Below are 144179 nucleotides of genomic sequence, written 5' to 3'. Positions count from 1 at the left end.
CGAATCGCATCTCTGCATGTCTGTCAGACATATCAGTGTGGATGACAGATCACCAGCTCAAGCTAAACCTCGGCAAGACGAAGCTGCTCTTCCTCCCGGGGAAGGACTGCCCGTTCCATGATCTCGCCATCACGGTTGACAACTCCCTTGTGTCCTCCTCCCAGAGTGCTAAGAACCTTGGCGTGATCCTGGACAACACCCTGTCATTCTCCACTAACATCAAGGCGGTGACCCGATCCTGTAGGTTCATGCTCTACAACATTCGCAGAGTACGACCCTGCCTCACACAGGAAGCGGCGCAGGTCCTAATCCAGGCACTTGTCATCTCCCGTCTGGATTACTGCAACTCGCTGTTGGCTGGGCTCCCTGCCTGTGCCATTAAACCCCTACAACTCATCCAGAACGCCGCAGCCTGTCTGGTGTTCAACCTTCCCAAGTTCTCTCACGTCACCCCGCTCCTCCGCTTTCTCCACTGGCTTCCAGTTGAAGCTCGCATCCGCTACAAGACCATGGTGATTGCCTACGGAGCTGTGAAGGGAACGGCACCTCCATACCTTCAGGCTCTGATCAGGCCCTACACCTAAACAAGGGCACTGCGTTCATCCACCTCTGGCCTGCTGGCCCCCCTACCTCTGAGGAAGCACAGTTCCCGCTCAGCCCAGTCAAAACTGTTCGCTGCTCTGGCACCCCAATGGTGGAACAAGCTCCCTCACGACGCCAGGACAGCGGAGTCAGTCACCACCTTCCGGAGACACCTGAAACCCCACCTCTTTAAGGAATACCTAGGATAGGATAAAGTAATCCTTCTAACCCCCCCCCCCCCCTTAAAAGATTTAGATGCACTATTGTAAAGTGGTTGTTCCACTGGATATCATAAGGTGAATGCACCAATTTGTAAGTCGCTCTGGATAAGAGCGTCTGCTAAATGACTTAAATGTAATGTAATGTAAATGTATCTATAATTCTTAAAATAATTGTTATGTTTTTTGTGAACGTTTATCGTGAGTAATTTAGTAAATTCACCGGAAGTTTGCTAGTATGCTAGTATGCTAGTTCTGAACGTCACATGCTAATGTAAAAAGCTGGTTTTTGATATAAATATGAACTTGATTGAACAAAACATGCATGTATTGTATAACATAATGTCCTAGGTGTGTCATCTGATGAAGATCATCAAAGGTTAGTGCTGCATTTAGCTGTGGTTTTGTTTTTTGTGACATTATATGCTAGGACAGTGTGGTTAGATTAACGAGAGTCTTGTCTTTAAAATGCTGTAAAATAGTCATATGTTTGAAAAATGTAAGTTTTTGTATTTTTGAGGAATTTGTAATTCGCGCCACGCCTATCATTGGATATTGGAGCAGGTGTTCCGCTAGCGGAACGTCTAGATGTAAGAGGTTTTAACCTGTTAGGGCTAGGGGGCAGTATTGACACGGCTGGATAAAAAACGTACCAGATTTTATCTGGTTACTACTCCTGCCCAGTAACTAGAATATGCATATAATTATTGGCTTTGGATAGAAAACACCCTAAAGTTTCTAAAATTGTTTGAATGGTGTCTGTGAGTATAACAGAACTCATATGGCAGTCAAAACCCTGAGACAAATCCTGACAGGAAACTGAAATCTGATGTGTGGATATCACTTCAAACATTCGCCGTTGAAACACACAGGGGCTTGCGATTCATGTAGCACTTCCTAAAGCTTCCACTAGATGTCCCCGGTCTTTACAAAGTGTTTTGAGCTCCCTACCATCAAAATTGACTCAAAGAGAGGATGTTTACCTTGGTCACAGGAAATGGGCCATTACCATTGTGACGTCGGCGCCCATGGGTACTCTCCCTTTTCGAAACGTTTTGAAAGACAATGCAACCGTCCCAATGGAATATTATTGAAGACCTGGTTGAAAAGCCCCTAAAGATTTATGTTATACAACGTTTGACATGTTTGAACGAACTTAAATATATATTTTTTTGCTCATTCCTGACGACAAGTCAGACGCACACAGTACATTTTCACTAGCCTTCGGAGCGCGCTAACGCTATTGGGACATAAATTATTAACTTTTTTGAACAAAACTACATTTGTTATGGACCTGGGATTCCTAGAAGTGCCTTCTGATAAAGATAATCAAAGGTAAGTGATTATTTACAATAGTATTTTTGATGGTTGATCGTTCCAAGATGGCTCAAAACATGTATAGCCTAGACTATTTTTCTGGGCATACCACGTCGTTTATTGCAAAGTGTGATTTCCCAGTAAAGTTATTTTTAAATCTGGCAAAGAGATGGCATTCAAGACATGTTAATCTATAAGTCTTTCAATGACAATATTACATTTTAACAATGTTTTCGAATAGTAATTTTGTAAATTGTAGTGCTAATAAACCGGAAGCATTTGAGGCAAAAGATTTTCTGAACGTCATGCGCCGATGTAAAATGCTGTTTTTATATATAAATATGAACTTTATCGAACAAAAAATGCATGTGTTGTGTAACATGATGTTCTAGGAGTGTCATCTGATGAAGGTTGTCAAAGGTTAGTGCTGCATTTAGCTGTGTTTTGGGTATTTGTGATGCATGCTAGTTGCTTTGAAAATGGCTGTGTGATTATTTCTGGCTGGGTACTCTGCTGACATAATCTAATGTTTTACTTTTGCTGTAAAGCCTTTTTGAAATTGGACAACGTGGTTCGATTTAGGAGAGGTGTATCTATAAAACGGTGTAAAATAGTTATATGTTTGAGAAATTGAAGTTATAGCATTTATGAGGTTTTGCATTTAGCATGACGCGATTCCACTGGCTGTTGATTAGGGTGCAAGCGTCCCACTGGCCCAGAGAGGTTAACAAGCACATTCGCGAAAAAAAGCACTGTCGTTGCACCAATGTGTACCTAACCATAAACAATGCCTTTCTTAAAATCAATACACATGTATATACTTTTAAACCTGCATATTTAGTTAATATTGCCTGCTAACATGAATTTCTTTTAACTCGGGAAATTGTGTAATTTCTCTTGCGTTCTGTGCAAGCAGAGTCAGGGTATATGCAGCAGTTTGGGCTGCCTGGCTCGTAGCGAACTGTGTGAAGACCAGTTCTTCCTAACAAAGACCGTCATTAATTTTCCGGAATTGTACATAATTATGACATAACGTTGAAGGTTGTGCAATGTAACAGCAATATTTAGACTTAGGGATGCCACCCGTTAGATAAAATACAGAACGGTTCCGTATTTCACTGAAAGAATAAAAATAAAAATAAAAATCTTCAAAATGATAGTTTCCGGATTTGACCATATTAATGACCTAAGGCTCATATTTCTGTGTGTTATATTATAATTAAGTCTATGATTTGATATTTGATAGAGCAGTCTGACTGAGCGGTTGTAGACAGCAGCAGGCTCATAAGCATTCATTTAAACAGCACTTTACTACATTTGCCAGCAGCTCTTCGCTGTGCTTCAAGCATTGTGCTGTTTATGACTTCAAGCCTATCAACTACCGAGATTAGGCTGGCAATACTATAGTGCCCATAAGAACATCCAATAGTCAAAAGTATATGAAATACAAATGGTAGAGAAAGTCCTATAATAACTACAACATATAACTTCTTACCTGGGAATATTGAAGACTCATGTTAAAAGGAAGCACCAGCTTTCACATGTTCTCATGTTCTGAGTAAGGAACTTAAACGTTAGCTTTTTTTTACATGGCAAATATTGCACTTTTACTTTCTTCTCCAACACTTTGTTTTTGCATTATTTAAACCAAATTGAATATATTTCATTATTTGAGACTAAATAGATTTTATTGATGTATTAAGTTAAAATAAAAAAAGTGTTAATTCAGTATTGTTGCAATTGTCATTATTACAAATATATATAAAAAATTAAATAAAAAATATATATAAAAAATAAAAATCAGCATCGTTTTTTTGGGGTCCTCCAATAAATCGCTATCGGCGTTGAAAAATCATAAATCGGTCGACCTCATATATATCATCCATCATTCCCCTGAATGTCCCAAAAGTGTGTGGACTTCTGCTCCACACAAGTATAGTTAAACACACACACACACACACACACACACACACACACACACACACACACACACACACACACACACACACACACACACACACACACACACACACACACACACACACACACACACACACACACACACACACCCCAGTAGTTTCACACCCTTCTGTGCATTAACAGTTGCTTCTGTGGAGTTTAACAACGTTGGAGGATTTGGGTCAGTTGGATTCAGATGTGTTGCATCTAACCTAGTTTCAGCAGTACTGACGGTATTGAAAAACCATCCCGTGGCCATTTCCAAATACCCTGGTATAAGGCCTAGTATTTTTTCAAAGAGCTCATGTAGTAAACGTAAGCTTTCATGACGTGACGATACGCTGTTGTGCAGTGCAAGAGGTGATCAACTTAGACTTGAAATTCACTACTGTTTGCCAGCTAAATATCTTATAAGTAAAAAAATGTAAGATGTGCCAAATAAATTCTTCCCATCACATGGCTCCAGCTAAACATTTGGTCCCTGTTATCTAAAATTTGATTTGTGCATGCAGCAAACATTGAGTTGTACAACTTTGAGCTGGGCTGCCTGTGCTTGCAATTAGTTTGTTCGCTTGTGCTTCTTAGCATTCAGCTAGCATCCACTAAGGCAATTCCCAAGCACTTTGTTAGCATTTGTTAGCCTTTTGTTTTTTTACATTTGGAAAGAAAGTGGCCCCGTGTGCAATGCCAGTAATACCGTATACCCCAGTATGGTACAGGAACGGGAGTGCCTCAGCCTTTGTGGTCAAAGCTTGTTGAGGACCCCGGGAGGCTCAAAGAAGCGAACAGCTGGTGAGCCTAGAAGGGCCGGAGAGGCAGAGGGAGGTTCCATTCAAAGGATCAATGGCAGATAGGAGGTGCCGCCCACATCCCTGCCAAACAATAGCTCCCCCGTGGGCCCCAGGCGGCACTCCACATAATGGGCTTTTGTCCAACATGAACAGAACCTATAGAGGAACCAGAGAAGCTCCAAAGTGGCTGGAGGTCTCTCTCACTTTCTCTCCATCTCTCTCTCTCTCTCTCCCACCTCTCCCTCTGATGAGATAATGGAAACATTACATGTTTGCAACATCGGGCATTAAAGTGTAAGTGTGTTTAAACACCTGGTAACGTGTCTGTACATGATCAAAACATAAAATAACACCACTTTTCTAGATGAGATCATAAAAACAAAACCACACTTGATACCATCTGGTGGCCCATCTTTGTAATTACCACACCGGAAATCGTCTGTAAGTGGCACGCCTCCGCAGCTTGTCAACACAGCAGTTCTGCTCTTCCGAAACGGTCTCGTATGATTTCAAAAAGGTGCATTTCCGAAATTCAATGGATGCAAAATTCTCAGATGTCCAGAGAAGCCGCAGTATAGAAAAATCGTTATTTTTATACCATTTTTCTTTGCCACTTGAAAAAAAATCACGTTGAATATACAGTATTTAACATTGGGTGTTAAGTGATGCAAACCACATATTTTATGTTGCTTTATATACAATGACATTGTTTCTTTTTCACGTCAAATAAAACTTATATTCAGAGTCTGGATCTCTATTAAACATATATTTGAATGTTAACTGCCTATGGGCCCCAATTTGCATGTGCAAAAAAAGTTAGCAAACTTCCCATCTTACTGTAATATATCTAATATACACCAATGAGAGTCTGGTGTTTTGAATATTGCAACTTGCGTTTGAATGATATGCAATGCATTTTCAGACTGAATGACCATTTTCTCAAAAGTATTGTTTGTGTGTTAATATTTTCATGGAGTGAGCACTGTGTGAAACCTCTGGCGGGCTGTATTTCATACATGGAACACATGTAATTTTTGAAAATCAGAAATAAAATGACACATTGAAGATAACTTTTGCAATATATACAGTGCCTTCGGAAAGTATTCAGGCCCCTTTACCTTTTCAACATAGTTACGTTACAGCCTTAGTCTAAAATTGATTAAATATTTTTTTCCAATATAAATCTAAAGCGAAAACAGGTTTAGACATTTTAGCAAAAAAATAAAAAATAAAAAATAAAAACATATTTACATAAGTATTCAGACCCCTTGCTATGAGACTAGAAATTGAGCTCAGGTGGATCCTGTTTCCATTGATCATCCATGAGATGTTCCTAGAACTCATTGGAGTCCAACTGTGGTAAATTCAAATTGATTGGACATGATTTGGAAAGGCACACTATCTATGTAAGGTCCCACAGTTAGCCTGTCAGAGCAAAAACCAAGCAATGAGGTCGAAGGAATTGTCCATAGAGCTCAAAGACAGGATTGTGTCGATGTAAAGATCTGGGGAAAGGTACCAAAAAACTTTGCAGCATTGTAGGTCCCCAAGAACACAGTGGCCTCCATCATTCTTAAATGGAAGAAGTTTGGAACCACCAAGACTCTTCCTATAGCTGGCCGCCCAGCCAAACTGAGCAATCGGGGGAGAAGGGCCTTGGTCAAGGAGGTAACCAAGAACCCAATGGTCACTGACAGAGCTCTAGAAATTCTCTGTGGAGATGGGAGAACCTTCCAGAAGTACAACCATCTCTGCAGCACCACCAATCAGGCCTTTATGGTAGAATGGCCGGACAGAAGCCATTCCTGAGTAAAAAGGCACAACAGCCCGTTTGGAGTTTGCCAAAAGACACCTACAGGACTCTCAGACCATGAGAAACAAGATTCTCTGGTCTGATGAAACCAAGATTGAACTCTTTGGCCTGAATGTCAACTGTCACATTTGGAAGAAACTGGGAGATTAGTCAGGATCAAGGGAAAGATGAATGGAGCAAAGTACAGAGATCATTGATGAAGTCCTGAGTGCTCTGGAGCAGGTTCTCAGACTGGGGTGGAAGTTCACCTTCCAACAAGACAATGGCCCTAAGCACACAGCCAAGACAATGAATGAGTGGTTTTGGGACAAGTCTCTGAATGTCCTTGAGTGGCCCTGCCAGAGCCCGGACTTGAACCCGATCGAGCATCTCTGGAGAGACCTGACAATAGCTGTCCAGCGACGCTCCCTATCCAACCTGACAGAGCTTGAGAGAATCTGCAGAGAAGAACTCTCCAAATACAAGTGCCAAACTTGTAACGTTATACCTAAGAAGACCTGAGGATGTAATCGCACCAAAGGTAAAAGGTCTGAATACTTATGTAAATGTGATATTTGCATTTTATTTTTTTTACAAATATCCTACCAAAATGTCCCAAATTATAAGCAGAAACATATCTAAATCAGGCAAAGAAAATCCTGCATCCCCTGTCCAAAAAAAATCTTCCGCCATATCTGGCTGTAGCCTACAGCACATGGTCTCTATTAGCGGGTTAGGGTCGGGTGCGGGCCTCAGATTTTCACAGCGTTTGCAGATGGGTCATTAGCAATTGCGGGTGGGTGCGCCCTCAGTTTTAAGTCCAGTCACATGGAAAGAACCATAACCGAATAAAGGCCTAAAATGTATTTGAATAACAAAGCAAGCTAAACAGTCAAATGAGCACCAAGCTTCAGTCTGTAACGAGAGAACAAGTCTGGTGACAAAGAAGTATAAACACACTCAGAAATTCATATAGCACAGTAGTAAACGCAGACAAACAGGACTACACAAAGACCTGAATATCAAAGGCGATACCTGTCCCACATGCTAAGACCTTACAGGCGATAGTCGCCTATCCCCCTCCCCTCTGCTACAAGATGAAATGTCCAGGCTGCTTGTGCAGGAACAGATGTCACACTGAAATCTGAACGCTTGTCACTTCAATCTCAGTACAGTAGGCCCAGGCTAACAAAACCACAACGTTTCTGTCCAACTAGCCCCTCTGACATAATTAAACAACTGTTTTTCGTGAACGGTTATTTTGACTTCACGTGAATGTACGTCAACTTCTTCATGACTACCAAATTAACATGATTCATTGGTTTGTATAAGTGTGCAGGCTAACCAACGTGTGTGTGTGTGTGTGTGTGTGTGTGTGTGTGTGTGTGTATATATATATATATATATATATATATATAGCATATAATATATATTTTGCATATAATTTTGCATATAATATATAATTTGCATATAATTAGTAGATTTGGATAGAAAACACCCTAAAGTTTTTAAAACTGTTTGAATGGTGTCTGTGAGTATAACAGAACTCATATGGCAGGCCAAAACCTGAGAAGATTCTATACAGGAAGTGCCCTGTCTGACCACTTCTTGGCCTTCTGTAGCCTCTTTATCGAAAATACAGGATCTCTGCTGTAACGTGACATTTTCTAAGGCTTTCATTGGCTCTCAGAAGGCGCCAGAACGTGGAATGATAACTCTGCAGTCCCTGGGCGAAAAACAGTAGGGGTTTTGGAGAGTGGTCCTTCTGAAAACAATGACACTGGCGCACGCGTGCATGTGACGACTCCATTTTTCTTCTTTCAGTGTCTGAACGGATACAACGTCTCCCGGTTGGAATATTATCGCTATTTTACGAGAAAAATCGCATAAAAATTGATTTTAAACAGCGTTTGACATGATTCGAAGTACGGTAATGGAATATTTGAAAAAAAATTGTCACGAAACGCACCGGTGCGTCACCCTTCGGATAGTGATTTGAACGCACGAACAAAACTGAGCTATTTGGATATAACTATGGATTATTTGGAACCAAAACAACATTGGGTGTTGAAGTAGAAGTCCTGGGAGTGCATTCTGACGAAGAACAGCAAAGGTAATCACATTTTTCTTACAGTAAATCTGAGTTTGGCGAGTGCCAAACTTGGTGGGTGTCAAAATAGCTAGCCGTGATGGCAAGCTATCTACTCAGAATATTGCAAAATGTGCTTTCACCGAAAAGCTATTTTAAAATCTGACACCGCGATTGCATAAAGGAGTTCTGTATCTATAATTCTTAAAATAATTATGTTTTTTGTGAACGTTTATCGTGAGTAATTTAGTAAATTTAGTAGCTGTGGTTTTGGTTTTTGTGACATTATATGCTAGCTTGAAAAATGGGTGTGTGATTATTTCTGGCTGGGAACTCTCCTGACACATCTAATGTTTTGCTTTCGTTGTAAAGCCTTTTTGAAATCGGACAATGTGGTTAGATAAAGGAGAGTCTTGTCTTTAAAATGGTGTAAAATAGTCATATTATTTAAAAATGGGAGTTTTTGCATTTGAGGTATTTGTAATTCGCGCCACCCTATACCATTGGATATTGGTGAGGCGTTCAGGGTTTAAATGTATTTGGCTAAGGTGTATGTAAACTTCCGACTTCAACTGTATGTATGCATGCATATAATTTATAGGCGTGTATATATACACACATACTCACCATTCAAAAGTTTGGGGTCACTTAGAAATGACCTTTTTGAAAGAAAATCACTTTTTTTTGTCTATTACAATAATGTCAAATTGATCAGAAATACATTATAAATGTTGTAAATGACTATTGTAGCTGAAAACAGCTGATTTTTTAATGGAATACCTATATAGGTGTACAGAGGCCCATTATAAGAAACCATCACCCCTGTGTTCCAATGGCACGTTGTTAGCTGATTCAAGTTGATATTTTAAAAGGATAATTGATCATTAGAAAACCCTTTTGCAATTATGTTAGCACAGCTGAAAACTGTTGTTCTGATTAAAGAAGCAATAACACTGGCCTTCTTTAGACTAGTTGAGTATCTGGAGCATCAGCATTAGTGGGTTTGATTGCAGGCTCAAAAGGGCCAGAAGCAAAGAACTTTCTTCTGAAACTCATCAGTCTATTCTTGTTCTGAGAAATAAAGAATTTTCCATGTGAGAAATTGCCAAGAAACTGAAGATCTCGCCTCATAAGTCCTCGCCTCACAAGTCCTCAACTGGCAGCTTCACTGAATAGTAGCTGCAAAACACCAGTCTCAACGTCAACAGTGAAGAGGTGACCTCGGTATGCTGGACTAGGCAGAGTTGCAAAGAAAAAGCCATATCTCAGACTGGCCAATAAAAAGATTAAGATGGGCAAAAGAACACAGACACTGGACAGAGGAATCCTGCCTAGAACGCCAGCATTCCAGAGTCGCCTCTTCACTGTTGACGTTGAGACTGGTGTTTTGCGGGTACACTTTAATGAAACTGCCACTTGAGGACTTGTGAGGCATCTGTTTCTCAAACTTGACACTAATGTACTTGTCCTCTTGCTCAGTTGTGCACCGGGGCCTCTCACTCGTTCTATTCTGGTTAGAGCCAGTTTGCGCTGTTCTGTGAAGGGAGTAGTACACAGCCTTGTACGAGGTCTTCAGTTTCTCGCATGGAATAGCCTTCATTTCTCATAACAAGAATAGACTGATGAGTTTCAGAGGAAAGTTATTTTGTTTCTGGCCATTTGAGCCTGTAATCTAACCCACAAATGCTGAGGCTCCAGATACTCAACTAGTCTGGAGGCGGCCAGTTTTATTGCTTCTTTAAATCAGAACAACAGTTTTCAGCTGTGCTAACAATTTCAAAAGGGTTTTCTAATGATCAATTAGCCTTTTAAAATTATCAACTTGGATTAGCTAACACAACGTGCCATTGGAACACAGGAGTGATCGTCGCTGATAATGGGCCTCAACGCCTATGTAGATATAACATTAAAAAAAATCTAACGTTTCCAGCTACAATAGTCATTTACAACTAGAGGGCGATTAATCAGCATGGCCGATTTTTAATTAGGGCCGATTTCAAGTTTTCATAACAATCGGTATTTTTGGACGCCAATTATGGCCAATTACATTGCACTCCACGAGGAGACTGCGTCGCAGGCTGACCACCTGTTACACGAGTGCAGCAAGGAGCCAAGGTAAGTTGCTAGCTAGCATTAAACTTACCTTATAAAAAAAACAATCAATCTTAACATAACCACCAGTTAACTACAAATGGTTGATGATATTACTAGTTTAACTAGCTTGTCCTGCGTTGCAAATAATCAATGTGGTGCCTGTTAATTTCTCATCGAATCACAGCCTACTTCGCCACGGGTGATGATTTAACAAGCGCAGTCGCAAAAAAAAAATACTGTCGTTGCACCAATGTACCTAACCATAATCAATGCCTTTAAAAGTACAAGTATATATTTTTAAACCTGCATATTTAGTTAAAATAAATTCATGTTAGCAGGCAATATTAACTAGGGAAATTGTGTCACTTCTCTTGCGTTCTGTGCAAGCAGAGTCAGGGTATATGCTGCTGTTTGGGCTGCCTGGCTCGTAGCGAACTGTGTGAAAGTCTTTGTTAGGAAGAAATGGTTAAGTAATTTGCCAGAATTTTACATAATTATGACATAACATTGAAGGTTGTGCAATGTAACAGCAATATTTCTTAGGGATGCCACCCGTTAGATAAAATACAGAACGGTTCCATATTTCACTGAAAGAATATACTTTTTTTCGAAATGATAGTTTCCGTATTTGACCATATTAATGACCTAAGGTTCGTATTTCTGTGTTTATTATATAATTAAGTCTATGATTTGATACAGCAGTCTGACTGCGTGGTGGAAGGCTCGTAAGCATTCATTCAAACAGCACTTTACTGCATTTAGCCAGTAGCTCTTAGCAATGCTTGAAGCACAGTGCTGTTTATGACTTCAAGCCTATCAACTCCCGAGATTAGCCTGGCAATACTAAAGTGCCTATAAGAACATCCAATAGTCAAAGGTATATGAAATACAAATGATATAGAAAGAAATAGTCGACGCGTCATGATTCCAATAATAACTACAACCTAAAACTTCTTAACTGGGAATATTGAAGAACTGGGAATATTGAACCACCAGCTCTCATATGTTCTGAGCAAGAAACTTAAATGTTAGCTTTTTTTTACATGGCACATATTGCACTTTTACTTTCTTCGCCAACACTATTTTTGCATTACTTAAACCAAATTGAACATGTTTAATGATTTATTTGAGACTAAATACATTTTATGTATAATAAGTTAATTCAGTATTGTATAATTATTACACACACACAAATGTAAAGAAATATATAAAATTGGCCGATTAATCAGTATCGGCTTTTTTTTGGTCCTCCAATAATCGGTATTGGTCGACCTCTAGTGTGGACACCCCTTCAAATTACTGGATTGGCTATTTCAGCCACACCAGTTGCTGACAGGTGTATAAAAATCGAGCACACAGACATGCAATCGACCATAGACAAACATTGGCAGTAGAATGGCCTTACTGAAGAGCTCAGTGACTTTCAACGTGGCACCATCATAGGATGGCACCCTTCCAACAAGTCAGTTCAAATTTCTGCCCTGCTAGAGCTGCCCGGGTCAAGTGCTGTTATTGTAAAGTGGAAATGTCTAGGAGCAACAAAGGCTCAGCCGCGAAGTGGTAGGCCACACGAGCTCACAGATTGGGACTGGAGATTCATGAAATGGGTTTCCATGGCCGAGCAGCCACACATATGCGCAATGCCAAGCGTCAGCTGGAGTGATGTAAAGCTAGTCGCTAGTGGACTCTGGAGCAGTGGTGAATCATGTTTCACCATCTGGAAGTCTGACGGAAAAATCTGGGTTTGGCGGATGCCAGGAGAAAACTACCTGCCCAGATGCATAGTGCCAACTGTAAAGCTTGGTAGAGGAGAAATAATGGTCTGGGGCTGTTTTTCATGGTTCAGGCTAGGCCCCTTAGTTCCAGTGAAGGGAAATCTTAACGGTACAGCATACAATGACATTCCAGATGATGCTGTGATTCCAAGTTTGTGGCTACAGTTTGGGGAAGGCCCTTTCACTTTTAAGCATGACAATGCCCCCATGCACAAAGTGAGATCCATACAGATATGGTTTGTCGAGATCAATGTGGAAGAACTTGACTGGCCTGCACAGAGCCCTGACCTCAACCCCATCGAACACCTTTGGGATGAATTGGAATGCCTAATCGCCTGACCTCACTAATGCTCGTGGCTGAATGGAAGCAGGTCCCTGTAGCAATGTTCCAACATCTAGTGAAAAGCCTTCCCAAAAGAGTGGAGGCTATTATCAAAATCAAATAAAATGATATTTGTCACTTGCACCGAATACAACAGGTCTAGACCTTACAGTGAAATGCTTACTCACAAGCCCTTAACCAACAATGCAGTTAAGAAAAATGTGTTAAATAAAAAAAAGTTAAGAAATAAAAGTAACAATTAAAGAGCAGCAGTAAATTAACAATAGCGGGGTTATCGGTATAGCAGCAAAGGGTGGACCAATTCCATATTAATGCACATGATTTTGGAATTTGATGTTCGACGAGCAGGTGTCCACATAACGTTACACCACATGACCAAAAGTATCATTTATATACAAAATAGTAGATTGAGTTCATGCTAAACATTTGTTTGCCTCGAAGGCAATGTCTAATTTCGTTATTCGCAACGCAAATTGTACATGGCTATTGAGCTAAGATATTACGTAGTGTTGTAGATTCATACATTTATCATAAATTACAGTATAATTATCGTAAACACTGGCTAAAGAAAACAAGTGTTAGCTAGAAAGTAACGTTAGGCTAATTGCTAGGCTACCTAACGTTAGCTTACTAGCTAGTTGCTGACTGGCTACCATTACATTAGCTAGCTAACTAAATAGAAAGTACACGATGTCTTATCTATAGTAGCTCATTTCGTTAGGCAAATGTGTAAAACAAAATATGTATTTACCTTTTACATGTACTTCCGGAGAACAAAAAGTTTAAAAAAGATAACCAGGGCCAGGCGAAAATCGCTCTACTTTCTGTCAATGGAAGCGACAGAACTAGTCGGACCCCTTTTCGCAGTACACAAGCTTGGCGGCGGCTGCCAGCTATCGTCTCTGATTGGTTACACCCGCTTGTGATGCGAGACACCAGATGGAAACAGATTGGATGCCCCCCGACCGATGTAAACAGCAAACACAAGCCACTAAAAAAAACTAGTCTACAATGAAAACTGTATTTGGGAGGAATCATATATTTTCTTATTATGCGCTACTTAAAGTCTAGCACAGCCCATTGAATTCATTAGCCAGTAACCATGCACACTCCAGCAATGATGTACAGTGCACTGCCCTCAAAGTATTCATACCCTTTGACTTTTTACACATTTTGTTGTGTTACAGCCTGAATTCAAAATGGATTCGATTTTTTTTTCTTACCCATCTACACACAATACCCCATGACTGGTGCACATTTATTGAAAATGAAATACAGAAATATCTCATTTACATAAGTATTCACACCCCTGAGTCAATAGTTTTCAATAAAACGTCACAATAAGGTGTAGAGCGTTCGATTTTCCTGCTGGGGAGCAAGGAGACCCACAGCTCCACTAAAACCATTGACAACTGGGTGCCATCTGTGATTGTTGAATTTTTTGTACCCCTTTTTCTCCCCAGTTTCGTGGTATCCAATTGGTAGTTACAGTCTTGTCTCATCGCTGCAACTCTCGTACAGACTTGGGAGAGGCGAAGGTTGAAAGCCGTGCGTCCTCTGAAACACAACCCAACCAAGCCGGACTGCTTCTTGACACAATGCCCACTTAACCAGGAAGCCAGCTGCACCAATGTGTCGGAGGAAACACCACACCTGGCGACGATGTCAGCGTGCACTGCGCCCGACCTGCCACAGGAGTCACTAGTGCACGATGGGAGAAGGACATCCCTGCCAACGAAACCCTCCCCTAACCCGGACGAAGCTGGGCCAATTGTGCACCGCCCCATGGGTCTCACGGTCGCAAATCCTTTTTAATCCTTGTCATATGTAGAGAAATAATGAAGAGAAATTATAGACAAAACATATCGGTGCTCATCGACCATTGGACATAAACATTACACAACAAGTTGAAATCACAAATTCAACAATGAGTGGTTTGGAAGGAATCAGTGACAGTTGCTAACTGCAAGCATTGCAAAGCAATCACTGGCCTGCTATTCAGTGGAGTGGCTGTGTGGTCGCAAATCTGGGATTAAGTGTCTCTTTTCCCAGTTTAAAATGATAAACATTCAACATTGGCCATGCTGTCAATGAAGCATGATTTGTGCTGCACTCAAAACAACTGTTAACTCTGAACTGTGAAAACTTGACTTCAGTGAGTTCACGACAACTGGGAATTCCGGAAAAACGAGCTCTGATTGGGAAATACGTTTTGACCGGTCATCAAACTCAGGAACTCGGGCCTCTTTCTAGAGCTACGACCTGAAGATCAATGACGTCATCTTGACTTGAACTTGTTTTTTTCAGAGTTCCCAGTTGTCTTGAAAGCACCATAAATCCAGAGAATGCTACTTTGATGGCAAAATTTGCCCATGAAAGACCGCCGTGCCACCTTCCTGTTCAAGTGAGCACAACACAACAAGATGAGTCCAAACATTTCTTGTATGCTGCTGCATAAAAAAAATGTACAATGCCAGGTAGATATGTATACTGTAGCTAAGAAATGTATACTAAGTGTATGTTGTCTAGAAAGCTGTTAGTAGCCCATGTGCCTCACACTAATAATTTGGTCTATTTTCCCTTCTTAATTTCGCCCAATGTTCTGACTTGGTGGTGCACATGTAGTTTATAACCTGTTTTAGAGAAATGTAATCATCCAATTTTGTAAGAGCTTTCATTGTCTGCTTATTTGCCCCCATTATTTATCCTACGGTTCTGACTTGGTGTACAGGGAGAACACTATAAGAATGGCCCATGTTATGAATTCTGTCTCTGTACATTTCAAAAGTGCTAAACAAATAGTTATATTGACTACGTCCATCCTAGCTTGCCCATTAACCTGTTGGGGCTAGGGGGCAGTATTTGCACTGCCAGATAAAAAACGTACCCGATTTATACTGGTTACTACTCTTGCCCAGAAATGAGAATATGCATATAAGTAGTAGATTTGGATATAAAACACTCTAAAGTTTCTAAAACTGTTTGAATGGTGTCTGTGAGTATAACAGAACTCATATGGCAGGCCAAAACCTGAGAAGATTCCATACAGGAAGTGCCCTGTCTGAACATTTGTTCTCCTTCTGTGGCATCTCTATCAAAAATACAGCATCTCTGCTGTAACGTGACATTTTCTAAGGCTTCCATTGGCTCTCAGAAGGCGCCAGAAAGTGGAATGACGTCTCTGCCGTCTCTGGGCGAAAAACAGCAGGAGTTTTTGTGAGTGGTCAGGCAGGGAAGAGAGGACTCCATATTTTTCTTTCAATCTTTGAACGAATACAACGTCGCCCAGTTGGAATATTATCACTATTTTACGAGAAAAATCGCATAAAAATTGATTTTAAACAGCGTTTGACATGCTTCGAAGTACAGTAATGGAATATTTTGATTTTTTTTGTTAGGAAATGTGCTCGCGCGTCACCCTTCGGATAGTTATCTGAACGCACGAACAAAACGGAGGTATTTGGATATAACTATGGATTATTTGGAACCAAAACAACATTTGTTGTTGAAGGAGAAGTCCTGGGAGTACATTCTGACGAAGAACAGCAAAGGTAATAACATTTTTCTTATAGTAAATCTGAGTTTGGTGAGGGACAAACTTGGTGGGTGTCAAATTAGCTAGCCGTGATATCTACTCAGAATATTGCAAAATGTGCTTTTGCCGAAAAGCTATTTTAAAATCTGACACCGCGATTGCATAAAGGAGTTCTATCTATAATTCTTAAAATAATTGTTATGTATTTTGTGAACGTTAATCGTGAGTAATTAAGTAAATTCACCAGAAGTTTGTGGTGGGTATGCTAGTTCTGAACATCACATGCTAATGTAAAAAGCTGTTTTTTGATATAAATATGAACTTGATTGAACAAAACATGCATGTATTGTATAACATAATGTCCTAGGAGAGTCATCTGATGAAGATCAAAGGTTAGTGCTGCATTTAGCTGTGGTTTTGTTTTTTGTGACATTATATGCATGCTTTGAAAATGGCTGTGTGATTATTTTTGGCAGGGTACTCTCCTGACATAATCTAATGTTTTGCTTTCGCTGTAAAGCCTTTTTGAAATCGGACAGTGTGGTTAGATTAACGAGAGTCTTGTCTTTAAAATGGTGTAAAATAGTCATATGTTTGAGCGTCCCACCTTGCCCAGGGAGGTTAAAGTCTTAATAGAAATTACGGATTGCCTCTCATCTGCTTGTCGTCCCCTTGTTCCATAGTTTGTACATCTCCATTATCATTAGAAACCACATTTGTTTAAGCATGTCAGCCATATCAGCTATGTTTTTTTAAAAGGCAGTAAATTAGGCTGAATGAACTTTTGATGCCAGACAAGGCTCCACTGATTGCCAAATCAAATCAAGTAACCAGAGGTGGGGCAAAGGTACAGGTCGGCAGGCAGGCTCAGGGTCAGGCAGAGTGGTCATGCAGGTGGGCTCAGAGTCAGGACAGGCAAGGGTCAAAACCAGGAGGCGAGAAAAAGGGAGCCTGGGAAAAGCAGGATGTCACGAATGTCGTAAGGAGTGGACCAAAACGCAGTGGGAAAATGTATACTCATCTTTTTATTATTTGAAGAAGGAAAAATTAAAATAGACACGTATACAAAACAAACGACTCCAAACAGTCCCGTCAGGTGCAACAAACACTAAACCAGGAAATATCTATCCACAACCCCCCATAGAACAAACACCCCTATAAATAGGACCTTCAATCAGAGGTAACGAGAAGCAGCTGCCTGCAATTGAAGGTCAACCCAATAAACACCACATAGAAATAGACCAACTAGAAATAACATAGAAATACACTAACATAGAACATAACCCAAACAACCCCAAAACACCCTAAACAAACACCCCCTGCCACGCCCTGACCAAACTACAATAACAAACAGCCCCTTTACTGGTCAGGACGTGACACAGGAGCTGATAACAAAAACGCTGGTTGACTTGAAAAACAAGACGAACTGGTAATGGACAAACATAACACAGGTATAAATGCACAGAGGATAATGGGGAAGATGGGCGACACCTGATGATGATGCCAGGGTCCGATGGTGATTCACATGTCGTCGATCCCTGGAGGGGTTCTTGAGGAAGGCCGACCGGGCTCTCCTCCAGGTACGATGACAGCAACGGACAAACATCTGGGATATCATAACTCAAGGCGAGACCCAGATGCAGACACAGGAGGCAGATGGTTGGAGTCTTAGATGTTTAATAATCCAAAAAGGAGTAGGCAAGAGAATGGTCATGGACAGGCAAAAGGTCAAAACCAGATCAGAGTCCAGGAGGTACAGAGTGGCAGGCAGGCTCGATGTCAAGGCAGGCAGAATGGTCAGGCAGGCGCGTACAGAGTCCAGAAACAGGCAAGGGTCAAATCTGGGAGGACTAGAAAAAGGAAAAATAGCAAAAGCAGGAGAACGGGAAAAACGGCTGGTTGACTTGGACATACAAAAGGAACTGACACAGAGACAGGAAACACAGGGATAAATACACTGGGGAAAACAAGTGACACCTGGATGGGGTGGAGACAATAACAAGGACAGGTGAAACAGATCAGGGTGTGACATGGGAAGAAGGTACGCCGACCTCTTCCTCCTGCTCAGGGAAGTGCGGGGGTTGATACCCCAGGGAACACTCAGACAGAGAATGGCCCGTGGCAGAGCAGGGAAGGATGTTGCGGGCGTACTCGACCCACACCAGCTGCTGGCTCCAGGAGGTGGGGTTGGCGGAGACCAGGCTGCGCAGAGTAGTCTCAAGATCCTGGTTCGCTCGCTCCAACTGGCCATTGGACTGGGGGTGGAACCCAGAGGACAGGCTGGCCGACGAACCAATGAGGGCGCAGAACGCCTTCCAGAACTGGGACGAGAACTGAGCCCCCCGGTCGGAGACCATGTCCACGGGCAGTCCATGGATCCAGGAGATGTGCAACACCATGAGCTGGGCCATCTCCTTGGCTGAGGGTAGTTTAGGGAGAGGAATGAAGTGAGTGGCCTTGGAAAATCGGTTGACCACAGTCAGGATGGCAGCGTTGCCCTCAGATGAGGGAAAGACCCATGACGGAATCCAGAGATATGTGGGACCAGGAACGGTGAGGGACAGGCAGTGGATGCAGAAGACCGGCTGGAGCTTGCCGAGGAGTCTTACTCTGAGCACAGACCATGCAGGCGGAGACAAACACAGCGACATCCGGAACCATCGTAGGCCACCAAAAGCGTTGTCGCATGAAGGCCAGGGTATGACGGGAGCCCGGGTGGCACGAAAGCCTGGAGGAATGGACCCACTCCAGGACCGCAGAGTGGACAGTGTCAGGCACAAGCATCCGATTATCATTCCCCCCCCACAGGTTTGGCTGGGACCTCTGCACCACCCGGACCTGTTTCCCTATACCCCAGTAGAGTGCTGTCACCAGTGTCACAGGCCGGCTCATAGCCTGTGGCAAAAATGACGGGACATCAACAACAGGTATAGGCCAATTCAAAAAGTTCTTTATTATAAAACAAAACTATTAATTCTACACAAAGAAAAAGGAATGAGGTGTGGAAATGTCATAATGTAAGGTGCATGGAATGCGTGAATGTGTGTGTGAACATGACTGAGTGGAAACTAAATAAACCAACAAAGGAACAAACAAAACAGGATCATACCTGGAGGAGCAGGGAGAGAGAGAGCAAGCGAAGTGAGGAGACAAAAAAGAGGTTAGTGGAGCAGTTTGTTAAATACCCTGAGCCCAGGTGGCTCCAATCAACACCAGCTCCAATCACTAACGACCCTCCTCTGCCTGCAGGAGGAACCGCCCCTGCACTGCAGAGGAGGAGCCGTGACACCCCCCTCCTTAAAATCAGGGTCCCACCCTCAATTCAAATTACGACCCAACATTTTTTAACATAATCCAAATTCCCCCCTCCAAAAAACAAAACAAAACAGATACCAGTCCCAGCTCCTAGTGGTAGCCCCGTGTCCCCTAGCTGACTGTCTGTCCTCAAGCTCAGCAGCCCTGGTACCTGGGGAGCAAATTAAGAGGAAAGAGGCGCAGACAGCCTGCAGGGTTCAGCAGAGAGAAAATACAAACTAGGTTAAAGGAGCACGAGACAGAGCATCAGCAATTACATTATCCTTACCCCTAATGTGTCTAATATCCAGGTTGAACTGTTGCAAGAACAAAGCCCAACGCATCAGGCATTGGTTGGGATTTTGCAAGGACTTCAGAAAAGTAAGTGGGTTGTGGTCCGTGAGCACAGTTAAACAGGTTAAACAAGAACCAACATAGACCTCGAAGTGCTGTAAAGCCCAAATGAGACCTAAAGCCTCCTTTTCAATTACAGAATAGTTTTTCTGATACTTCTTAAATTTCCGGGAAAAGAAACTGACTGGACACTCAATATTTTCATCATTTCCTGGAGAAGCACAGCCCCAGCACCGATTTGACTGGCGTCTACCTGCAATTTGAAAGGTTTCCCAAAATTTGGTGCTACCAACATGGGTGCCAAACACAAAAGAGCCTTAACTGCATCAAATGCCTCTTGACACTGGGTGGACCAGATAAACTCAGCCTTGGCCTTCAACAGATTGGTCAGGGGGGACACTGCTACCGAAAAGTTTACAAAAAGCACGGTAGTACCCCGCCATTCCCAGGAAGCGCATCAGTTATTTCTTTGTGGAGGGCTGTGGGAACTGCTTCACAGCCTGAACCTTGACTTCCACGGGACAGACAACACCCTGACCAACAACCTTGCCTAGGTATGTGACTGTAGCTTTGGCAAACTCACACTTGGCCAAATTGATAGTCAACCTTGCTCACACCAGTCTTTCGAACAGGGCTTGCACTCTACAGACATGCTCCTCTCAAGAGTCTGAGTAGACCACCACGTCGTCCAAGTACACGGCACACCCTTCCAGACCTGAGACCACCCGATTCAACAGCCTCTGGAAAGTGTCTTGTAACATTGTTAACTTTTCTATAATCAGTGCAAGGTCTGAATGTGGAATCAGACTTTTTGACCAGAAGACAGGGTGAAGCCCAATTTGAATAACATGGCTCCGCAATACCATTGTCCAACATATACTGCACCTCTGTTTCCAATTGCACCCTCTTCTCCTGAGATACACGATAAAATCTCTGTTTGATAGGCTTAGCATCTCCGATGTCTATGTCATGCTCAATTAAATGGGTTTTCGATAGAGTGTCAGAAAACAAAACAGGGTAGCTTCTAATAAGAGCTACCAATTCATCACGTTTCTCAGAGTCTAAATGATCTACCAAAACCCCAAGGTTTTGCAAAGTCTGGGAGTTTTTCAACCGACCTTGTAAGACCTCATCCGAAACCCTAACTACCTCCTCTTCTCCCCCCTCCACAAAGTTAAAGCCACAAGATGCAGTGACTGGAGCAGCAGTCAACACACTGACCTCACCGCTGGCGTGCCTTCCACTTTGCTTAGATCACGGGAGTGATAACATTTTAACAGGTTCACATGGCATAATTTAGAGGACTTCCTATGACCAGGGGTTTCAATAAGATAGTTCAAATCTGACACTTTGCGCAACAGGGAAGGGACCACAGTATTTTGCCTGAAAAGGTGAACTTACAAGAGGCAAAAGAGCAAGTACACGATCACCGGGACTAAACTCACGCAGCTCAGCCTGTCCGTCATATTTCAGTTTCATTTTCTTTTGCTCAGCTATCAATGAATCTCTAGAACTAGTCAACTGTTCTGTCTGGAGTTTGACTGGCAGCTCAAGACTTTCTGGCTTACCCTCAACCTTATTACGAGAGGCAGCACGGGTAACAGCACAAACTGGAATATCTCAGGAGATACACAGTTGCGATCTGGAGATACCCTTGCTGGGGACACTGAAGGTTGCTTTGTAAAGATGTTTACTTTTCCATCTGCCCACACCTTACTACCTGCCAAATTATTCCCCAAAATCATGTGGACTCCCTCTACTGGCAACTGGGGTCTAACCCCAACATCTACATCACCCTCTACCAGACCACATTTTAAGGTAACTTCATGTAAAGGAGAAGAGAATGGAACTAAACCCATACCACGTACCATTACACATCTGCCAGTATCAGACTCCTTAGAGAATGGCAAAACAGATTCCAGAATAAAATAATCTAAAGCTCCAGTGTCTCTTAAGATCTTGATTGAAACATTTTGGTTGCCATCTTTCAGGGACACTACACCATCTGAAATAAAGGCTGAAAAATCACAGTGGGAAGACTGAGAATCAAACTCAACTAGTGGCTGAAAAAACTCACCCTGGTGGTCAGAGGCTGAAACAGGAGCTGTCATCACAGCAGGTTTAACTTGACCTGACTTTTTTGATTTAAGTAGAGGACAATCTTTCTTCCAATGTCCTTCAACTAAACAGTAGCGACAGGTATTAGCATTCACCGGTGCTTTAAGTCCTCCAGAACCAAATTTCTGTTCAGGCCTTTGGAAAGAAGCTCCAAAAATATTTGACCTACTATTCCTGGAAGTAAAGTTATTTTTATGGTACATGTCACTGTTTGACTCAAAATGGTTTTTATGTGTTAGCCTGTACTCATCTGCAAGGACTGCTGCATCACTTGGAGACTTAACTTTACGTTCATTCATGTATGTAGCAACCTGGTCAGACACAGAATTTTTGAACTGTTCTAACACAATCAAATTAGACAGATCCTCAAAAGTACTAACTTCTGAAGCTGTACACCAACGATTAAATGCAGAAGTCAAATCACGAACAAACTCAGAATAGGTTTGTGAATCTAGCTTTTTCCTGTAACGAAAACGTTGATGATATGCCTCCGGCACAAGTTTGTAAACCTTCAGAACTTCTGATTTAACTTTAGCATATACTTTACTGTCAGCTACACTCAGTGCTGCAAAAGCCTCACGTGCTTTACCTGTAAGTACACATTGCAACAACAGTCAAATCCAAATCTGACCAAGCTCTAGCTTCCACAATACACTCAAATAAAACAAAGTATGTGTCTGGATCTGACTCATCAAATTAGACAACAAACGAAGATTCTGTGAAACAAACTGTGGTAGTCCTTCTGGTCTATTAGCATTTCTCAATCGCTCTATCTCCAACTGCATTTGCAACAGCTCCCGCTGCTGCTTAAAAGTTAATGAAGGACTAGACTGAAAACTTGAGCCCTCACTACTAGCAGACTGACCCCAAAAAACACCTATTTCCCTCAGACCCTGCTTTAATATAGTTTTAACAGTCTTTCATTTTTTTATCAACAATCTCAATCTGATAATGTTCAGCAATTTCAATTAACTGCTCCTTAGTACACAACTCTAAGGCTACCTCTGAAGGAGCTTGAACAAAACTACTCAGAATGGAAGACATTTTCCTCAACCAATACAACTATTACCAATGCTAAAAAAAAATACACAACTCACCTGCTGTTAGTCTTGGTTCAAGGACAGGAGCCACACCCCACTATCCTCCAAAAACAACTACCTAACTGGCCCTGGTCTTCGTGCAGTCACATGTGGTGGGGTTTTATGCACACAAAACCAGTGGAGTGGAAAAGACAACCAGAAACTGGCGGCCCCCCCATAACCACGGAGGTGCTCCCGAGCCGATGTAGGGGAAAAGGTAAAGGGAAGCTCTACCCACGTTCACTGCCACCTAAAACAAAAACACCACGAGCCTCCTATTGACACTCGCTGATAAGCCTGAACAGGAGAGGACTCCCACTTGAACAAAAACCCAGAGAAACCCAACGTGAATTGCTAACCAAATTTAGCTACCAAGCTAACTGAACCAAAAGAACACATGGCTCTCAATGCTCTCTCCAACAATATTGGCCAAACCAAAACATCCCCTCAAACAAAAACATTTGGCAATCTGAACTAAACTAACCTAAGTTAACTTTAAAACAATAGTCAAATAAGCCAAATGACAAATAAACAAACGTATCAATAAAGCAAAGACAATCTAGACAAAACCTTAACCAACTATGACTATCTATAACTACAATTAACTTTAGCTTATGGATGAGCCCCCACTTGTCACAGGCCGGCTCATAGCCTGTGGCAAAAATGAGGGGACATCAACAACAGGTATAGGCCAATTCAAAAAGTTCTTTATTATAAAACAAAACTATTAATTCTACACAAAGAAAAAGGATTGAGGTGTGGAAATGTCATAATGTAAGGTGAATGTAAGGTGCATGGATGCGTGAATGTGTGTGTGAACACGACTGAGTGGAAACTAAATAAACCAACATAGGAACAAACAAAATAGTTATGTTTGAGACCCCGGTAGTCGATGCACGGGCATCTCGCCATTCTTCTCCACAAAGAAGAACCCTGGGAGAAGAAGGACGACTGAATCCTGCAGCAAGGGAGTCCAAAATGTAGGTCTCCATCGCCTTGGTCTCTGGTCCCTACAGAGAGTCGTCCTCGGGGCGGAATCGTGCTAGGGAGAAGGTCAATCCCGCAGTCATAAGGTAGGTGCGGCAGGAGCAAAGTGGCCCAGGCCTTGCTGAACACCTCCCTAGTACTCCGTGGGAATGGCGAAGAGGTCTGGGGTACCTTCCGAGCCCCCAGGAAGACGTCCCGGGGCAGGTTGTGCTGACTTCTGGCAATGGGTGTGGCAGAACGGGCTCCAGCCCATGATGGCACCAGTAGGCCAGTTAATGAGGGGATTGTGTCACTGGAGTCCTTGGTTCTCTCCAGACCTGACTGCCCTTGACCAGCACAAAAACATCCTGTGGTGTTCTGCATTAGCATCGAATAGCCCCCGTGATATGCAAATCTTCAGGGAAGTTAGGAACAAATATACACAGACAGTTAGGAAAGCTAAGGCCAGCTTTTTCAAGCAGAAATTTGCATCCTGTAGCACAAACTCAAAAATGTTCTGGGACACTGTAAAGTCCATGGAGAATAAGAGCACCTCCTCCCAGCTGCCCACTGCACTGAGGATAGGAAACACTGTCACCACCAATAAATCCACTATAATTGAGAATTTCAATAAGCATTTTTCTACGGCTGGCCTGGCTTTCCATCTGGCTACCTCTACCCCGATCAACAGCCCTCCACCCCCCACAGCAACTCGCCCAAGCCTGCCCTATTTCTCCTTCACCCAAATCCAGATAGCTGATGTTCTGAAAGAGCTGCAAAATCTGGATCCCTCCAAATCAGCAGGGCTAGACAATCTGGACCCTCTCTTTCTAAAATTATCAGCAGAAATTCTTGCAACCCCTATTACTAGCCTGTTCAACCTCTCTTTTGTATCGTCTGAGATTCCCATAGATTGGAAAGCTGCCGCGATCATCCACCACTCCCCTGGCCGGTCCTGGCAATAAGACCTCAGAAACCTACCTACATCCTGGTTTACTCTCTCCACCTGCCCGTTACTCTTGGGGTGAAAACCCGAGGTAAGGCTTATTGAGGCCCCCAGACATTCCATGAACGCCCTCCAGACCCTCGACGTGAGGACCCCGATCAGACACTGGGGACCCCGATCAGACACTATGTCCTCAGGCACCCCGTAGTACCGGAAGACGTGCGTAAACAAGGCCTCCACAGTCTGTAGGGCCGTAGGGAGACCAGGCAGAGGGAGGAGACGGAAGGACTTAGCTAAACTGTCCACAACGACCAGGGTGTTACCCTGTGAGGGAGGAAAATCCGCAAGGAAATCCACCGACATGTGCGACCAAAGCCGTTGTGGAAAGGGTAAGGGGTTTAACTTACCTCTGGGCAGGTGCCTAGGAGCCTTACACTGGGCTCACACCGAGCAGGAGGAAACATAAACCCTAACATCCTTAGCCAAAGTGGGCCACCAGTACTTCCCACTCAGACAGCGCACCGTCCGACCGATGCCTGGATGACCAGAGGAGGGTGACGTGTGGGCCCAATAGATCAGCCGGTCACGGACAGCAAACGGAACGTACAGATGCCCAGCGGGACACTGGAAGGGGTGGGCTCTGCACGTAGCGCCTGCTCAATGTCCACGTCCAGCTCCCACACTACCGGCACCACCAGGCAGGAGGCCGGGAGTATGGGGGTGGGATCCATAGGCCGCTCCTCTGTGTCATACAGTGCGTCTGCCTTCACGTTCTGGGAACTTGGTCTGTAAGAAAGGGTGAAAAAAAAACGGGTGAAAAACATGGCCCACCTTGCCTGGCGAGGGTTCAGTCTCCTCGTCGCCCGGATGTACTCCAGATTGCGGTGGTCAGTCCAGAGAAAAGGGTGTTTAGCCCCCACAAGCCAATGCCTCCACGCCTTCAAGGCCCTGACAACAGCCAACAGCTCCCGGTCCCCCACGTCATAGTTTCGCTCCGCCGGGCTAAGCTTCCTCAAGAAGAAGGCACAGGGGCGGAGCTTCGGTGGTGTACCCGAGCGCTGAGAGAGCACGGCTCCTATCCCAGCCTCGGACGCGTCCACCTCCACTATGAATGCCAAAGAGGGATCCGGATGGGCCAGCACGGGAGCTGAGGTAAACAGAGCCCTCAGATGACCAAAAGCCCTGTCCGCCTCAGCCGACCACTGCAACCGTACTAGTCCCCCCTTCAGCAGTGAGGTAATGGGAGCTGCTACCTGACCAAAACCCCGGATAAACTTCCGGTAGTAATTGGCAAACCCTAGAAACTTCTGCACCTCCTTTACCGTGGTGGGAGTCGGCCAATTACGCACGGCTGAAATGCGGTCACTCTCCATCTCCACCCCTGAGGTGGAAATGCGGTACCCTAGGAAGGAGATGGACTGCTGGAAGAACAGGCATTTCTCAGCCTTGACGTACAGGTCAGGCTCCAACAGTCGACCAAGCATCCTGCGTACCAGGGACACATGCTCGGCGCTGTGTAGCGGAGTATCTCAGAATGTCATCAATATACACCACTACACCCTGCCCGTGCAGGTACCTGAAAATCTTGTCTACAAAGGCTTGGAAGACTGATGGAGCATTCATCAACCCGTACGGCATGACGAGGTACTAATAATGCCCTGAGGTCGTACTGAACGCCGTCTTCCACTCGTCCCCCTCCCGGATACGCACCAGGTTGTAAGCGCTCCTGAAATCTAGTTTAGTGAAGAAGCGTGCCCCATGCATTGGCTCAATCGCAATGTCGAAAAGAGGTAGCGAGTAACTACCTCACAGTGATCTGATTTAGGCCTCGATAGTCAATACACGGGCGCAGACCTCCCTCCTTCACAAAAAATAAACTTGAGTAGGCGGGTGAAGTGGAGGACCGAATGTACCCCTGACGCAGGGATTCAGAGACATATGTTTCCATAGCCACCGTCTCTGCCTGTGACAGGGGATAGACGTGACTCCTGGGAAGTGCGGCGTCTACCAGGAGATTTATTGCACAATCCCCCCGTCAATGGGGTGGTAATTGAGTTGCCTTCTTTTTGGAGAAGGTCAAGAGCCAAATCGGCATATTCGGGGGGAATGCGGACGGTGGAGACCTGGTCTGGACTTTCCACCATAGTAGCACCAACGGAAACCCCTAAACACCTCTCCAAGCACTCTCGCGACCACCCCGTGAGAGCCCTCCGTTGCCATGAAGCAGTGGGGTCATGACAAGCTAACCAGGATAGGCCTAGCACCACGGGAAATGCAGGAGAGTCAATGAGGAAGAGACTAATTCTCTCCGTGTGACCCCCCCTGCGTCACATTTACATTTACATTTAAGTCATTTAGCAGACGCTCTTATCCAGAGCGACTTACAAATTGGTGCATTCACCTTATGATATCCAGTGGAACAACCACATGCCCACATGCCCAGAGGAGCGGAGACCTCCTTAATCAACCCCGACCCTAATGGTCAACTGTCTAAGCCGTGAACTGGGAAGGGCATAGCCACTGGAACAATGGGGATCCCTAAACTATGGGCAAATGATCTGTCTATAACATTCCCAGCTGCGCCTGAATCGACGAGCGCCTTATGCTGGGAATGCGAGGAAAACTCAGGAAAAGTAACAAACAAAAACATGTGTGCAACAGAGGGCTCTGGGTGAGAATGGTGCCTTCTCACCTGGGGTGACGCCAGTGCCCTGCCTGCTGCCTCGACCCCTAGAGGAACCAACCCGACACCAACCGGCAGTGTGACCTCTGCGGCCACAGATGGTGCACGAGACGGTACCTCCTCCGGTCTGCCTGAGCGCAGTTACAGCTGGACCTTTACCTGGCAACCGTCCACCCATGCACCTCCCAGCTGCATGGGCATCGGAGCAGTGGTGCTGGGGGATGGAACCGACAGACCCCTGTCTGGACGTCCACGGGTGGCCAGCAGGTTATCTAGCCCATAATGGACAGGTCCACCAGCTGGTCGAAGGTGAGGGTGGTGTCCCTGCAGGCCAACTCACGACGGACATCCTCGCGCAAACTGCAGCGATAGTGGTCTATCATGGCCCTGTCGTTCCATCCCGCGCCGGCGGCCAGGGTCCGAAATTCCAAAATGTCCTTGAAGGATTAATACTACCAAGGACACCATCCAACCTGGAACTGAGACAGACCAGACAGACCAGATACAACATCAATTAGCACTGACTTGTGAAGTGAGAGGTGTCGAAGCCTTTGAGCTCAACAAATGGCAGGCTACCTCACCCAAATCCAGAGGCCTTGAAGCCCCCTTCTGCTGTTCAGAGACATTCTACTCTACAAGAAATCTGCCTCCAGAAAAAAGCTTCTCCCAAGTGAGTGTGACACCTACTCCTGTTGCCTGCTGCACTGCTGCTTGGATTCCACCTGGCGATCAGTTCACCATCTTTATTTAATTTAATTTAATTTCACCTTTATTTAACCAGGTAGGCCAGTTGAGAACAAGTTCTCTTTTACAACTGCGACCTGGCCAAGATAAAGCAAAGCAGTGTGATAAAACCAACAACACAGAGTTACACATATACAAACGCTCTGTACAGTCAATAACACAGAATAAAATAAAAATAGAAAAATCTATGTACAGTGTGTGCAAGTGTAGAATAGTAAGGAGGTAGGCAATAAATAGGCCATAGAGGCGAAATAATTACAATTTAGCATTAATACTGGAGTGATAGATGTGCAGATGATGATGTGCAAGTAGAGATACTGGGGTACAAAAGAGCAAGAGGGTAAGTAATAATATGAGGATGAGCTATTTACAGATTGGCTGTGTACAGGTACAGTGATCGGTAAGCTGCTCTGACAGCTGATGCTTAAAATCAGAGAGGTGAGAAATAAGACTCCAGCTTCAGAGATTTTTGGAATTCGTTCCAGTCATTGGCAGCAAAAAACTGGAAGGAAAGGTGGCCAAAGCAAGTGTTAGTTTTGGGGATGACCAGTACTATATACCTGCTGGAGAACGTGCTACAGGTGGGTGTTGCTATGGTACTCAGTGAGCTGAGATAAGGCTGGGCTTTACCTAGCAAAGACTTATAGATGACCTGGAGCCAGTGGGTTTCGCGACGGATATGTAGTGAGGGCCATCCAACGATAGCATACAGGTCGCAGTGGTGGGTAGTATATGGGGCTTTGGTGACAAAACGGATGGCACTGTGATAGACTACACCCAGTTTGCTGAGTAGAGTGTTGGGGGGCTATTTTGTAAATGACATCGCCGAAGTGAAGGATCGGTAGGATACTCAATTTTACGAGCGTATGTTTGGCAGCATGAGTGAAGGAGGCTTTGTTGCGAAATAGGAAGCCAATTCTAGATTTAATTTTGGATTGGAGATGCTTAATGTGAGTTTGGAAGGAGAGTTTACAGTCTAACCAGACACCTAGGTATTTGTAGTTGTCCACATATTCTAGGTCGGAACCGTCCAGAGTAGTGATGCTAGAGAGTGCGGGCAGCCATTGGTTGAAGAGCATGCATTTAGTTTTACTAGCATTTAAAAGCAGTTAGAGGCCACGGAAGGAGTGTTGTATGGCGTTGAAGCTCGTTTGGAGGTTTGTTAGCACAGTGTCCAAAGAAGGGCCAGATGTACAGTGAGGGAAAAAAGTATTTGATCCCCTGCTGATTTTGTACGTTTGCCCACTGACAAAGAAATTATCAGTCTATAATTTTAATGGTAGGTTTATTTGAACAGTGAGAGACAAAATAACCACCAAAAAATCCTGAAAAGCGCATGTCAAAAATGTTATAAATTGATTTGCATTTAAATGAGGGAAATAAGTATTTGACCCCTCTGCAAAACATGACTTTGTGATTGCCAACAAGGGTTTTGCCACCAAGTACTGAGGTCAGACGTTTCTTGTAGTTAGCCACCAGGTTTGCCCACATCTCAGGAGGGATTTTGTCCCACTCCTCTTTGCAGATCTTCTCCAAGTCATTAACCTCTCTAGGGTAGGGGGCAGTATTTGCACGGCCGGATAAAAAATGTACCCGATTTAATCTGGTTATTACTACTGCCCAGAAACTAGAATATGCATATAATTGTTTGATTTGGATAGAAATCACCCTAAATTTTCTAAAACTGTTTGAATATTGTCAGTGTGTATAATAGAACTCTTATTGCAGGCTAAAACCTGAGAAGATTCCTTACAGGAAGTGCCTTCTCTGAGCATTTCTTGGCCTTCTACACTCTCTTTATTGAAAACTGAGGATCTCTGCTGTAACGTGACACTTCCTACGGCTCCCATAGGCTCTCAGAAGGCGGCAAAACATTGAATGATGACTTTGGAGCCCCTGGCTGAAAAACAGTAGCGCATTTGGATAGTGGTCGATCAGAGAACAATGAGACTGGGGGCGCGTGCACGAGCCGACACCATGTTTTTATTTTTTCGTCTTTGAACGAAAACAGGGTTTCCCGGTCGGAATATTATCGCTTATTTTACGAGAAAAATCGCATAAAAGTTGATTTTAAACAGAGGTTGACATGCTTCGAAGTACGGTAATGGAATATTTTGAAAATTTTGTCACGAAACGCGTCGTGCGCGTCACCCTTTGTCACCCTTTGGATAGTGTCTTGAACGCACGAACAAATCAGAGGATAATTGAACATAACAATGGATTATTTTGAACCAAACCAACATTTGTTATTGAAGTAGAAGTCCTGGGAGTGCATTCTGACGAAGAACAGCAAAGGTAATCCAATTTTTCTTATAGTAAATCTGAGTTTGGTGAGTACCACACTTGGTGGGTGTCAAAATAGCTAACCCGTGATGGCGAGCTATCTACTCAGAATTTTTCAAAATGTGCTTTTGCCGAAAAGCTATTTTAAAATCGGACATAGCGATTGCATAAAGGAGTTCTGTATCTATAATTCTTAAAATAATTGTTATGTTTTTTGTGAACGTTTATCGTGAGTAAATTTCGGTGAAAGCACATTTTGCAATATTCTCAGTAGATAGCCCAGCCATCACGGCTAGCCATTTAAACACCGACCAAGTTTAGCCCTGACCAAACTCCGATTTACTATTACAAAAGTTTGATTACCTTTGTTGTCTTCGTCAGAATGCACTCCCAGGACTGCTACTTCAATAACAAATGTTGGTTTGGTCCAAAATAATCCATCGTTATATCCAAATAGCGGCGTTTTGTTCGTGCGTTCTAGACACTATCCGAAGTGTAAATAAGGGTTACGAGCATGGCGCAATTCGTGACAAAAGATTTCTAAATATTCCATTACCGTACTTCGAAGCATGTCAACCGCTGTTTAAAATCAATTTTTATGCCATTTTTCTCGTAAAAAAGCGATAATATTCCGACCGGGAATCTGCGTTTAGGTAAACCTCTCTAGGGTCGGCGGGACGATTTCGTCCCGCCGACCCTAGAGAGGTTAAATACTTTTTTCTTTACATAGTTGAATGTGCTGACAACAAAATCACACAAAAATAATCAATGGAAATCCAATTTATCAACCCATGGAGGTCTGGATTTGGAGTCACACTCAAAATTAAAGTGGAAAATCACACTACAGGCTGATCCAAGTCTGATGTAATGTCCTTAAAACAAGTCAAAATGAGGCTCAGTAGTGTGTGTGGCCTCCACGTGCCTGTATGACCTCCCTACAATGCCTGGGCATGCTCCTGATGAGGTGGCGGATGGCCTCCTGAGGGATCTCCTCCCAGACCTGGACTAAAGCATCCGCCAACTCCTGGACAGTCTGTGGTGCAACGTGGCGTTGGTGGATGGAGCGAGACATGATGTCCCAGATGTGCTCAATTGGATTCAGGTCTGGGGAACAGGCGGGTCAGTCCATAGCATCAATGCCTTCCTCTTGCTGGAACTGCTGACTCACTCCAGCCACATGAGGTCTAGCATTGTCTTGCATTAGGAGGAACCCAGGGCCAACCGCACCAGCATATGGTCTCACAAGGGGTCTGAGGATCTCATCTCGGTACCTAATGGCAGTCAGGCTACCTCTGGCGAGCACATGGAGGGCTGTGTGGCCCCCCAAAGAAATGCCACCCCACACCATGACTGACCCACCGCCAAACCGGTCATGCTGGAGGATGTTGCAGGCAGCAGAACGTTCTCCACGGCGTCTCCAGACTCTGTCACATCTGTCACGTGCTCAGTGTGAACCTGCTTTCATCTGTGAAGAGCACAGGGCGCCAGTGGCGAATTTGCCAATCTTGGTGTTCTCTGGCAAATGCCAAACGTCCTGCACGGTGTTGGGCTGTAAGCACAACCCCCACCTGTGGACGTCAGGCCCTCATACCACCCTCATGGAGTCTGTTTCTGACCGTTTGAGCAGACACATGCACATTTGTGGCCTGCTGGAGGTCATTTTGCAGGGCTCTGGCAGTGCTCCTCCTGCTCCTCCTTGCACAAAGGCGGAGGTAGCGGCCCTGCTGCTGGGTTGTTGCCCTCCTACGGCCTCCTCCACGTCTCCTGATGTACTGGCCTGTCTCCTGGTAGCGCCTCCATGCTCTGGACACTACGCTGACAGACAGAGCAAACCTTCTTGCCACAGCTCGCATTGATGTGCCATCCTGGATGAGCTGCACTTCCTGAGCAACTTGTGTGGGTTTTAGACTCATTCTCATGCTACCACTAGAGTGAAAGCACCGCCAGCATTCAAAAGTGACCAAAACATCAGCCAGGAAGCATAGGAACTGAGAAGTGGTCTGTGGTCCCCACCTGCAGAACCACTCCTTTATTGGGGGTGTCTTGCTAATTGCCTATAATTTCCACCTGTTGTCTATTCCATTTGCACAACAGCATGTGAAATTTATTGTCAATCAGTGTTGCTTCCTAAGTGGACAGTTTGATTTCACAGAAGTGTGATTGACTTGGAGTTACATTATGTTGTTTAAGTGTTCCCTTTATTTTTTTGAGCAGTATATATGGGATTGATTTTAAGAAATGTAGCTTAATTAATTTGATTAATATTGTGGTGTTTCTATTACAAGAAAAACAAAAAATGAAACCCTCAGGGTTTCCGTTAGGAAAATATGATGCTGTACAACGTGACCGGTCGCGAGTAGACTACAGTACTAAGAGCAAAATAATCCCAACATTTACACACCCTAATTGTAGTTTAACCAATACCCAAACGGAGATTTTGTGAAAATAAAATCTCATTGATTTATCAAGACCAGTCCTGTACTACGCGGCCGGTCACGTTGTACAGCATCATATTTTCCTAACGGAAACCCTGAGGGTTTCGTTTTTCATTTGTCTCAGAGCAGTGCGAAATGGTGCTCAAATAGTTGACCACACACGGGTAGGCTATTGCTTCAAACCTTATTATAACAATTGTATGACTTTGGGAGTTTTAGTAAGCAACAGTTAGTTGCCTTCATTAGCCTAGTTTATTCCAATATTTAGGACATGGTAACCATTCAGATCACATTAAGCATCCCGTTGTTACACACATAGAGAGAACAATAGAGAGGCTGATGTCATAGAGCCCCTATTCATCATAATGGCAGAATTCGTCAGCCATAAAATAAATGAGTAAAAGAAAAAGAAGGAAAAATAAAGCTTGCAACATGCATCTTATTATTCAATATGAACTACAACCATTTTCTACGGTTGTATGTGTTCCCATTCTTGTAGTGTATCTTATCTTAAAAAAAATGTTACCTCCTCAGAAAATCTGTCAAGTTTTTAGGCCATATCGTCCCGGCAGAGGGCATTGCAACCGACCCAGGAAAAGTGTCTGCAATCAACGACATCACAGCAGCTGACCTGATGGAAAATGATGGGAAAACACCTTCACCCACCAAGGTCAGATCATTTCTTGGTATGGCAAACTATTATTCCCACTTTATTGCGAGTTTCTCAGGTTTAGCCAAACCACTGTTTCGTCTGACTGCAGGACAGAAAAGTAAGCGGAAAGGAGAAAAAGGAAAACCTCATGGCATGGCCTATAAACGTCTGAAACCTGAAGACTGGACTTCTGAATGTGGGGAGGCGCTGGAAAAGCTAAAAGCTGCTGTCTCCCAAACAGCCGTGCTGGCTCACCCAGACTTTAACAGACCATTTCTCCTATCAACAGATGCATCAATGGATGGCTTAGGTGCAGTGCTTAGCCAGACATTTGAGGGTGAGAGTAGGCCCAGACCAATAGCTTTTGCAAGCAAGACTCTGTCGAGGTCCCAGTCCCGTTACCCAGCACACAGATTAGAGTTCTTCGCTCTTAAGTGGGCTGTGTGTGATAAGTTCACCCATTGGCTGAAGGGGAATAGATTCACAGTCCTAACAGATAACAACCCCCTGACATTTATAATGACGAAACCAAAGCTAGATGCCTGTGAGCAGCGGTGGGTCTCTAAACTGGCCCCCTTCGACTTTGACTTGAAGTACATCCCCGGGCCCCAGAATGTCCCAGCAGACCTGCTTAGTCGACAGCCGTTCGTTGGAGCTAGGAAGGCAAGTGAGTTCCCAGAGTATGTGACTTCAGAGTCCATCCAGGACGCATTCAAACTGTCAGTCAATATCCAAGGTGGTGAGATCCTGGCTCAAGTCTCTTCTGAAGGAGTGAAAGCAGTTTTGGAATTCTGTCTGGAGTGGGATGCGAGTGTGCCAGTGCGCAAATTCCAATTAGCCCAGTATTCTGCCAGCATCCTTCAGCATGAAGGGGGAGTGGCTACTCTTCCAGTCCTTTCTCCTGATGTGATACGGAGAAAACAGAAGGCGGATCAGGTGCTGGCCCGAGTGGCGTACTTTGTTGAGAGGAGGAGGAGACCTTCGCGGAGAGAGAGGGCTCATGAGACTGCCCAAGTGTTGAGAATACTGAAGTATTGGGAAAAACTCAAAATCAAGGATGAGATCCTCTACCGAAGATCTAAGGACAGAGTTGTCAAGAAGAGGTACCAGCTGGTGGTGCCAGACTCCCTTAAAGCCATCGTTCTGAGGGGAACCCATGATGAAGCCGGCCACCAAGGCCAGACTAGAACACTCCATTTGGTACGTCAAAGGTTCTTCTGGAATGGAATGGAAGGGGAAGTGAAGAAGTATGTCTCCTACTGTAAGCGCTGTGTGGTTGGCAAGACAATGGAGCCAGAGGCTAGGGCACCGTTGGAATCTATTCAGACCAGCACAGCGTTGGAACTGGTGTGCATAGACTTCTGGTCAGCAGAAGGAAGGGATGGAGAGAGCGTTGATGTACTCGTCATCACCGATCATTTTACGAAGCTGGCACATGCGTTTCCTTGCTCGAACCAGACAGCAAAGGTGGTTGCCCAGAAGTTATGGAACCAGTTCTTCTGTGTCTATGGGTTTCCCCAGCGGATACACTCTGACAAAGGAGCAAACTTTGAGAGTCACTTAAAAAAGCGATAATATTTCGACAGGGAATCTCCTTTTCGGCAAACAGAGGAAAAAATCCCAAAGGCGGGGGCGGTCGGGGTCACGCGCATAAGCCAGTGTCTCTTGATCGGCCACTTGAGAAAGGCGATAATGTGTTTCAGCCTGGGGCTGGAATGACGACATTCTGTTTTTTCCCGGGCTCTGAGCGCCTATGGACGACGTGGGAAGTGTCACGTTAGAGCAGAGATCCTTAGTAAATGATAGAGATGGAAAAGAAGTTCAACAAATGGTCAGACAGGCCACTTCCTGTAAAGGAATCTCTCAGGTTTTGACCTGCCATTTGAGTTCTGTTATACTCACAGACACCATTCAAACAGTTTTAGAAAATTTAGGGTGTTTTCTATCCATATGTAATAAGTATATGCATATTCTAGTTACTGGGTAGGAGTGGTAACCAGATTAAATCGGGTATGTTTTTTATCCAGCCGTGTCAATGCTGCCCCCTAGCCCTAACAGGTTAATCGCAGAATTGCTACAAGTCTCAGGAGTCAAAAAGTCCCATACCACTCCATATCATCCTATGGGCAACGGTCAGACGGAAAGATTCAACCGCACGCTCGGAAACATGGTCCGATCGTTGCCAGCGAGAGCAAAAGAAAGATGGCCCCAGATGATACAGACGGTCAACCTTCTCGTACAACTGTACCACACACGAAACGACAGGATTCGCACCATTCTTCCTGATGTTCGGCCGAATTCCACGGCTGCCAGTGGACATCATGTTTGGAAGTACCTTGAAAAACGAAGACATGTTGACTCATGACGAGTATGTTGACTCGTTCCAAAAGGTCCTGCGAGAGGCTGTCAGGATCGCTCAGGCCAACACCACTGAAGCTCAGAAAAAGCAAGCAAGGCAGTATAACAAGAGAGTGAAGGGTACTGCCCTGGAGATTGGGGACCAAGTTCTCTTGGCAAACCGAAAGGAAAGAGGAAAAGGTAACTTGCCGACTTGTGGGATTCAACGGTCTATGTGATCACATGGAAAGACCCGTCTGTGCACATCTACAGAGTTGAAGATCCTACTACCAAGAAGAGTAAAGTAGTTCATCGAAACTTCATACTGCCAGTGAACTTCCTGCCGGTGGGACAGACAGACGAGATGTCCACAGTAGCCTCTACTGCTTCAGAGGAGGACATAAACGCAGACAGCGGTGACGAAAGACCGGTATTCGATGTGGATGAGGATTCAGAGGATCGAAGGACTGCTGTCTGGATTCTCGAGGGCCAGAACCCTGAGGGGCCCACGGAAGCTGAAGGTCAAAAATCTTCGGGACCGGAAGATGGCGTGAACATGAGAGAAGCTGCTCCTCAAAGCCCAGCGAAGGACATGATCTCAGGACAAGCAGCTAAATCAAGCACATCAAGCTCTTCAATGATGCCTGGTGATGATTCAAGTGATCCTTCTGAAGATGACACAAGTAGAAAAGCAACGTCAGTGAGCAGTCTAGATGGCATCCGCAGTAGAAGTTCATCAGTCAGCGGCTCTGTATGCATAAGACCTACTAAGAAGAGAATGAGTAACCAGAGAGAGGTAGAGCGCAGAAACAGCCAGACGTCTGAGCTCACTGATACAGTCCTGAGACCAAGTAAAGGCACTTTGAGAACTCGAACTGGAAGAGTTGTGAAGTCTGTCAGAAGACTTTTATAGTCAATGAGTCAAGTGATTGCTGAGCCGGACAAAAGAGAGCATCTAGCCGCCCTGATTCAAGCCTTATCAACTTTTGTTGAAGTGACAGTACCCCAGTAACACAGAAGCCAGAGGATAGATTAAGGAAATGAGAAATACTTTATTAGGGGGTCATAGGTTGTAGTATATGGGCATATTTCTACCTGGCAAAGTCTCTTTGCTGTCCTTCTGGACGACTCTTGGTCAAGGTTACACCTGTGGAGGAAGAACTCTTACCTTATGTCTTAAAGTTTGCTAAAATCAAGAAGGGGTGAGTGTAGTAGAGTTAACTTCTCTAGGGCCAGTGGGACGATTTCGTCCCACCTACGTAACAGCCAGTGGAATCCCGTGGCGCATTATTCAAATACCTTAGAAATGCTATTACTTCAATTTCTCAAACATATGACTATTTTACACCATTTTAAAGACAAGACTCTCGTTAACCTCTATGGGCTAGGCGGGACGTAATCGTCCCACCTACGTAACAGCCAGTGTAATCCAGTGGCGTGATTTTCAAATACCTTAAAAATCCTATTACTTCAATTTCTCAAACATATGACTATTTTACAGCTATTTAAAGACAAGACTCTCGTTAATCTAACCACACTGTCCGATTTCAAAAAGGCTTTACAACGAAAGCAAAACATTAGATTATGTCAGCAGAGTACCCAGCCAGAAATAATCAGACACCCATTTTTCAAGCTAGCATATAATGTCACAAAAACCCAGAAGACAGCTAAATGCATCACTAAAATTTGATGATCTTCATCAGATGACAACCCTAGGACATTATGTTATACAATACATGCATGTTTTGTTCAATCAAGTTCATATTTATATCAAAAACCAGCTTTTTACATTAGCATGTGACGTTCAGAACTAGCATACCCCCCGCAAACTTCCGGTGAATTTACTAACAATTTACTAAATTACTCACGATAAACGTTCACAAAAAGCATAACAATTATTTTAAGAAATATAGACACAGACCTCCTCTATGCACTCGATATGTCCGATTTTAAAATAGCTTTTTGGTGAAAGCACATTTTGCAATATTCTAAGTACATAGCCCAGCCATCACGGGCTAGCTATTTAGACACCCGGCAAGTTTAGCCTTCACCAAAATCAGATTTACTATAACAAAAATGTTATTACCTTTGTTGTCTTCGTCAGAATGCACTCCCAGGACTTCTACTTCAATAACAAATGTTGGTTTGGTCCCAAATAATCCATTGTTATATCCGAATAGCGGCGTTTTGTTCGTGCGTTCCAGAAACTATCCGAAATGGTAAATCAGGGTCGCGCGCATGGCGCAATTCGTGACAAAAAAATTCTAAATATTCCATTACCGTACTTCGAATGCATGTCAACCGCTGTTTAAAATCAATTTTTATGCAATTTATCTCGTAAAAAAGCGATAACATTCCGACCGGGAATCTCCTTTTCGGTAAACAGAGGAAAAATCACAAAGACGGGGGCGGCCAGTGCACGCGCCTAAGCCCACAGTCCCTTGATCGGCCACTTGAGAAAGGCGATAATGTGTTTCAGCCTGGGGCTGGAATGACGACATTCAGGTTTTTCCCGGGCTCTGAGAGCCTATTGGAGCCGTGGGAAGTGTCACGTTACCGCAGAGATCCTTTGTAATGGAATGAGATGTCAAAGAAAGACAATAAATGGTCAGACAGGCCACTTCCTGTAAAGGAATCTCTCAGGTTTTGACCTGCCATTTGAGTTCTGTTATACTCACAGACACCATTCAAACAGTTTTAGAAACTTTGGAGTGTTTTCTATCCAAAGCCAATAATTATATGCATATTCTAGTTACTGGGCAGGAGTAGTAACCAGATTAAATCGGGTACGTTTTTTATCCAGCCGTGTCAATACTGCCCCCTAGCCCTAACAGGTTAATCTAACCACACTGTCCGATTTCAAAAAGGCTTTACAACGAAAGCAAAACATTAGATTACGTCAGCAGAGTACCCAGCCAGAAATAATCAGACACCCATTTTTCAAGCTAGCATATAATGTCACATAAACCCAAACCACAGCTAAATGCAGCACTAACCTTTGATGATCTTCATCAGATGACAATCTTAGGACATTATGTTATACAATGCATGCATGTTTTGTTCAATCAAGTTCATATTTATATCAAAAACCAGCTTTTTACATTAGCATGTGATGTTCAGAACTAGCATACCCCCCGCAAACTTCCGGTGAATTTACTAAATTACTCACGGTGAAAGCACATTTTGCAATATTCTAAGTAGATAGCCCGTCATCACAGGGCTAGCTATTTAAACACCCACCAAGTTTAGCCCTAACCAAAGTCAGATTTACTATAAGAAAAATGTTATTACCTTTGCTGTTCTTCGTCAGAATGCACTCCCAGGACTTCTACTTCAATAACAAATGTTGGTTTGGTTCAAAATAATCCATAGTTATATCCAAATAGCGGCGTTTTGTTCATGCGTTCAAGACACTATCCGAAAGGGTAAAGAAGGGTGACGCGCCCGACGCGTTTCGTGACAAAAAAATTCTAAATATTCCATTACCGTACTTCGAAGCATGTCAACCGCTGTTTAAAATCAATTTTTTTTGCCATTTTTCTCGTAAAAAAGCGATAATATTCCGACCGGGAATCTGTGTTTTAGTACAAAGAGAGAGAAAATAAAAACATGGGGTCTCCTCGTGCACGCACCTCAGTCGCATTGTCCTCTGATAGACCACTTACCAAAGGCGCTAATGTTTTTCAGCCAGGGGCTGGAATTACATCATTCAGCTTTTTCCTGGGTTCTGAGAGCCTATGGGAGCCGTAGGAAGTGTCACGTTACAGCAAAGATCCTCAGTTTTCAATAAAGAGAATCAAGAAGAACAAGAACTTGTCAGACAGGCCACTTCTTGTAAGGAATCTTCTCAGGTTTTTGCCTGCCATATGAGTTCTGTTACACTCACAGACACCATTCAAACAGTTTTAGAAACTTTAGGGTGTTTTCTATCGAAAGCCAATAATTATATGCATATTCTAGTTTCTGGGCAGTAGTAATAACCAGATTAAATCGGGTACGTTTTTTATCCGGCCGTGTAAATACTGCCCCCTCGCCCTAACAGGTTAAAATGGTTATTCCAGCAAACTTCAAATTATTAGAATAGTACACAACGCAGAACAGAACAATCAGGTTGAGGGTCAGTGGCCAAAGCCCGCGAACAGGAATATTCCAAGTTCAGACAGAAGGGGGGAGTCAGATCGCTATGATCGCCAGGAACTTTACTTTTGGTTTCTAATTTTAATTGTTGCGCTACTGGTGATGCCTGTTGATGTTAGGTAGGCAGCTACAGTAGCTGAATGATGTTAACATCTTCGGGTTTTGTTTCATTAAATGCATATTATTTTATCTGGGTGCTTACGTCACCTACTAACACCCTGGTACTACCCATAGCTCCCGCTCTCCTCAGTCTGAGAAAACACTGAGAGAGAAAGGTATGGGTTGCAGATTACTCCTTTGTAGAAGTCCGTAACGTGAAATAAATAAAACGTCCCAAGGTTAATGCTGTAGATATTGTTATAAGGGGGTGTGAGACTATCGAAACACGTAACTTTCAGAGTTTTATTGTTGTTATTAATATAGTTACAGAGTGCTAAAAGTGTTGCTAGCTAGCATGCCTTTCTTTCTGTGATGCAGACGGCTAGCTGAGCTGCCAACTAGTGGTGGTGTTGCATTATGGGGGATGTAGTTTTTGCCCTCTAGGGCGATTTTACGTTGTAACTTGTTTGTGTTGCAGTGGTTTTGTACATGAGTTGTTGTATTTTGCTACTATCAACACTGAAAGCACCTAGCAATGTATTGGGGATGTGAGACAGGATATGTGTTTTACCTTTCTTCATGCTCCTGTGTAGAACAACTTGTCAGGTGGTGCATTGGAGACTGATGTGTTCCAGTCCTGTCTTTTCACAATACTATTGCAGGTATGGTTCTATTGTCTAAGAATTAAGATTATACATTCTTTGTATTAAGGACTGGTTATTATTTTATACTATACATTATGGCTTTATGTATGAGTGTGATTGTGAGAGTCTGAGAAAACACTGAGAGAGAAAGAACAACTTGTCAGGTGGTGCATTGGAGACTGATGTGTTCCTGTCCTGTCTTTTCACAATACTATTGCAGCAGATCAACATAAAAGCCTTACAGACAGCCGTGGTGTCGCTCTTCATTTCTTGGTTCTCCTGTGGTGCATAAGATACCAGCTACACACACACACACCTCTGATATATTGTAGCCTACACTAATTGGAGATGTGCAAGTAGGCCGACTTGAGCCCCACTAACTTTTTCTACAGGATGTGTAATCAGGTGCATTTCTGTAAGTATTTAAAATATTAGGGTGAAGTCAGTATTTCTTATCTTGGCACACAGCTGTTGCCCTTCCCCGTGTAGCTTATCTCACCACAGTTCTCTTTCCTAGAATTACCCCTCAGCACCCCAACCCGATGCCTAGCCTACAATAAATGTTTTTGTCTTGGCAACGGAAGGCATGTGTGTGTGAGAGAGAGCGATTTATTGTTTATTTCACTTTTGTTTATTATCTATTTCACTTGCTTTGGCAATGTAAACATATGTTTCCCATGCCAGTAAAGCTCTTCAATTGAAATTTAATTGAGAGAGCGCAAGAGAGAGGAAGGGGTAGAGGGAGGGCGGGGTGTAGTCTGCAGCGTGATTGCGATCTTCCTTCTCGTTCATCCCTGGGTTAGCCGACTGCACGCGTGAAAGGGCTTTTTCTCCCGACGATGGAACATTTTGCTGTAGGCCTATTCTGCTTGCTTTCGAGAGGCACTAGGTAATGTTATGCTCTGGCGGGCACAGTCCATTGCGGTCCTAGAGCAACACGGATAGATATGTGTGAGAAAGGTTTAGTATATGTCCTTTTGTTGTTCCGCAGGATTTGAGAGAGCGGGGGAGAGATGGCTTCGCGATCCAGCCACTGGAATCGTCTACAGCAGTGGTAGAGAGTCTGTCGCGCTCGCCCCGCCGTCGATGTTGCTGTCTGTTGCACGATGAGCGTAGCTCTGCAAGATTTGCGGAACAACGTAAGTCTGGTAATGATCATATTTGATCATCTTCTGAAACATTATGTTACTCTTCTCATAATTTATTAGGAGAGAGAGCCGCGAACTCGCGTACTGTATGTGATCGAAACCCATTGCAATCAATCACCATATTTATTTTATCGGGTTTCTTACAGCTAAAACAATTTAGCAGTCATGATTCGAATATGCCTTGTTTATATTCTGCACATGTTGTAGGCTATGCGGACAATAATGCTCGAGCAGATTCCCAGGTAGGCTTTGGTCCTCATCATATCCATCATAAAATACGGTGTTCGGTGCTCACAGCACATGATGGAATTAGTGCGCTTGCTCTTTCCATACAAACGTCGGTATTTTTTCATAACTTATCAAAATGATTTCATAAGAGAAGGTGCAGCCTCAGACACTCATGCTTTTTTCCAGCATAGGACTGCATGTTATTACATTTAATAATTTGATTGTATTTATTTGAAGTTGTTAGAGAGACATTGCATAGTCCATGGCCCATGGGCTGACACTACCAGTAAATAGTCATAGAACGGTTGAGGTTTTATTCAGTGTCATCTTGGTGTGGGGCCCTAGGCTTGATCAAACATTGATGGTGTTGGCTACCTCTGGCTACTTTATTTAGCCTAGATGAATTGTATTGTGGGCTATTGTAACAGAGGTGTTTCAGAACCACACTTGCATGGGCTTTAGTTCTGCAGGCTCACACAGTTGTGGAGCTTAGGAGACCCTCGGTCGGTTGCACTAGCTTATAACTAACCTAGGCCTGACTTGTTTATTTTGAACTTCTCCATTTTGCTTTTTCATTTGTGCTTGGTTTTGAATATAATGTATAGCCTTTTTGTCTCGCTACTGGGTCTTCCTTCAGGGCTTGTATTTTGTTGACTGGGTGTGCCTTGCCCAGACACTGTTGCCTATGTAGGCGTAAGGACATGATATGGAACTAGAGTAAAGCCATGTAGGCCGTCATTGTAAATAAGAATTTGTTCTTAACTGACTTGCCTAGTTAAATAAATAATATGTATTCTACCATGATAACCAACACACAGCTGTTGACCGGTAACACAGGATAGGGTATGTAGAGATTCCAGTCTGACAGGCTGTACCTGTTGTTGGTGATGTTGCATTGTGTCGTCACCTAAATATTATCGATGTAAAAATGCAAAAAATGAGCATCTGTTCAGTATTGAAACAGTATTATGATAACAAAGTGAACCGTGAAATGTGTGTTGTGATCCAACAGATAAGGCTATCTACAGTGAGGGGAAAAAAGTATTTGATCCCCTGCTGATTTTGTACATTTGCCCACTGAAAAAGAAATGATCAGTCTATAATTTTAATGGTAGGTTTATTTGAACAGTGAGAGACAGAATAACCACAAAAAAAATCCTGAAAACGCATGTCAAAGATGTTATAAATTGATTTGCATTTTAATGAGGGAAATAAGTATATTACCCCCTCTCAATCAGAAAGATTTCTGGCTCCCAGGTGTCTTTTATACAGGTAATGAGCTGAGATTAGGAGCACACTCTTAAAGAGAGTGCTCCTAACCGCAGCTTGTTACCTGTAAAAAAGACACCTGTCCATAGAAGCAATCAATCAATCAGATTCCAAACTCTCCACCAAGACCAAAGAGCTCTCCAAGGATGTCAGGGACAAGATTGTAGACCTACACAAGGCTGGAATGGGCTACAAGACCATCGCCAAGTAGCTTGACAACAGTTGGTGCGATTATTCGCAAATGGAAGAAACACAAAAGAACTGTCAATCTCCCTCGGCCTGTGGCTCCATGCAAGATCTCACCTCGTGGAGTTGCAATGATCATGAGAACGGTGAGGAATCAGCCCAGAACTACACGGGAGGATCTTGTCAATGATCTCAAGGCAGCTGGGACCATAGTCACCAAGAAAACAATTGGTAACACACTACGCCGTGAAGGACTGAAATCCTGCAGCGCCCGCAAGGTCCCCCTGCTCAAGAAAGCACATATCCATGCCCGTCTGAAGTTTGCCAATGAACATCTGAATGATTCAGAGGACAACTGGGTGAAAGTGTTGTGGCCAGATGAGACCAAAATGGAGCTCTTTGGCATCAACTCAACTCGCCGTGTTTGGAGGAGGAGTAATGCTGCCTATGACCCCAAGAACACCATCCCCACCGTCAAACATGGAGGTGGAAACATTATGCTTTGGGGGTGTTTTTCTGCTAAGGGGACAGGACAACTTCACCGCATCAAAGGGACGATGGACGGGTCCATGTACCGTCAAATCTTGGGTGAGAACCTCCTTCCCTCAGCCAGGGCATTGAAAATGGGTAGTGGATGGGTATTCCAGCATGACAATGACCCAAAACACACGGCCAAGGCAACAAAGGAGTGGCTCAAGAAGAAGCACATTAAGGTCCTGGAGTGGCCTAGCCAGTCTCCAGACCTTAATCCCATAGAAAATCTGTGGAGGGAGCTGAAGGTTTGAGTTGCCAAACGTCTGCCTCAACCTTAACGACTTGGAGAAGATCTGCAAAGAGGAGTGTGACAAAATCCGTCCTGAGATGTGTGCAAACCTGGTGGCCTACTACAAGAAACGTCTGACCTCTGTGATTGCCAACAACGGTTTTGCCACCAAGTACTAAGTCATGTTTTGCAGAGGGGTCAAATACTTATTTCCCTCATTAAAATGCAAATCAATTTATAAAATTCTTGACATGCGTTTTTCTGGATTTTTTTCTTATTCTGTCTCTCACTGTTCAAATACACCTACCGTTAAAATTATAGAGTGATAATTTCTTTGTAAGTGGGCAAACGTTCAAAATCAGCAGGGGATCAAATAGTTTTTTCCCTCACTGTAGGTAAAATATGGGCTGGATAGGGCATGTGTGTGTGTGTTTGTTTGTTTGTTTGTCTGTCTGTCTGTTTACCATCAAACTGAGAACAGGTAAAGTAGGCCTACTCTATGGGCTCGGTATGGAGGCATATGGCTCTTTATAGGCCTGTCTGTAATGTAGGCCTAAGGAGCTGGAAGAGCGGTCCACGACCACTGTCCAATATGCTGTGAATCAATTAGTGCCCTGTAGTCCCCGGGGGCATTTCTGAATATCTTCATTATCTCTCTAATGAACATCATTAATAACACAATCTGTGCACTGGGTCACAGTCGAGCAGGCTGTCACTCGCTAGACACAGCGTGCACTAACTCAAAATTAGCTGAAAACTGTTACGAGGACTCTACTGTTCCCAGTACCTGTGTTAAGAAGACCAATGGTATTTACACTGCCTCAAAGGGCTGATCTTATCACACTTTAGAATGTAGGACATCAAAGCACCTCAGGTCTGTCCCGCATAGTAACATGCAGAGACATGCACACGTGTGTGTATGTCATGATATGCTTACTCGCACAGGAGTGAGTAACATACGTTAACATACACTGAACAAAAATATAAACACAACATATAAAGTATTTCATGAGCTGAAATAAAAGATCCCAGAAGTTTTCCATAAACACATAAAGCTTATTTCTCTAAAACAATGTGCACAAATTTGTTTACATCCTTGTTAGTGAGCATTTCCCCTTTGCCAAGATAATGCATCCACCTGACAGGTGTGGCATATCAATAAGCTGATTAAACATGATCATTACACAGGTGCATCTTGTGCTGTGGACAATAAAAGGCCGCCCATAATGTGCAGTTTTGTCAGACAACGCAATACCACAGATGTCTCAAGTTTTGAGGGAGTGTGCAATTGGCATTCTGACTGCAGGAATGTACTCCAGAGCTGTTGCTAGAGAATTTAATGTTAATTTCTCTACCGTAAATTGGCTACAACGTTGTTTTAGAAAATTTGGCAGTACGTCCAACAGGCCTCACAACCACAGAACACGTATAACCACCTCCACATCCGGCTTCTTCACCTGCGGGATTGTCTGAGACCAGCCACCCAGACAGCTGATGAGACTGTCTCAGGGAAGCTCATCTGCGTCCTCACAAGGGTCTTGACCTGATTGCAGTTCGGCGTCATAACCGACTTCAGTGGGCAAATGCTCACCTTCGATGGCCACTGGCAGGCTGGAGAAGTGTGCTCTTTGCGGATGAATAACGGTTTTAGCTGTACTGGGCAGATTGCTGATATCAATGTTGTGAACAGAGTGCCCCATGGTGGGGTTATGGTATGGGCAGGCATAAGCTACGGACAATGACTACAATTGCATTTTATTGATGGCAATTTGAATGCACAGAGATACTGTGACAAGATCCTGAAACCCATTGTAGTGACATTCATCTGCCGCCATCACCTTATGTTTCAGCATGATAATGCACAGCCCCATGTTGTAAGGATCTGTACCCAATTCCTGGAAGCTGAAATTGTCCCAATTCTTCCATGACCTGCATTCTCACCAGACATTGAGCATGTTTGGAATGCTCTGAATTGACGTGTACAATAGTGTTCCAGTTCCCGCCAATGTCCAGCAGTTTCGCACAGCCGTTGAAGAGGAGAGGACAACATTCCACAGCCCACAATCAACAGCCTTATCAACTCTATGTCAAGGAGATGTGTCGCGCTGCATGAGGCAAATGGTGATCACACCAGATACTGACTGATTTTGTAATCCACACCCCTACCTTTTTTGTTAACGTATTTGTGACCAACAGATGCATATCTGTATTTCCAGTCGTGTGAAATCCCTAGATTAGGTCCTAATTTATTTATTTAAATTGACTGATTTCTTTATGAACTGTAACTCAGTAAATTCTTTGAAATTGTTGCATTTATATAACTTATTATAAGGCTTATGATAATATCTCTGTCTAGCAAATTTTCAACTGATTTAATTTAGGATCATTATGATGATGATGATGCTATACTATACATGCTTACAATGTGGAAGAAATGCACCCCAAAAGCATTAAAGGGGACAATCCAAGATTCGAAAAGCAACAAAGCCGGCACCCAAACACTTGTTTTCTTAAACAGCTGAGGGGGCTGGAGAAATGTTAGCACTCTGAAATTCATAGACAGAGGTATAGATGCAAGGACTGACCATCCCTGTCATGAGATCGAGATCAAAATTATAGTTTTTTTTTAACCATGTTTTTGAAGCAAAACGCGTATACATTGTCATACGTTTCTGTGTGGCCTCAGCCTCAAGTAAAGTGTGAGCATTTGCTTTGCTGTGGCCAGTTGAGGGCGTGATGGGGAAAGGCCAAGACTGAGTGATGGCTGGAGAAGGAGGCCCTTGAGTGACCTGAACCCGGGGTTTATCAGGGCTGGGTATCCTGTGTGTGCGTGTGTGTCCTGCCTTAGGGCGGTGGGGTGAGCTCCTTCCTGTCTGAAGCGAGACTCCATCTGTCCTGGCTCCATCGGTAGGGCTGGGGAGGTCAATTCCCTTGTCCTAAATAGCACCCTATTTCCTACAAAGGGCTGGCCAAACGTAGTGCACGATCTAGAGAAAAGGGTGCCATAATTTGAGATTTTACAAAATAATGTAATAACCCTATGCAAGCTCATCATCAAGACTTGCAAAACACTCCCCATTTGTCGCTGACTGTCATCCACTTTAGCATGTATCCTAAAGTGGGTTGGGGTCTGTTTTCTTTTCCTCTGTTTACTGCTTTTTATGTACTCTGACATATTTTAAGGCCTCTTCCTTCTACTTCCCTCTCTTCCTCCATAACATCTCTCCTGGCAAATCTTACTCCTTCCTTGTCATCTGACAACATTTCTCTCTCTCTCTCTCTCTGTCTCTCTGTGTTTTCCTGATCTGGTTGTTTAACATTCTGCCAACTCTGCACTGTAGCACCTGAGATGGACAAGAGAGGAGGGGTGAATAGGCATGAGGGGGTAGTTGTAGGTATGAGCAGGGCCCAAAGTTTTTTTTTTATTGACCACATGACCTGACCAGAAACAACTCTGGGCCTCAGTTATACACTATAACCTTAGGCCCCTGTAAGGTCACATGCTCAGGGAAAACTCAGGGCCCCATAGAAATGAGGTTAAGAAGTACATTTTTTGTGGCCTGCGGTTTGTCTAGGCTAGTGGATAACACCATCGCCTTTTAGCACTTATCTGCTGGTCTACATGGGATGGAATCCTCATCCCACCACAACTTTGTCTCACAAATGTCTCCTCACTTCTTTGTCTATCTACACTATCCTGCCTGTGCAATATAATACCTAAAACATACCTAGGGGGAACACCACTTTTCGCCTATGTGTGTTGTCGTCCAATTTGTATTGTACATGCTACTAAGTATTTCATGTAAGTATATGTTCATACACTACCGTTCAAAAGTTTGGGGTCACCTAGAAATGTCCTTGTTTTTAAAAGAAAATCACTTTTTTTTGTCCATTAAAATGACATCAAATTGATCAGAAATACATTGTAGACATTGTTAATCTTGAAAATGACTATTATAGCTGGAAACGATGATTTTTAATGGAATATCTACATAGGCGTACAGAGGCCCATTATCAGCAACCATCACTCCTGTGTTCCAATGGCACGTTGTGTTAGTTAATCCAAGTTTATAATTTTAAAAGGCTAATTGAGCATTAGAAAATCCTTTTGCAATTATGTTAGCACAGCTGAAAACTGTTGTTTTGATTAAAGAAGCAATAAAACTGGCCTTTAGACAAGTTGAGTATCTGGAGCTTCAGCATTGCTGGCCTTCTAGGCAGAGTTGCAAAGAAAAAGCCATACCTCAGACTGGCCAATAAAAGATTATAAGATGGGCAAAAGAACACAGATAATGGACAGAGGAACTCTGCCAAGAAGGCCAGCATCCCGGAGTCGCCTCTTCACTGTTGACGTTGAGACTGGTGTTTTGCAGGTACTATTTAATGAAGCTGCCAGTTGAGGACTTGTAAGACATCTGTTTCTCAAACTTGACCTCTAATGTACTTGTCCTCTTGCTCAGTTGTGCACCGGGGCCTCCCACTCCTCTTTCTATTCTGGTTAGAGCCAGTTTGCGCTGTATTTCTGATCAATTTGATGTTATTTTAATGGACAACAAAATGTGCTTTTCAAAAACAAGGACATTTCTAAGTGACCCCAAACTTTGAACGGTGGTGTATATACAAAAGTATACCCCTTCAAATTAGTGGATTCCGCTATTTCAGCTATACCAGTTGCTGACAGGTGTATAACATCAAGCACACAGCCATGCAATCGCCATAGACAAACATTGGCAGGAGAATGGCCTTACTGAAGAGCTCAGAAGAGCTCAGCACCATCATATGATGCCACCTTTCCAACTAGTCAGTTAATCAAATTTCTGCCCTGCTAGAGCTGTCCCGGTCAACTGTAAGTGCTGTTATTGTGAAGTGGAAATGTTTAGGCGCAACAATGGCTCAGCCGCAAAGTGATAGGCCACACAAGCTCACAGAATGGGACCGCCGAGTGCTGAAGCGCAAAAAAATTGTCTGTCCTCAATTGCAACACTCACTACTGAGTTCCAAACTGTCTCTGGAATCAACGTCAGCATAATAACTGTTCGTCGGGAGCTTCATGAAATGGGTTTCCATGGATGAGCAGCCGCACACAAGCCTAAGATCACCATGCGCAATGTCAAGCGTTGGCTGGAGTGGTGTAAAGTTTGCCGCCATTCGACTCTGGAGCAGTGGAAACACTTTCTCTGGAGTGATGAATCATGCTTCACCATCTGGCAGTCCGACGGCCGAATCTGGGTTTGGCGGATGCCAAGAGAACCCTACCTGCCCAATGCATAATACCAACTGTAAAGTTTGGTGGAATGGAATAATGATCTGGGGCTGTTTTTCATGGTTCAAGCTAGGCCCCTTAGTTCCAGTGAAGGGAAATCTTAATGCTACAACATGCAATGATGTTCTAGATTATTCTGTGCTTCCAATTTTGTGGCAACAGTTTGGGGAAGGCCCTTTCCTGTTGACAAAGCATGACAATGCCCCCGTGCACAAAGCGAGGTCCATACAGAAATGGTTTGTCTATCGGTGTGGAAGAACTTGACTGGCCTGCACAGAGCCCTGACCTCAACCCCATCAAACACCTTTTGGATGAATTGGAATGCCGACTGAAAGCCAGGCCTAATCGCCCATTATCAGTGCCCGACCTCACTGATGCTCTTGTGGCTGAATGGAAGCACGTCCTCGCAGCAATGTTCCAACATCTAGTGGAAAACCTTCCCAGAAGAGTGGAAGCTGTTATTGCAGCAAAGGGCAGAACAATTCCATATTGATGCCCATGATTTTGTAATGAGATGTTCAACGAGCAGGTGTCCACATACTTTTTGTCATGTAGTGTATCTGCGTAGTTCCCATGAAATCTTGTAGACTTGCGGACTGTGTACAGTGTGTTTGTACAAGACACTTGGAGAATTGAACACGGTCATTGCACTCACACAGTGGTGGAAAAAGTATTCAATTGTCATATTGAGTAAAAGTAAAGATACCTTAACAGAAAATGACTCACGTAAAATACTATTTGAGTAAAAACCTTAAAAGTATCTGGTTTTAAATGTACTTAAATGCAGTGGTGGAAAAAGTACTCAATTGTCATACTTGAGTAAAAGTAAATGCTATACATCAAATTCCTTATATTAAGGAAACCAGACAGCACCATTTTTTTTTATTTCATATGTTTTACGGACAGACGGGCACCCTCCAACACTCAGACATAATTTGCGAACACAGTACCCCCCCCCCCCCCCCCCCACCCCCCCCCCCCCACCAAAACTACTTAAGTAGTATTTTTATGAAGTACTTTACACCACTGTAAAGGGGCACGAGGGCCACATGTCCTATTAAAGGAGCCAAACAACGGGGGAAATCCTTGACATTTTCTTTTTCTTATCCGGAATATTCTTCTGATGTCCTCCACTTTCTGTCTTTCTTTCGCTCTTTCCTCCAGCCTTCTCTCCTTCCTCCCTGTCATCTTCCCTCCTTCCTCTCTGTAGAGGATAGAGAGGCAAGAGAAAGAGGAGTAACCTTGATGCCTAGATCAGTGACGTCATCCTCTCTCCATTCGGAGGACTCTACTGTCTCCCTCCCTCTCCCCGTCTGCCCCTCCCTCTCTTAAACTCTCTCACTCTGCTGTTCTCTTTAATTGATGACGCACTGAAGGGGACACGTAGGGGTCAGGGGAGGAGAGAAACAGGAGAGAGAGATTAACAGAGAGAGCGTGTATTTTTTCAGTGTACACACTAACAAACAGAGGAATGACATCTGTAATGTGTGTTTGTTGGACTGAGACGGAAAGAGGGAAATGTGTACGTTTGTTTGAGCTTGTGTCTCTGTGTGTGCATGCGTGCATCCATGTGTGCATACGCACAAAATTCGTCAGCCTTTTACAGATGCACATCAATTAAAGCATGATAAGCTTAGTGTTTCAACAATACTGGAGTAGTGTTGCTTATTTAAGATTTACATAAGAGTTATGGCAGCCTCCCTGGTTTTGTTTGTTGTGCTTGTTCATTTACAGCGCTCGTAGTGTGCTCAAGTGGCTAGCTTAATTAGGGCAGCATTTTGTTCTCAGCAGAGAAGAGAATATCCTTTCTGTGCGCGAACAACAACAGTCATGCAGGCTCTGGCTAAAAGTAGTGCATTATATATGGAATAGCGTTCCATTTGGAATGCAACCTCTCTGTGGTGGCTGACTGTAACCAGCGAGGGGAGGGGGCGGAGGACGCCCTCTATTGGTAGAGGTATGGAAATGCAAGATGACTGGCCACTGAATAGATGAATGACTTGGTACACTCTTAGAAAAAAGGGTTCCTAAAGGGTTCTTCGGCTGTTCACATAGGAAAACCCTTTTTGGTTCCAGGCAGAACCCTTATGGGTTCCATGTAGAACCAAAGAAATGGGATCTACATGGAACCAAAAATAGTTTTTCTATGTGGATAGTCGAAGAACCGTTTTAGGTTCTAAATAGCACTGTTTTTTTCTAAGAGTGTTGTGCTCCATGAATGAATGGGCGTGTTATTATTGTCAGTACAGATACCAAATCTAGGTTTAATATACTCCACAATTTGTAAAATGATTGCAAGAACAGGAAAACTCTGACGAAAAGATGAAATAGCCTTTCTCTTGCCAGGCTTGTATGTATGTGTCTGTGTTTTGCTCTCTCTACCTGTCTCTCTCTCACTCTTGGAACTTTCTGTTATTTTTTTGTATAATAATGCACACAGAAGCAAGCTTTCCAAAGAAAATGGACCCCCTCCCTTTCCCCTCTATGGGCTAAAATGACCCATCCAGCTTTCTCTACTTCACTTCTCTATCTCATCGTCAATGCTTGTTATGTGTAATTCCCCTTTTCTTACACTTTTTCCTCTCCTTTTCTAAGAAGTATATCAATCCAGTTATATTCATCTCACACTGTCAATCCCTATCCCTTCTTTCTTTCTTTGTTTGTCCTCCCCACCCCCATCTCCTTAGCAGAATCCCACCTCTCCTCCTTCATTTTCTCCCTCTCTGTTTTTAATTCGCTCTGTCTCGCTCTTGCGGTCTGTCTGCTTTCTCTTACGCTGTAACTCGCCCTCTTTCACTCCCACTATCTTCCTCCTACCCTCCCTCACTCTTCAATTGCTTTGTGCTCAGTGTTTATAGTCATTCACTAACTCTGCATAGAGAGTGAGAGAGAAAGAGAGGGGGAGAGAGAGAACAAGTGTAAGGACTAACTCTTGAATACTTTATTAAAGGTAAGTAAAGCGGAAATGTTCTCATTTATCCCTCCATCTCTTTCTTTTTCTCTCTCCTTCTATCTCCCTACTTCTTTCGTATGATTGTTCTAACCTGAGAGAATAAGCTTATTGCCCTTAAACCAGCTGTTGACAGCTGTGCTGCGCCATGCCGGGGTGTGTGTTAGGCTGTTGCTAGGGGCAATAAAAAGTGTGTGTTTGTGTGGGAGGGAGTTGTTGTGACTCTTTGGCTTGGACTCATTTTCAGAGAGAAGAGAGAAAGGTCACGAATTGAAGAAAAGAGGAAAGGGAGATTGCTGAACCCTGACTTCCGTTTCTGTGTCGCTAGTGAGCAGCATTCGGTGTGTGTGTGTGTGTGTGAGCAGCGCTCTGCCCTCCAGTCCAGGACGCAGTGGGCTGATAGATAAAGGGGTTTGAAAAGGTACAGGACATAGATCCTCACACACGCACGCACACACATGCACGTGCACACACACATGCATATATGCACATCTACACAGAAAAACACACTACCATTTGAGGGTCCAGTGTGAGTGTCTGTGAAGGTCAAAGACTGAAGTGGTGAGAGAGGGACAGGGAGTGTGTTAGCTCTGAGATGTAAGCAAAGAGAGGGACATTATTTACTTAGTGCTTCTAAGGACAAAATCGGCCCACATCTGGCTGCACTCATTAGTGTGTGTATATATATATATATTTATGCTGGTGATGCAAGGGACAGATGTGTTATAGGTGAAATTGTTTCGTGCTTATGTTTGTTGCAATATAACTGTTTACACTAAAATATTGACATAACCATCAACTTGAAGTTGGGGCAAGAAATAATCGATCCTAAAGTTTAAGACAGATCCTAAAGCATTGGTGTTTATTTATGTTAGAGAGTTCCTCTTTTGTGCGGCTTTGTTTCTGACTGATGTCTTTGCCGTTCTCACTATTGACTTTAAACGTCATTTTTAGATAAGCTGAAAGAGACATTTTTGGCATTTTGTCATTGTTACAGATCCTATATCAGAGGTAAAAGGTCAGTTTCCTGACAGTGTTTCTAATTCAATGACCCTGCCTGTTTCCCCTAGGTAAAGATCAGCAACCGTTCAGATGTTCCCAGGGTGCAGTGTGTGTTTGGTTTGTTATCTCACTGTAGCAGAGGCTAGTGTGTGTGTTTACCTATACTTGTGGAGACCAGAAGTCCCCACAAGAATAGTGACAAAAATACTAATTGGACCAGCTGTGGACATTTTGTTAGTCACCACAAGGTCAAATGCTATTTATTAGGGTTAAGTTTAGAATTACAGTACCAGTCAAACGTTTGGACACACCTACACGTTGGGCTCCTGAGTGGCGCAGCGGTCTAAGGCACTATATTTATAGTGCTTGAGACGTCACTACAGAAACCCTGGTTTGATTCTAGGCTGTATCACAACTGGCCGTGATTAGAAGTCCCATATGGCGGCACACGATTGGCCCAGCGTCATCTGGGTTTGGATGGTGTAGGCTGTCATTGTAAATAAGAATTTGTTCTTAACTGACTTGCCTAGTTAAATAAAGGTTACAATTTAAAAATAAATAAATAGTGAAGACATCAAAACTATGAAATAACACATATGGAATAATGTAGTAACAAAAATGTGTTAAACATAAAAATCTATTTTATATTTGAGATTCTTCGAAGTAGCCAACCTTTGCCTTGATGACAGCTTTGCACACTCTTATTCGACATAGTAGAAAAACCCTTGAATTAGTAGGTGTGTCCAAACTTTTGACTGGTACTGTAGGGTTAGGAGCTAGGGTTAATTTTAGGGTTAGGTTTAGGATTAGGATTAAGGTTAGGTTTTCAGGTTAACGTTAAGGTTAGGACAAGGGTACGGGTTAGGGTTATGGAAAAATAGGTTTTTGAATAGGGCTGAATTGTGTGTCCCCACAAGGTTAGTTGGTCAAGACTTTGTGTGTGTGTGCATGCGCTGTGACCCCAGAGACCTAGGGTTGCATCCTAAATTACTCCCTAGTAGTGTGCGTCAAAAGTAGTGTACTATATAGGGAATAGGGTGCCATTTGGGACGCATTCCCGGTCTCTGGTGATTAAGGAAGATCACCTGACCTCTGATCTCAGCTTTCAAGACGCCTCGAGGGACAGTGAAGAATTCCTGTCACCAGGGTGTGTATCTGTGGACTTCTTTAACTATTCCTGTGGGGACCAGAAGTAAACAAACAAAAATTTGACCAGCTCAAGGTCAAATTCTATTTCTAGAGGGTTTAGGGTTCAAGTTAGAATTAGTGTTAGAACTACATTAAGGTTTAGGAGCTAGGTTAGTGTTAAGGTTAGGTTTTTGGGTTAAGGCTAGGGTTAGGGGTTAGGAAAAATAGGATTTTGAATGGGATTGAATTGTGTGTCCCCCACAAGGTTAGCTGTACAAGACCTGTGTGTGTGGGCGCTGAGTAATCCCCAGATGCAGCACTGACCCTCTCCATTCACAGCTGACAGGGATGAGCATCTGGAAAATGTCACTCACAACTTCCTTTTATGAGCAAACTGTGTCAATGTGGATCTGTATGCATTCACTACTGTAAGTCGCTCTGGATAAGAGCGTCTGCTAAATGACTAAAATGTAAATGTAAATGTAAATCTGTGTGTGACTATTTTATCATTGTGTGCATGTGTGTGGGACTATATATCCTCTTAGATTTAAAGTCCCCTGTTTTGCAGACCATCAAGGTTCTGGTACCGGTTCAGACTTACATTTTCGCTTATAAACTGGTATTTGGATACCATAGATCGAAATGGCTTGCATTGAGCGATAGCCCTGATTTCTCACGGACACAGGAGTATGTATATTCTGCCTGTGTGAAGCAGGATGTGAAATCTGACACCATTTTAAGCTGGGATGTCCCTCCTAGCATTTCATTCGCTATTCTGACTGTCCATCAACTCCTGTCTGATCCATACATCACACCAACTAACAACGCATATGCCTGGAATCCTTACATCGTAACGCAGCAGGATAGAGTAGTTTCGACACTGTAGCACATTCAGAGATCGATTTGTAGCCAGTAATCAAAAATAATTAATAGATTTTTAACAAATAGAAAGTGCTATGTTTCATAGATGGACAATATTAATATGAGATGAAAGGTGAGTTCCTAACGAGTTCAGGGATCCAAGCTACAGCTCTGTGACATTCACAGCAATGGGGACAGATGTTTTGATCAAGAGGGACCTTTAGAAAATATGCCCGTTTTCTCTAATGCAAAATATATAAATATGTATTTTACAGTTATAAGGCAGGTGAAATCTTATAGTTAGTCATTTAGAAAACAATATAAGTAATTTCAACCCGTATTCAAGCCGTATTTCATATTTGTACTGTGTTCTTGAGCTTGTGTCAAAAGTGACTATACAACAGCAGTTTAATGATTTTTACCAGAAAAGTTAGATTTTCACCTTAGAGTATGCAACATTACTAGTTGTTGTTTATGGCCCTCTCATGATAAATCATTACTTTTGGGGAATACATAGATTACATTTAGTTAAATTTAAGACTTTTGTGACTTCTATTTGTTCCATTTCCCCAGGCAACTTGGCAAGTCACAGTGAAACACAGCTTTAGTATTTGTTTGTGTGTGCGTGTGTGTCTTTACTGTGTGTGTGCTTGAGAGTGATGCTGGTGATTATTTGTGTTTAGTGAGTTGGACCTCGCCCATGTCTCATGGCGTCTGTGTGTCTGAGCACCTACACTCAGGGGAGATCAGGGTCCTGGAGTAAACTGCCCCCTCCCTCCCCTTCTCCCTTTCTTTCTCTCTGTCCCTCTCTATTTCCCCCCTTTCTGTCTGTCTGTCTCTCTCCCTTTTCTCTTTCTTTACTTCTCCCTCTCTCTCTCTTTCTGTCTGTCCCTCTCTCTTTCTATACTTCTCTCTTTGTGTCACCCTCTCTCCTCTCTCCCATAGTCCTCCTTATCGCTCTCTCACGCAGTCCCGCAGTCATTTTCTCTTGCTTAGTATTCTAGTCAGCGAGTCCTCATCTCACCCAATCAAAGAAGGTTTTGTTTCTGTGAGAGTATGTGTATAACATGATAACTGTATATGTGTTTATACAACAGAATGTGTATTATCTCTATGCGTGTGTATGTGCCTGCGTGCATGTATGCGTGCCTGCATATGTGTGTGGGGGACTGTGGTGACCTCTGTGGCGATACAGTGGTGAAGTGAGATGGGGGGGGGGGGGGTGTGACTGTATTTCCAGCTCTTGGGGGCAGAAGGCTGAGCTGTGCCAGGGTGAACTCCACCAATGTCGCTTTCCTTCAAAAACACTCCTCAGGAAACCACTTCAAACAATCACATTCCGCACAGTGAAAGTCCCGCACCACTCCTGCAGCTCGGGAAAACCTCTCCCTTCCCTTCACCTCCCTCAGCATGGGTACTCCCTCTCTCTCTCTCTCTCTCTCTCTTCTTCTCCCTCTCTCTGTCGCTCACACACACACACACACACACACACACATAAGCAGGCAAGCACGCATGCAGATTCACTCTTACCCATTTATGTACATAGACACACACACACACACACGTGCAGATATACACACAAATACGGAAACCTATACTCTCTGGATCCCGTTTAGGTGGAAGAACACCCCGTGGATTTAGCCCCAAGGAGTAGGTGTGTGTGTGTGTGTGTGTGTGTGTGTGTGTGTACACAGTACACGTTTGGACACACCTACTCATTGCAGGGTTTTTATTTACATTGTAGAATAATAGTGAAGACATCATAACTATGAAATAACACATGGAATCATGTAGTAACCAAAAAAGTGTTAAACAAATCAAAATATTTTTAGATTCTTCAAAGTAGCCACCCTTTGCCTTGATGACAGCTTTGCACACTCTTGACCTTCTCTCTTAACAGCTTCATGAGGTAGTCACCTGGAATGCATTTCAATTAACAGGTGTGCCTTGTTAAAAGTTAATTTGTGGAATTTCACATCAAATCACATTTTATTTGTCACATGCGCCGAATACAACAGTGAAGTGCTTACTTACAAGCCCTTAACCAACAATGCAGTTTTAAGAAAAACACAAAAAAGTAAAAGTAACAAATAATTAAAGAGCAGCAGTAAAATAATAATAGCGAGGCTATATACAGGGGGTACAGGTACAGAGTCAATGTGCGGGGGCAGCGGTTAGTCGAGGTAATTGAGGTAATATGTACATGTAGGTAGAGTTATTAAAGTGACTATGCATAGATACTAACAGAGAGTAGCAGCGGCGTAAGGGGGGGGGGGGGGGGGCTATGCAAATAGTCTGGGTAGCCATTTGATTAGATGTTCAGGACCTAGACTTGGAACTCCGGTAATGCTTGCTGTGCGGTAGCAGAGAGAACAGTCTATGACTAGGGTGGCTGGAGTCTTTGACAATTTTTAGGGCCTTCCTCTGACACCGCCTGATATAGAGGTCCTGGATGGCAGCAAGCTTGGCCCCAGTGATGTACTGGGCCGTTCACCCTACCTTGCCGTTGGAGGCTGAGCAATTGCCATACCAGGCAGTGATGCAACCCGTCAGGATGCTCTCGTTGGTGCAGCTGTAGAACCTTTTGAGGATCTGAGGACCCATGCCAAATCTTTTGAGTCTACTGAGGGGGAATAGGTTTTGTCGTGCCCTCTTCACGACTGTCTTGGTGTGCTTGGACCATTTTAGTTTGTTGGTGATGTGGACGCCAAAAGACTTGAAGCTCTCAACCTGTGCCACTACAGCCCCGTCGATGAGAATGAGGTCGTGCTCAGACCTCCTTTTCCTGTAGTCCACAATCATCTCCTTTGTCAGTGATCACGTTGAGGGATAGGTTGTTGTCCTTGCACCACACGGTCAGGTCTCTGACTTCCTCCCTATAGGCTGTCTCGTTGTTGTCAATGATCAGGTTCTACCACTGTTGTCATCGGGAAACTTAATGATGGTGTTGGAGTCGTGCCTGTCCGTGCAGTCATGAGTGAGTAGGGAGTACAGGAGGGGACTGAGCACGCACCCATGAGGGGTTTTCTTTCCTTCTTAATGTGTTGGAGACAATCTGTTGTGTTGTGACAAGGTAGGGGTGGTATACAGACGATTGCCCTATTTGGTAAAAGACCAAAGAGAAACGACAGTCCATTACTTTAAGACATGAAGTTTAGTCAATCCTGAACATTTCGAGAACTTTGAAAGTTTCTTCAAGTGCAGTCGCAAAAACCATCAAATGCTGTGATGAAACTGGCTCTCATGATGACCGCCACAGGAAAGGAAGACCCAGAGTTACCTCTGCTTCAGAGGATAAGTTCATTGGAGTTACCAGCCTCAGAAATTGCAGCCCAAATAAATGCTTTACAGAGTTCAAGTAACAGGCAAATCTCAACATCAACTGTTAAGAGGAGACTGCGTGAATCAGGCCTTCATGGTCGAATTGCTGCAAAGAAACCACTACTAAAGAACACCAATAATAAGAAGAGACTTGCTTGGGTGAAGAGACACGAGCAATGGACATTAGACCAGTGGAAATCTGTCCTTTTGGTCTGATGAGTCCCAATTTGAGATTTTTGGTTCCAACGCATTATCTCTGCATGTGTGGTTCCCACCGTGAAGCATGGAGGAGGAGGTGTGGGGGTGCTTTGCTGGTGACACTGTCAATGATTTATTTAGAATTCAAAGTTCACTTAAACAGCAAGGCTACCACAGCATTCTGTAGCGATATGCCATCCCATCTGGTTTGCGCTTAGTGGGATTATCAATTGTTTTTCAACAAGACAATGACCCAAAACATACATCCAGGCTGTGTAAGAGCTATTTGACCAATAAGGAGAGTGATGGAGTGCTGCATCAGATGACCTGGCCTCCACAATCAACCGACCTCAACCCAATTGAGATGGTTTGGTTTGAGTTGGACCACAGAGTGAAGGAAAAGTAGTGCTCAGCATATGTGGGAACTATTTCAAGACTGGTGGAAAAGCATTCCAGGTGTAGTTGTTTCAGAGAATGCCAAGAGTGTGCAAAGCTGTCATCAAGGCAAAGGGTGGCTACATTGAAGAATCTAAAATATATTTTGATTTGTTTAACACTTTTTTTTGGTTACTACATGATTCCCTATGTGTTATTTCATAGTTTTGATGTCTTCACTACTATTCTACAATGTAGAAAATAATAAAAATTAAGCTAAACCCTTGAATGAGTAGGTGTCCATTTTTGACTGGTACTGAATGTATGTGTGTGAACATTGCAACTCCTAAACGTAACTCTAACCTTTTACCATAGTAATTTGTTGCACATACTCTAACCAATGGAGGCTGCTGATGGGAGGATGGACATTCACTCCATTCCAGCCATTATTATGATCAGTTCTCCCCTCAGCAACTTCCACTGACTCCAATTGTTACCCAGCCCTGCAGTGCAGGCCTCTCTGTGTTGTTCAGCCTAACTTCACTTCACTGAGTTTCGGTTCTGTGTACTGGTTACTCCTCATACACTAGATTAGAATGTTAGTAAGTAAGCCTTGTCCGAGCCAGAATTGCCGTAGGGCATTATATACAACATTCATCTCAGGGAAATTGTCATCAACATTTTACTGCAATAACAAAATATAATAACAATAATTGGCTTTTACAACTTACATTTCTTCTGTATATACTGTACATTCGACTAGTAAGGATCCTGCCTGGCTATCTCCTGTTTCTGCAGCGTGAGGTAGCTTGATATACAAGTATCCCCCACCCCGGACAGGATGCTGGTCTATTACGTAGTTCGGGAAATGTTTAGAAACTGTTTACTTCTCATACAGAGTTCTGGGGATTGTTTCTCAGGTGCTGTCCTACTGGCATCGTTGCGTTCTAATTTCCAGTAAAGCAGCCCCACATGTTCAGCGTCATCCCCGTTCCTCTGACCCCACCTGAACCCTCCAGCTGTTCCCGCAACAGCCTATGCGATTGGCCGCTCCACATTCATGATTCCTATTATAGCCTTGGTGAAAAGACTGCTTGTCTTCCCCGGCCATGGACCCATCCAGAAATAAATGATAATGGTGGTAATAATAATCACAAAACAGGATCACTCTTCACTACAAATGGCTGTGGGGATTTACTGCATTTCTTTGTTTGTGTTACTTCCAAAATGCTACCCGACTGTATATCCTACATAGTGTTTTGACCAGACTAGAGGTCGACCGATTAATCAGCATGGCCGATTTTTAATTAGGGCCGATTTCAAGTTTTCATAACAATCGGTAATCGGCATTTTTGGACGCCGATTATGGCCGATTACATTGCACTCCACGAGGAGACTGTGTGGCAGGCTGACCACCTGTTATGTGAGTGCAGCAAGGGGCCAAGGTAAGTTGCTAGCTAGCATTAAACTTATCTTATAAAAAACAATCTTAACATAATCACTAGTTAACTACACATGGTTGATGATATTACTAGTTTAACTAGCTTGTCCTGCGTTGCAAATAATCAATGCGGTGCCTGTTAATTTATCATCGAATCACAGCCTACTTCGCCAAACGGGTGATGATTTAACAAGCGCATTCGCAAAAAAAACACTGTCGTTGCACCGATGTGTACCTAACCATAAACATCAATGCCTTAATTAAAATCAATACACAAGTATATTTTTTTAAACCTGCATATTTAGATAAAATAAATTCATGTTAGCAGGCAATATTAACTAGGGAAATTGTGTCACTTCTCTTGCGTTCTGTGCAAGCAGAGTCAGGGTATATGCAGCAGTTTGGGCTGCCTGGCTCGTTACGAACTGTGTGAAGACCATTTCTTCCTAACAAAGACTGTAATTAATTTTACATAATGATGACATAACATTGAAGGTTGTGCAATGTAACAGCAATATTTAGACTTATGGATGCCACCTGTTCGATAAAATACGGAACGGTTCCGTATTTCACTGAAAGAATAAACATTTTGTTTTCGAAATGATAGTTTCCGGATTTGACCATATTAATGACCTAATGCTCGTTTTTCTGTGTGTTTATTATATTATAATTACGTCTATGATTTGATATTTGATAGAGCAGTCTGACTGCGCAAAGGTAGGCATTCAAACCACACTTTCCTGCGTTTGCCAGCAGCTCTTCGCAATGCTTGAAGCACAGCGCTTTGCACTTTTACTTTATCGCCAACACTGTGTTTTTCCATTATTTAAACCAAATTGAACATGTTTCATTATTTATTTGAGACTAAATAGATTTTATTTATGTATTATATTAAGTTAAATAAAAGTGTTCATTCAGTATTGTTGTAATTGTCATTATTACAAATATAGAAATAAAAATCGTCCGATTAATCGGTATCGGCTTTTTTGGCCCTCCAATAATCGGTATCGATATTGGTGTTGAAAAATCATAATCGGTCGATCTCTATCTATTTAGTGCACTACTTTGACCAGACCCCTATGGGCTCTGGTCAAAGTAGTGCACTAAATAGATAATAGGGTGTAATTTGGTACATAGCCTGGGTCTTATACCAAGTCACAGTTTAAGATGTGATAACAATACACCCACTAGCTAGGGACATGAAGTGTGCTCAGTATCTATAGTATGGGGTTTTGTTTATGGACTCATAGATGAAGTGGCTGTTGGAAGAGACTAAGGTTTACCAGGCATACATCCTTTTCCTAGCTGGGTCGTGATCAGGAGAACGCAGCGTACTGAATATTGTAGATAGAAATTCCATGAGTAGAGCTCACATGATTCCTAGAAAGATAGTCTATTTTGTGGTGATGGCTTTGGATTGGATAGGAGGAAATTAGTGGTGAGGGGGCGTAAAGGAGAGCGGAACATGGTCAATGGGTGTGATGTGGGCAGATGAAAGGAAGATTTTGAGAGTAGCCTATTAGAAAGGTCATACAGTGAGTACTTTGCGTGTGTGTGTGTGTGTGTCTGTTAGTGTGCGTGCGTGTGTCTCAGGGGATTTTCATAAAAGTAATCTACAAGGAACCATTTCTTGATTCAGTTGTACTCTTTTGAGGATGCGAGTGTTGTCAGAGAGAAAGAGGGAGCCAGAGTAAATATCAGTCACCTACTGTGTGAGTGTGTGTGTGTGTGTGTGTGTGAGAGCCATTCACTGTAGAAAAGGGATGTTAGTCTCTCTGTCAGTGATTATTTTTTTAATTATTATTTTTTTTTACAGATGTCTATCCACAAAGCTAACATCAGTGCCACACTATTACATTTACATCAGGTCAATCAATAGTCGATAGCAGTTGGCTTTAATGGGCTGTCATTGTTGTCTCCTCTGTATTGTAGCCATTGCCTTGGTGCGCATACACACACATACCGTTATCAATAGGCCATCATCGTCACTTTGGAAACCATTGGTTTCCTTAGTAGCCTGAGCCGTTATCAGTTATCAGTTTCCAACAAGAATACTAACCCAGTCTTATCTACAACTCAGTCTCTGTGTCTTATCTACAGCATACACACACCCTCTCGGTGTCTCACACACATGCACATACTCAAATGCAGACATGCACGCATGCACAGAGAGACACATTGTTAGACTTCAGTGCGGCCTTATCAATCATAGTCTGCTGCTGGTAAAACCTATGTGTTATGGCTTTACACCCCCTGCTATATTGTGGATAAAGAGTTACCTGTCTAACAGAACACAGAGGGTGTTCTTTAATGGAAGCCTCTCCAACATAATCCAGGTAGAATCAGGAATTCCCCAAGGCAGCTGTCTAGGCCCTTTGAAAAAAGTAATCTTAACTAATGAATTGTCACTGGCTTTGAGGAAAGCCAGAGTGTGAATGTATGCGGATGACTCAACGCTATGCATGTCAGCTGTATATAGATTTTTCTATTGTGTTATTGACTGTGCTTTTGTTTATCCCATGTAACTCTTTGTTGTTTTTGTGGAACTGCTTTGCTTTTTCTTGGTCAGGTCGCAGTTGTAAATGAGAACTTATTCTCAACTGGCCTACCTGGTTAAATAAATGTGAAAAAATATAAATAATAATAAATAAAAAAAATACCCCACAAGACATGCCACACGAGGTCTCTTCACAGTCCCCAAGTCCAGAACAGACCATGGAAGGCGCACAGTACTAAATAGAGCCATGACTACATGGAACTCTATTCCACATCAAGTAACTCATGCAAGCAGTAAAATTAGATTTAAAAAAAAAAAAAGGATGAAAAAAACCTTATGGAACAGTGGGGACTGTGAAGCAACACAAACATAGGCACAGACACATGCATACACACAGGCACAGACACATGCATACACACAGGCACAGACACATGCATACACACAGGCACAGACACACGCGCACACACACACAATAGCATACGCAGTATACACACACATTAATTTTGTACTGTATATATGTGGTAGTGCTGGAGTATTGGCCGGAGGGCACACGGTCTGTGAATGTATTGTAATGTTTTTTTACATTTAATAAACTGCCTTAATTTTGCTGGACCCCAGGAAGAGTAGCTGGGGGATCCATAATAGACAGACAGACAGACAGACAGACGCACCACTAGTACACTCTGTATTGCGGTTCCCCCTATGTTAGTCATGTATTGGTTCCCTTCAGCCACCCACCACACCAGCATCATACAATTAATTCCTCCCTCCCTGACAGCCTTCTGCTTTATGATTCGAACTTATCTTCCTGTCGCATTCCTTGTTAAACTGGTGAGAAGGGTCTGCTGGGAGGCAGACTGTGGGAAGGGGAGCAAGGGAGGAACATCATCAGGTGGGGACCATTGTGAGAATATCTACAGACAGTGTGTGTGTGTGTGTGTGTGTGTGTGTGTGGGGGGGGGACTGGTTCTGGTGAGGAACTATTGTTGTTTTATGTCTCTTTAAGCTAGTGTGCTCCCCTTAGTTTGTTTTGTCTTGTTATACACGGGTTTGGGATTTGTTGTTTTTGTTTACGTGTTGTTTTTAGAGGAGATTATTTAGAGGTGATGGGGTTCACTAGCTGGGGACATCCAGAACAATGTTAGGCAGAGGAAGATGTTCTGTGTGTGTGTGTGTGTGTGTGTGTGTGTGTGAGAGAGAGAGAGGGGGGGAGCATGTCTAAGGAAAAACTTACTAAGCAGAAGGTTCTCGTGTTGATTCATCGTCATGTGACAGTACAGTATGATTACGGTGTGAAACTAACAGACATAGATGATCAGATGCCTAGGAATAGCTCTTCTCGGAAAAGTAGAAATGTCCCCTAGAAAAACCGACACAGGTGAGAGGGAGAGAAAGAAAAAAGAGGATATGGGGCGTAACATGTCTGGTGAATCAGTGTAATATCCCAGGGGGCAAAACCAGTTGCAGTGACATTTTTTATGACGTCATCTGTTGGATTGGATACTAGTTGTATAAGAACATTTTGTTAACATCTTTTTCTGGTTTTATGACCTGATAGCAACCATAATGTCTTTCCCATCCCATGTTGTTTATACGGTTTCTTTTCAACCAGAAAATGTTGTCATAAAGACGTCGCGTTCCAAATTCTGCCAGCTGGACTGGTTCTTACAGGGAAGTGTTTTCAAACTGCCTTCTGAAGGGACACGTTGTGCTTATGTCAGTGTGCTCTTTCTGAGCCTTGTCGATGAGTAATGTTCTCATGGAGACATTGGCCCATTACGACCCTCCCCACTGTAGGATCTAAAAGGGTTGGAAGTTGGAACAGGTCACAGATGGAACCTAACATTTACCTTTAGAGAGATAGATGAGTCGGGAAGTTCATTGTTTGGAATGTCATCCCCGAGCTCGTCTTCCATACAAGCCAGTGTAGCATGAGGGCATTCTTAGACTTGGTTTCATACAGAGACTGTTATGGAGTTATCTGTGTGATGAGGAGAGTGCTTTTAACTGGCTGAGGTATGTGGTATGTTAAGGACTTTGGTGTGGAGCGCGCTGGTGTTTCTATGCAACTATGTTTCTATTCACAGAAGACAGTTAATGTATTTGAGGGAAGGTAGAAGCACTGATTCTAATGAAGGTTAACGCAACATAATAATTCCATGCTGAGCATTCGAAAATAAACACATTCATTAGACCAGCGCATTAGACCATTCTACACATTTAAATAAATAGAATGGCAGTAAAACAGTTATGCTATGTGTTTGCTGAGTAGTTAGCTGAAATACACTACGATTATGTTTTATTTTCTACTTTGATGGCGAACTTTCTGTATGGCTACCATTCACTCCGTCATTTTCGCTCTGGCGCTGGTCCAATGAATTTGTTTCATTTTGAACACTTCTGCTTTGAATTATTACGTTGTCTTAACTTTTGTTGTTTTTAACCTAACCATGCATTTTTTAATTTTAATTAAGCAGGTAGGCTAGTTGAGAACAAGTTCTCATTTGCAACTGCGACCTGCCCAAGATAAAGCATAGCAATTCGACACATACAACAACACAGAGTTACACATGGAATTAACAAAACATAGTCAATAATACAGTAGAAAAAAGAAAACAAAAAAAGTCTATATACAGTGAGTGCAAATGAGGTAAGATAAGGGAGTTAAGGCAATAAATAGGCCATGGTGGCAAGTAATAACAATATAGCAATTAAACACTGGAATGGTAGATGTGCAGAAGATGAATGTGCAAGTAGAGATACTGGGGTGCAAAGGAGCAAAATAAATAAATAAATAAATAAATAAATACAGTATGGGGATGAGGTAGATAGATGGGCTGTTTACAGATGTGCTATGAACAGGTGCAGTGACCTGTGAGCTGCTCTGACAGCTGGTGCTTAAAGCTAGTGAGGGAGATATGAGTCTCCAGTGATTTTTGCAGTTCGTTCCAGTCATTGACAGCAGAGAACTGAAAGGAAAGGCGACCAAAGGAGGAATTGGCTTTGGGGGTGACCAATGAGATATACCTGCTGGAGCGCGTGCTACGAGTGGGTGCTGCTATGGTGACCAGTGAGCTGAGATAAGGCGGGGCTTTACCTAGCAGAGACTTGTAGATAACCTGTAGCCAGTGGGTTTGGCGACGAGTATGAAGCGAAAGCCAACCAACGAGAGTGTACAGGTCGCAGTGGTGGGTAATATATGGGGCTTTGGTGTTGGAGGCTATTTTATAGATGACATTGCCGAAGTCGAGGATCGGTAGGATGGTCAGTTTGACGAGGGTATGTTTGGCAGCATGAGTGAAGGATGCTTTGTTGCGATATAGGAAGCCGATTCTAGATTTCATTTTGGATTGGAGATACTTAATGTGAGTCTGGAAGGAGAGTTTACAGTCTAACCATACACCCAGGTATTTGTAGTTGTCCACATATTCTAAGTCAGAGCCGTCCAGAGTAGTGATGCTGGACGGGCGGGTAGGTGCGGGCAGTGATCGGTTTGTTAGCATGCATTTAGTTTTACTTGCTTTTAAGAGCAGTTGGAGGCCACGGAAGGAGAGTTGTATGGCATTGAAGCTCGTCTGGAGGTTAATTAGGACATTGTCCAAAGAGGGGCCAGAAGTATACAGAATGGTGTCGTCTGTGTAAAGGTGGATCAGAGAATCACCAGCAGAAAGAGCGACATCATTGATGTTTACAGAGAAGAGAGTCGGCCTGAGATATGAACCCTGTGGTACCCCCATAGACACTGGCAGAGGTCCGGACAACAGGCCCTCCAATTTGACACACGGAACTCTATCAGAGAAGTAGTTGGTAAACCAGGCGAGGCAATCATTTGAGAAACCAAGGCTGTCGAGGACGTTATTTAGATTTGCCTATGTAAATCAAACATTACTGTAGTTATCCATTGTTAAATGAACACTGTGTGTGTGTCAGTGCTTGTGCGTGTGGTATGTTATAACCTGAGAAGGCACAAGGATTGGGATCCATCCCCTGACGCTCCTGTATTTAGTCTGCTGCTCTGTTCTGAGTGGGGGGTGTCTGGCTCAGCTTAGGGGCCACTCATAAGAGGGCCATGTTACAAAGAACCGGGAAGTCACTAGATGACCATGCTACAGAGGATGTAGTAGTCACATGATGATCATTTTCCAAAGACAGAAATGGCTATCATCAGAAAGTTTCACCAAACACATCAAGATCAGGACATACAAACACATACTCTTGTGTTCTGTTTTCCATCACTAAACACACACACACACACACACACCTTAGTGTGCGAAGAGGGGGTAATGCAGTGTGACGGAATGGCAGGGATGAGAAACCGCAGGGGGATCTCTCTCCTTTTTCCATTCTTCTCCCTCTCTCTCATGGGTGGCCTGGTTGTTTTCACTAATACATTCCTTCATTCCAAGTTGGTACTGATATGAAGTCCTGTCACTTCACTGCTTCACTGCACTGCTTTCTCTCTGCACTGCTTACTCTCTTTCTCTTGTTTTTTTTATTTCTCTCCTATTATTTCTGATGCTAACTCTCTTTTCTTCTTTTCTTCCCCATGCAGATGTCCAGCTACAAGCGCGCAACGTTTGAGGAGGAGGAGGTGGCAGACAACCCAGCCGATGGGGGCATGTCTCCGGACAGTGTGGAGGTCAGTCTGAGCTCATTGGTTGATGTGTGGGGGTCAGAGGTGATGAAATGAAAATGGAGAAGCCACACAATGTCAGTGTGTTATTATAGGACTAGGGTGAATTTGACTTGTACGCCGATCATGGGTCAGTTTTTCATTTTCCCCACTAATGGTTAAGGTACCTAGGGGAAACTTCACCCGGAGCATTATTACACAGAATCTGGGCTTAAACTCCTGTTAGATTAGCCCAACAATGAGAAACAGAAAATACTTAATGAAAGTATGATGTTATGTGGGAAACCATAAAAAAGGAAGACTAGAAAAGGGAAAATAGTTGGAAAATATCGTTTTTTTGTGTGGACAATGGATTTGTCATGTCCGTCTCTTGCTTTCTCTTGAATGTGGTCCTTGAAATGTCATTGTAAACAGTCAGAACTAAGTGTCATCATATATACACCCAGTGACACATAGATGTACAGTACTGATTTTAAAGAGGACATTATTGTCTGAGGAAAAGTGTGTAGAAGGTTCAGTTGATTATCACTGCAGATAAACAGTAGTAGCACCTTTAGACATGTAATGTGTGCAGAGCCTGTGGTCCAGCGGTAACGCTCCTGGCTAGTAACAGAGATTGACATTAAGGGTTGCCTTATTGCCTGTAGCAATTGAACTGAGCAAGTTGAGCCTGCTCTGTGGTTGCCCCATTGGGCAGGTAATAAAACAAGTTAAAACCAAACGGCAAAGAATTCCAATAGCCTAAAACTGACATTTCTGGTTCCTCCTCATTGTTTAATTGAAACAATTTATAGCATCTATGGAAGTTGGGAAAGTTGAGTCTGCTCTGAGAATTGTTTTACTGATAACAACCAAAATACAAATAATTCCAAAACATTAAGAACACCTGCTCTTTCCATGACATAGACTGACCAGGTGAATCAAGGTGAAAGCTATGATCCCTTATTTATGTCGCTTGTTAAATCCTCTTCAATCCGTGTAGATAAAGGGGAGGAGACAGGTTAAAGAAGGATTTTTAAGCCTTCAGACAATTGAGACATGGATTGTGTAACCCAATATTAGGAATGCGGTGTTAATGTTTGGTATATTCAGTGTATATGTCACTCCTGGGCGTAAATAGCTCATTTACATTTTCAGGCAAGTGATCATAATGTTCGTGCAACCAAAAAATACTCCTGGCTTATCCGATTAGGAAGTGTCTTTCAGACTTTAATGTCAGTCTCTGAGTCACATACTGTATACTACTCCCATTTTAAATTGACATTTTAGTAATTTAGTAGACGCTCTTATCCAGAGCAGCTTACAGTTAGTGCATTCATCTTAAGACGGCTAGGTTATCAGAACTCGGGATAAGACCCAGATGCAGACAGCTAGAATCACAGATGGTTATTGACCCAAACAGGGGCAGGCAAAAGACAGGTCAAGGGCAGGCAGAGGTCCGTAATCCAGGGCAGAGTCAGTAAGGTACAGAACGGCAGGCAGGCTTGGGGTCAGGGCAGGCAGAATAGTCAGAACCGGGGAAACTAGTAAACAGAAATTTGAGAAAACAGGAAAATGGGAAACACGCTGGTAAGACCTGACAAGACAAGACGAACTAGCAACAGACAAACCGAGAACACAGATATAAATGCAAAGGATATAATGGGGAAGATGGGGAAACACCTGGGGGGGTGGAGATGAGAACAAAGACAGGTGAAACCGATCAGGGTGTGACATAGGTGGGACAACTACATATCTCAGTTATAGGAAGTTAATTGTTCCTCAATAAAGTAGCTATCAGCAAAGTTAGTGCTAGTAATTTCGTATTTATTTTTAATCCCCACCCGAGACCGGGGTTCAACCCCCACATCCACCCTTACTAAGTGCAAAGCAATGTCATTGTTTACATTTTTTTAAACTACACTAAATTGATACTTCATAGTAGTGCTTCGTGACAGAGTGAATGCCAAATCGAGAGCTGGCCAGTGATCATGCGAAATTGGGTTCTCGGTTCCGAGATTAACTTCATAGTGGTATTTCATTCATTAGAAAGTCACTCGGAAATAGGAATGGAGGCTTAAAATGTATATATATTTTTTTTATATATTCAGGCAGGTGGGAAAAAACTGTAGGAAGGGTGGACACAGGAATCAAACCCCGGTCTCCAATGGGGAGATTTGTATATGTGACATGTGCAGGGAGTGTTAGAACTCCACCACAGCTCTGCATGAATGGAGGCCCTCTTGACTATGTCTGTGGTTCTTGTGATGTCATCCCATCCCATCCTCTCTCCTGTCTCTGACTCATGTATTTCCACAGGTTGGCTTCCGGAAGGGCGGCATCCAGCTCCTCAGTCCCCTGGGCAGGAGGACGCAGATGGAGGTGGTGCTGGCTGGCGTGCTGCTCGCCTCTCTCCTCGCCCTGTTCGGATGTGCCGTCACACTGGGCATACGCTACAACAAAGGTGAGAGGCTTTTGGTTACACGCACTCACGCACACATGCAAATACACACTCACACATAAGCACACACACACAGGGGTTACGTCTTTATAATATGTTATGGTCTCTCTGTGTATCAACATTTCAACTGGCTGGTGTTTAGCAGTATCGTTATGAATGATTATTAAGACATGGTGTCATACATGCTTGTGACAAAAGTCTTGTGACAATGCATTATAATAACATCATGAAGCATTATACCAGCAGGCTTTATAAAGCATTACAGAAATCTGTTTTTCTACCTTGACACCAGACCCAGCGCGGAGCCTGTGTCTGACCGAGGCCTGTATTACGGTGGCCAGTAAGATCGTAGAGGCCCTGGACCGCAGCGCCGACCCCTGCCAAGACTTCTACCAGTATGCCTGCGGGGGCTGGGTCCGCAAGAACCCCCTCCCTGATGGACGCTCTCGCTGGAGCACCTTTAACAGCATCTGGGACCAGAACCAGGCTGTCCTTAAACACCTGCTGGGTGAGTTGGAACCAAACACATGTACACAATACACACATGCACAGACATACTGTATTACCATATCAAAATATGGAAGTCATCTGCTGATTAGGGATACAATTTGGTGACAGTTGAGTGTCTAAATGTGTCTGAACAGCATTGTTGTCTGAAAAGCATCGAAACAATGTTTTGTACTGATGGGAAATGAAGGTGTTGTAATGTAAAAGATAAATGCGAACTTCATCATCTAAACATCTCACAGAAAACATCCACAGCCAAACTCATTTCATAAACCAGTCAAAATAGCAGGTTGTGGACAAAAACCAAAACGTAAGTTAGCGACCTAACAGCTAGACTTGTTTATAATGTACCACATCTCTGGTGAGCACAAGGAAATGTAATATTGTTTCGAAAAGAGGTAAGCTAACAGCAGATATGTTCTTTATGATGGCAACCATGTTTGTTTATGTTTGACAAGCGAAAACTCCCTAATCCCAGAATGCCATTCACTATAAGATGCAAATAAACAAAGTCGAAGTTGAAGAAGGCAGCGCCCATTGCCCGAAAAATATGAACTTAGTTTGGCTACTTTTCAGCACATTACAAATCTTAGATTTACTTGTTACATTGTAGACAAGAACTGGAGCACATGACTTGACAAGTCATTTACAGTTTTTGACAAATCACAAAGCAAATAAAACGTTATTACCTCAAAGATCATCACCCCACATACAAGCCTACTGCATAGCCTAACCATAGCGCGAAAGCTAAACAGGGTTGCCAGATTTGGTGACACTATTTTAGGGGAGTTTGTGGGGGATTTCAAGTCCATGGGGGGAGGTATCGTGGGGGGATATAATGCAGAAAATATTACTATATGTCACGTCCTGACCAGTAAAAGGGGTTATTTGTTATTGTAGTTTGGTCATGGGGTGTTTTTCTGTGTGTTTTGGGGCATTCTATGTCCTTTTTTCTATGTTTTTGTATTTCTTTGTTTTCGCCTGGTATGGCTCTAAATCAGGGACAGCTGTACATCGTTGTCGCTGATTGGGAGTCATACTTAGGTAGCCTGTTTTCCTTTGGGTTTTGTGGGTGGTTAATTTCTGTTTAGTGTGTTAGGATACCTGACAGGACTGTTTGGCTGTCGTTTGTGTTTTCTTTGTGAAGTGCCTTTTTTCATCCAAAATAAAAGATGAACAAATTCCACGCTGCACCTTGGTCCTCTTCTTCCAAAGACAGCCGCTACACTATAATAGAGGATTTATCAATAAATGGGGGGCAAACACAGGAAAAGTTTATAAGCTAAATAAAAATAAAACCCCTGGAAAGGGGGACTGAGCTGTCAACCCTGAGTAACGATAGTTAGAATTTAAGTCAGTTGAGTGAACCATCCCTTCACCTCGTTTTGTTAAAACATATTTGGTCTAATAAATGTTTACATGACAACCAGAATGCATTGTATGACGTCAACAAACATAGCTGGAATTTAGCTTAGCGAACCATCAAACAGGCAAAGTGTCAACACAGGACTAAGATCCGGCTCCGCCGCTCATCGGATGTGGCAGGGCTTGCAAACCATTAGACTACCAAGGGAAGCACAGCCGAGAGCAGCCCAGTGACACGAACCTACCAGACGAGCTAAACCACTTCTATGCTCGCTTCGAGGCAAATAACACTGAGACATGCATGAGAGCTGTTTCGGACGACTGTGTGATCACACTCTCTGCAACCGATGTGAGTAAGACCTTTATACAGGTCAACATTTTACAAGGCCGCAGGGCCAGACGGTTTACCAGGACGTGTACTGCGAGCATGCGCTGACCAACTGGCAAGTGTCTTCACTGACATTTTCAACCTCTCCCTGTCCGAGTCTGTAATACCAACATGTTTTAAGCAGACCACCATAGTCCCTGTGCCCAAGAACACTAAGGTAACCTGTCGCAATAACTACCGACCCATAGCACTTACGTCTGTAGCCATGAAGTGCTTTGAAAAGCTAGTCATGGCACACATCAACACCATTATCCCAGAAACAGATCCACAGATGATGCAATCTCTATTGCACTCCACACTGCCCTTTCCCACCTGGACAAAAGGAACACCTATGTGAGAATGCTATTCATTGACTACAGCTCAGCGTTCAACACCATAGTGCCCTCAAACTCATCAATAAGCTAAGGACCGTGGGACCAAACACCTCCCTCTGCAACTGGATCCTGGACTTCCTGACAGGCTGCCCCCAGGTGGTAAGGGTAAGTAACAACACATCCGCCATGCTGATCCTCAACACAGGGGCCCCTCAGCATTACATGCTCAGTTCTTTCCTGTACTCCCACGACTCCAATACCATCATTAAGTTTGCCGATGACACAACAGTGGTAGGCCTGATCACTGACAATGACAAGACCGCCTGTAGGGAGGAGGTTAGAGACCTGTCCGTGTGGTGCCAGGACAACAACCTCTCCCACAACGTCATCAAGAAAAAGGAGATGATTGTGGACTACAGGAAAATGAGGACCGAGCACGCCCCCATTCTCATCGACGGGGCTGTATTAGAGCAGGTTAAGAGCTTCAAGTTCCTTGGTGTCCACATCACCAACAAACTAACATGGTCCAAGCACACCAAGACAGTTGTGAAGAGGGCACGACCAAACCTATTCCCCCTCAGGAAACTGAAAAGATTTGGCATGGGTCCTTAGATCCTCAAAAGGTTCTACAGCTGCACTGTCGAGAGCATTCTGACTGGTTGCATCAGTGCCTGGTATGGCAACTGCTCGGCCTCCGACCGCAAGGCACTACAGAGGGTAGTGTGTACGGCCGAAGCTTCCTGCCATCCAGGACCTCTATACAAGGCCGTGTCAGAGGAAGGCCCTAAAAAGTGTCAAAGAATCCAGCAACCCAAGTCATAGACTGTTCTCTCTGCTACCACACGGCAAGCGGTACCAGAGCTTGGTACCGTAAGTCTAGGTTCAAGAGGCTTCTAAACAGCTTCTACCCCCAAGCCATAAGACTCCTGAACATCTAATCAAATTGCTACCCAGACTATTTGTATTGCCCCCCCCCCCTCCCCCCTCCCCTTTACGCTTCTGCTACTCTCTGTTATTATCTATACATAGTCACTTTAATAACTCTACATTCATGTACATATTACCTCAATTCATTTGTCAGTATCAGCAGATTAGACCTACCCTGTAATTTTTGTAGTATGCCTATTATTAAGAATTCTGATGATGATTCCATACACGTAATACGTCATAGAATTGCATGAAATGTGATTATAAAAGGCATATTTTTTTCCAGGATCCTCTTAAAGCTGCTACCCCAAACATGGAACTCACGGAACGCCTCTGTTGTGTAGCCTATTTCATTATGTTTTTTTAGTGTTTGTCTCGGACAGTAAAGTTTCAAGTTTTAATGTCACATGCGCAAGTACAGTGAAATGCCTTTCTTTCAAACTCAGAAGGCAACAATGCAATAATCAATAACAATATATTACTTGAAAAAAACACATGAGAAATAAGAAATATGAAATGCACAATAAAGTAAGTAAGCATACCATATACAGGAAATAGTCCTTTCCAATACCATATTTACATGTACAGGGATACTGGAGTGATGGAGGTAGGGGTAAGGGGGACTAGGCAACAGGATATAAGATAAACATAGTAGCAAGAGCTTGCATGTGAGTGGGTGTGCAGGTGTGTAGAGTCAGTATAACTGTATGTGCATATTATGTGTGAGTGAGAAATTTATGGAGTGTGTATGTTGGAGTGACAGTGTATGTGAGTGTGTAGGGCCATGTGAGAGTGCATAGCGAGAGTGCAAATTTAGAAATTAAAGGTCAATAAAGATACAAGGTAATCTCGGTCAGTGTAGCTATTTTGTTAGCTATTTATCAGTCGTATTGCTTGGGGATAGAAGCTGTTCAAGAGCCTGTTGGTGTCAGACTTGATGCACCGGTACCGGTGGTGATTTTAGCATGTAAATGTTGGTGAGACAAACTCCCCCAATTTTTGAGGGGATTAATGCCAGCAAAGTCACTAAACAACACAACACTAAACAATACATTCATTCCACTATAACGGTGACAAACGGTGCCCACAAACTGTTTGGGCCTACATAAAGCTGTCCCAACAGCAGAGCTTTCTATTCAGCACCATGGAGTGAATCCTACACCTCAGCGGAGCCTTGTCTTGCAGTGAAACAGTTCATTCAGCCTCATGTACTGCCTTAAAAAAATATATAGCTGATATGGTTGACTTGCTTAAACAAATGTGGTTTCGACTGACAATTGAGAAGTACAAATTATGGCATAAGGGAACGGCGAGCGGATAAGAGGCACTCCTTAACCTCTATGGGCGTCCCACCTAATCAACAGCCAGTGTAATCCCGTGGCGCGTTATTCAAATACCTCAAAAATGCAAAAAACTTCCATTTTTCAAACATATGACTATTTTACACCATTTTAAAGACAAGACTCTCGTTAATCTAACCACACTGTCCGATTTCAAAAAGGCTTTACAACGAAAGCAAAACATTAGATTATGTCAGCAGAGTACCCAGCCAGAAATAATCAGACACCCATTTTTCAAGCTAGCATATAGTGTCACATAAACCCAAACCACAGCTAAATGTAGCACTAACCTTTGATGATCTTCATCAGATGACAACCCTAGGACATTATGTTATACAATACATGCATGTTTTGTTCAATCAAGTTCATATTTATATCAAAAAACAGCTTTTTACATTAGCATGTGACTAGCATGTGACTAGCATTCCCACCGAACACTGCCGGTGAATTTACTAAATTACTCACGATAAACGTTCACAAAAAGCATAACAATTATTTTAAGAATTATAGATACAGAACTCCTCTATGCACTCGATATGTCCGATTTTTAAAATAGCTTTTCGGTGAAAGCACATTTTGCAATATTCTCAGTAGATAGCCCGGCATCACAGGGCTAGCTATTTAGACACCCAGCAAGTTTAGCACTCACCAAAGTCAGATTTACTATAAGAAAAATGTTATTACCTTTGCTGTCTTCATCAGAATGCACTCCCAGGACTTCTACTTCAATAACAAATGTTGGTTTGGTCCCAAATAATCCATTGTTATATCCAAATAGCGGCGTTTTGTTTGTGCGTTCAAGACACTATCCGAAAGGGTAAATAAGGGTGACGAGCATGGCGCAATTCGTGACAAAAAATTCGAAGCATGTCAACCGCTGTTTAAAATCAATTTTTATGCCATTTTTCTCATAAAAAAGCGATAATATTTCGACCGGGAATCTGCGTTTAGGTAAACAGACGAAAGAAAATAAAGCATGGGGTCGACTCGGGCACGCGCCTAAGCCCATAGTACTCTGATCGGCCACTTGCCAAAAGCGATAATGTGTTTCAGCCAGAGGCTGCCTCGATATCGTTCAGCTTTTTCCCGGGCTCTGAGAGCCTATGGGAGCCGTAGGAAGTGTCACGTTATAGGAAAGATCCTCAGTGGAATCGCGTGACGCGAAATACAAATACCTCAAAAATGCTATAACTTAAATTTCCCAAACATATGACTATTTTACACCATTTGAAAGATAAGACTCTCGTTAATCCAACCACGTTGTCCGATATCAAAAAGGCTTTACAGCGAAAGCAAAACATTAGATTATGTCAGGAGAGTACCCTGCCAAAAATAATCACACGCCATTTTCAAAAGAAAGCATATAATCACAAAAACCAAAACCACAGCTAAATGCAGCACTAACCTTTGATGATCTTCATCAGATGACACTCCTAGGACATTATGTTAGGACATTATACATGCATGTTTTGTTCAATCAAGTTCATATTTATATCAAAAAACAGCTTTTTACGTTAGCATGTGATGTTCAGAACAAGCATACCCACCGCAAACTTCCGGTGAATTTACTAAATTACTCATGATAAACGTTGACAAAATACATAATTATTTAAAGAATTATAGATACAGAACTCCTTTACGCAATCGCGGTGTCAGATTTTAAAATAGCTTTTCAGCGAAAGCACATTTTGCAATATTCTGAGTACATAGCTCGGCCATCACGGCTAGCTATTTTGACACCCACCAAGTTTGGGGCTCACCAAACTCAGAATTACTATTAGAAAAATTGGATTACCTTTTCTGTTCTTTGTCAGAATGCACTCCCAGGACTTCTACTTCAACAACAAATGTTGTTTTGGTTCCAAATAATCCATAGTTATATTCAAATAGCTCCGTTTTGTTTGTGCGTTCAGGTCACTATCCGAAGGGTGACGTGCATTTCGTGACCAAAAATGTAAAAATATTCCATTACCGTACTTCGAAGCATGTCAAACGCTGTTTAAAATAAATTTTTATGCTATTTTTCTCATAAAATAGAGATAATATTCCAACCAGGCGACGTTGTATTCATTCAAAGGCTGAAAGAAAAAAATTGAGAATTCTCGTGAACGCGCCTCTCAGTCTCACAGTCCCCAGGCTGACCACTCACAAATTCTCCTGCTGTTCTTCGCCCAGAGACTGCAGACACCCCATTCCACTTTCTGGCGCCTTCTGAGAGCCAATGGAAGCCTTAGAAAATGTCACGTTACAGCAGAGATGCTGTATTTTCGATAGAGATGCAACAGAAGGACAACAAATTGTCAGACAGGGCACTTCCTGTATGGAATCTTCTCAGGTTTTGGCCTGCCATATGAGTTCTGTTATACTCACAGACACCATTCAAACTGTTTTGGACACTATATAGTGTTTTCTATCCAAATCTACTAATTATATGCATATTCTCGTTTCTGGGCAAGAGTAGTAACCAGTTTAAATCGGGTACGTTTTTTATCCGGCCGTGCAAACACTGTCCCCTAGCCCCAACAGGTTAATGTTTATGATTTCCAGCCACTCAAAGCACTTCAGATTACAGGAGTGCTACAGGGCGGTAATCATTGTGGCATGAAGCCTTAGAGTTCTTAGGAACAGGGATGATTGTGGTCATTTTAAAACATGTGGCGATTACAGACTGGGACAAGGAGAGGTTGAAAACCATGAATATGCCTGCCAGCTGATCTGCTCATGCTCTGAGAGTGCACCCTGGACTACCGTCGGGGCCCGTGGCCTTGCGGGTGTTGACCTGATTTTAAAGACCCTTCTCACATCGGCCTCGGAGAGCGAGATCACCCAGTCCTCTGGGTCGGTAACGGCCCTCACACCCGGCTGTTGTCAAAGCGTGCATGGAGGTTGTCTGGTAGAGAGACATTGTTGGGCAGATCACGGTTGTGTCACAACGTCCACAGAAGGTGGCGTCTCTCCCCGTTCGGGAGAGGAGACATTTTTGTTCATTAAAATAACATCAAATTGATCAGAAATACAGTGTAGACATCGTTAACCTCTATGGGCTAGGTGGGACGTCCCACCTACGTAACAGCCACTGCCAGCCTGTGGCGCGATTTTCAAAACCTTAAAAATCCTATTACTTCAATTTCTCAAACATATGACTATTTTACAGCCATTTAAAGACAAGACTCTCGTTAATCTAACCACACTGTCCGATTTCAAAAAGGCTTTACAACGAAAGCAAAACATTACATTATGTCAGCAGAGTACCAAGCCAGAAATAATCAGACACCCATTTTTCAAGCCAGCATATAATGTCACCAAAACCCAGAAGACAGCTAAATGCAGCACTCACCTTTGATGATCTTCATCAGATGACAACCCTAGGACATTATGTTATACAATACATGCATGTTTTGTTCAATCAAGTTCATATTTATATCAAAAACCAGCTTTTTACATTAGCATGTGACGTTCAGAACTAGCATACCCCCCCGCAAACTTCCGGGGAATTCGCTAACATTTTACTAAATTACTCACGATAAACGTTCACAAAAAGCATAACAATTATTTTAAGAATTATAGATACAGACCTCCTCTATGCACTCGATATGTCCGATTTTAAAATAGCTTTTTGGTGAAAGCACATTTTGCAATATTCTAAGTACATAGCCCAGGCATCACGGGCTCGCTATTTAGACACCCGGCAAGTTTAGCACTCACCATAATCATATTTACTATTATAAAAGTTTGATTACCTTTTGTTGTCTTCGTCAGAATGCACACCCAGGACTGCTACTTCAATAACAAATGTTGGTTTGGTCCAAAATAATCCATCGTTATATCCGAATAGCGGCGTTTTGTTCGTGCGTTCCAGACACTATCCGAAATAGTAAAGAAGTGTCACGCGCATGGCGCAATTCGTGACAATAAAATTCTAAATATTCCATTACCGTACTTCGAAGCATGTCAACCGCTGTTTAAAATCAATTTTTACGACATTTTTCTCGTAGAAAAGTGATAATATTCCGACAGGGAATCTCCTTTTCGGCAAACAGAGGAAAAAATCCCAAAGGCGGGGGCGGTCAGGGTCACGCGCATAAGCCCAGTGTCACGTTAGAGCAGAGATCCTTAGTAAATGATAGAGATGGAAAAGAAGTTCAAGAAATGGTCAGACAGGCCACTTCCTGTAAAGGAATCTCTCAGGTTTTGACCTGCCATTTGAGTTCTGTTATACTCACAGACACCATTCAAACAGTTTTAGAAAATTTAGGGTGTTTTCTATCCATATGTAGTAAGTATATGCATATTCTAGTTACTGGGTAGGAGTGGTAACCAGATTAAATCGGGTATGTTTTTTATCCAGCCGTGTCAATACTGCCCCCTAGCCCTAACAGGTTAATGTTGTAAATGACTATTGTAGCTGGAAATGGCAGTTTTTTTTTCTGGAATATCTACATAGGTATACAGAGGCAAATTATCAGGAACCATCACTCCTGTGTTCCAATGGCACGTTGTGTTAGCTAATCCAGGTTTATAATTTTATAAGGCTAATTGATCATCAGAAACCCCTTTTGCAATTCTATTAGCACAGCTGAAACTGTTGTGCTGATTAAAGAAGCAATGAAACTGTCTTTCTTTAGACTGGTTGAGTGTCTGGAGCATCGGCATCAAGCTAGACTCTCTAATGTATTTGTCCTCTTGCTCAGTTAGTTGTGCACCGGGGCCTCCCACTCTTTCTATTCTGGTTAGAGCCAGTTTGCTCTGTTCTGTGAAGGGAGTAGTACACAGCGTTGTACGAGATCTTCAATTTCTTGGCAATTTCTCGCATGGAATAGACTCCCTTCAAAGAACAGTGCAAACTGGATGGACAAAGAATGTGCTTTTCTTTCAAAAACAAGGACATTTCTAAGTGACGCCAAACTTTTAAACGGTAGTGTGGCTCCAATAAGTGTTTGGTGTGCTGTTTGTTGTCATACGCTGTGTATGAAATAATTCGGCCCCTTAGAAAGGCTTTTAACGACTACCACACAGTAGAGTGAGACACGTCAGGGGTGCAGTTGATCTGATATGTATTTTTTAAAGGCACTACAGGATAGTAGTGGGTCAAGTCGCCACGTGCATTGTGACACAGTTCTGTCCGGAAAGCGAATATCTAGCTGGACAGGGCTATGGTCTGAGATAACGATGCTGTGATATTGGTTATTAGTAACAAAAGGAATTATTGTCCCGGGTGTCGTAGGGTGTAGACCAAAATGCAGCGGAAAAAATTGATACTCATCTTCTTTTTATTAGTGAAGAAGGGAAACACAAACAACGTATACAAAAACAAACGAACTAGACAGTCTTGTCAGGCACACAGCAAAACAAGAAACAATCTCCCACAAAATCCCATGACAAACACATACCTATATATAGGACCTTCAGAGGAAACGATAGACAGCTGCCTCCAACTGAAGGCCCCAACACCAATTAGCTAAACATAGAAATACAAAGGACTAGACTGAACATAGAAATAAACTAACATAGAACAATAACCAAAACCCTGGACTAATAAATCAAATACCCCTCTACATACACAACCACCCCGAACCATATAAACCAAATACCCCCTCTACATGAACACATAAAACAAACACCCCCTGCCACGTCCTGACCAAACTATAAGAACAAATAACCTCTTTACTGGTCAGGATGTGACAATTATTCTATTGTCCAGCAGGAAAAAGTCAATCCTGGAGTATGAGTGGTGTACTGGAGAGAAAAAGGAGTACTGTTTAGCAGTGGGATTGCTGCTCCTGCATTGATCAGAAAAATTATAGGATTCTAGAAATGAGTTGATTACTGCGCCTGATTTTGAAATCATATTGTTGGGCTTCAGTCTGGATCTGTCTAGACTTGGAAGGGATTCTGGAGGGAACCACCTCAGTTATCTAAGATAACTTATGCATATTAAAAGTATAGTAAAACAATATATAAAAAGGTAGCATATGTCGTCCCCCCTAGTGGTATATGTCGTCGTCCCCCTTAGGTAGCGACTAGGCTAATTATTACCCTGCCACCTAGCACCGTGGCTGTACAGCCACAGCTAGTTGGTAAAAGATAATTGTGCCATTGTCATGACTTTGGCCTGTGGGTAAGGTTTATGACCCCCCATAAATAACTTTCTCCCTTCCCCTCTCTCTCTGACCCTACTGAAGGACTGTTGAATAGCCTTTGTTAAATATAGAGAGTCTGGGAACATCAAACAAGTTGGGGGAAAGGAACCATATTTCAGTAATAGAACCAGTTGGAAATATGCGTTGGAACTTAATGAGTATGGATGTCAGTTCGGTTGTCATCTGAGACATTATGACTGATGACAGGACGACATAAACTGTACCTGGGAAAGTCTACACACTTTAGTTATCAGATTCACATGGAATTGTTGTGCAATTTAAATGTTTGATATTGAAACTGTTTGTTAGAAGATTAAATGTAATTTTAGCTTCCAAATGAGAGAATTGGGTTTCCATAAGGAAAGTGCCCTGCTTAATCAGTGGCCCGCCCCTGTGAAGAGACAGGGGTTATAAACGATGAAACATACCCTTCTCCCCTCGCCACTATATAAGTCAGTGAAGAAAATGTAACCCCGAGTTCCGGTACGTGAGGTCTGCAGCCTCTGCGTTAAAAGGACACACATGTCAAGTACAGAACTGGCCTTCCCTGTAGCTCAGTTGGTAGAGCATGGTGTTTGCAACGCATGGTGTTTGCAATGCCAGGGTTGTGGGTTCAATTCCCACGGGGGGCCAGCACAGGAAAAAAAATGTATTTAGAATGCATAAGATATTGTATTTACGATAGCATAGCTGTTTCTTTTGTTCCTCAGTCTTCCCGCTCTTTCATTCAAGACCAACCCCCTCTCTTTGTGTAACCAGCCATCATACAGGTTCCGTTCACCAGGGACGTTTCCTGTATGACATAATTCGTATTCTGTGTCTATGTAATTCTGTGTGATTAGTTTAGGTATTTAGTAAATAAATAATTAAACCCAATTTTGTCTTGCTGATTCAACTTAACCAAGAATTTACAACTTTCATTATGAGACTGAAAATAAGGTGACAATTAATATTGACGGCTATCGATGTAAAATATTACTAAGTCTTTAAGAGTTTATCTGGAAGATAACGGCTCTATAAACACTCTTCCGTAGTGTCCCGACTTTCTAGTTAATTACATTTACATGATTAGCTAATCAGGTGATATTAATTACAGAGGATTTTATAGGATAGCATGTCATATAACTTAATCCGGCATAGCCAAAGACACGACACCATGTATTGTAAATAAAATGCTATTCAAACTATATTGTCCTTGTGAGAATATGTCACCCATCCTTGTTCGTAACGTTAAGTTACTGGATGACATTTTTTGGGGGGCAGCAGGGTGGAGGCACCTTTCTAATCAAGATAAGAATTCACTAGTTGGTCCTTGTTCGCGTTAGCATGGCTAGAGCAGGGTCACAGTATGTGCCCACAATGGCTAGTTAGTATTATGTTGCCTGTCCTCCTGTGGATGTAGGTGCGTGACAATGTATTCTTTGGCCTTGGTTGGGTTTAAGAAGGGATTAGTGATCTTCAGTACAGCTGGGTAAGGAATGCCGAACTTGGTGTCCAGACAGCGGTGTAGGAGCCCCCTCACCGCGTTGACTGAACTCTTCTTCATGACTGCCGCCATGTAGTCAGGGTAAATGTGAATATTCTGGCCCGTCGCACTGCCTTACGGAAGACATCCTATTTCTCCTGAAGGTAATGGAATTTAACTACTATGGGTCTGGGCGGATACCCATTCTTCGGTGCAGACTGTATGCTTCTGTGCGCATGGTCAAGTCTGGGGGTGTAATCGAGGCCTAGAATTTCCTGTAGCAGTTTAGCTATGGACAGGGTAGGCCACATTCTGCCTACGGTCTCGAGTCCATCTCTCACGCCGAAAATGCAACCGTTCCACCGGCGCTGTCTGTTCTCAAGGTCCTCAACCTTCCTCTTCCAGTGTCACCACTTTGTCTGAGCAAATATTTGCGCCAACTACCAGGCTATTCAGACGGGTGTCAAGTCGCGCCAAGTCTTCGTTAACGAAGTCGAACTTTATGTTGACCTCGGTGGCAAGGATAGGTCAGTGGATAATGACTCCACCTTAGCCAGCACAGCCTGTTCAGATTTAATGATAGCCGCATTACCATGGCTAGTTCGGGGGATCAGAGTCCGTGTCAGCTGAGCCCGAGGCTTCAGCAGAGGCCTGCTCCTTTGTGGCCCACGGCCGTTGTTGTCTCGACATTTTACGATTAGAAGGCCAAAAATGTCAGGAAAGTAAATTGGGTTTGATTCCAAATTGTTACTAAATTAATATGGTGGGGAGGTATTAATAGTAAATTGTTCGCCCTGGATCGGAGCACCGAGAAAACGTGTCTTTACATGTTGCTGCTCACCAGCGCCCCACGGTTTACCGTTTTATCTGTGGATTAATTGTTGGAGTAGAGGACATTGTGCATTTCAGGTAAAATAACAACCCAATGTTTATATTCCAGGACAAATTAGCTGGCAACAGCAAGCTAGCTAGCTAAATTGCAATAAATGTTTAATGCTTTTCAACCTGTCCCCAAATTAATATAATTGGTTCAGAGTTTGTTTTGATATTTCAACCTGCGTGTCCTGATCGTGTCTGGTGTGGGGTACAACATCAACATGCATGCGTGCGGTTTGGTGAGCATGTCACACAATCACATTAGCCTCTGTTCTCCTCCTCATCCATCTTTTCATCTTCTTCCCTCCCCCTCTTTTTCTGTACTTCTTTAGAGAATGGCACGTTCAACTCCAGCAGTGACGCCGAGAGGAAGACCCAGTTCTACTACCTGTCCTGTCTCAACGAGCAGCACATCGAGGAGCTGGGAGCCACGCCCCTCATTGACCTCATCGCAAAGGTCAGCTTTGCTTCAGACCCCGCCACCTTACACACACACACACACACACACACACACACACACACACACACACACACACACACACACACACACACACACACACACACACACACACACCAGGTTGCATCCCAATAATCTCTCATTTCTCCAAAAGTGTGTATCCTTCAAGGATTTGAAAGGGAATGGCTTGTATATGGAAACTCCCTCTAGGCCAGTGGACACCAACCTTTTGAGTCAAGATCCCTTTCTGAGTCAAAATGCAAGCCTATGCAACATTAATAAATGAAAAGCAGTTCTGTAGCAATGAGGTTTGTGCAGTAGGCTATAGACACAGTACATTATCACTGCATATTGGCTATGCTTGAATTGCACTGCCTATATTGATCTTCTCAGACCACTGTATATGATCACACTGGTAATAGATAATTTGTTGTACTACTTGTGAGGCACACCTAAGTGTGCATTATTTATTTTTATATATATATATATATACATATACATACATACATACATACATACATACACACAGTTGAAGTCGGAAGTTTACAAACACCTTAGCCAAATACATTTAATCTCAGTTTTTCACAATTCCAGACATTTAATCCGAGTAAATCCTAATAAAAATTCTCTGTCTTAGGTCAGTTAGGATCACCACTTTATTTTAAGAATGTGAAATGTCAGAATAATAGTAGAGAGAATGATTTATTTCAGGTTTTATTTCTTTCATCACATTCCCAATGGGTCAGAAGTTTACATACACTCAATTAATATTTGGTAGCATTGCCTTTAAATTGTTTAACTTGGGTCAAACATTTTGGGTAGCCTTCCGCAAGCTTCCCACATTAAGTTGGGTACATTTTGGCCCATTCCTCCTGACAGAGCTGGTGTAACGGAGTCAGGTTTGTAGACCTCCTTGCTCGTACATGCTTTTTCAGTTCTGTCCATCAATTTTCTATAGGGTTGAGGTCAGGGCTTTGTGATGGCCATTCCAATATCTTGACTTTGTTGTCCTTAAGCCATTTTGCCACAACTTTGGAAGTGTGCTTGGGGTCATTGTCCATTTGGAAGTCCCATTTGCGACCAAGCTTTAACTTCCTGACTGATGTCTTGAGATGTTGTTTCAATATATCCACATAATTTTACTCCCTCATGATGCCATCTATTTTGTGAAGTGCACCAGTCCGTCCTGCAGCAAAGCAACCCCCACAACATGATGCTGCCACCCCCATGCTTCACGGTTGGGATGGTGTTCTTCGGCTTGCAAGCGTCCCCCTTTTTCCTCCAAACATAACGATGGTCATTATGGCCAAACAGTTCTATTTTTGTTTCATCAGACCAGAGGACATTTCTCCAAAAAGTACAATCTTTGTCCCCATGTGCAGTTGCAAACCGTAGTCTGGCTTTTTTTATGGTGGTTTTGGAGCCGTGGCTTCTTCCTTGCTGAGCAGCCTTTCAGGTTATGTCGATATATGACTCATTTTCCTGTGGATGTAGATGCTTTTGTACCTGTTTCCTTCAGCATCTTCAGAAGGTCCTTTGATGTTGTTCTGGGATTGATTTGCACTTTTCACACCAAAGTACGTTCATCTCTAGGAGACAGAACGCGTCTCCTTCCTGAGCGGTTTGACGGCTGCGTGGTCCCATGGTGTTTATACTTGCGTACTATTGTTTGTACAGATGAACGTGGTACCTTCAGGCGTTTGGAAATTGCTCCCAAGGATGAACCAGACTTGTGGAGGTCTACAATTTGTTTTCTGAGGTCTTGGCTGATTTTCTTTTGATTTTTCCCATGATGTCAAACAGAGACACAGAGTTTGAAGGTAGACCTTGGAATTCATCCACAGGTACACCTCCAATGGACTCAAATGATGTCAATTATCCTATCAGAAGCTTCTAAAGCCATGACAGAATTTTCTGGCATTTTCCATGCTGTTTAAAGGCACAGTCAACTTAGTGTATGTAAACTTCTGACCCACTGGAATTGAGATACAGTGAAATAATCTGTCTGTAAACAATTGTTGGAAAAATGACTTGTCATGCAAAAAGTAGATGTCCTAACTGACTTGCCAAAACTATAGTTTGTTAAGAAGAAATTTGTGGAGTTGTTGAAAAATGAGAGAAACGAGTCTCCAACCTAAGTGTGTGTAAACTTCCGACTTCAACTGTATATATATATATATATATATATATATATATATATATAATTTTGTTTTATTGGACTGATGGCCTGCATCTGATGGTCAGTCTGAGAGGAGGGAGGGAGCAGCGGTGAGGCTGCCTCTCACCCCGACTTACAGTCCCTTCGCTCTCCCTCTGTCCGCTGAGAAAAGAGGACACAGTCTTCCAGCTGATGGCGGAACTCAAGTACCACTCATGCACCAATTTATATTGTTACTCCTATGACCATAGAAAGTGAAATATTCCTTTATTAAAAAAGACACAAGCCGCTAATAATAACAACGCAAGTTTATCGGAAACACTTTGCAATACTCATTCATTGCAGCTGCAGTGCTGGTTGTAGTGTGAGTGGAAGTAAGAACACACATTTTTTTGGCTTATAAAGGTGTTGAACAAAGTGTTACCATAAAAATAGCAGCTCTTTTCTGTATTCGTTGAGTCTCTCTAGTGTGTGTGTCTGTGTGTGTTTGCAGACAGGGGGCTGGAACATCACAGGGCCCTGGGAGAAGGACAACTTCATGGAGGTTCTGAAGACAGTATCGGGCCCCTACCGTGCCCAGCCCTTCTTCACCATCGGAGTCAGCGTGGACCCCAAGAACTCCAACAGCAATGTCATCCAGGTCAGCTGCTCTGGCTCTGGGTCTATTTAAATGAAAATACATGTACTAGCATTCACAAACAAACACATAGGCATTCATGCATAGACACAGACAGACACACGCGGGCACACGTAGACAGACATACACATGCACGTGCACATACACACACATTTTAAGCTTTTATATAATAACAGGTGCCGAATATGATAGTGAATGGACTCCGCACACTGCAATTCATTATCCCTTATGAGTAGTGTGTTTGCTCACCTGTTGATGCATTTCTGCCAGGTGGATCAATCGGGGCTGTTCCTCCCCTCGCGGGACTATTACCTCAACAAGACAGCCAATGAGAAGGTGAGTAATGTTCAGGTGGGTGGGGGCCAGCCAGTACATGTGTGGTCTTTTCCTACCTATGGCTGTCAACATGAGGTACCATAATAAATTAAAATACAGTAAATTACTGTCACAGGAGGCTGCTGAGTGGAGGATGGCTCATAATAATGGCTGGAATATAGTAAATGGAATTGCATCAAACTAATGGAAACAATGTGTTTGATTTGTTGGATACCATTCAATTGATTCTGTTCCAGCTATTACTATGAGCCTGTCTTCCCCAGTTTATTTATTATCCAAAGCTTAGGAATTTTGTTCAGCATTTCAAGCTTCACAACATCATTAAAACACAAAATATCATCATGTCACCATACATGTACTGTCTGCAGAAGATGGCGGTTTCCCCTCCATATGTATCTGCAAAAGATTCTGTGGAGGGGGTCATTCATTATCTGTTTATCTAAACGTTGACGTGTATCTTGTTGTTCCATTCTAATTTACCCTCCCTATAGCCTGTCACAAATCTCTGACACAACCCAGCCTATTTTAGCAAGGTGGTGGTCACTTTACAACAAACTAGAAAGACTGAAACCTTCCACTGAAAATGAAGCCAGCAGCAAGTGTTACATTTTGATTGCTCTCATTCTCTTGTGACTATACCACACCAGAGTAGAGTCGGGAATTTTGACTAATAAATTGTGTTTCACCTGGAAAAACTCTGAGCCTTAGTTATAGTCACTGTAGCCAGAGTTTTTTTTTTTTCTGATCAGGTCATGTTGTCAACAAAAACTCCTGGCCCTACTATAGTCTGCAGACTATCCCGGGGGTGGCCAACCCTCCTCCTGGAGACCAACTAGATGTGCAGCCTTACTATGACACACCTGATTCAGCTAATTAAGGTCCTAAGGAGCAGCTGATTAGAATCAAGTGTGTTAACACTAGTAGTGGTCGGTGCCGTTTAAGATGAGGGAGTATGATTTTTTTTAATGAACATATTATTTCTATTACAGCATTTTGGATGACTGTCATTCGTATTCCCTTCACCCAGCTCAATGTAACATCGATAGGTTTAGGCTACTACGTGATACTCACATTTTCCCTGTACCCATCACGAGGTTGCTACAACCTAGCCTATGAATGAAAGTTTACAATGTAGCTGCAGAGGTCGAGAGAATTTTGAGTAATCAAGGTGACTGACAGTGGCACATTCAATACCACCTTGCACACTCTTGCCTGCATCTAGCTGATCTAGGGTGTCATCATTAGTCCAACAGTTGAAAACGAGAGTTTCTATTGGACAAATTCAGGTATGTTTATCCCTGTTTCGTTTGCTTCCGTTTAAGAAATGTTTTTAAACAGAATTTGCTGAATGAATACACCCCAGATCACACACAAACACAGTTCACTTTCATACCAGACACATACAAACAGCTCATTGTGTATATATAATACATTTTTGCATCCATCTACGGGCTCTCCTCCTTTCACTTTTTCCCTTCGTTTGTGGACTTCAGTGCACAACGCTGTCTGTGACCAGGTAAAACAAACGTTCCAAGCCAAACCTTCATATCATGACTGCTAACCGCTACACACAGCCTACATCATTGTCAATTCATGTTCAACATAGCTACTAGAATTAACGCGTTAGTAAACCCGCTACAATCATGCAGTACAGTGTAGTCTGCAGCAATCAGTTTAGCAGTTACATCAGCGAGCCCGGTGGCAATACATTAATACAACCAAAAGCTTACCTTGACAGTGTTGGATAGCCATAGCCAGCTAGCTAACATAGCATCACTCTCTGTTTGAGCCAGGTGTTTAAGTAGGCTAAACTAGCTAGCTACATTTGACACTAGCTAAGTAAATGAAAATGAAAAAATAATAATACTATGAAATATAGATAACTCTCACTCTTTGTTCAAAACTGTTCAACTATTGTCTTTCTCTCTTTTTGAGCTAACTACTCACCACATGTTATGCATTCCAGTGCTAGCTAGCTGTAGCTTATGCTTTCAGTACTAGATGCATTCTCTGATCCTTTTATTGGGTGGACAACATGTCAGCTCATGCTGCAAGAGCTCAGAGGTTGGAGGAAGTCCTCCGGAAGATTTCATAATTACTGTGTAAGTTTATGGAAGGGGGTGAGAACCATGAGCCTCCTTGGTTTTGTATTGAAGTCAATGTACCCAGAGGAGGACATAAGCTAGCTGTCTGGCTACACCATGGTACTACCCTACAGAGTGCTGCTGAGGCTACTGTAGACCTTCATTGGAAATCAGTTTGTTTTAATCAATTATTTGGTGACGTGAACATATTTAGTATAGTTTTATCTAAAAAGGATAACTTTTTTAAATGTTTCAATATTAGTTTTTTTCTTAAATTCAATGAGGATGGTCATCCACTGGTTAACATTAACTATAGCTGGCCTAAAACAAAATTTAGGTGGAGGGTTTGCAATGAAAAATGAATACGGGCGTTTCTCATTGAACAAATTCAGATTGTACCTCCCCGTTTCCCTCCGCTTCGCACCGTTGTCTTCCATTTGGTGGCAAGTGAACACGACCCTGAGCTTATCCTGTGTCCCCTCCCAGGTGTTGAAGGCATATCTGGACTACATGGTGGAGCTGAGCCTGCTATTGGGGGGGGATAAGAACTCCACACAAAGCCAGATGCAGCAGATCCTAGACTTTGAAACGGAGCTCGCCAACATCACCGTACCGCCGGACGAACTTCGCGATGAGGAGAAGATCTACCACAAGATCACCATCGCCGAACTGCAGGTGTGTATGCGTCTGTTGGGTGGGGGATTACAGAGAGAACGTGCACTTCCATGTGCAAGCAGTTGCTTGGATGTGAGTTTGTATGAGAGAGGGAGGGGGCGAGAGAGAGGTACATATGTGATGTGGATTTTTTGTGAGGTGGATTTTGAGTGGATCAGAACCCCATGCCATCAGATCAGGCTGTAAAGTTTGTTATTAATCAATTACAGTCTGTTCCCACATTTTCTTCTGTCTCCATTACAGTGTCAAAACATGCATGGCTTTTTCTCGCAGCCTCTCCCACACCAACTCACCACCACCTTCTGAAAGCCTCTTCACACCTTTGTCTGTGTTTTATCCATCCTCTGAGGACTATTCTACTCTGCCTCTCCTGCAGTCCTCTTTTTTGTTTTTGAATGTTTCCCTGGTTGCCAAGGTGACTGTTGCCAAGAGCTGTTGCTAAGCCCTTCTATCACCAAGGCAGCAGCAGAACTGCAGAGAGATGGTGAAGGGAATGCTAGTGGTTGGAGGACATGGAGGAGCCTTTCATCAACAAACAGAGATTGAATGAATGAATGAATGAATGAATGAATGAATGAATGAATGAATGAATGAATGAATGAATGAAGAGACAGTTGAGATGGTTCTCTGTTTCATAAGAATTGAATGTCATCATTTGTAGGATGGGTTGAATCAGTGAAATGGGTGGTAATGGGTAGATTGTGTATACCTCTGAAATTTGAATGTAATAACTCTAGAAAACGGTGACTAGGGCCTCCGTATTCCACCCACTCTTGGCTGCGGAACTTGATGGCAAAGTCAACCACTGGTCTGGCCACTTGGCGGATGTTGAACAGTCAGCAGGCCGCTTCTCGTCCGCCAACTGGGTGGTCGAAGACTCGTCACAGCTCAGCAGTGAAAGCTAATAGGCAGTTGCAGGATGGTGGCTTCTGTTCCCACACCGCCATTGCCCACGCCAGGGCCTTGCCCGAGAGTAGAGAGATGATCATGGCCCGATCGGTGTGGAACGAAGAGGACTATAGCTCAAATACTCAAAGAACACTGAGTGAGGAACCCCTTGAACCCCTGGCCGTTCTACCGCTCGGGGGCTGGGATCTTGGGTTCCCTGTGCAGGTTCCCTGGAGGAACTATGGCGATGCCTGTAGCACTGGGCGATGAGACATGGGCATTGACTCCTCCTGGGTTGAGGTTAGACTGTCGTTGGAGGGAGTCGGTAAGTGCCCGGAGAGTCTCTGACATTTGGGAGAGTTGTTCTTGCTGCCGCACCAGCAGTGCTCCAGGTGCAGAAAAGAGACCAGACGAGGAATCAGTGGTTAAGGATAAACATAAATACTTTACTGAGAAACGGTAGCCAAAGGATCACAGTACACTAGAAAAACACCAAACACTAGGTCTCAAACTCACTCAGGAAACAAACGCACACAGGAAAAAAATTCAAGCTTCTGCAAAGGACAACAGAAAACACACCTCTTTCAACAGGGAAATCATAATGAGTAAATAGGACACACCTGAGTTTCATTAATGCCACTAGGACAGTCTCTGCTGCACTATAGTGACAGGTGGAACCATGGCAGTGGGAACTCCTTCAAGGCTGTTGGAAAAGCATTACCGGTGACTACCTCAAGAAGCTGGTTGAGAGAATGCCAAGAGTGTGCAAAGCTGTCATCAAGGCAAAAGGTGGCTACTTTGAAGAATTTCAAATATAAAATATATTTTGATTTGTTTAACACTTTTTTGGTTACTACATTATTCCATGTGTGTTATTTCATAGTTTTGATGTCTTCACTATTATTCTACAATGTAGAAAATAGTAAAAAAAATAAAGAAAAACCCTTGAATGACTAGGTGTGTCCAAACTTCTGACTGGTACTGTATGTGTAGAATCATTTTTTATTTAGAATGGGCCATAATCATACACCTATCAGAACAGGGGCAGGTGAAAAAAAGACGTCATCCGACAACGCTTTTCCCACTGTTCATTTTCATGCCAGCCAGGTAGGTAACGTGCTTTATTTTAGGAAAGTTGAGAAATAAATATAGTAGGCCTAGGCTATAGAAAACTGGTGGGATCCTCCTATTTTTAATAGAGGCCATCAAAACTCTGTTTTCTCACATAATTGCATAGCATAACCCATAGAAATGTTGGCAACATGGGTTAATAGGAACACTTATTTCATTCCATGCATCAAGCAGCTTTGAGAAGCTGGCTCTCGTTGCGCAACAGGTGATACTATTCCGCTTAAACTCTGAATGCCAGGGCTCTCATAAAGTGTTTGATTTAATTTTCAATTGCATTTGCATTGATGTCAGAGTGATTAGACAATAGAGCGTTGAGTTCCAGGCCATTAGCTACCGGCATCAGAATGCAGTTTTGGAGATGCTTAGTTACGGTCACATGGAATTTGACGGCAGTCATGACTGTTGTGACTGTTGTTGTGGCGGTAATATATATTGTCAAAATTCTGGTGTTGTGACAACACTAATTCTTAAACATGTTACAATGCATCATAAGGATTGTCAGAAAAACAGGTAGTCATACTATATTTCTATTTATTTAATTATATTTAACCTTTAACTAGGCAAGTTGGTATTTACTGTACTTTTTTTGTGCATTAAAGACCAAACAACTAAACAACAGCCTCCATCCCATCATCTTTCTCCCTCCCTGCTCTGTGCTCGGCTCCCACGTTCTGGATTAAAGCAGTGGTATGTGGGTCTGGGGCTGAGGGCTGAGGATTTTACTGTAATACCCCTACAGACCCTCCAGGATAGGGGCGGCTGTGATTGCGTCTGGGACCTGGAATGCAAATATATGAGGGCTGCAGGGTCCTCTCACTGTTTTGTCTCTCTCTCGCTCTCTGTCTCTCTCTGTCTAAATATTATGGATCATTTGGTTTAGTTTTAAGGAACAGTTTACAAATCAAAGGTTGCGTTCAGATTCTCTACCCTTCTCCAAAAGTGTGCACTTGTTCACTCCAACGAATGCATTTAAAATCATTGGATTAGATCAAGCATGGCTGGAGGGAATTTCCACCATATTCCTTACACCAGTCCATTCCTTTTACACTCCCCCTCATGGATTTATTAGTGCAAACTTCGGGAGAAGTGTAGAGAATTGGAATGTAGCCTAAATCACACAAAAAAAATCGAAGTTTGTCAGACAGTTTCAGACCTAAAATGCAGTCTAATGTTCTTGCCAGATGGTATTGTGGTTAGTTCCCACTGCTTAAAAAAACAAAACAATGTTGAGATCTGTTGTGTGGATCCAACAATATGCCTCATGAATTGAATAGATACAAAATTGTGTCTAAATGAAAAGATGCAGTTATGTGGGACACTTTTGAGTTCTGAAAATATCTAAAAACATTGTTTTTGTGTTGAACTGTTTTTCATAAGGGTGACCCCTGACCTCTAACCTCTCTCGCCCTCAGCTGTTGGCTCCGGCAGTGGACTGGCTGGACTACCTGTCCTCTGCCCTGTCCCCTCTGGACCTGAACGACACTGAGCCTGTGGTGCTATATGCCAAGGAGTACTTGCAGCAGGTGTCTGACCTGATCAACAAGACCGAGCGCAGGTAAGGACCTGGACGGAACTCAACCTGGTCGTCCTTATCCCCCGTCAGCCAAAGGTCAGGTCACGTGGTCAGGAAATACTCCAAGGTCCATCCGTAACACATTGTGACATAGCTGAATGGGCAGCCATGCACCATATTAAGGGACAGAGGTTTTTCCTGACCGGATGACCTGACAAGGAAAAACTCCTGCACTACCAGTTTTTTGTCATGTCTTGTCCTGGAGGCAGAACTGTGTGATTTTTGCTACACAAGGTTAGGTTTAAAATGTCATTTCTTTGTGGCTGTGCCAGCAACTGACAATTTTGCAGAGCTGCCTCCAGAACGAGATTCATGACAAAAAACACGAACCTGCTATAATACACCCCCCATAGGACAACATTTGGCACGTCTTTATGATGTGATTTTCTGATTGTAAACTGGTTTTCTGATTGACAAGACATCATATAACCAGATTACAATTAAGTGGTCTCTTTTACAACCAAGTAAATCAAATAAAATTTGCGCCGAATACAACAGTGAAATACTTACTTACAAGCCCTTAACCAACAATGCAGTTTAAGACAAATACATACAAAAAAAGAGATAAAAGTAACCAATAATTAAAGAGCAGCAGTAAAATAACAATAGCGAGGCTATATACAGGGGGTACCGGTACAGAGTCAATGTGCGGGGGCACCGGTTAGTTGAGGTAATATGTACATGTACAGTGGTTGCTCAACTAAAAGTTTTGCGATTATGCTGCGGGACTTAGAGGTAATTTGTGGTACTAAACCACAAATTACCTCTAAGTCCCGCAGCATAGTCGCAAAACCTTTAGTTGAGCAACCACTGTACATGTACATATTACCTCAACTACCCTGCATCACTACTTCATTGCTCCAGACCAGCGCAAGGTGGAGTTAGTGCACTGATTATGCTTTTGGGTCTCAAGGCACTACTGTGTCTCTAAAAATACACTTATTTTTTTGTTACTACTCGTCAGTATTACTTACAAAAACTGTTGTTACACTAAGGTTTTTATTCTAAGAGAAACTTAGACTACAATTAGGGCGCCTGAGTGGCGCAGCGGTCTAAGACACTTGCGTTGCTACAGATGCTGGTACAATACCTGTGCCGGCCGCGACCGGGAGACCCATGAGGTGATGGTAGTTTAATCCACCAGAAAAGACAACACGTAATACAACAAATATTGTTTTTAACTCAAATATATACTAATTGATTAAAAAAAGTTTATCATTTGGAACCTTTAACAATTGGAAGGAGGAAAAGTATTATTAACCCTGCATTATAATTATATTAAAACCTCTTTGGTTATTCTATGTTTTTATTTACAGTAGTGATGGACAGCTGGAGGCATTTTGTTTTTCATTTTGTTTTAAATTTTTTTTATTTAGTCCTTTATTCAGATTACAATCACTCACTTTAATTTTTTTTTTGCGAACTATTCTCAAAAATATAGTTATTTATAGCCTACCCTCTGTGGTCAACTATTTCAGCACCGTTTCGTGCTGCTCTGAGACAAGCATGTAGAAACTAAAATGTTAAAATTTTTTCCATGATATTCTTAAGATATATGTTGACTGAATATAAGCAAGTGATGTCTGCTAAATAATCAAGTTGATGGCACAGTCATATAGCCTCAGCACCTACATAAAGCTGAGTTACTCACTAATTTATGGCTTTGCATCAAAATAAGTACCAACATTCTTTCTGATAGTATTTAACCTCTTGGCGTTCCCCTAGGATAGGGGGCGCTAAAGCGATTTTTGAAAGAAATTCGTGCCCATTTTAAACGGCCTCATACTCAAACTCAGAAGCTAGGATATGCATATAATTAATACTTGTGGATAGAAAACACCCTAAAGTTTCTAAAACTGTTTGAATGGTGTCTGTGAGTATAACAGAACTCATATGGCAGTCAAAACCCCCGAGACAGATGGAAACAGGAAGTGGAATTCTGAATTGCGAACTCAACTTCATCACATTGCCTATTAATCACACCGTGAGCTATGGTTCATTGAGCACTTCCTATTGCTTCCACTAGATGTCCCCAGTCTTCACAAATTGGTTTGAGCCTTCTACTGTTAAAATTGAATGAATGAGACGCTGTGGAACGTGGTCACACGGAGAGGGCCATCACCATTATGACGCCGGCGCCCCTGGTTACCCTCCCCTTTCGAAACGTTTTGAAACACAATGCAATCGTCCCCCTCAAATCTTATTGGCTCTCGTTGAAAAACGCCCTGAAGATTTATGTTATACAACATTTGACATGTTTGAACGAACCTAAATGGGGAAAAAATGCATTTTCTCGAAATGGCTGTCCCGTGGCCGACGAAGCATTTGGATCAGCCTTCAGACGCGCTAACAAGAACAAGCTCTTGGAACATAAAGGAGTCATTTTTTCGAACGAAAATACATTTGTTGTGGACCTGGGATTCCTGGAAGTGCTTTCTGATGAAGACAACCAAAGGTAAGGGATTATTGACAATAGTATACAAGACTAGATGTGATATGCGATTGTTCCAAGATGGCTAGCCTATTGCTATTGCTAGCCTATTGTTCTGAGTATCGCATCCCCTTTTATCGCAAAGTGTGATTACCCAGTAAAGTTATTTTTAAATCTGGCATTACAGGTGCTTTCAAGAGATATTCATCTATAAATCTTAGAATGACAATATTACATTTTCAAAATGTTTTCGAATAGTAATTTAGTAAATTGAAGCTCTGTTTCATCGGATGCATTTGAGGGAAAATAGTTAGTCAATGTTACGCACCGACGTAAAATGCTGTTTTTATATATAAATGTGAACTTTATCGAACAAAAGAATGCATGTATTGTGTAACATGATGTCCTAGGTGTGTCATCTGATGAAGATTGTCAACGGTTAGTGCTGCATTTAGCTGTTTTTTGGTTATTTGTGATGCATGTGGTTGGTCGGAAAATGGTATGTGGCTACTTTTACGATATACTCCTCTAACATAATCTAATGTTTTGCTTTTGCTGTAAAGCCTTTTTGAAATCGGACAACGTGGTTCGATTCAGGAGAGGTGTATCTATAAAACGATAGAATTTGAATATATATATATTTTTTTAATTATAAAACTTTGTTATGCTAATGGCGATATGATTTTTCCCTGGATGCCGCACAGGGGTTAATAAATAAATGTTTTGGTTATCCTGACCTGGACACCATGTACAGTATTATAATAGCCCATTATGGGCTATTAGCAGGATAATATATGCTTACCAACACCTCTCTATGTTGCAAGGCTAATTGATCAGCATTAAAAACTTTGTGGCTGGGGTCTCCCGAGTGGCGCAGCGGTCTAAGACATTGCATCGCAGTGCAAACTGCGTTGCTACTGATGCTTGTTCGATACCCGTGCCGGCTGCCACCGGGATACCCATAAGGTGGCTTTTGGTTTCTCTCCCTCTAAAAACAGAAATAAAACATTCTAAATAACAAACTGGCTCGATGTAAAAATTTGTGAGAATGTCTCACCCCATGCTCATGGATGGCCTTTTTCTCGCTCACTCTAGGTTAAATGAAAACGAAGTCTCCAAAATATAGTTATTTTTTAAACAAAGCGATTATTATTATTAATTCATTTAGAATTATATAAAAGCACCTTAGATATTCTCACAGATCAGATTTGCCCTACCAAAAAATGTCCCTTAGATATTAATTAAGAATCCTCCAATCCTCTTATGCTCTTAGTACTGTAATCTACTCCCGACTGCCACATTGTACAGTGCCATAGGGTTTCGTTTTCCATTTATCTTGGAATAGAAACACCATAATATTAACCAAATTAATGAAGCTACATTTCTTAATCAATCCCATATACTATGTTCTTACGAAAAAGTTTTTAAATTCTCTAGTAATGCCAATATAGAAGACTATCAAATGCTTCTCAAAGATGCCCTCTGGTGGTATAACTAGCACTAACTAGCATTAATAGTAAAAATGTCTGACAATTAAATAACGTGCCTTAGAATTCTGCAGCAACCCGCAAGGTGTGCTGCAGTATGATGCAACTTTTAAAGGAGGAACCACTGTTGGTAGAGTTATTAAAGTGACTATGCATAGATAATAACAGAGTAGCAGCAGCGTAAAGGGGGGGGGGGGGGGCATTACAAATAGTCTTGGTAGCCATTTGATTAGATGTTCAGGAGTCTTATTGCTTGGGGGTAGAAGCTGTTTAGAAGCCACTTGGACCTAGACCTGGCGCTCCTGTACCGCTTGCCGTGTGGTAGCAGACTAGGGTGGCTGGAGTCTTTGACAATTTTTAGGGCCTTCCTCTGACACCACCTGGTATAGAGGTCCTGGATGGCAGGAAACTTCGCCCCAGTGATGTACTGGGCCGTTCACACTACCCTCTGTAATGCCTTGCGGTCGGAGGCCGAGCAGTTGCCATACCAGGCAGTGATGCAACCAGTCAGGATGTAGTCAATGAATAGTATTCTCACATAGGTGTTCCTTTTGTCCAGGTGTGAAAGGGCAGTGTGGAGTGCAATAGAGATTGCATCATCTGTGGATCTGTTAGGGCAGTATGCAAATTGGAGTGGGTCGAGGGTTTCTGGGATAATGGTGTTGATGTGAGCCATGACCAGTCTTTCAATGCACTTCATGGCTACAGATGTGAGTGCTACGGGTCGGTAGTCATTTAGGCAGGTTACCTTTGAAGACGAGCGACCCAGGGATGTGTGTGCTTTGGGGACCTTTAACAGAATGTGACTGGCCGAACGGGGGTTGAATGTGGAGGATGAGGGCTGCAGTAGATATCTCAAATAGGGGGGAGTGAGGCCTAAGACGGTTTTATAAATAAGGATCAACCAGTGGGTCTTGCTACGGGTATACAGAGATGACCAGTTTACAGATGCCTATAGAGTGCAGTGATGTGTCCTATAAGGAGCATTGGTGGCAAATCTGATGTCCGAATGGTAAAGCACATCTAGTCGCTCGAGAGCACCCTTACCTGCCGATCTATAAATTATGTCTCTATAATCTAGCATGGGTAGGATGGTCATCTGAATCAGGGCTAGTTTGGCAGCTGGGGTGAAAGAGGAAACCAAGTCTAGATTTAACTTTAGCCTGCAGCTTTGATATGTGCTAAGAGAAGGACAGTGTACCATCTAACCATACTCCCAAGTACTTGTATGAGGTGACTACCTCAAGCTCTAAACCCTCATAGGTTGTAATCACACCTGTGGGGAGTGGGGCATTCTTCTTACCAAACCACATGACCTATGTTTTGGAGGTGTTTAGAACAATGTTAGGGGCAGAGAAAGCTTGTTGGACACTAAGAAAGCTTTGTTGTAGAGAGTTTAACACAAAATCAGAGGAGGGGCCAGTTGAGTATAAGACTGTATCATCTGCATATAAATGGATGAGAGAGCTTCCTACTGCCTGAGCTATGTTGTTGATGCAAATTGAGAAGAGCGTGGGGCCTAGGATTGAGCTTTGGCGTAGTCCCTTGGTGACAAGCAGTGGCTGAGACAGCAGATGTTCTGACTTTATATACTGCACCCTTTGAGAGAGGTAGTTAGCAAACCAGGCCAAAGACCACTCAGACACCAATACTCCTTAGCCGGCCCACAAGAATGGAATGGTCTATCGTATCAAAAGCTTTGGCCAAGTCAATAAAAATTGCAGCACAATATTGCTTAGAATCAAGGGCAATGGTGACATAGTTGAGGACCTTTAAGGTTGCAGTGACACATCCATAACCTGAGTGGAAACGAGATTGCATACCAGAGAGAATACTATAGACATCAAGAATGCTTGTCAGTTGGTTATTGACAAGTTTTTCCATCACTTTTGAGAAACAGGGCAACATAGAAATAGGCCTATAACAGTTAGGATCTGCCTGGTCTCCCTCTTTAAATAAAGGACTAACTGTGGCTGCCTTAAAAGCAATGGGAACCTCAGAGAGGAGAGACAGGTTAAAAAGGTCAGAGATGGGCGTGACGATTATAGGGGCAGCAACCTTAAAGAATAAAGGGTCTAAACCATCTGACCAAGATGTTTTTTTGGCGTGAAGTTTAAGGAGCTCCTTTAGCACCTTGGACTCGGTGACCGCCTGCAGGAAGAAATTTTGTAGCGGGGCAGGGGAAAATGAGGGAGGAGCATCGGGGCTAGTTGCATTAGAAGTGGTGGGAGATGAGGAAATGTTGGATGGGCAAGGAGGCATGGCTGAGTGGAATAGGAATTCTGACTTAATGAAGTGGTGATTAAGGAGCTCAGCCATGTGCTTCTTGTCAGTAACAACCACATCAACATTAAGGGATGTGGGCAGCTGTTAGGAGGGTTTATACTCCAGGTCTTCTAGGGGTTAGACCCACAGAGAGAGAACTGCTCCTTAAGGTACTTACTTTGGCCTTCTGGATAGCCTGAGTGCACTTATTTCTCATTTGCCTGAATGAGAGCCAGTCAGCCTGAGTATGCGTGTGCCAAGCCTTTCGCTAAATGATTTTGGCGATGCTTTTCAGCTGTAGGTACTGGGAGACTTGTCCGGATCAAGGGAAAGATGATGGGAGAAAAGTACAGTGAGATCCTTGATGAAAACCTGCTCTCAGACTGGGGCGAAGGTTCACCTTCCAACAGGCCAACGACCCTAAGCACACAGCCAAGACAACACAGGAGGGGCTTCGGGACAAGTATCTGAATTTTCTTGAATGGCCAAGCCAGTGCCCAGACTTGAGAGGATCTGTAGAGAAGAATGGAAGAAACTCCTCAAATACATGTGTGCCAAGCTTGTAGAGTCATACCCAAGTAGACTCGAGGCTGTAATAACTGCCAAAGGTGTTTTTTTTATACATTTGCTAAAATGTCTAAAAACCTGTTGTTCTTTGTCATTATGGGGTTTTGTGTGTAGATTGATTTTTAAAATTGGCTGTAACGTACAAAGCCAAAGCCCCCTGATGGGAGAGCGTAATATACAAGGAAATTCTCAAAGCTGCTATTGAGAACCTTGAAGACCTTGTACCTAGCCGGTGGGAATTCCAGTGGGGTGCCGCACTCAGGCAGTGACAGTGCTGGCAACACTAGCTGCAGTAACCCATGGGGAGGGGGCCACACTTGGACATTTAGAGAGGGGGCATATTATTGAGGATCTGGTGGCACAAAATCATCAGAGGTCTGACTGCACAGAGATCCTTGGGAATGTGGTCACAACTGGGGATCAGCGTGTGTGTGTGTTTCAGGGGAAGGGGTTGTATCTGATCTCCATCAGCTAGGACTTGACAATGGTTAATCCATTTTTGCCTGTTTTTGCTAAATTATGCATGCCTTCTCATACAGCTGCAACTTTATATGCATTCGTAAATCAAATCCTTTCTTGAGTTCTGGGATGAAACAACTGTTGAGCATCTGAGTGTATGATTGTTTGTGGGGGAAAGGATTTGTGTGTGTGTGTGTGTGTGTGTGTGTGTGTGTGTGTGTGTGTGTGTGTGTGTGTGTGTGTGTGTGTGTGTGTGTCCCACAACTGTTACTAGGGAGTAAAGATGTTAGGGACAATATAGGATGAATCACAATACTTGTTTGCTAAAATAATAATTTCTTGCCAAAGTGTAATTTTTGTAATGGCAATCCTGGTAAGAGGTAACAATCCTTTGCATGAACTACCTGCATTATTACGAATATTAATAGTTAATTATGGAAATTAAGATACGCAGGATATTTTTTATATGTATATATGTTTTTTGATAGCTATATATAATGCAAATCCAGGTGAGGGCGATGGAAATGCTTTTGGCGGTTGATCTTCTGCTGTTCTGTGGGTGGCACTGTGTGCTCTTTTCGAGGGATGGGTCCCGGTCTCAAGGCATCCGGGGGGGCGGCGGTGGTCTGCCGGTCACTGGGATGACAACCCAACTTGGAATGGGGAGGGGTTTTAGCGGGTGAATAGTGGAGAACAATTGGAGGTTTAATTAGTAGCAATGCAAATATCATGGTATAGCTATATGGACACTCAATCACTATGGTACTTTTTAATGGTGAGTTTACAAACATATATTATGATAAATAGATTTGAAACTTGTGTCTCAGCTTTTTATTTCTTTCATCATGTTCCCAGTGGGTCAGAAGTGTACATACACGCAATTAGTATTTGGTAGCATTGCCTTTAAACTGTTTAACTTGGGTCAAACGTTTTGGGTAGCCTTCCGGCAAGCTTCCCACAATAAGTTGGGTGAATTTTGGCCCATTCCTCCTGACAGAGCTGATGGAACTGAGTCAGGTTTGTAGGCCTCCTTGCTCACGCATGCTTTTTCAGTTCTGCCCACAAATGTTCTATATGATTGAGGTCAGGGCTTTGTGATGGCCACTCCAATACCTTGACTTTGTTGTCCTTAAGCCATTTTGCCACAACTTTGGAAGTATGCTTGGGGTCATTGTCCATTTGGAAGACCCATTTGCGACCAAGCTTTAACTTCCTGACTGATGTCTTGAGATGTTGCTTCAATATATCCACATAATTTTACTTCCTCATGATGCCATCTATTTTGTGAAGTGCACCAGTCCCTCCTGCAGCACAGCACCCCCACAACATGATGCTGCCACCCCCGTGCTTTACGGTTGGGATGGTGTTCTTCGGCTTGCAAGCCTCCCCCTTTTTCCTCCAAACATAGCAATGGTCATAATGGTCAAAGAGTTATATTTTTGTTTCATCAGACCAGAGAACATTTCTCCAAAAAGTACCCACTTTGTCCCCATGTGCAGTTGCAAACTGTAGTCTGTTTTTTTTTATGGAAGTTTTGGAGCAGTGGCTTCTTCCTTGCTGAGTGGCCTTTCAGGTTATGTGGATATAGGACTCGTTTTATTGTGGATATAGATACTTTTGTACCCGTTTCCTCCAGTATCTTCATAAGGTCCTTTGCTGTTGTTCTGGCGTTGATTTGCACTTTTCGCACCAAAGTACGTTCATCTCTAGGAGACAGAACGTGTCTCCTTCTTGAGCGGTATGACGGCTGCGTGGTCCCATGGTGTTTATACTTGCGTACTATTGTTTGTACACATGAACGTGGTACCTTTCAGGCGTTTGGAAATTGTTCCCAAGGATGAACCAGACTTGTGGAGGTCTAATCTTTTTTTTATTGAGGTCTTGGCTGATTTCTTTTGATTTCCCCATGACGTCAAGCAAAGAGGCACTGAGTTTGAAGGTAGGCCTTGAAATACATCCACATGTACACTTCCAATTGACTCAAATAATGTCAATTAGCCCATCAAAAGCTTCTAAATCCATGACATAATTTTCTGGAATTTTCCAAGCTGTTTAAAGGCACAGTCAACTTAGTGTATGTAAACTTCTGACCCACTGGAATTGTGATACAGTGAATTATAAGTCAAATAATCTGTCTGTAAACAATTGTTGGAAAGATTACTTGTGTCATGCACCAAGTAGATGTCCTAACCGACTTGCCAGAACTATAGTTTGATAAGAAGACATTTGTGGAGTGGTTGAAAAACGAGTTTTAATGACTCCAACCTAAGTGTATGTAAACTTACGACTTCAACTGTAAATGGAGGCTTAAATATCCAGACCTAGTGAGGTATACATGGCGGAGGCTCAATCAAGCTAGTCGTCTTAATTACTTTCTTATGTCATTCTCTCTGGCACCAAAAGTTTAAAAAGTGTTGATGGGGACAGAATGCGGTTGGACCATCACATAATTGGCATATATATTTCTCTTACAGAGTTTCCACGTGGTCGAGGATATTGGAAATTGAATCAAAGCCTATTGGATGACAACTTGTTTTTAAATACGACAGAAGAATTTATAACTGACTTTTTCTGACATAACATAGGTAACAGCAGATCCCCTAATTGTACGATGGTGACTGGTGTGCGGGATAATGAGCAGCCTGAGGACCTAGAGGCCGGAGAGGGAGCACATATGACTTTAAAAAAATGTTTATTTCACCTTTATTTAACCAGGTAGGCTAGCTGAGAACAAGTTCTCATTTACAACTGCGACCTGGCCAAGTTAAAGCAAAGCAGTGCGACACAAACAACAACAGCGTACAGTCAATAACACAATAGAAAGAAAGAAAGAAAGTCTATATACAGTGTGTGCAAATGGCGTGAGGAGGTAAGGCAATAAATAGGCCATAGTAGCGAAGTAATTACAATTTAGCAAATTAACACTGGAGTGATAGCTTAGCAGATGATGATGTGCAAGTAGAAATACTGGTGTGCAAAAGAGCAGAAAAGTAAATAAAAACAATATGGGGATGAGGTAGGTAGATTGGATGTGCTATGTACAGCTGCAGCGATCGGTTGGCTGCTCAGATAGCTGATGTTTAAAGTTAGTGAGGGAAATATAAGTCTCCAGCTTCAGCGATTTTTGCAATTCGTTCCAGTCATTGGCAGCAGAGAACTGGAAGGAAAGGCGGCCAAAGCAGGTGTTGGCTTTGGGGATGACCAGTGACATATACCTGCTGGAGCGCGTGTTACGGGTGGGTGTTGTTATCGTGACCAGTGAGCTGAGATAAGGTGGAGCTTTACCTAGCATAGACTTACAGATGACCTGGAGCCAGTGGGTCTGGCGACGAATATGTAGCGAGGGCCAGCCGACTAGAGCATACAGATCGCAGTGGTGGGTGGTATAAGGGACTTTGGTGACAAAACGGATGGCACTGTGATAGACTGCATCCAGTTTGCTGAGGAGAGTATTGGAAGCTATTTTGTAAATGACATCGCTGAAGTCAAGGATTGGTAGGATAGTCAGTTTTACAATGGTATGTTTGGTGGCTTTGTTGTGAAATAGGAAGCCGATTCGAGATTTAATTTTGGATTGGAGATGTTTAATATGAGTCTGGAAGGAGAGTTTACAGTCTTACCAGACACCTTGGTATTTGTAGTTGTCCACATATTCTAAGTCAGAACCGTCCAGAGTAGTCATGATGGGCGGGTGCGGGCAGCGAACTGTTGAAAAGCATGCATTTGGTTTTACTAGCGTTTAAAAGCAGTTGGAGGCCACGGAAGGAGTGTTGTATGGCATTGAAGCTCTTTTTGAAATTAGTTAACACAGTGTCCAAAGAAGGGCCAGATGTATACAGAATGGTGTCGTCTGCGTAGAGGTGGAAAAGGGAATTACCCGCAGCAAGAGCGACATCATTGATATATACAGAGAAAAGAGTCAGCCCGAGAATTGAACCCTGTGGTACCCCCAGAGGTCCAGACAATAGGCCCTCCAATTTGAAACACTGAACTCTGTCTGAGAAGTAGTTGGTGAACCAGGCGAGGCAGTCATTTGAGAAACCAAAGCTGTTGAGTCTGCCGATAAGAATGCGGTGATTGACAGAGTCGAAAGCCTTGGCCAGGTCGATGAAGACCGCTGCATAGTACTGTCTTTTATTTGGCGGTTATGAGCGTGGTAGAGTATGGTGTTTGCAACGCCAGCATGGTGTGTGCAACGCCAGGGTTGTGGGTTCGATTCCCACGGGGGGCCAGTACAAAAAAAATGTATGTATTCACTACTGTAAGTCGCTCTGGATAAGAGCGTCTGCTAAATGACTAAAATGTAAATGTTTAGTACCTTGAGTGTGGCTGCGGTGCACCCGTGACCAGCTCGGAAACCGGATTGCACAGCGGAGAAGGTACGGTGGGATTCAAAATGGTCAGTGATCTGTTTATTAACTTGGCTTTCGAAGACTTTAGAAATGCAGGGCAAGATGGATATAGGTCTATAACAGTTTGGGTCTACAGTGTCCCCCGTTTCGAAGAGGGGGATGACCGCGGCAGCTTTCCAATCTTTAGGGATCTCGGATGATACGAAAGAGAGGTTGAACAGACTGGTAATATGGGTTGCAACAATGGCAGCGGATCATTTTAGACAAAGAGGGTCTAGATTGTCTAGCCCAGCTGATTTGTAGGTTCATGCTCTACAACATTCGCAGAGTACGACCCTGCCTCACACAGGAAGCGGCGCAGGTCCTAATCCAGGCACTTGTCATCTCCCGTCTGGATTACTGCAACTCGCTGTTGGCTGGGCTCCCTGCCTGTGCCATTAAACCCCTACAACTCATCCAGAACGCCGCAGCCCGTCTGGTGTTCAACCTTCCCAAGTTCTCTCACGTCACCCCGCTCCTCCGCTCTCTCCACTGGCTTCCAGTTGAAGCTCGCATCCGCTACGAGACCATGGTGATTGCCTACGGAGCTGTGAAGGGAACGGCACCTCCATACCTTCAGGCTCTGATCAGGCCCTACACCCAAACAAGGGCACTGCGTTCATCCACCACTGGCCTGCTGGCCCCCCTACCTCTGAGGAAGCACAGTTCCCGCTCAGCCCAGTCAAAACTGTTCGCTGCTCTGGCACCCCAATGGTGGAACAAGCTCCCTCACGACGCCAGGACAGCGGAGTCAATCACCACCTTCCGGAGACACCTGAAACCCCACCTCTTTAAGGAATACCTAGGATAGGATAAAGTAATCCTTCTAACCCCCCCCCCCCCTTAAAATATTTAGATGCACTATTGTAAAGTGGTTGTTCCACTGGATATCATAAGGTGAATGCACCATTTTGTAAGTCGCTCTGGATAAGAGCGTCTGCTAAATGACTTAAATGTAATGTAATGTAAATTTGTACAGGTCCAGGTTTTGCAAGTCTTTCAGAACATCTGCTGTCTGGATTTGGGTGAAGGAGAAGCTGGGCAGGCTTGGGCAAGTAGCTGTGGGGGGTGCGGAGCTGTTGGCCGGGGTTGGGGTAGCCTGGAGGAAAGCATGGCCAGCCGTAGAGAAATGCTTATTGAAATTCTCGATTATCGTGGATTTATCGGTGGTCACAGTGTTACCTAGCCTCAGTGCAGTGGGCAGCTGGGAGGAGGTGCTTTTATTCTCCATGGACTTCAGTGTCCCAAAACTTTTTGGAGTTAGAGATACAGGATGCAAATTTCTGTTTGAAAATCTAGCCTTCTTGACTGACTGCATGTATTGGTTCCTGACTTCCCTGAAAACGTGCATATCGCGGGGACTATTCGATGCTAGTGCAGTCTGCCACAGGATGTTTTTGTGCTGGTCGAGGGCAGTCAGGTGTGGAGTGAACAAAGGGCTATATCTGTTCTTAGTTCTACATTTTTTGAAAGGGGCATGCTTATTTAAGATGGTAAGGGAAGTTATTTTTAAAGAACGACCAGGCATCCTCGACTGACCGGATGAGGTCAATATCCTTCCAGGATACCCGGGCCAGGTCGATTAGAAGGTTTTAGGGAGCGTTTGACAATGATGAGGGGTGGTCGTTTGACCGCGGACCCATAGCGGATGCAGGCAAGGATACAGTGATCGCTGAGATCCTGATTGAAAACAGCAGAGGTGTATTTGGAGGGCAAGTTGGTCAGGATAATATCTATGATGGTGCCCATATTAATGGATTTAGGGTTGTACCTGTTGGGTTCCTTGATAATTTGTGTGAGATTGAGGGCATCTATCATAGATTGTAGGACTGCCGGGGTGTTAAGCATATCCCAGTTTAGGTCACCTAACAGTACAAACTCTGAAGATAGATGGGGGGGCAATCAATTCACATATGGTGTCCAGGGCACAGCTGGGAGCTGAGGGGGGGTCTATAACAGGGGACAACAGTGAGAGACTTATTTCTGGAGAGATTAATTTTCAAAATTAGAAGCTCGAACTGTTTGAGCATAGACCTGGAAAGTATGATAGAACTTTGCTGGTTATCACTGGAGTAGATTGCAACTCCTCCCCCTTTGGCAGTTCTATCTTGACGGAAAATGTTGTAGTTGGGTATGAAAATCTCAGAATTTTTGGTGGCCTTCCTAAGCCAGGATTCAGACACAGCAAGGACATCAGGGTTGGCGGAGTGTGCTAAAGCAGTGAGTAAGACAAACTTAGGGAGGAGGCTTCTGATGTCAACATGCATGAATCCAAGGCTTTTTCGGTTACAGAAGTCAACAAATGAGAGTGCCTGGGGACACGCAGGGCCTGGGTTAACCTCCACATCACCCGAGGAACAGAGGAGGAGTAGGATGAGGGTACGGCTAATGGCTATCAAAACTGGTCGTCTAGTGCATTGGGGACAGAGAATAAAAGGAGCAGATTGCTGGGCGTGGTAGAATAGATTCAGGGCATAATGTACAGACAGGGGTATGTTGGGGTGAGGGTACAGTGGAGGTCAACCCAGGCACTGAGTGATGATGAGAGAGGTTGCATCTCTGGCCACGCTAGTTATGCTGGGTGAGATCACCCAGCATAACTAGTGGGACAAAGGAGGTATCTGAGGCATGTTGAGTGGGACTAGGGGCTCTGCAGTAAACTAAAACAATGATAACTATCCTAAACAACAGTATACAAGCCATATTGATATTTGAGAGAGACATAAAGCGAGGCATAAAGCAATCACAGGTGTTGATTGGGAGAGCTGGCTAAGACAACGGGTAAAACAACAACAGCTAATCAGCTAAGACAACAACAACAGGTAAAATGGCGATGAATGGACAGAGAGGGTCGGTTAACTATACACAGGGCCTGAGTTTGAGGCTGGGGCCGGCAGATAAACCAAAAAATAAACAACAAGATAACAAATTAAAAATATACTGTGTCTGTAAGATGAACACTACCATTCAAAAGATTGGGGTCACTTAGAATTGTCCTTGTTTTTGAAAGAAAAGCACATTTTTTGTCCTTTAAAATAACATCATATTGATCAGAAATACAGTTGTTAATGTTGTAAATGACTATTGTAGTTGGAAACGGCAGATTTTTAATTGAATATCTAGAGTTGAAGTCAGATGTTTACATACACTTAGGTTGGAGTCATTAAATAGTTTTTCAACCACTCCACACATTTCTTGTTAACAAACTATAGTTTTGGCAAGTCGGTTAGGACATAATTTTTCCAACAATTGTTTACAGACAGATTTCTTCACTGTATCACAATTCCAGTGGGTCAGAAGTTGACATACACTAAGTTGACTGTGCCTTTAAACCGCTTGGAAAATTCCAGAAAATGATTTCATGGTTTTAGATGCTTCTGATAGGCTAATTGACATCATTTGAGTCAATTGGAGGAGTACCTGTGGATGTATTTCAAGTCGTACCTTCAAACTCAGTGCCTCTTGGCTTTACATCATGGGAAAATCAATAGAAATCAGCCAAGACCTCAGAAAAAAATTGTAGACCTCCACAAGTCTGGTTCATCCTTGGGAGCAATTTCCAAACGCCTGAAGGAACCACGTTCATCTGTACAAACAATAGTACGCAAGTATAAACACCATGGGACCACGCAGCCGCCATGCCGCTCAGGAAGGAGACTCCTGTCTCCTAGAGATGAATGTACTTTGGTGTGAGAAGTGCAAATCAATCCCAGAACAGCCGCAAAGGACCTTGGGAAGATAATGGAGGAAACAGGTACAAAAGTATCTATATCCACAGTCAAACGAATCCTATATTGACATAACCTGAAAGGCCACTCAGCAAGGAAGAGGCCACTGCTCTCAAACCGCCATAAGAAAGCCAGACTACCGTTTGCAACTGCACATGGGGACAAAGATCGTACTTTTTGGAGAAATGTTCTCTGGTTTGATGAAACAAAAATTGACCTGTCTGGCCATAATGACCATCCCAACCGTGAAGCACGGGGGTGGCAGCATCATGTTGTGGGGGTGCTTTGCTGCAGGAGGGACTGGTGCAATTCACAAAATTGATGACATCACGAGGGAGTAAAATTATGTGGATATATTGAAGCATCACAAAGCTCTGACCTCAATCCTATAGAAAATTTGTGGGCAGAACTGAAAAAGCGTGTGCGTGCAAGGAGGCCTACAAACCTGACTGTTACATCAGCTCTGTCAGGAGGAGTGGGCCAAAAATTCACCCAACTTATTGTGGTAAGCTTGTGGATGGCTAGCCGACGCGTTTGATCTAAGTTAAACAATTTAAAGGCAATGAATGCTACCAAATACTAATAGTGTATGTAAACTTCTGACCCACTGGGAACGTGATGAAAGAATTAAAAAGCTGAAATAAATCACTCTCTACTATTATTCTGACATTTCACATTCTTAAAATAAAGTGGTGATCTGAATTGACCGAAGACGGGGGATATTTACGAGGATTAAATGTCAGGAATTGTGAAAAACTGAGTTTAAAAGTATTTGGCTAAGGTGTATGTAAACTTCTGACTTCAACTGTACATAGGTGTACAGAAGCCCATTATCAACAACCATCACCCCTGTGTTCCAATGTCACGTTGTGTTAGCTAATCCAAGGTTATCTCTTTAAAAGGTTAATTGATCATCAGAAAACCATTTTGCAATTATGTTAGCACAGCTGAAAACATGTTCTGATTTAAAGAAGCAATAAAACTGGCCTTTAGACTAGTTGAGTATCTGGAGCATCAGCATTTGTGGGTTCAATTACAGGCACAAAGTGGCTAGAAACAAAGAACTTACTTCTGAAACTCGTCAGTCTATTCGTATTCTGAGAAATGAAGGCTATTCCATGCAAGAAACTGTCAAGAAACTGAAAATCTCATATAACGCTGTGCACTCTACCCTTCACAGAACAGCACACACTGGCTCTAACCAGAATAGAAAGAGGAGTGGAAGGCCCCGGTGCACAACTGAACAAGGGGACAAGTACATTAGAATGTCTAGTTTGAGAAACAGACGCCTCACAAGTCCTCAACTGACAGCTTCATTAAATAGTACCTGCAAAACACCAGTCTCAATGTCAACAGTGAAGCTGTGACTCCGGGATGCTGGCCTTCGTGGCAGAGTTCCTCTGTCCAGTGTCTGTGTTCTTTTGCCCATCTTAATCTTTTCTTTTTATTGGCCAGTCTTAGATGTGGCTTTTTCTTTGCAACTCTACCTAGAAGGCCAGCATCCCGGAGTTGCCTCTTCACTGTTGCCGTTGAGACTGGTCTTTTGCGGTGTTCTCCTTGGTTAAATAGCCCTTACACAGCCTGGAGAATGCTGTGGTAGCCATGCTGGTTAAGTGTGCCTTGAATTCTAAATAAATCAGATAGTGTCACCAGCGAAGCACCCCCAGACCATCACACCTCCTCCTCCATGCTTCACGGAACCACAAGTGCGGAGATCATTGGTTCACCTACTCTGCGTCTCACAAAGACTCAACAAGCACAACACTTACACAAATTACTGATGATTGTCTGAGAGAAATTGATGATAAAATGATTGTGGGGGCTGTCTTGTTAGACTTCAGTGCAGCTTTTGACATTATCAATCATAGTCTGCTGCTGGAAAAAAGTATGTGTTATTGCTTTACACTCCCTGCTGTAATGTGGATGAAGAGTTACTTGTTTAACAGATCACAGAGGGTGTTCTTTAATCGAAGCCTCTCAAACATAATCCAGGTATAATCAGGAATTCCCCAGGGTAGCTGTTTAGCCCCCTTGCTTTTTTCAATCTTTACTAACGACATGCCACTTGCTTTGAGTAAGGCCAGTGTGTCTATGTATGCGGTTGACTCAACACTATACACGTCAGCTACTACAGTGACTGAAGTGACTGCAACACTTAACAAAGAGCTGCAGTTCATTTTGGAATTCGTCGCAAGGAATAAGTTAGTCCTAAATATTTCCAAAACTAATAGCATTGTTTTTGGGACAAATCATTCATTAAACCTCAACCACATATCGTAATGAATAATTTGGAAATTGAGCAAGTTGAGGGGACTAAACTGCTTGGAGTAACCCTGGATTGTAAACTGTCATGGTTAAAACATATTGATACAACAGTAGCTAAGATGGGGAAAAGTCTGTCCATAATAATGCGCTACTCTGCCTTCTTAACAACACTATCAACAAGGCAGGTCCAACAGGCCCTGGTTTTGTCGCACCTAGACTACTGTTCAGTAATGTGGTCAGGTACTACAAGAGGGACTTGGGAAATTTGCAGTTGGCTCAGAATAGGGTAGCACGGCTGGCCCTTAAAAGTACACAGAGAGCTAACATTATTGAGTGGAAGAGAGATTGACTTCATCATTACTTGTTTTTGTAAGAGGTGTTGACAAGCTGAGTGTACCGAACTGTTTTTAAAATACTAGCACACAGGTCGGACACCCATGCATACCCCACAAGACATGCCACCAAAGGTATCTTCACAGTCCCCAAGTCCAGAACAGACTATGGGAGGCGCACGTGTACTACATAGAGCCTTGACTACAGGGATCTCTATTCCACATCAGGTAACTCATGCAAGCAGTAGAATCATATTGAAAAAGCAAGTAAAAATACACACTTATGGAACTCCAAGAGACACACGCAAAGGTGCAGACACATGCATACGCACACATTGTGATATTGTTGTATGGTGGTATAGAACATTTTGTGTTATGGATATGTGGTGGTGTAGGGATGTTATATGATGTACTGTTTTATCTTTAGCTCATTCAGTACAAACATAGTTCACCGTTTTATCTTTTGTTTTATATGTCATGTGGGTGCTTTGGTGTGTTTGAACCCCAATACAAAAAAGACATGGCGGTTGGAACCAAAAATCTCAAATTTGGACTTATCAGACCAAAGAACAGATTTCCACTGGTCTTATGTCCATTGCTCGTGTTCCTTTGCCCAAGCAAGTCTCTTCTTCTTATTGGTGTCCTTTAATAGTGGTTTCTTTGCAGCAATTCGACCATGAAGGCCTGATTCACACAGTCTCCTCTGAACAGTTGACGTTGAGATGTGTCTGTTACTTGAACTCTGAAGCATTTATTTGGGCTGTAATTTCTGAGGCTGGTAACTTGAATGAACTTATCCTCTGCAGCAGAGGTAACTCTAGGTCTTCCTATCCTGTGGCGGTCTTCATGAGAGCCAGTTTCATCATAGTGCTTGATGGTTTCTGCGACTGCACTTAAAGAAACTTTCAAAGTTCTTGAAATTTTTCCCGAATTGACTGACCTTCATGTCTTAAAGTAATGATGGACTGTCGTTTCTCTTTGCTTACTTGAGCTGTTCTTGCCATAATATGGACTTGGCCTTTTACCAAATAGGGATATCTTCTGTATACCACCCCTACCTTGTCACAACACAACTGATTGGCTCAAACGCATTAAGGAGGAAAGAAATTCCACAAATTTAACAAACACAGCTGTTAATTGAAATGCATTCCAGGTGACTACCTCATGAAGCTGGTTGAGAGAATGCCAAGAGTGTGCAAACTGTCATCAATGCAAAGGGTGGCTACTAAAATATATTTTGATTTGTTTAACACTTTGTTGGTTACTACATGATTCCAAATGTGTTATTTCATAGTTTTGATATCTTCACTATTATTCTGCAATGTAGAAAATAGTAAAAAATAACAAAACCATTGAAAGAGTAGGTGTGTCAACTTTTGACTGGTATTGTATATTGCTGTGTCATTTTTTTATTTCTTTATTTAACCTTTATTTAACTAGGCAAGCAAGTTAAGAACAAATTGTTATTTACAATGACGGCCTACATTATGCATATGGCCTTCATAGAAAGTGTTACCAAAATTCCTTATACAACCTGACCTGACCATAACATCATCAAATACGTCATAATAACGTCCCTGCAACCAGTTTTGCCCATGAGGAAACACAGTCATTGGATTGCCCCAACCATTGACTGTCGTTGTTTTTTCTTTTCTTATCCTTGTCACCAACTTGTCCTCATGTTGCCTCTTCCTCTCATCTCTCCCTGTTTCTCCCTGTCTCTTCTGTCTCTCCCCGCCCTCAGCCTGCTCAACAACTACATGATCTGGAACCTGGTGCAGAAAGGAGCGTCCAGTCTGGACCAGCGCTTTGAGAACGCCCAGGACAAGCTGCTAGAGAGCCTGTATGGAACCAAGAAGGTGTGTTTTTAGGTCCTACTTTTGGCTCCGGTTAAAAGTAGTGCCCTAGGGATAACCCTGCTTCAGGAAATACCTTGTTTGGGCCAGTTTCCCAGACACAGCTAAAGCCTAGTCCCTGACTAAAAAGGAATTTCAATGGAGATTCTCTGTTGAGCAGGCTTTTTAGTCCAGGACTAGGCTTAATCTGTGTCAGGGTAACTAGACCTGGTGATTCTGTTTGGGCTCATAGCAAGGAATTCGTGCTGCCTCAGCACAGTAAACAGCTGGTGAGAAACTTCTCTCGGTTGTGTGTGTGTGTGTGTGTGTGTGTGTGTGTGTGTGTGTGTGTGTGTGTGTGTGTGTCGTGTGTATGTGTTTGTGTGTGTGTGTGTGTGTGTGTGTGTGTGTGTGTGTGTGTGTGTGTGTGTGTGTGTGTGTGTGTGTGTGTGTTCGCTCAGTCCTGCACACCTCGATGGCAGACCTGCATTGGGAACACAGATGACACGCTCGGCTTCGCCCTGGGAGCACTCTTTGTCAAAGCGACGTTTGATAAACACAGCAAAGAGATTGTGAGTATAATAGGCGCACAACTGCATTTGAGTCTATTCAAGTGTTTTACCATGGTGAACAATCCATGACTGTCCCCTAGTGGTTACCATGTGTAGGCCTAATGAAAGGTAAACATAAGATGATCTTATTTGCTAGTACATTATTATAATTTTCATAAATAATCTATTTTAAATGCTTATAAATGTTTTGTATAATGTTATAAATGCTTCTGAATTGTACAGATTATGTTTATATATTTCCTGTAAATTATTAGAAATGTTTACAATTAATTAAATACTAATTTAGTAATAGTTCCCTGTCCTGCAGAGGGGAGAGACAAATATAGAGAGAGTAGAGACTGGATGAAAGGAGAGAAAAAACATGTTATTAAAATGGAGAGATTGTTATTGGGTAGAGAAAAGAGGGGCAAGTAGAAGAGAGAGACATGGAAGGGGAGAGAGAGAGGAGGCACAGAAGAAGGACTGGTAGTTTTATATAGGTTGGAAATGGACTGTCACGTGCAAGTGTTCTTGGTTTTTATTATAATTCGCCGCGGGTATTTAGTCCATATCTAAGTGTAATTGTAAGAGAAGGATCTACATCATCTTTCCCTCTTTCTTGCTTCTTACATTTAATGTCTGTCTCTCACCCCACAATCAGGCAGAGGGGATGATCAATGAAATCCGTACTGCCTTCAAAGATGCTCTTGATCACCTCAAGTGGATGGACAAACAAACGCGTCAGGCAGCCAAAGACAAGGTCAGAGATGATGTCACCTACTGGATAGGCTATGTATGGGTGCCAGAGGCTATCTATGTCTGTGAAAGAATGTGTTTCTGTTTGTGTGTGTGCGCACGTGCATACCTGTGCACAACTGTGCACATGTGAGAGAGGACAGGGAGGGAGTAATATGGGTTTACAGGTTACAATACAGTAGTTAGCCCTCTTTTTCCAGACCTCCAAATATTGAAACTAGGAAGTTTCTTGTCCCCTTCCTCCATCTTGCCCTCTCTTATCCCTTTTGCTCTCTTGGTCTTCAGGCAGACGCCATCTACGACATGATTGGATTCCCTGACTTCATCCTGGAACCCAAAGAACTGGATGATGTTTATGACGGGGTGAGTTAGTACCTTTTGTTGAGATGTGTCATGATTGAACACCATATATTGAATCCCATTCATTGAACCCTTTGATTTCTTCAAACAAGTTGAAGGTGAAATGACAAGGACATCTTTTAATGTTTCTAATCAGTGAGTAATTCTTTATTGCCCGTCTTTCTGTCTGTATGTCTGTCTCTCTCCACAGTATGACGTCTCGGAAGAAAACTTCTTCCAGAACGCACTCAACTTCTACAATTTCTCCGCCAGGGTGATGGCCGATCAGCTCCGCAAGCCGCCCAACAGAGACCAGTGAGTCTTCATCAGCTGCACTCATTATCATTATCAACATCACCATCGTCATTTGATCAGAAATTGTGCTCTATTCCCTATAAAGTGCACAAATTTGACTCTGGTCAAACACTACATTAATTTGGATGCTTTTTGCTCCAGTGTTGTCTGATGTCACGGAGGACAGGCTCATTGTCTTGGCTTGAACACAATGAATGAAACGGTATCAAACACATACTATTCCATTAAGCCCATTTCAGAATGACAATTAGTTGTCCTACTCTCACCAGCTTTCACAGGTTTGCTTTTTTATACACATCTCTGCCACCTTCCTTCTAGATGGAGTATGACCCCTCCCACAGTCAACGCCTACTACATGCCCACCAAGAATGGCATTGTCTTCCCAGCTGGAATCCTTCAGGCACCCTTTTATGCCCAGGATCACCCCAAGTGAGTGTGTGTGTGTGTGTATGTGCGCGTATGTGTGCTCGCTTGCTTTTCTGACCCCATGTGAATTCTCTGCAGAGCACTGAACTTCGGGGGGATCGGAGTGGTGATGGGACACGAGCTCACTCATGCCTTTGATGACCAAGGTTGGTGTCCACATTTAACAGATTCCACAGAACTCATGGACGCATCCTCACAAAACACCAACTGACAAACACAGACTCGCATGCATGCACAGAAATGATTACTAGGTGTGCATGTTTGTAAAGATTTTGCATTTTTTAAAGATGATTTTTCCTTAATCAGGCAGGGAATACGACAAAGACGGGAACCTTCGACCATGGTGGCAAAATTCCTCTGTGGAAGCATTTAAGAACCACACGGAATGCATGGTGGGGCAGTACAATGGGTTTACAATCAATGGGGAGCATATAAATGGCAAGCAGACGCTGGGAGAGAACATTGCTGACAACGGAGGCCTAAAGGCAGCCTATAAGGTGAGTAGGTCTCCCTACTTGATAATGCATTACATTTAGTTGCTCACATACTGTCTATGTAGTAACTTAGTTATCACTGTAATAATTATTAACTGTAGTAAAGTTCAGTTATTTTGTAACAGTAATGGGGTTGAGCAGTTATAGCTCAACCCATTACTGCCAAATCCATTGCTATGTATTTATAAAGCAATTGCATAGTTACTATGATGTTTTTACTACAGTTATTTCGGTGTTATTTCACATGGTGTCAGTGGTGGGATCCTGGACAGCATGACTGTTATTATACTATACAATAGTCTTACTATACTTCACCTCAGGGCCACCAGAGTGGCGGATAATGTTATTATTATTATTAAAAAAATGTCCTGTTGTGTTCAGGCGTACCAGGCGTGGGTGCAGGAGAATGGTGAGGAGAAGAGGCTGCCAGCGGTCAACCTGACCAATGACCAACTATTCTTTGTGGGATTTGCCCAGGTAGGTGATGGGAGTGTCAACAAGATGCGTTCCACACATCCTGATAAAGTTCATGATTAGGGCTCAGGGTTTGCATGACAATATCATAAGCTATAAAACTAGGGGCCCGAGTTTTTCTAGTCCGGTCACGCTCTCAGGATGAACTCCTGGTCCTACATCATGAAATAAGACAAGGGGGTGAAATGAGAGGGAATTCACATGCATTTGGGGGTGAAAGTAAGAGTGGAATATTACAACTACTGTTGGAGAAGTGGATGGACAGACGTTAGTACAAACAAATAAAACACAATTTTCGAAACAGAATGAGTATAATATGCAACAGTTGGAAAGATAGAGAGGAGAATAATCTAGCTAATGCCTGTTTTATTTATCGGGAGACCCTTTCTTTTCCTCTCAGGTGTGGTGTTCCGTGCGAACCCCGGAGAGTGCCCACGAAGGACTCATGACGGACCCCCACAGCCCCCCAAAATACCGTGTCATCGGCACCCTCTCCAACTCGCCAGACTTTGCTGAGCACTTCCAATGCCCCACTGGCTCCCCTATGAACTCGGGTCACCGCTGCGTGGTGTGGTAGGGCCTTAGAGAACCAGTGGGGGGTGCTGTCTGTGGAAGCTGCTTGGAGAATCAAGAGGAAGAGGAAGAGAACCTCTAACTAATCATCTGACGTTTTTTCTTCTAGTTTTCTTTTCTTTGTACATGATGCTGGATTACTAGTGGTTTGTAGGTAGAGGAGGACAGACTCAGGTGAGCGAGAGGGAGGCACGTGGAGAGAAATGTTGTAATTCCAGTGTTATGGTATTTTTCCTCTTTCTCCATGCCCCAGTCAACCCCCCTCCCACCCCCCACTGGTGGGGCACAAAGGCATGTTTTATTTATTATTTGCTGGACTTGGTAGGGGGCCGGGGAGGAGGAGCCACTATAGACTGTCTATCCCCTCCCCTTTCTCTATGCCACTGTGTTGTCGCTGTACTCGCTGTGTGTCCTGTTTACAATTTAAACCGGAGCCCTCTATTGACTGAGGGCTCTTACTGAAACCACTGTAACATCACAGGATGGGTTCAGCTGCCTTTGTGACCTCGCAGGAAGTGCAGAAACTTGGCTGTGACATCACAGGATGGGTTCAGCTGCCTCTATGACCTCACAGGAAGTGCAGAAACTTCACTGTGATTGAACATTGTATATGGCTTTATCTCAAATGTCATCCCTATATTACTTACTTGCCTTGAGGCACATAAGGCTTCCACAAGAGAGCACCACTGCTTCCGGCCTGCATTCCTTATATAGTATACACATAGTACAATGTGGCTGATGGAGCCATATAGACTCAGCTCTCCCTCTTTCTCTGTTGCTTCACAGGAAGTGCACTGGCTTCTGTGGGTCCTCACAGACACCACTCAGCTCTGTGACATCACAATGAATCCACAGAATGTGCTTCACTGTGACCTCATAGCAGGGGCAAGGATCTTAATATTCAAAATATACAAAATCAAAATCGTCATATACAAAATCAATGGACAGGTGAAGGCAATATTGAAGCCTACTGATAGGCCTTGCCACCATATTGCATATAGCTATCCCATTTCTTAAACATTGGTGGAGAGCAGTTTGAGTACATAGAAAGGATACATAGGAAAGCCACTTAACAATGTTGATCCAACCAGGAGTAGGGTGACATTGCCCCTAGATGCTGATCTTGGTTCAAATTAGCATTTTCCCCAATAATGGTTAAGATTAGGAATAGGGGAGGAAAAGCTGATCGTAGATCTGTATTTAAAGGAAACGTCACACTGAAGCATCCAACCACAAGATGAGCAGAGGTCCATCTGGGACCTACAGACAGTGCTGGACTGGCTGTGACTCCGGTTGTAGGGACACTCACCACTTGCTTACCTGTGTGTTTTAGTAGTTGTTGTTGTTTTTTATTGGCATATTCTGAAGTTGACAAAGTTAAAATGACATTCTCATTTTTAAAACTGCTTTTTGCCAAAGATATTATTATTTTTATTTTTTTCCTAGTGTCCAGTTGATTCTTTGTTTCTCTGTACGCTAAGGGAGTGAAGTTCCGTATGTGTGTATGAACAGCCTTCGAAGCTTGTTTGATGTTTACTGTGTTTAAGCTGTCAGATTCATTGCAAAAGGACAGTTTGTGCATGTGTGTGTGTATGCTTGTGGTTGTGTGGGTGCGTGTGTGTGTGATTGAGCTTGTATGGGTGTGTGCCTGTTCGTGGGTGCATCTGTGCATAGTGTGCATATGTTTGCAGATTGCTTTGAAACTTCATCCCCACTTACGTTGGACTATCAACAATGTCAAGTCAGCTGCAGTGATTTCACCTCACATTCCCAAAAAAACACAAATTTGAAATGATTGGATATGTTGAAGAAGAATTATGTTCCTAAAGAACTCCTTGTTTGTATATCCTCTACTCCAAAGTGCTGCAGACTGTCTTTTCGTGAGGTAGGGTGGGTACAGGATACCTTTGTTAATCTGGATATTGTTGGACTCTTGTTCAATCAAGCTATGTTGCTGTTTTATCTCTACTTGCTCCTGTCTGCACTTTGCAAAGTTGTTTCACTAGAAGACATGGAGATGTGTCATTACTCATGAGCATACGAGTACTGCACCCCACCACACTATACACCAAATCCTAACCCATACAGGACAATCCCATTGTATCTCTCCTGTTAGGTGAACTGCCCTGGAAAAATCTGCCATTCAATTTCACAACAATAAAGGATGCTGATGATTCATCCTCCCAGTTCATTATAACGGTCAATATCGTACATTTTGTGGAATCAAGTATCTAACACAGAGAGTTAGCTATGTCTATTATGCACTACACATTTAGAATTGAGCGTTGTGTCCTCAAAACTCCATGACGAGGTACACAAGGCCAGGGGTTAGAAGTCTATGCTTACACATAGAGGGTTGGTCGGGGTTAGCCTTAAATATTTACTTCATGAAATACACATGTCTATATTTAAAGTGCAAGCAAAAATTATAACTTGAAAGGGTGTAAAAGCCTTTAATTAGCCAGCTAATGCCATTAAGTGTTCTCTATTTGGTCTAATGTGCTGTGTACCTGTCTGTCTCTGTCAATCCACAATTCTCTTCTTTCTTCAGCCATCTAGTCATATACTTTTCACACTATCTGAACTGTATTAAAGCCTGGTGAAGAGAAAGCCATCATTTTACTTATTTACTTACATAGGCTTTTTTATTCCTATGTGGAACATTATGCTACAAGCTACCGGCCCACATTTATTGGAGATGAGTTGTTGAAATTAAAAACTGAAGTCAAAATAACTTAACTTTAGTGATTTTTAAGGTCAATTTTGAGCTTTGATAGTAGAAACAGGGCTGCCAGGGAGACTAGACTATACCACCAGGGTTGTGTTCATTAGGGCATGCAACGGAAGTGGCCGCGGACACGTGCACCGATGAGATGCCACACCCGACGGGGTAAGAAGAAAAGACTACCAGAGGCAGAGGGGACCGTTCACATGGTCCCAGAACCCACGGGACTGTCACGTCCTGACCAGTATAGGGGTTATTTGTTATTGTAGTTTGGTCAGGACGTGGCAGGGGGTGTTTGTTTTATGTGGTTCAGGGTGTGTTTTGTGTATGTTTAGGTAGAGGGGTATTTGATTTATTAGTCCGGGGTTTGTTAGTCATGGTTCTATCTAGTCTTTTGTATTTCTATGTTTAGGTTATTGGGGTTGGACCTTAAATTGGAGGCAGCTGGTTATTGTTGCCTCTGATTGAGGGTCCTATAATTTAGGAGTTTGTTTTTCATGGGTTTTGTGGGAGATTGTTCTTGTTGAGCTGTTTTGCCTGACAAGACTGTCAAGTTCGTTTTGTATACGTTGTATGTGTTTCCCTTCTTCACCATAATAAAAGAAGATGAGTATACATTTTCCCACTGCGTCTTGGTCTCTACCCTACGACACCCGTGACAGAATCTCCCACCAAACCCAGACCAAGCAGCGGAGGACGGAGCAACAGGTGGACTTTGAGGAGCAAGGATCTTGGGCCAGGGAGAGAAGAGAGTGGCGAACATCGTGGACATGGGAGGAGATAATGACAGGGGACAAGACCCTGCCATGGAAACAGGTGGAGACAGCGAGGGAGGAACGTTGAAAGTGGAACGAAGAGAAGAGGAACAGTTTTATATAGGTACGCGGTTGGCAATTAAACCTGAGAGGCAGTCCCAGAATTTCTTTGGGGGGGGGGCACACGGGGTTATTGGCTAGGTCAGGTAGACCGGAGCCAAACCACCGTGCTTATTGTGGGGAACAGCGGATCAGAGGAGCACCGTACTATGCGGAAGTGCGCACGATCTCGCCTATGCGCGCACACAGTCCGGTGAAAATGATTCCAGCCCCTCGCAAGTGCCATGCCAATACCCCCTCTACATGAACACAAACACACCCTGAACCACATAAAACAAATACCCCCTGCCACGTCCTGACCAAACTATAAGAACAAATAACCCCTTTACTGGTCAGGACGTGACAGTACCCCCAGATGCACCTTACAAAAAAACCTACAAAAATAACCCCCTAAACTAAAGGGAGGGAAGGGAGGGTGGCTGCCGTCACCGACGGCTCCCGTGCTACACCCCCCCACCCCCCCTCCCCAAACCTCCTACAGTGGAGGAGGCTTAGGCCTTAGTCCCCTACCTGAGCAGTCCACCCCCACTGAATACCTCGGCCTGAAGCCTGCACTGTAGACCCTGGACTGGACTCTGGGAGCTCCGGGCTGTAGGGCGACTCTGGGAGCGCCGGGCTGTAGGGCGACTCTGGGAGCTCCGGGCTGTGCAGACTGACTGGAAGCCTGATGCGTGGGGCTGGTAGTGGAGGTACCAGACTGGGGACACGCACTTCAAGGCTAGTGCGAGGAGCTGGAACAGGACATACTGGACTGGGCTGATGCACTGGAAGCCTGGTGCGTGGTGCTGGCTTAAGATGTGCCAGACTGGAGACACGCATCTCACGGCTAGTGCGAGGAGCAGGATACACTGGACCGTAGAGGCGCACTGGTGGTCTCGAGCGCAGGACTGGCACCGCCCGTACTGGCTGGGTGCCCACTTCCCCCTGGCAAATGCGGGGCGCTGGCAATGCGCACACCAGCCTGAAGATACTTGGTCTCGCCACAGTACGCATTAACCCGAAGCACAGGACCTGTCCAGTCATAGGTTGCTTAACAAAAGCACGGGGATTTGGCTTGGGGCTTAATCCTCACCCAGCCAAACTACCCGTGTGCCCCCCCCCCCCCCCCCCAATTTTTTTTTATTGGGGCTGCCTCTCTGGTTAGAACGCCAACTGTGTTCCCCTGTAACATTCCCGGTCCTCTTTCGCCTTCCTCCATGGGCCCACTCCGGCTATAATCTCCTCCCAGGTCCATGACTCCCGACAGTCCATCTGTTGCTGCTCCCTCCTCCGCTGCTTGGTCCGTGTTTGGTGAGAGATTCTCACGGGTGTCGTAGGGTGTAGACCAAAACGCAGCGGGAAAATGTATACTCATCTTTTTATTTAGTGAAGAAGGAAAAACACAAACAACGTATACAAAAAACAAACGAACTAGACAGTCTCGTCATGCAAACAGCAAAACAAGAAACAATCTCCCACAATTGTCAACCAGCCACTGAACTAATGGCTACAAAATTATTAGGTAACATATTTCATTAAATAACTTAGATTAGAGAGGATAAGTTTAAAATCATGATGGTCAGGGACAGAAGCAGTGGTGGAAAAAGTATTCAATTGTCATACTTGAGTAAAAGTAAAGATACCTTAATTGAAAATGACTCACGTAAAAGTATCTGGTTGTAAATGTACTTAAGTACTGTGGTGGAAAAAGTACTTAATTGTCATTCTCAATTGTCATTCCCTTATATTAAGCAAACCTGACGGCGCAATTTAAAAACCAATCATTTACAAATGCAGTGTTTGTGTTAGGTGAGTCCACCACATCAGAAGCAGTAGGGATGACAACACGTTATATTGATAGGACCGTAATTCTGTTCTGCCTGAGCATTCAAAATCTAACGAGTACTTTTGGATGTCAGGGAAAATATTTGGGAATAAAAAGTACATGTAGTGGAGTAAAAGTAAATATTGTCAAAAATATCAATAGTGAAGTAAAGTACAGATACCCCCCAAAAACGACTTAAGTAGTACTTTAAAGTACTAATTAAATATTTTACACCACTGAATAGAAGAGATTAATCACCCATGTTCCTTTTTAGAGACCATTGTGTTACCTAAATCTTTGTTAACTTGCTGGAAAAACTCAACAAATGACAGAGCAGACCTTTCAACTGAGCATTGCCATACAACAGACTATTTCAGGTGGCAACTATAAAACCAATATGCTACCAGTACCAGATGTGGATCTCTTAGGCTTGTATTATTTCCCAGTTCAACCAATTTCCCTAAAACAAATATGTTCAGTGCTTTCGGAATGTATTCAGACCTTGACTTTTTCCACATTTTGTTACATTACAGCCTTATTCTAAAATAGATGGGGGAAAAAACAATTTCATCAATCTACACACAATACCCCATAACGACAAAGAAAAAACATGAAAAAAATGAAATATCACATTAACATAAGTATTCAGACCCTTTACTCAGTACTTTCTTGAAGCACTTTTGGCAGCGATTACAGCATCGAGTCTTCTTGGGTATGGCGCTACAAGCTTGGCACACCTGTATTTGGGGAGTTTCTCCTCTCAAGCTCTGTCAGGTTGGATGGGGAGCGTTGCTGTACATCTATTTTCAGTCCTCTCCAAAGATGTTATATCAGGTTCAAATCCAGGCTCTGACTGAGACTTGTCCCAAAGCCATTCCTGTGTTGTCTTTTACTTCGGGTCGTTGTACTGTTGGAAGGTGAACCTTCACCCCAGTCTGAGGTCTGAGCGCTCTGGAGCAGGTTTTCATCAAGGATCTCTCTGTACTTTGCTCTGTTCATCTTTGCCTCCATCCTGACTAGTCTCCCAGTCCCTGCCGCTGAAAATCGTCCCCACAGCATGATGCTGCCACCACCAGGCTTCACCGTAAGGATGGTGCCAGGTTTCCTCCAGACATGACGCTTGGCATTCAAAATGAATACTTTCCAAATGCACTGTATATGTGCATATGATTTAATTTCTGTACTCCCACACCCAGGGATCTTCTGATAAACATAACTCAAAATCTCACTAATCTTATGAATCGGACTCTGTAATGTTAAATCTTACATTAATCTGGAAGGGTACTTTGATGACCAAAGTCAATGTCTTTGCATTATTTCTGTATAAAATAAACTGCATAATGTAATTGTATCCTACGAACATCCTTCGGTAACACTGTATTTGAAATGTATGTCATATTGTCAGAAACGGGACATAAATGTTGTGACGTCTCATGTCCCTGAATGTCAAGTCGCAATGTGCATGGCACCTTTGACTCTGACTGTAACCCCAAACCTGAACAGTTAGTCACAGTCTGCCTCTGCGGGGTCCATTTGAGGTCCCAGAGGGGGAGGCGGTGGACTCCCAGTCCTTGAGCATGAGGCAGATCCTCCACCAGTACTGTGCTTGCTGGGCCAGCTGGAAGAACTTCCAGCCTCTGGACCACATCCGAGAGTGCTATGGAGAGAAGATAGCACTGTACTTTGCCTGGCTGGGTAAGCATCGGCACTGGCAGTTGTCTTGTTGGCTTGAAGTAGATTGTCTGGAGTACTCGTTTTAGAAGCAGGTTAGCATTTATTGGGATGACTCATGTACTGGAGGCAGCTCTGCAGAGTGGTCACTAGCTGGCACAGACACAAAGTCATAAAATCACATTTTAAACCAAAACCTAACCTTAACCACACTGCTAACCCTAACTTTAAATTTAGACCAAAAAGCTAGTTTTTGTTTTCATACATTTTTACATCAGTCAATTTTGACTTTGTAGATTCACATTTAGCAGGTAGCCTAGTGAAAATCACTCAGTTCTGCCTCCAGGACAAGACTCATCCCAATAAACTTCAACCCACATCTTAGAATAGTAAGCTTAAATATGCATAAAGAGAAACGTGCAAATTTGCTTGACAACAAAAAACGGGCTCCTTGGCAAACATATGACTTGCATCACATGAAATAACATGCATTACATAACACACATCACAAGACATAATGAAATGACTCTTCCTTTGCTTACTCTCGATCTTTCTTCCTTGTACGGTTCTACACAGGCTGGCTGTGGTCGGAACCCTGGTCGTTCTGTTCGGGATCTAGCTGATGGTCACTTACACGCCAGCGTGAGTATGACAGAGGACGACTTCAACCAAGCGTGTCCCTCCTCTTCTTAAGCCTCGCCCACCATAACACATTTTTCCATGTTGAGGGTTCAACCAGAGTTGTGAACATTTTAACTGTGTTTGTTTCCACACCTAAACACGTGTAAGAACTAATAGTTCAGTTGTCGGTTCAAACAGGGTTTCACTGTAACCAACTGTATTACCGAAGGTTCTAGTAATGCACTCAGTCATTTTCTGAATGTCTATCCTCTGTCCCATAGGCAGGAGATCTGTGACAGCAGGGATGAGTTTGTGTCCTCTGTGCAAAATCAGCTCCTACTGAAACCTATCCAGCATCTGCACCACCTTCAAGGTGTGTGTGTATGTGCACATGCATGTGTGATGGCATGATTGATTGTGCTTACTGTATATGTTCCTATACCTGTGTGATTACACATGTTCGTATGTGTTTTAGTGTACACTGTCTTAAGAAATTATTGACATTAACTTTTTCCACATTTATGTGTTACAGCCTGAATTTAAAACTGATTCAATTGAGATGTTTTGGTCACTGACCTTCACATATTACCCCATAATGTCAGTGGAATTATGTTTAAAACATTTTCTTAAATAAATTAATAGCAAATGAAATACTGAAATGTCTTGAATACTTATCTTGAGTCAATAAGTATTCAACCCCTTTGTTATGGCAAGCCGAAATAAGTTCAGGAGTAAACATTTGCTTAACAAGTCACATAATTGCAGTTGCATTGGCTCACTGTATGCAATAATAGTGTTTTACATTATTTTTGAATGTCTATCTCATCTCTGTACCCCACACAGACAATCATCTGTAAGGTCCCTCAGTCGAGCAGTGAATTACAAACACAGATTCAACCACAAAGACCAGGGAGGTTTTCCAATGCCTTTCAAAGAAGGGCACCTATTGGTAGATGGGTAAATACAAAGAAAGCAGACATTGAAAATCCCTTTGAGCATGGTGAAGTTATTAATTATACTTTGGATTCTGTATCAATACATCCAGTCACTACATAGATACAGGTGTCCTTCCTACAGTGGTTGCACAACTAAAAGTTTTGAGATTATGTTGCAGGATTTAGAGGTAATTTGTGGTTTAGTACGGTACCCTGCGTCACTGCTTCACTGCTCCAGACCAGCGCAAGGGGGAGTTAGAGCACGATTATGTTTACTGGAAAATATTCATTCAAAATTAATGGAAGAAAAAAGGTCACCTCCCTCTGCTGGTGTCTTGACCCAGTTTATGCCCTCATTTGCAATGCAAACCATAACTAATTAATATGTGAATAAATGGAAGAGGCAAGTGGAAGGGGGGAAAAGTAAGTACCTTCTCTGTCGGCCCACAAGGGCTATTAGCAGGACAATAGACACGATGTGGTCCCAAAAACACCTCTCTGACATAGGGTCCAGCATATCTCTTGATGATCATCGGGCTCAGGCCGACACGGGCTGCTTTATATATTTAACATTTCATTATTTATTTATTTTTCAATATTTTCTCATTGTTTCTGTGATCAAAAAATTAAATGTACATTTAAATACAATTCTTTAAGAGTCCTGTTTAAGTAGTATTTTCATATTTTGATACTTTGTGCAAGGCAATTGATCAGCATTAAAAACGTTGTGGATGGGGCCTCCCGAGTGGCTCAGTGGTCTAAGACCGGGAGACCCATGAGGTGATGCACAATTGGCCCAGTGTCGTCAGGGTTAGGGGAGGATTTGGTTGCTCTCCCTCTAAAAACAGGGAGAGAAAACAAGCGTTGCAGGCTGTGAATTCTGCAAACGTTTCTAGGATGGGCTATTAGAGGGACTTTTCCCTTTTATTCAGATTACAACCACTCACTTTCAGTTATTTGAAAACAAAATCTCCAAAATTTCGTTATTTTTTTAAACAAGGACTTGAAAACAACGTTTCCAGTCCGAGAATGAGAATAGTAAATTAATGTAATTAATTAATTTGTTTAATACATTGGAATACAAAATAAGCCATCCATCCACCCATTATGGGCTATTAGCAGGACAATAGACTCTTGCCAAGAAGGAGGGTAGGGGGAGAATTGTATCACTACGGATGAATGTTTTCAGTTGATGCCAAACGAGTTCGATCTGATTTAATTCAGGAGACCTACAGTGGTTACTCCTTTAACTTCTTTGGGATAGGGGGCAGTATTTTCACGGCCGGATAAAAAACGTACCCGATTTAATCTGGTTACTACTCCTGCCCAGAAACTAGAATATGCATATAATTAGTAGATTTGGATAGAAAACACTCAAGTTTCTAAAACTGTTTGAATGGTGTCTGTGAGTATAACAGAACTCATATGGCAGGCCAAAACCTGAGAAGATTCCATACAGGAAGTACATCTCTATCGAAAATACAGCATCTGTGCTGTAACGTGACATTTTCTAAGGCTTCCATTGGCTCTCTAAAGCCTCCAGAAAGTGTAATGGGGTGTCTGCTGTCTCTTGGCGAAGAACAGCAGGAGAATTTGTAAGTGGTCAGCCTGGGGACAGTGAGACTGGAGACGCGCAGTCACAAGACTACTCCATTTTTTTCTTTCAGCCTTTGAATGAATACAACGTTGCCCGGTTGGAATATTATCGCTATTTTACGAGAAAAATAGCATAAAAATTGATTTAAACAGCGTTTGACATGCTTCTAAGTACGGTAATGGAATATTTTGAAATATTTTGTCACGAAATGCGCTCGCGCGTCACCCTTCGGATAGTGACCTGAACGCATGAACAAAACAGAGCTATTTGAATATAACTATGGATTATTTGGAACCAAAACATTTGTTGTTGAAGTAGAAGTCCTGGGAGTGCATGCTGATGAAGAACAGCAAAGGTAATCCAATTTTTCTAATAGTAATTCTGAGTTTAGTGAGCCCCAAACTTGGTGGGTGTCAAAATAGCTAGCCGTGATGGCCGAGCTATGTACTCAGAATATTGCAAAATGTGCTTTAGCCGAAAAGCTATTTTAAAATCTGACACCGCGATTGCATAAAGGAGTTCTGTATCTATAATTCTTAAAATAATTTATGTATTTTGTGAAAGTTTATCATGAGTAATTTAGTAAATTCACCGGAAGTTTTCGGTGGGTATGTAAGTTCTGAACATCACATGCTAATGTAAAAAGCTGTTTTTTGATATAAATATGAGCTTCATTGAACAAAACATGCATGTATTGTATAACATAATGTCCTAGGAGTGTCATCTGATGAAGGTCATCAAAGGTTAGTGCTGCATTTAGCTGTGGTTTTGGTTTTTGTGACATATATGCTTGCTTTGAAAATGGCTGTGTGATTATTTTTGGCAGGGTACTCTCCTGACATAATCTAATGTTTTGCTTTCGCTGTAAAGCCTTTTTGAAATCGGACAATGTGGTTAGATTAACGAGAGTCTTATCTTTAAAATGGTGTAAAATAGTTGATTGTTTGAGAAAATTGAATTGTGGTATTTTAGTTGGTTTTGTATTTCGCGCCGTGCGATGCCATTGGCTGTTGGCTAGGGGTTCCGCAGTCGGAACGGGGTTCCGCTAGCGGAACGTCTGTCCTCAACAGGTTAACAAAGGCTATTCAAAAGTCCCTCAGTAGGGTCAGAGAGAGAGGGGAAGGGAGAAAGGTATTTATGGGGGGGTCATAAACCTTACCCACAGGCCAACGTCATGACACACCCCATGTACAAGAATGCCCTTTTTCTCGCTCACTTTAGGTTATTTGAAATCTCCAAAATATCGTTATTTTTTTAATATAGAGAGTCTGGGAACATCAAACAAGTTGGGGGCAAAGGAACCATATTTCGGTAATAGAACCAGTTGGAAATATACCAGGTACTTAAACAGCGGTTGACATGCTTCGAAGTACGGTAATGGAATATTTAGAATTTTTTTGTCACGAATTGCGCCATGCTCGCCACCCTTATTTACCCTTTCGGATAGTGTCTTGAACGCACGAACAAAACGCCGCTGTTTGGACATAACGATGGATTATTTTGGACCAAACCAACATTTGTTATTTAAGTAGAAGTCCTGGGAGTGCATTCTGACGAAGACAGCAAAGGTAATAACATTTTTCTTATAGTAAATCTGACTTTGATGAGTGCTAAACTTGCTGGGTGTCTAAATAGCTAGCCCTGTGATGCTGGGCTATCTACTGAGAATATTGCAAAATGTGCTTTCACCGAAAAGCTATTTTAAAAATCGGACATATCGAGTGCATAGAGGAGTTCTGTATCTATAATTCTTAAAATAATTATGCTTTTTGTGAACGTTTATCGTGAGTAATTTAGTAAATTCACCGGCAGTGTTCGGTGGGAATGCTAGTCGCATGCTAATGTAAAAAGCTGTTTTTTTATATAAATATGAACTTGATTGAACAAAACATGCATGTATTGTATAACATAATGTCCTAGGGTTGTCATCTGATGAAGATCATCAAAGGTTAGTGCTACATTTAGCTGTGGTTTGGGTTTATGTGACATTATATGCTAGCTTGAAAAATGGGTGTCTGATTATTTCTGGCTGGGTACTCTGCTGACATAATATAATGTTTTGCTTTCGTTGTAAAGCCTTTTTGAAATCGGACAGTGTGGTTAGATTAACGAGAGTCCTATCTTTAAAATGGTGTAAAATAGTCATATTTTTGAAAAATTGAAGGTTTTGCATTTCTAAGGTATTTGAATAACGCGCCACGGGATTACACTGGCTGTTGAGTAGGTCCATAGAGGTTAATGAGTATGGATGTCCGTTCGGTTGTCATCTGAGACATTATGACTGATGACAGGACGACATAAACTGTAGCTGGGAAAGTCTACACATTCTAGTTATCAGATTCACATGGAATTGTTGTGCAATTTAAATGTTTGATATTGAAACTGTTTGTTAGGAGATTAAATGTAATTTTAGCTTCCAAATGAGAGAATTTGGTTTTCATAAGGAAAGAGCCCTGACCAATCTGTGGCCTGCCCCTGTGAAGAGACAGGGGTTATAAACGATGAAACACACCCTTCTCCCCTCGCCACTATATAAGCCAGTGACAAACTGTTCCTCAGCCTGTTCCGGGTACGTGAGGTCTGCAGCCTCTGCGTTAAAAGGACACACATGTCAAGTACAGAACTTAGCCAACCTCGGCGTGAGCTTTGGTTGCGAATGGTATGAACTTTTAACCCTTATTCACTACAGAAGTGATACTTCCTAGCCGTTGAGTTAGCAGCGGTCGCTGTAGACGTGGGCTAGGAAAGGACAGACGACGGATCCAGTCTAACACACAACAAAGATACTACAACGTATCCATTTTACCACCAGTGACATTCTTCCGAGGACAGGAAGATATCTGTTGGCCAACACGGCCAGCATCTATGACCAACCTACCGAAGTGCTGCTCAGAGTAAATATTTATTGCATTTTCTTTTTCCAAATGGGCTGTAATTTAGAATGCATACGATAACGTATTTACGATGGCATTGCTGTTTTCTGGTTCCTCAGTCTTCCCTCTCTTTCATTCAATCCCAACCCCCTTTCTTTGTGTAACAAGCCGCCATGCCGGTTTAGCCCACTAGGGCACATTCTCCTATCATTTCCTTGTAGCCATATCTGTTTGTTATGCATTTCTGTTGAATTATTTAGTTTAGTAAATAAATGATTTTAAGACAATTGATGTATGGATGACTAGTAGTGAAGACTGGGTCCGTGCAGATAACCAACAATTTACAACGTTTGGAATGAGATTGACGTGAGGTAAACTAACACATCATTAAAGGAGGCTAATCGATCAGATATTATAATATCTGAAAGTTATTTTAGGAAAATTATAACTTTGTAATCTGAATATTTTCCTTGGTGCCCCGACCTTCTAGTTAGGAGTTACATGATTAATCAGTTCAATCGCATAATAATAATTAGAGAGGTATTTGATAAACATGTCTTCCGTTTTAATGATGCCAAAGACACGACAGGTGAGACACTGTTACTAATTTGTAAATAAAGCCAGTTTGTTATTTAGAATGATTTATTTCTGTTTTTAGTGGGAGAGAAACCAAAAGCCTCATGGGTCTCCCAGTCACGGCTGGCACAGGTATTGAACCAGCATCTGTAGTAACGCACTGCAATGCAGTGTCTTAGACCGCTGCGCCACTCAGGCACTATACAATGTGATTGGTCGGGAGTGGACTACACTACCACTGTAAGAGCAACATAATCCTAACATTTCCACACCCTAATTGTAGTCTAAGTTTCTCTTAGAATAAAAACCTTAGTGTAACAACAGTTTTAGTGAGTGTAACAACAGTTTTAGTGAGTAATACTGACGAGTAGTAACAAAAAAATAACTGTATTTCTCTTGGTGTGCAGGACAGAGGAATAGCAATTATTATAGTATTGTTCTAAATTCAATCACCTTCTTCATCCTCATCATTCAGTGCATTGAAATTCAATTTTGATGTCGTGCACTATTATCAGTTTCTATTTGGTTTATGTAACCAATTCATCGTCAGTGCCTTGGGATCCAAAAGCATAATCAGTGCTCAAACTCCACCTCTGGAGCAATGAAATAGTGACGCAGGGTACTGTAGGCCTACCGTAGGTTTTGTAAGTCTTTTATTTATTTTGGTGCTACCTGTTCCAAATACATTTTAAACTCAGTCTTTCACAATTCCTGACATTTAATCCAAGTGTCTTAGATCAGTTAGGATCACCACTTTATTTTAAGAATGTGAAAAGTATGAATAAAAGTAGAGAGAATGATTTATTTCAGCTTTATTTCTTTCATCACATTCCCAGTAGGTCAGAAGTTTACATGCACTCAATTAGTATTTGGTAGCATTGACTTTAAATTGTTTCACTTGGGTAAAACGTTTCGGGTAGCCTTCCACAAGATCCCACAATAAGTTGGGTGAATTTTGGCCCATTCCTCCTGACAAAGTTGGTGTAACTGAGTCAGGTTTGTAGGCCTCCTTGCTCACACACGCTTTTTCAGTTCTGCCCACAGATTTTCAATAGGATTGAGGTCAGGGCTTTGTGATGGCTACTCCAATACCTTGATTTGTTGTCCTTAAGCCATTTTTCCACAACTTTGGAAGTATGCTTGGGGTCATTGTCCATTTGGAAGACCCAAGCTTTAACTTTCTGACTGATGTCTTGAGATGTTGCTTCAATATATCCACATAATTTTACTCCCTCATGATGCCATCTATTTTGTGAAGTGCACCAGTCCCTCCTGCAGGAAAGCACCCCCACAACATGATGCTGCCACCCCTGTGCTTCATGGTTGGGATGGTGTTCTTCGGCTTGCAAGCCTCCCCATTTTTCCTCCAAACATAACGATGGTCATTATAGCCAAACAGTTATATTTTTGTTTCATCAGACCAGAGGACATTTCTCCAACAGTGCAGTTGCAAATCGCAGTCTGGCTTTTTTATGGTGTTTTTTGTGCAGTGGCTTCGTCCTTGCTGAGTGGCCTTTCATGTTATTTCAATATAGAACTCGTTTTACTGTTAATATCGATACTTTTGTTCCTGTTTCCTCCAGCATCTTCACAACGTCCTTTGCTGTTGTTCTGGGATTGATTTGGACTTTTCGCACCAAAGCACGTTCATCTCTAGGAGACAGAACGTGTCTACTTCCTGAGCAGTATGATGGCTGCGTGGTACCATGGTGTTTATACTTGCGTACTATTGTTTGTACAGATGAACGTGGTAACTTCAGACCTTCAGGAAATTGCTCCCAAGGATGAACCAGACTTGTGGAGGTCTACAATTTTTTTCTGAGGTATTGGCTGATTTCTTTTGATTTTCTTATGAGGGAACATGGGAAAAGGCACTGAGTTTGAAGGTAGGTTTTGAAATACATCTACAGGTACACCTCCAATTGCCTCAAATGATGACAGCTAGCCTATAAGAAGCTTCTAAAGCCATGACATAATTTTCTGGAATTTTCCAATGCTGTTTAAAGGCACAGTCAACTTAGTGTATGCAAACTTCTGACCCACTGGAATTGTGATACAGTGAATTATAATTGAAGTAATCTGTCTGTAAACAATTGTTGGAAAAATGACTTGTGTCATGCACAAAGTAGATATCCTAACCGACTTGCCAAAACTATAGTTTGTTAACAAGAAATTTGTGGAGTGGTTGAAAAAACGAGTTTTATTAACTCCATCCAAAGTGTATGTAAACTTCCGACTTCAACTGTATATAGCCTATCAACGTGTAGGCATACTATGTAATAGAATCGATAATTGTGTACTAAAAACGTGAATGTGATTTTGCAGAGCATACAACCATGCCGACAACCATCCGTGGAGATCAGTGGACAAAGGGCTGGACAACGGGCCGCCCCGAAAAAAACGCATGGTTCCACAGAATACCAACTGGGATGGATCCCGAGTTAAATGTGTCTTCATCTTTATGCGTTCGTTAATACCATAATGATACAAATACTCTCGCCAGTTTTGATCCATGCCTGGGCCTGCAGGACGCAAATTTCTTTGTCAGACGAATCATTGGGTCTAAACTACAGAACTCACATGGTTAATGTTCTGAAAAAAAGTTATATATAAAATGGTCATATTGTTCATGGCTCCCAAATGGCGCAGAGGTTTAAAGCACTGTATCTCAGTGCAAGAAGCATCACTACAGTCCCTGGTTCGAAGTCAGGCTGTATCACATCCAGCTGTGATTGGGAGTCCCATATGGTGGCGCACAATTGGGCCAGTGTCATCTGGGTTTTGTCAGTGTAGGCCGTCATTGTAAATAAGAATTTGTTCTTAACTGACTTGCCTAGTTAAATAAAGGTTAAATGTCATTTTATTTTGCAATTTTGTAATGTGTTTTGTTTGGTAGATTGTTTTGTCAATATTAATTCACATTTGTGGTGCCACTAAATAAACTATGAATTATTTAAATCAAAATAATGTCAATATTTTTATCATTATTATTAAAATATGTTTTTATAATAAAGGGAAGGGTAGACAGGGAGTTATAAAAATGAACCCCAAAAGGTTCTTTGAGGAACCATTATAAGGGGTGCATCGAAAAACCTTTTGAGGGTTCTTCAAAGAACTTATAGGGGTTCCCCCACAGTTTCAATTTGAAGAACTCCTAAAGGATAGTCCAGGAACCTTTTCTTTTAAGAGTTTAGGAGTATATGTCAGTTGACTTTTCATAGCCGAGCATTCAGAGGTCAAGACAGCAAGTGCGTGAGAGAGAGAGAAAATATCGAAACACACATAATAATGTGTGTTAATGAATTCCGAGAGCCGATCTGTTATCCAACAATTAGTTTAATAGCCTGGCGACCCGTGTGCAGATCGGAGGGCCATCAAGCAAAACAGACCAATGAAGCACGGGTAAACGGCAGGAGTATCTATGACTCTCTGAGGACTGGGTAGAGTAGGGGGCCCACGCCCTCTGCTTCTCCCTTCCCTCGGCGTGGGGTTCTGGGCCGGGAGTGTCGGGAGGGTGACTTCGGCTCTCACCCGAGCTCGGATCCCCGCATCTCCATATCGCCTGGGTTGTGCCCGACCGGCTCCATCCCCATTTTCCCCGTTAGGCACGGCCACATGGCGCACCCCCTTTCCCCGTTAGGCACGGCTGCATGGCGCACCCCTAATATCAAGTTGCACAAGGGCCTATTTATATAATGAATATGAATTTTGAGGGCAGAAATGATTAAATATTAAAGCATTCAAGTTAAGAATTGTGTATTTTCAGTTATTTGTGACATTGTGGCATTTAAAGCATATTGAAGTTAGAAGCAATAGGATTTGAAGCAATAGCCTACCCGCGCGTGGTCAACTATTTCAGCACTGTTTCAAACTGCTCTGAGACAAGCATGGGGGAATATCCAATCTCCGTTTGGGTATTGGTTAGACTACAATTAGGGTGTGGAAATGTTATGCTCTTAGTACTGTAGCCTGTTCCCGACTGGTTACGTTGTACAGTGCCTTATTTTCCTAACGGAAACCCTGAGGGTTTCGTTTTTCTTGGAATTGAAACACCATAATATTAATCAAATGAATTAAGCTACATTTCTTTAAATCAATCCCATATACTATGTTTTTACAAAAAAAGGTTTTAAAAATTCTCAAGTACAGCCAAAATTGAAGACTGTCAAATGCTTCTCAAAGATGCCCTCTGGTGGTCAAACTAGCACTAACCAGCATTAATTGCAACAGTGGTTGACAATTAAATAACGTACCATAGAATTCTGTGGCAGCCCGAAAGGTGTTCTGCAGTATGACACAACTGTTACAAGAAGAACCACTGTAACTCATTTGCCTGAGAGGAAGGAAACCACTCAGGGATTTCACCATGAGGCCAATGGTGACTTTAAAACAGTTAGAGTTTATGGCTCTGATAGGAGAAAACTGAGGATGGAACAACATTGTAGTTAATCCACGGTACTAATGTAATTGATAGAGTGAAAAGAAGGAAGCTTGTACATAATAAAAAATATTCCAAAGCATTCATCCTGTTTGTAATTAGGCACTGCTTAAAATGTGGCAAAGAAATGTAATTTATGTCCTGAATACAAAACGTTATGTCTGGGGGAAATCCAGCACAACACATCACTGAGTACCACTCTTCATATTTTCAAGCATGGTGGTGGCTGTATCATGTTATGGGTATGCTTGTCATCGGGAAGGACTACGGAGTTTTTATGATAAAAAGAAATGGAATAGAGCAAAGCAAAGGCAAAATACTAGACCAAACCTGTGTGTCTGCTTTCCAACAAACACTGGGAGACAAATTCACCTTTCAGCAGGACAATAACCTAATGCACAAGGCCAAATATACATTGGAGTTGCTTACCAATACAACACTTTGTATTGATTAGGATCCCCATTAGCTGTTGCAAAACATGATACATGACATACAGTACATTAATAGAACAGCTCAAGGACAGAACGACATAACATTTTTTAAAGGCACACATGGCCTACACATCAATGCATACACACAAACTATCTAGGTCAAATAGGGGAGAGGTGTCGTGCCGTGAGGTGTTGCTTTATCTGTTTTTTGAAACCAGGTTTGCTGTTTATTTGAGCAATATGAGATGGAACGGAGTTCCATGCAATAAGGGCTCTATAAAATACTAAGCCTTCTTGAATTTGTTCTGGATTTGGGGACTGTGAAAAGAACCCTAGTGGCATGTCTGGTGGGGTAAGTGTGTGTATCAGAGCTGTGTGTAAGTTGACTATACAAACAATTTGGGATTTCCAACACATTGTTTCTAATAAAAAAAGTGATGCAGTCAGTCTCTCATCTCTTAGCCAAGAGAGACTGGCATGCATAGTATTTATCATCCATCTGATTACAATGAAGAGCAAGACGTGCCGCTCTGTTCTGGACCAGGTGCAGCTTAACTAGGTATTTTCTTGCAGCGCCGGACCACACGTCTGGACAATAATCAAGATTAGAAAAAACTTGAGCCTGCAAAAAACATACTTTTTGGAGTGTGGTGTCAATTTATTACAGACAGACCTCTCCCCATCTTTACAACCAAATTAAATGTTCCTGAGTAGCCTAGTTCAAGTTTAGTTAAATCTACTTGAAAATCTATGGCAAGAATTAATAAAAGGTTGTCTAGCAATGATCACCAACCAATTTGACAAATATTGTACAATCCAGGTGTGCAAAGAGCTTAGAGATTTACCCAGAAAGACTCACAGCTGTAATCACTCCGAAAGGTGCTGCCTCTCGTCCTTGCCTCTTGGTGGATATCGCGCCTCATAGTATCGCCGCTCCACTCTTGCTGCCTCGATCTCCTCCTTCGGACGGCGATACTCCCCAGCCTGCCTCCAGGGTCCTTTGCCATACAGGATTTCCTCCCACGTCCACGACTGCTTGCTGTAATTATATGTAATAACAAAGTTCTGAAGACTATTGCGCTCTCAGACAACATACTGGAGAAACAAATATGATGCAACATTTAATTTGGCCTTTTATTAGCCCATAGAAACACATTTAATAATATATTCATATATAGGAAAACAGTCCAAAAAGAAATCAAAAGGAAGTATGTTTTGTGTCTGTCATATCTGAGAGATACAGTGTACTGTAAGAAAATACAAATAAAAAATACATTTCACCGTGGAATTATCTGTAACACTTGACATGAAAATGCTCCTTTCACTTCCATTCATTTTTCGGTCCAGTACCGGTGTCATGTCTTGGACTATCATTAACGTGAAGACTGTTACATTATCAAATCAATTCTCTATGTGTAATTATTATGTGATTCAACTAATCATATAAACATTAATTAACTAGGAAGTCGGGACACTGCAGGGAAATGTTGTTTAAAGTTACTATTTCCCGAATTTAACTCTCTCCAGTTATTTTCAGATCTTAACGATTACAGTCACTTATTAATGTATTATTACCTCATCGGTCATATTCTGAATGTCGCAAACTCTTGGCTATCTGCACGAACCCTAGCATAAATGATGAATCAGCGATATACAAATTGGCTTATTTATTTACTAACTAAATAATCACACAGAATTATATAAACACACACACAGAATAGCTTACACATTGAGTACTACATAATGCAATTAGAAGTCCCTAGTGGGCTAAACCGATATGACGGCTTGGTAGACAATGGAAAGGTGTGGGGACTGGGAAAGACAGAATGGATCCACTACACACAGTTGATAACTATTTTCATGGAAATGCTAATACTTTGCACATAAAAGGCCGCTCATTTGAAAATAATTGCAATTTACGATTGTATGCCTTTGTTGAAATCGCCGGTCCATCTGCTGGAGTCAATTGACAGAAAGTCTCTGGTTTGTCCACCAGAGATCAAAGTCTTTCGTAGTTGTAGCTCTGTTATAATGGATGTTCGATAGGGAAATGTTCTCCAGAAAGGAACTTTCAGAGTACCATTCGGTCGTTCGATAGGGAAGTGTTCTCCTCTCGTCTTCGGTTGTTTACTAGACTATTTTACATATACAGCTGCAGACTGTGAATGTGTAGTCTTCTTAACCAGCTCCAGCACTATAGAGTAGTAGCCATTTCAACGTGGTGACTCCCGTTCCTGCGTTTTCTTGACTAAATGTACATTTTGTCACAAGTAGGTTTTATACGAAGGGGTTAAACCAAGGCCTCATACCTTTTAAAGGGTTAATAAATTGTGTTATGGTAAACTGTAAGGTCTCCTCTTCTAGGAGACCTCTGTGTGTATTAACACCTGTTTTAAGTGTTGTGCTCTTTAGACACTATCAGAAGGCGGAAACCACCTACGTTCATACTCCTATCTGGGCCCCACCTGGCTATCTGAGGTTCTGAGAATACGACTGGCTTCCTGAGAACACAAGGCTGCCGCAGGCTTGATGAAAACAGCCACCTGTCAGAAGACGCTTGGACTCGTTCACCTTGTTATGACCCTATACTTCTGACAAGATGGTTGCTGCTGTCAGGGGTGGTTAGATTCATTAACCAGTTAAAATGTTGTCAGGGAAACTCACACAAGGAGGACTGGGAAAGGCTATATGAGTTACAGGATGTCTTAGCTCTCCCCAGGTTCTGCAAAATGTCCATCATATACTGTACTCTGTACCAACTTCTGCCTACAATTGTATTACTAAAGGAGAACTTTAATAATTAAAACCTGTCTGGGCTAGGGGGCAGTATTTTCACAGCAAGATGAAAAACGTACCCAATTTAAAACAGGTTACTACTCTGGCCCAGAAACTAGAATATGCATATTATTAGTAGATTTGGATAGAAAACACTTTGACGTTTCTAAAACTGTTTGAATGGTGTCTGAGTACAACAGAACTCATATGGAAGGCAAAAACCTGAGAAAAATCCAAGCAGGAAGTGGAAAGTCTGAGAATTGTAGTTCTTTTGATTCTCTATTGAAGCTCCAGTGTCTGTGGGGTGACGTTACACTTCCTAAGGCTGTCTAAAGCCTTCAGAAAGTGGTTTGAGCATTTACCTGTCACTGGGCAGATAATAGGAGCTCAGTTACTTAGTGGTCTGCCTGGCAACAAAGGGATTGGATATGCTCGGTCCCACGAGCGCACCCCTTCTTTTTCTCCTTGAATGAATATGCTATTATCCGGTTGGAATATTATCGCAATTTTACGGTAAAAATACCATAAAGATTGATTTTAAACAGAGTTTAATGTACGGTAATGGAACATTGACTTTGTCTCTCGTTTCCGCGCTCGCGCGTTATGCCTTTGGATAAGTGATCTGTACGCACGAACAAAACGGAGGTATTTGGACATAAATATGGATTAGTTGGAACAAAAACAACATTTCTTGTTGAAGTAGCAGTCCTGGGAGTGCATTCTGACGAAGACCAGCAAAGGTAATACAATATTTGTAATACTAATTCTGAGTTTAGGTTGCCCCGAATTTGGCGGATGTCTCGCCATGATGGCTGAGCTATGTACTCAGAATATTGAAAAATGTGCTTTCTCTGTAAAGCTATTTTAAAATCTGACACAGCGGTTGCATAAAGGAGTAGTCTATCTATAATTCTTAACCTGTTAGGGCTAGGGGGCAGTATTGACACGGCCGGATAAAAAACGTACCCGATTTAATCTGGTTACTACTCCAGCCCAGTAACTAGAATATGCATATCATTTTTGGCTTTGGATAGAAAACACCCTAAAGTTTCTAAAACTGTTTGAATGGTGTCTGTGAGTATAACAGAACTCATATGGCAGGCAAAAACCTGAGAATATTCCATACAGGAAGTGCCCTCTCTGACAAGTTCTTGTTCTTATTGGCTCTGTTTATTGAAAACCGAGGATCTTTGCTGTAACGTGACACTTCCTACGGCTCCCATAGGCTCTCAGAACCCGGGAAAAAGCTGAATGATATCGAGGCAGCCCCTGGCTGAAAAACATTAGCGCGTTTGGATAGTGGCCGGTCAGAGTACTATGAGACTCAGGCTCGTGCACGAGAGGATCCCATGCTTTTATTTTCTCTCTTTGAACGTAAACACGGTTTCCCGGTCGGAATATTATCGCTTTTTTACGAGAAAAATGGCACAAAAATTGATTTTAAACAGCGGTTGACATGCTTCGAAGTACAGTAATGGAATATTTCGATTTTTTTTTGTCACGAAATGCGTCGTGCGCGTGACCCTTATTTACACTTCGGATAGTGTCTTGAACGCACAAACAAACCGCCACTATTTGGATATAACTATGGATTATTTTGAACCAAACCAACATTTGTTATTGAAGTAGAAGTCCTGGGACTGCATTCTGACGAAGAACAGCAAAGGTAATAACATTTTTCTTATAGTAAATCTGACTTTGGTGAGTGCTAAACTTGCTGGGTGTCTAAATGGCTAGCCCTGTGATGCCGGGCTATCTACTCAGAATATTGCAAAATGTGCTTTCACCGAAAAGCTATTTTAAAATCGGACATAGCGAGTGCATAGAGGAGTTCTGTATCTATAATTCTTAAAATAATTGTTATGTTTTTTGTGAACGTTTATCGTGAGTAATTTAGTAAATTCACCGGAAGTTTGCGGGGGGTATGCTAGTTCTGAACATCACATGCTAATGTAAAAAGCTGGTTTTTGATATAAATATGAACTTGATTGAACAAAACATGCATGTATTGTATAACATAATATCCTAGGTGTATCATCTGATGAAGATCAAAGGTTAGTGCTGCATTTAGCTGTGGTTTGGGTTTATGTGACATTATATGCTAGCTTGAAAAATGGGTGTCTGATTATTTCTGGCTGGGTACTCCGCTGACATAATCTAATGTTTTGCTTTCGTTGTAAAGCTTTTTTGAAATCGGACAGTGTGGTTAGATTAACGAGTCTTGTCTTTAAAATGGTGTAAAATAGTCATATGTTTGAGAAATTGAAGTAATAGCATTTCTAAGGTATTTGAATAACGCGCCACAGGATTCCACTGGCTGTTACGTAGGTGGGACGATTTCGTCCCACTGGCCCTAGAGAAGTTATAATAATTATGTATTTTGTCAACATTTGATGAGTTTTTGTAAATTGATGTATACATTCACCGGACGTTTTGGTGGGAATACATTTTCTGAATATCACGCGCCAATGTAAAATGCTGTTTTTGGATATAAATATGAACTTTATCGAACAAAACATACATGTATTGTGTAACATAATGTCCTAGGAGTGTCATCTGATGAAGATCGTCAAAGGTTAGTGCTTCATTTAGCTGTGTTTTGGGTTTTATTGACACATGTCCTTGCTTGGAAAATGGCTGTGTGATTATTTTTGTCTATGTACTCTCCTAACATAATCTAATGTTTTGTTTTCGCTGTAAAGCCTTTTTGAAATTGGACAATGTGGTTAGATGAACGTAGCGTCCCACCTAGCCCATAGAAGATAAATTTGTCTACTGCTGTCTTGGCTAGTTTTTGTTTTATTTCACTGTAGAGACCTCAGTCCTGCTCAAAATGCCTTAGATAGCTCTTTCGTCCCACCCCACACACGCGGAGACCTCACCTACGTTAACCTCTATGGGCTAGGTGGGACGCAAGCGTCCCACCCGTGGTGCACTCCATCAACAGCAGGTGCATTTCAAGAGCGGCAAATTTGAATCCAAATAAATGTCAAAATTCAAATTTTTCAAACATACAACTATTTTACACCCTTTGAAAGATAAACATCTCCTTAATCTAACCACGTTTTACGATTTCAAAAAGGTTTTACGGCGAAAGCATAAATTTAGAGTATGTTAGGACAGTACATTTACAAGAGTTGTGTGTAATGTTTTGTCAATTCAAAGACAGGGTCACCAAAACCATAAAACCAGCTAAAATGATGCACTAACCTTTTACAATCTCCATCAGATGACACTCCTAGGACATTATGTTAGACAATGCATGCATTTTTAGTTCTATCAAGTTCATATTTATATCCAAAAACAGCGTTTTACTATGGCATTGATGTTGAGGAAATCGTTTCCCTCCAATAACCGGCAGTCAAGTCAGTACCACAAATTAAATAATTAAAATTAGAAAACATTGGTAAAATATTATATTGTCATTTAAAGAATTATAGATTTACATCTCTTGAACGCAATCAACTTGCCAGATTTAAAAATAACCTTACTGGGCAATCACACTTTGCAATAATCTGAGCACTGCGCCCAGAAAAATACGCGTTGCGATACAGACTAGCCGCCATGTTGGGGAGATCTAAAATCGAAAATACTATGTAAATATTCCATTACCTTTGATTCTCTTCATCAGATGTCACTTCCAGGTATCACAGGTCCATAACGAATGTAGTTTTGTTCAAAAAAGCTCATCATTTATGTCCAAAAATCTCCGTCTTGTTAGCACATGATCTAAGCCCGCCAGACTTCACTTCATGAACGAGGGGAAAAAATATATTTACGTTCGTTCAAACATGTCAAACGTTGTATAGCATAAATCATTAGGGCCTTTTTTAACCATAACATGAATAATATTCAAGGTGGACGAATGCATTCTCTTTTATAACGTATTGGAACGAGGGTACTCAACATGAACTCGCGCGCCAGGTGTCTAATGGGCCATCATCGTTCCATGGCTCTTGTTCGGTCAGATCTCCCTCCAGAAGACTCAAAACACTTTGTAAAGGCTGGTGACATCTAGTGGAAGCAATAGGAAGTACCAAAATATTCCTCAGCCCCTGTGTTTTTCAATGGCATAGGTTTAAAGGTAATACAACACATCAGGTATCCACTTCCTGTCAGAAAATGTCTCAGGGTTTTGCCTGCCAAATGAGTTCTGTTATACTCACAGACACCATTCAAACAGTTTTAGAAACTTTAGGGTGTTTTCTATCCATATATAATAAGTATATGCATATTCTAGTTACTGGGTAGGATTAGTAACCAGATTAAATCGGGTACATTTTTTTATCCAGCCGTGCAAATACTGCCCCCTAGCCCTAACAGGTTAATTGATGCCTCCAGAGACGAAACCTCTCTCATCGTCACGCAAAGCATAGGTTTACCTCCACTGTACTCACATCCTACCATACCCTTGTCTGTACATTTTGCCTTGAATCTATTCCACCACGCCCAGAAATCTGCTCCTTTTATTCTCTGTCCCCAACGTACTAGACAACCAGTTCTTATAGCATTTAGCCGTACCCTTATCCTACTCCTCCTCTGTTCCTCTGGTGACGTAGAGGTTAACCCAGGCCCTGTAGCCCCAAGTTCTACTCCTATTCCCCAGGCACTATCATTTGTCGACTTCTGTAACCGTAAAAGTTTTGGTTTCATGCATGTTAGAAGCCTCCTCCCTCAGTTTTGTTTTGCTGTCTTCAACTAGGATCTCAGCAATCAATGCCTCATTGCCTGCATCCGTAATGGGTCCACGGTCAAATGACCACCCCTCATCCCTGTCAAATGCTCCTTTTTGGGGAGGAAGGAGTAGGCTGTCCTTGTACTGGCTGTAAGCGAATGAGTGATGTGTGTTTGGAGCAATACTGGCTGCATCCAAGGCTCAGCCAATTGTTAACATAACAGAATGCAGCATGTGACTAAAGGGAGAAAAGACATCCACTTGC

The 144179-nt window shown here is 42.7% G+C and overlaps 1 protein-coding gene across 4 annotated transcripts; it reads left to right on the top strand.

Annotated features, from left to right (window-relative positions):
* The first annotated feature begins 41846 nt into the window (after positions 1–41846).
* Positions 41847–121258, top strand: LOC106612419 (endothelin-converting enzyme 2). Of its 4 annotated transcripts, none has more exons than XM_045724308.2 (20): positions 41847–42155; positions 42258–42414; positions 68449–68535; positions 70828–70972; positions 71262–71477; positions 84624–84748; positions 87400–87546; positions 87814–87879; positions 90450–90638; positions 94070–94212; positions 113900–114014; positions 114452–114562; positions 115203–115301; positions 115583–115660; positions 115848–115951; positions 116270–116380; positions 116456–116523; positions 116684–116874; positions 117253–117348; positions 117746–121258. In XM_045724308.2, exons 2-20 carry the CDS (start codon positions 42373–42375, stop codon positions 117920–117922), a joined length of 2310 nt encoding a protein of 769 aa, XP_045580264.1. In that variant the 5' UTR covers positions 41847–42155; positions 42258–42372; the 3' UTR covers positions 117923–121258. The 4 variants fall into 4 exon arrangements, with proteins under 4 accessions (XP_045580264.1, XP_014069000.1, XP_014069001.1 ...); XM_014213525.3 differs by having other exon boundaries at positions 41848–42155; positions 42258–42405; XM_014213526.3 differs by lacking the exons at positions 41847–42155; positions 42258–42414 and adding an exon at positions 52877–53073.
* Positions 121259–144179: the final 22921 nt, after the last annotated feature.

This window comes from Salmo salar, chromosome 09 (genome assembly GCF_965601325.2).
Source record: "Salmo salar chromosome 09, fSalSal1, whole genome shotgun sequence".
Classification (NCBI taxonomy): domain Eukaryota; kingdom Metazoa; phylum Chordata; class Actinopteri; order Salmoniformes; family Salmonidae; genus Salmo; species Salmo salar.
This window is presented reverse-complemented; position numbering and strand designations above follow the sequence as displayed.

Coding starts and splice junctions, on each gene's coding strand:
- LOC106612419 (XM_045724308.2), top strand. CDS start 42,373: ATGAGCGTAGCTCTGCAAGATTTGCGGAACAACGTAAGTCTG. Junction 70,973..71,261: donor GGGCATACGCTACAACAAAG/GTGAGAGGCTTT, acceptor CCTTGACACCAG/ACCCAGCGCGGAGCCTGTGT. Junction 90,639..94,069: donor TCACCATCGCCGAACTGCAG/GTGTGTATGCGT, acceptor TCTCGCCCTCAG/CTGTTGGCTCCGGCAGTGGA.